The sequence below is a fragment of the Pinus tabuliformis genome, chromosome 4_2 (assembly GCF_031772625.1).
Source record: "Pinus tabuliformis cultivar Carrire ecotype Pingquan chromosome 4_2, CPIR1, whole genome shotgun sequence".
NCBI lineage: Eukaryota > Viridiplantae > Streptophyta > Pinopsida > Pinales > Pinaceae > Pinus > Pinus tabuliformis.
In genome coordinates, this window is record NC_142304.1 from 1,065,291,652 (window position 1) to 1,065,435,830 (window position 144,179).

Consider the following 144,179-nt stretch of genomic DNA (forward strand, 5'->3'; position numbering starts at 1 on the left):
AATCGCTTCCTGGGTAACACACTGTGCTTTCCCTTAAGGCATTGTGCTTTTCCTCTTGGCACTATGCTTTTGCCTAAGGACACTACGTTTTGTTCTATGGCTCTGTGTTTTTACCAGGGCTTGCAACAATGATCTCAGATAGCCCAATTCGACTCTAAAGTCAAGGGGGATAAGTATTTTGATATGAAGCTACATCTGTTAGTGCGAGGGGTGGCTCCAACATCGGAAGAACCTTATAGGATGAGCACACCTGATTTGGTAGAGTTGAAGTTGCAGCTAAAGGAAATGTTGGAAAATGGATACATCAGACCAAGTGTATCGCCTTGGAGTGCACCAGTGTTGTTCGTAAAGAAGAAAGGTGGTACTCTTAGATTTAGCATTGATTACAGGTAGTTGAACAAGGTAACGATCAAGAACAGGTACCCTTTTCCTAGGATCAATAATTTGTTTGATCAGCTAAAGGGAGCAACAATGTTCTCTAAGATTGACTTGAGATCGGGATACCATCAGGTACGCATCAAGGAAGAGGATATATTCAAGACTTAATTCAGGGTCAAGTATGGGAATTATGAGTTTGTTGTTGTTCCATTTAGTATGATAGTGTGTTGCATCCATATTGGGATAAGTTTGTTATTGTATTAATTGATTACATACTGGTATATTCTAAAAATGAGGAAAGACATGCCAAACATTTAGCAGTAGTGTTGAGATTGCTAAGAGAGCATTAGTTGTATGCTAAGTTTAGGAAGTGCAGCTTATTTTAGACTGAGGTACATTACTTATGGCATGTTGTCTCCAAGGAGGGCATTGCAGTAGATCCCAAAAAGATAAGGGCCATCATCAAGTGGGGAACTCCTAAGAATGTGGATGAGGTAAGATCATTGATGGGATTGGTGGGCTACTACAGGAGGTTCATTGGGAACTTCTCACGCATTGCATATCCTATGACATCATTGTAGTGAAAAGGTAAGAAGTTTGAATAATGGACACAACAATGTGAGGCTATTTTTGAGCAGCTTAAGCAGTTGTTGACACATGCGACAATACTGAAGATTGCGGATTCAAACAAGGAGTTTATAGTATGTGCAGATTCTTGCAAGAGAGGACTTGGTGGAGTTATCATGCAAGAAGGACAAGTAGTGTGCTATGAGTCACGAAAATTGAATGAGAATGAGTAGAACTATCCAATACATGATCTTGAGTTAGCAACAATTATACATGCACTATAGATCTAGAGACATTATCTTTTGAGCAGGAGGTTCACTTTGATGAGCGATCACAATGGATTGAGGTACTTGTTTGACCAGCGGAATCTAAATGCCAGGTAAGCTAGATGGTTGGCTACCCTTAGTGAGTTTAACTTCGAGATCAGATACATCAAAGGGAAGGAGAACCGAGTTGAAAATTCTCTTAGTAGGAAGGTATAGGTAAATCATGTAGCAGCTATGACCTCTTATCAGATAGAGTTACAGGATAGAATTTTTAACGCTGGTCAGTGGGATGACAAATACATGGAGATCATGCATAGGTTACACTAGAGTACAGGTATAGGTATAGGTACATGTGATCAGGATGCAAACTATCATGTCACGGAAAATGGGTTGGTGATATTTCGAGATAGGACCTATGCATTGAATTGCACTGAGCTCAAGAAGCTTATCTTGAGAGAGTTTCATGCGAAGCCATACTCAGATCATCCAAGATATCAGAAGTCGTTGACAACGGTGAAGAAGTTCTACTATTGGTTGAACCTAAAGAAGGAAGTGGCAGAATTCATGGCTAGATGTTTAGATTGTCATCAGGTAAAGGCAGAATGCAAGAATTCGGGTTTTCTACTACAACCTATTGCGATTTTGGAATGGAAATGGGAGGTCATTTTCATGGATTTCATCACAGGTCTTCCGAGGACAGTGAAGCAACATGATTCAATTATGTTCATGGTTGAAAGGTTAAGAAAAGTAACTTACTTCATTCCGGTAAAGACTACATATTCAGTCAATGAGGTAGCATAGGTGTTCATCAGAGAGATAGTGAGACTACATGGTGTTCCAAAGAAGATTGTGTCAGAAAGGGATGAAAATTTCACTTCCAAGTTTTGGAAAGAGCTATTTGTAGGCTTGCGTACAAATTTTGCCTTCAGTACAACTTACCATCCGCAAATATATGGAAAGAAAGAGAGGGTCAACAGGATCTTGGAAGATATGTTGAGGATGTACGTGATGCACCATCAAAGGAAATGAGAAGAGTATCTACAACTATTTGAGTTCGCATACAACAATGGTTATCAAGAGTCATTGAGGATGAGTCTTGTTAGGGTCTTGTATTTTATAGGAGGAGTGTTTTTACTTGATGTTTTTATACCTAAAAATGTAAATAATGTTTCCTATTTGAATTTATTTCCAAAAAATATGTATAGAAAAAAAAGAAAAAGAAAATAAATTGTATGGGACAAAAAAAAATAGAAGAAAATAACAAACAAAAAGGAAAGAAAAGACAAGAATCATACTAGATAATCATGATTAAACTAAGCCTCATAGGTTAGGTTAGGGAAATAAAGCAACCATCTAGCTTAATATTGGCTGAAATGGTTAGTTAGATTAGAGAAAAGATTAGCCAAATTGTTTAAACTTGGCTAAAGTTCAATGAAGTAGTTAAATAGAATTTCATATTATTTTGAATAGGAAAAATAAGATAAAAGACTTGCAAATCATAATTCACCTTTAGAATAGATTAATCATGCTTAGGATAAGTAATTAGGTTTAGAAAATTAATTGTGTTATTTAACCACGATTAAAAATTATGTAATAAAAAAAAGAATATATATATATATAGATATATATATATATATATATATATATATATATATGAAAAATGTCCCCCTAGGTGAGCAAGTCCAAATGCCACCAGAAAAACAAACAATGCATTGAAGACCTTCATTTAGAAATATTTGTATATAAGTGTGCAACTTGTTTAAATGCCAATTAGGAATTAATGATTCAGTTAATCATACTGGCTAATCATGATTAAACTAAGCCTCATAGGTTAGGTTAGGGAAATAAAGCAACCATCTAGCTTAATATTGGCTGAAATGGTTAGTTAGATTAGAGAAAATATTAGCCAAATTGTTTAAACTTGGCTAAAATTCAATAAAGTATTAAATAGAATTTCATATTATGTTGAATAGGAAAAATAAGATAAAAGACTTGCAAATCAAAATGCACCTTTAGAATAGATTAATCATGCTTAGGATAAGTAATTAGGTTTAGAAAATTAATTGTGTTATTTAACCACGATTAAAAATTATGTAATAAAACATGCTAGATGCTAAATATAGGGTTTTGTTATAAAGTCACAAAATGACAAAACTCTTTGTCGCTATGTCATATATTGGATGCACAATTGAACAACCGCAACCTACCCCGCCCGTATCAATGGCAGGGGATCGTTTTTGGCCTCCCCAGTCCATCCTACCATTATCGCGGGGGGGGTATGAAAAGGAGTAACCCACTCCCCAGGCCCCACTCTATGTGGAAATCACTGATGAATTCACACCCCCTAACTAAAACCACATACTACTACCCCCCCTCCGAAAACCACTTTCCTCACCTTCGTTTCCACCAATGGTCATCCATGTCAACTCCCACGTCATACACTCCGCTCCTGTCATTGTGCCACCTGTCTCTCCCTCATTCGCCTAACAAAATACTAATTATATCATAAGCTCATTGCACTCTCCCGTTATAGTTATCCATTTATCATTTATGCCTAAATCCGTTCGTTCTATAGTAGACATATGCACAACGACCATGAATCCCATTGTTATAAATCAAACCTAATAAACCTGTGCATCCTCACTTTCACTCTTGGTTTTCCATTTTGTAGGTACTCATCTTTCATATTGCATCTCTCAACCACCACCAGTGCCGGTCATTTCCGATCGAATCTTTGTCCCTTTTTATTTCTCCACAGTTTGCAAACATGACACCCAAGGGAAAGGGGAATCTGCCAATCCCAATCCAAATGAGGAAAACCCTATGTCCTTTACCACCTCGACCATATACCCCTGGATGACTAGTATTACAATATTACAGATATTGAGTGTGAATTCGACTTTTTTGAATTACACCACTGGTTGAAGCAAACCTATCTGGACCAGAGGGACAACATTAATCTCTAGGAACCCTTACTACCCATGTTCATGTTCCCAAAGGTCCACCATTTCCCTGATTTCATCATATGGTGTCAATCCAAATACAATCTAGGTTAGAGAACCATTGTGGCCCAAAATGGAGACATTATGGTCACTATTTCACCATAAACTATAAACCAAATGTTATTAATCCCTCAAAATGATTCTCTCAGTCAATTTTTTGTAGCTGCCCTAATGGATCTATATCATAAACTCAAATTCCGTTAGAGAGCAAAAATATTTGAGATTTTCCTCCCAGAGGATGCTCAACTTCCCAAGAAAAGCCTTCCCTATCTAGCTTCCATGATCAAGTGCTCAAAAAAGTAGCTCAAAATTCAAAGTTGTTGGATTGGTGTGGAACTTGGATGATTGTGTAGTGCTCATCATCCTGAATCTGTTGAAACTCATTTTACGCAAAAAGGACTCCATATGACTCCATAAATGATTTCTGTTCACTTTCCCAAATAGACGGATTTTCAAAAAAATTGACAGCCCAGTCTGCAGCCGTTACTGCTAACGTGGTGTTGACTAGGTAGGGTATTTGGTCATTGACTTAGTCAACAGGATCCTCGGCGAATCACAATGTGACAAGTGGCTTCTTTCCATTGGTCGAAATTCCACGTTTTTCATTGGTGAATAGTGGCCAACCATGGGCTAACATGTGGACCAGCTGGAGGCTGCCACATGGTAGCCCGAGAGGCCACCAAAAATTTGGTCATAGTCTGGGCAGAGGTAGCAGGGGTCGAACCTATGACCTCCCAACACTAATAAAAAACCTTTACCAATAATCCGCAGTGGAAATTCTTAACCCCTATGTTTTCACATTGTATTTAAAGTTTCATGTCTGCACCGTTTGGGGAATGGGCTAGCCTGCGTGGGGCCAGCCCATGGTTACATAACCGCACACATGACTACCAGCGGAGGAGAAGTAAGGGCTCGACCGACAGAGGTGAGCCACTGGCCTTAGCCCGAGGCATGTGGCCACAATTTTCAATACATAGACGTTAGCGGAAATTTAAATTGTCTGACAATTTCGCCCTATTTTTAGTGAAATTGTCGCTCCGTTAGCGTATTTCTGGGGTGAAATTGTAGGATGCTGCTAGATTTTGAGGAATTTGCGGTGTGATTAGTAGAAGATTGGGAAAGGCCATAACTTCTTTAGTTTTTTACCAAATCAGGAGTAGAAAGAGGCTACATAGGCTTTTTTGGTCATTTTGGAGCCATTGGAATAGGTTTTAAATTTAGAGTATTTTGAGCATTGTAAACTGATTTATTCACACTTTTGAGCATAATAGGGAGGGTCAAGCCATTCGAAGCTAGACCAAGGAGATGTATTCCAAGAGGGGCGAACTCCTTTATCATGTGTTATTGTGACATTGTTTATGGTGATGTTAATGTCTATTATATGTTGTTGTTCAGTCATTTGTTTATGTTAATTTGCACATAAAAATTACATAAAAACACTCAGAACTCATGTTTTATACTTGCAAACAATCTCATGAATCCTCAAACATATTTAATATATTCTGAAAAGGAATTTTAGCATAGAAACACTAATCTTCTTAATCATATCAAGTTTGGTATCAGAGCTCTTGGTTTTATTTGTGCAAGAAGGATTTAATTGTTTTCAAGTTTATGTCATACTTACAAGGTTAAAACTCAAAAGAGGAGAAAGGAAACTAGTTGAAAGCCTTGAAGTTAGGTCAAAGGGAAGACGGGAAAGGTTGCCACAATCTCCACCCCCAGTTCTTCCTCAAGTTGCAGTTGAGGCTCCAATGAGCATGTCTCAAGAAGGAAAGCCTACAAACATGATAGAGGATGAGAAGGTCTTTAGGAAGGCTTTCTTTGATATGACAAAGATGGTGGAGGTCCTCTATGAAGAGAGGAATACTAGACTATAGGGTGAAAGCTCCAAACAACCCAAAGGAGAAGGTTATTCAGGAGGAGGTAATGGAAATGGAGGTAAGCCTCCACCCTCTCCACCAAATACTTCATCTTCTTCTTCACAGGCATCTTCACCCTCTTCCACTAACACAACCCTTACTCATATTCATCAACGTACCTCAAAAGGAACTGGTAAATCGCACTTATTAAAACTTGATGTTAAATTTGAACTGCCCATGTATAATGGTGGAGTGAATGCAGAGAGGCTTGATAATTGGATTCGTCAGTTGGAGGTCTATTACAGAATTCAAAACCTTCAAGAGGATGACATAAATATTCAGTTAGCTTCCTTGAGAATGGAGGGTGCAAAACTAGTATAGTGGGAATCAAAGACACAAGAGGAGATAAAAAAACATAGTAAGATTTCAATTTCTTGGTATGATTTCATTGCTGCAATTAAAAGACAATTCTATCCGCTAGCTTATATGCAGAAAGCCATCATGAATTGGCAGAACTTTAGACAACTTAAAGGTACAAATGTGCAAGATTACACTCAAGAATTTAGAAAAAGGTCTCTAATGTTAGGTGTAGATTTGCAATCACAAGACACGTTACTGAAGTACATAGGGGGTTTAAACAATTACTTTAGGAAAACTATCCTTATGTTTAACCCCAATAATCTAGATGAGGTGTGTGTGCAAGCCACTCATCTTGAGGCAAGAGGGAAAAACACTCTAGAAGAGGGTATTAAAAATCCATTTAAGGGTAAAGAGAAAGAAAAGGGTTTCAAAGGAAAGAAAAATGCATCCATTAAGAAAGAAGGAGAGAAAATAATACATAAAGATTGTTCCAAAGAGGGTCAGGATGAAGCTAATTGTTGGAAGCTTCATATTGAGATGAGGACTAAGAAATTCAACAATAAAGGAAAATAAAAGATAGTTGTCATCATTCAAGAGTATTTGGGATCTAATTCAGGTGATGAAACTAAAATTACACCCATGGGTATAAAAGGAAAAGAATCCATTGCTAGCACTAGTATATCAAATTGTCACACTAGCACTCCAATTGAAGAAACAAGGATTGCATTATTTCATGTGAGGGTAATCTCAAAACATACAAAAATCGACACACTATTTGACAATGGGTGTCAAGCCAGCTTGATATCTGATGATTTAGTCAAGAAACTTGATCTTGAAACCATTTTACATCCCAAGCCATATCCATTGGGTTGGATATGCAAGGACACAAACTTATAGGTTAAAAGAAAATGTATTCTTCGGTTTGCAATCACAACAAACTTCATTGACGAAGTTGAATTAGATGTTGTACCACTTGATATTTCAGGAATTGTTTTGGGTAGTCCTTACCTCTATGATAGAAAATAAATCTTCTATCATCATGAAAACAAGTACCACTTGTTCAAATATGGTGTGGATTATATTGTGAGAGCTCATCGCAAGAAACTAAATCTCTCATTAGTTAATGTAGGGAAAATGAAAAGACTAGTGAATTCAAGCAAGAATTTAGTGCTTCTTATGATCAAACCCAATGTTGATGTTGATTATGAAGTGTTTGATGGTTGTAATTCAAAATTGAAAACTGATTTAGTTGATTTAGTTAACCATGATGATGAGGTGTTTCAGAAAGCAAAGGGATTTCCTCTCAAGAGGAGAATCTAGCATGAAATACCATTGCAACAAAAGTGTCGTATTTATAACATTGACATGAATCGGATGTCAAGAATGGAAAGTGCAGAAATAACAAAGCAAATCCAAATATTTTTAAACAAAAGGATCATCCAACCATCTCCTTCACCATGTGCACCTATTTTTTTGGCGCCTAGGAAGAATGGTAAGAATTTCATTAAATGGGACTCAAGAAGTTGCTATCATCAAAGTAGAGTTGTTGAGGGAGACATATGGAAGACGACATTCAAAACCAAGAAAGGTTTGTTTGAATGGCTTGTTATGCTTTTTGGTCTTCACCATGCTCCTACTACTTTCATGCATATGAACAAAGATGTATTGAAGACATTTCTAGACATGATAGTCTACTTGAATGACATTTTCATTTTCAGAAAATTTCATTATGAAGATGTCATGTGTGAGAAAGAAATACTTGATGTCTTATGCCAAGAACATTTTTTATTGAATATGTCAAAGTATGAGTTGGATAAAACTTCTTTCATGTACTTGGGTCATAATATTGGAGAAGGTGAGCTGAAGTTAGACCTCTCCAAGATTGATGCCATTATGGATTGGTCAATGCTCAAGATAGTAATTTGGAAAAGAGGTTTTCTGGGAGCAACACAATGTTGGAGGGAAGATTTTGTTAAATTTTCTTCTATTGTAGCTCATTTTCATTCTTTAGCAGTTGTGCAAAATGTCTTTCAGTGGGGAGGCAAACAATAAGAGGCATTTGATACTTTGAAACAAAATATCAGTTCAACTTTTATACTTGTTATTCTAAACTTGAAAAAGTCATTTGAGTTTTAGGTTTATGTATACAACTATGCCATGGGCATAGTATTTATGCAATGTGGTAAGCCCATTTCATTTCATTCAGAAATTTTCAATGGTGCAGTGTTTAAGTTGCAATGATAAAGAAACTTTCATTGGATGGATTTTCTTCTACTATTCCACTTGGTTTAAAGGAATAAGAAAGGTGTAAGTGACAAGTTTGTTGATTTACTTTCTAGTCCTATTGTTTGTGTAACTACTTTCACCAAGCATCATTTTGTTTTTCATGAAAGTTATGTTCAACGAAATACTTACTTTCAAGATGTATATTCAAGATTGAGTCAAAGGAATCAAGTAGAGGAATTTGTTTACTATTTGCATCGTTATGTGTTGTATCATCTTGGTAAGAAGGATGTTGTTGTTGTTCGTAACATGGAGAAATCCAAAGTTCACTAAACAACTCTGAATGGTACATCAAACAATGCAAGATCAACTTGGAAAGAGCAAAGGCAAGTACAAAGGAAGGCACAATAAGCATCGTGTAGATCACAAGTTCCAAGTAAGTGATGAGTGGATCAAGATTGGAAAGGTGAGGGAACTATACCATCACCAGTTGGATAACTGAAACTGATCTTTTGGGGTCCAAAAGGCTTCTAATGGGTAAGGTACTCAAAAAAATAGCTCAAAATTCAAAGTTGTTGGATTGGTGTGGAACATGGACGACCGCATAGTGCTTGTCATCATAAATCTAACGTAACTTGTTTTGTGCAAAACGGACTCTGTATGACTCCAGAAATGAGTTTTGTTCACTTTCTCAAACAGGCGAGTTTTCAAAAGAATTGACACCCCATTCAGTAGTCTGCACCGCTGACGTGGCATTGACTGGGAAGGGCATGTGGTCATGGACTTGGTCAATTGGCTCCTCGGTGAATCATAATGTGACAAGTGGCTTCTTTTCATTGGTCAAAATTCCGCGTTTTACATTGGTTAGAATGGTGGCCAACCGCGAGTTGACATGTGGCCCAACCGGAGGCTGCCACGTGGCAACATGGAAGGCCACCAAAATTTTGGTCATATTTCAGGTGGAGGCAACGAGGGTCGAACTTGCGACCTCCAAACACTAATACATAACCTTTACCAATAAGCCACGACGGAAGTTATTAACCCCTATGTTTGCTCATTGTATTTAAGGTTTCATGTCCTCGCTATTTGGGGAATAGGCCATCCCATGGTTACATAACTGTGCACACCACCATAGGTGGAGGAGGAGTGGGGGCCCGATTGGTGGGAGTGGGCCGTTGGCCTTAGCGTTAAGCACGTGGTCCCCCACATGGCCAAAAGTTTCAGTACATTGGCATTAGCAGACATTTAAACTGTCTAATAATTTTGCCTAGTTTTCGGCAAAATTGTTCCTTCGTTAGCACATTTCTAGGGAGAAATTATAGGATAATGCTGAATTTTGGGGAATTTGCGGTGCGATTAAAATAATATTGGGAAAGTCCATAACTTCTTCAGTTTTTGACCAAATCAGGAGCAAAAAAAGGCTACACAGGTATTTTTGTGCATTCTGGAGCCATTGGAATAGGTTTCAGAGAATTCTGAGCATTTTAAAGTGATGTATTCACACTTTTGAGCATAATAGAGAGGGCTAAGCCATTGGAAGTTGGACCAAGGAGACGTATTCCATGAGGGGTGAACTCCTTTATCATGTATTGTTGTGATACTATTTATGGTGATGTTAATGTCCGTTGTAATCTATTTTTCAGTCATTTGTTTATGTTAATTTGCACATAACAATTACATAAAAACACTCAAACCTCATGTTTTATACTTGCTAACAATCTCATGAATTCTCAAGCATATTTAATATAATCTAAAAAGAAATTTTAGCACAACAAACCTAATGTTCTTACTCAGATCATTCCATGTTCCCAGAAAAAACTAAGCAGATCATCTCTTTAGTGTCTTGCCTTGTAGGCTACCAGTCAGACCAATGGGTAGATGAGCCCATTCTAGGTTTTCTTTCCATCTTTTCTACAAAACATAAGCCAATATTCATGTTTAATTTTAGAAACTTTTTGGCTAATAATATCCATGAACAATTGATGAATATCACTACCAAAGTCATGTTTAAATATCCATATGTATTAGTTTATATGTTTCTTTTTCAACAAGGTGAAAAATTTCCAATATCATTGCAAAAGAAAGATGATCAAGGAGTGAGTTAGTTAGTAATAGAGTGGACCTCATTGGTGAGAAGAAATACATTGGAGTTTAGTTTAACAAATTTCATAGACAATTTTATTCATACAGCTGTAGGGCTTCTCAACAGTTAGATCGAGCCAAGGATGAGTCCAGAAATTAAGAGGATTTTTCACCTAAGTGATCAGACCAAAATTGGAGACTGGTATCTGTACAAGAGCTACATAGAAATAAGAGTATATGGGTGTGAATTAAACCCACATAAGTTTCCAAAATATGTTCTGATGAGGATCTTTTCTCTAGAGTATATTAGACAAATGATTAATATGGATGAACTTCATTTTGTTTCAGGTAAAAGAAAATCACAATTCAAAATCAAGTCACAAGTGGGACCTTTCATATGTAATAGTAGAGAAGTAGGTATTGAGGCAGATTCAATAGTTAAGAAATGAATTTTCACCTAAGTTTCACGTAGTCTTATGACCCCTTCAGTATAATCCAATTTAAGGGTGGAACACAAAACCACACCTTATAATCATAACCCAAGACCAGAGATTGAAAAGTTTATGAGTCAATATTAGTGGGAGGAAAACATGCTACAAGAAGTAGAGGATCAGACTCTGTCAACAACCACCTCCCAAATTCCAATGCCTCAAGAGAAGTAGAACAAAAGACCAAGGGAAGAAAGATCTTCACTAGTTACAAAAATTAGTACTAAAGAATTTATTATTTATCAAAAAAGGCAGAGGACTGACCCTAAAACAGTCACCATTCCACAGGAAGAAGGGTAGGAATCCATTATTATGGTTGGTACATAGGTCTCAACAGGGTCAGAGGATCTTTTCTCTACTACTCCACCCTTCTCGACCTCACAGGATCCCTCAGAATTAGTACAATAAACAAAATTGGCAAATAATCAAGATGAGCCAAACATCTTAAACAAAATTATGAAAGTCAAGAAGAAGAATGAATCACTCAAGGCTAACACATATGCTCAATTTTGGAAATAGACCTCTACTTCCTAGAATAGACTATTAACAACATTTGATAGTGAGCAAGGAAGAATGCAAATGGAATTTTTACAAGCTCAAATTTCATTCCCAAAGTCTCCTTGAAGTTACAAGACTCCTTGAAGTTACAAGAAGACTATTAGTTAATTTCATGTAAAGAAAATACACCCTATAAACCAAATGGATATGCGAAGAAATTTTAGGGATATGCTTTTCTCCACTATGACCAACACTTCTCTGACAAATTCAAATTTAAGGACTGTTGGGAGTGGGTTCCCCTAAGAGTCATTTTTGGGGCTGTTAGCTACCTATACCAATAGGTTTCATTTTTCATGATTGGCAGGGGAAGTGCCAATATGATCTACTTTGGTGATGCAAATATCTCATATTTTTGTGGAAAACACATGTCTACAGTTGGTTGATGCTGTCCTACTTCTAAATGGGTGATCCAACAGTCTAAGCTGGGTCATGCCATATTTCAATTTTTTGTTGTAGACTATAGAAAGAAATCTGTCCAAACTGTTCAATCTTGGCAGATCAGTAGTTAGGTAGAGAATGAAGGTTCCCAACTGCTTAATCTGGGGCCTTGGATGTAATAAGGCTAGCCTTAGATAGAAATTCAAAAGAAAATGGAAAAGGAAAAGGAAAAGGCACATGAGGGTTTGCAAGTCTAAGTGCACCCTCCCTAAAGTAGCAAAAAATGCTAGGCAATAGAATGGGTAGGTAGATGGGGTTGCAGAAGCATGATTTCTTTCATATCTCTGGCCTAAGCAAAGGAAACACATGGTGGCCAGTGCAGATCTTCCTATTCAGCAGTTTTGTAGCAACAAAGTGAAGCATGTCTAACTTCCCAATCACCCCCCATCAAACTCCTTGCTAACATCCCAATACCACCTTTGTTCATAAGAGAAGTCAAACTCTTTGGTTGAGTCTTGTTTCATAAAGAGCCACATTTCTTGTGTAAAATCTTTTCATTTTCATCTACTCTCCTAACTAAGTTTGTTTTCTAGAAAACTTAGTCTTTGCCTCCTCTCTTCTATATTCCCCATGCAATACTAACAAATAACTCTATCTATACTTAACTCCCTATGTTCCCCTTTCCCTATTACTATATCACTATTGTGTATAAAAACCCAAAATATGTATATATCCCTTCCATTAGGCAATATAGCCTTATAGTTCTAAAAAGTCAGAGTGTAAAGAAATTAAGGCGCTAAAGGCAAGACAGCGCTAATATAATGTTTTGGGATTAAATCAAGATCCGCTTGATTTAACAGCCCTAACCCCGCTTTGCGCAAAAACGTTAATTAATCCATTTGGCTTATAAACCATCGCTAAACCCACTTTTGCTGCTTATCCAAAGTTCTTGTTACAATGCGCATTTCACAAAAAACAAAAGGAAATTAATAAAATAATGCGTCGGGTCCCACCGTATCGTGTTGGCAATTTTCCATCCCGTCGTCCGTCGGATCTGGGCCCTCCCATTCGACAGCTCACATTGATATCGGACCGCCCCCGATGCCCGGACGATAGCACCCGAAATTTGTCAGACCATGACGTCAGGGCTCGGACGCGTGTCGTTCTCAAATTGTATCGGGAGGCCGCTTGCCAAAACTGTTCCCATACAACAAGCGGTCCGATATTACCGCTTACTGCCTTTGTTTACCGCCCACCATGTCACGCCTACGTCACTGCCACCTCAGCGTCGCATCACCGCTCCATTCACCATCGCCCTGAGCTATCCGCCACGTCCCCCATCCACGCGGACCACTCACTGGACGCCACGTCATCACTCCGTACCATGACCCCACCTATGACGCCATGCTAACGTCATACAAAAAACGCACCAAAAGCCAAAATTTTCTATTTTTCCCGAAAAAGTATGTTTTTCGCATTATTTGCAATATCCATGCACTGTGCTCTTGCATGAATTAGAACGGCGTTCTCCACCAACTTTGAAGATTGCTCCCGTGCTGCCAGCACCCTGAATTCACCTGCATTGCCACCATTTCCCGAGTTTACCAGGTATTTATCAAAGTTTCCCCTCTGCGCTTGGATTTTTCCATAATTCTCTGAGGAAACTATGAAAAGCAAAAACACTGTAAGTTCAAGAAATCTTCATGAACTACTGGTGCTCTTACACACTGTGAGCCCAATTTTACCTGTAGAAGTCCCTATTGTGTCCAATTCCCACAAATTTACAGTCTGTTTGCGCATTCGCAAAATAAAACCTATGCTACACAAGTCCACTGGGAAAACGACTCTTAAATCCCAGTATTTGCTCGTTAAACCTTTTTCAGGAACATTTCAACTTGTTTTATCCCTCATTCACCCTGTTCCTCTCTGCAAATTTCCCTGTTCCTGTAAAATTCATTAATCTGTGTTGCTGTGCCCAGAAAAAAATTTCAAATATAATTCAAACTATCAATTGACCATGGAAACTCTAGTAGCATTGAATATTTCACCTTTAAATGCCCCACAAAGAGAGCTATAGTGGCTGCCCTTGGTTGACAGAGACTACCAAATGGCAGAGGGAATCCCAGATTACAGCAAATACCACATTCATGTACTCAATGATCTCAAATCCAAACATCTCAGTGGAAATGATATTCTAGGGATTTGGGACTCCAATTTTCCTATTTTTAATCTCCCTCAGGTCAATATCCTCCCATATTTGATACATCAATGCAGTGCCAACTATGACCCATGTCAGAGAGCTGTCCTCAATTCCTCAGGCTCAGTTTTGTTCCATGTCACCCCTGAGGCCATCAATCAAATGCTGCACTTTCATACTACAAAGCCATTAACTCCTCTCTCCATGATGGATTTGATAAAGAAAGGAGGCAAGCTGTCCAGTGCCCAAATTATAAAGATCAATCAATTATTCATTCAATCAGGCTCTCAAACAGTGAGGACTCCTCCTATTGGAAATGTATATCTCAATGAGTTGGGAAAAATGCTTGTGGATATGATCAGTTACGTCCTGGGATATAGATCATCTGAGGATGTTGATGAAACCATTCTGGCCATGATGTCTATCTTCTCCCCTGGGAAGCCTCCTTCTGTTCACTATGATTATGCTACCTACATTGCCAATAAAATTAATGAGCAATTGATGAATCTAGAGAGGGAGAGGATATTTAGATACACTTCTTACATCTATCACTTGTTTCTCTTCTATCAGCCTGATAGCTTCCCTATTACTCTCAAGAAGTTTGATGCCCAAGGGAACCAAAGGTCTGTAGTATTTTGGTCTTCAGTTTTTCAACACATATCTTTTTCACCATATAATTATTGTGAATTCATAGACCTGTTTATCCATCCAGCCATGTCCTTGCTGTTGAGCTCTCCTCCTCCAAGATTGACAGATGAGATGCAAAGGATCCTCCAGCTCTCAAAGGCCTACAACATTGGGGATTGGTACTTTTACCAACACCATACAGTGATTAGAATATATGGTTGTGAGTTAGCCCCATATAGGTTACCAAGATATGTCCCTATGAGACTTTTTTCTTTAGAATATTTCAGACAATTTGGAAATGCAGACATGGTCCATTTCCACAGCAAAAATAAGAAGGTACAACTCAAAGTCAGAAACCAGCTAGGCCCATTTATTTACAATAAAAGAGAAGAGGCATGGCAAGAAGCAGATAAGATCCTGCAACGCCTCGGGTTGCAAACCAGTTTCCTCTGGATACCCTATGATCCCAATCACTTCATTAGTCTTAGAAGGGTCAAATATAAGTTGGCTAGCTATGATCATGTCAGGTTGCCTCATATTGAAAAATATGCAAATCTATTAAGATGGAAAGAGGGCACCCTAGAAGAGGCAAGTACTAAAGAGGAAATACTACAAAAAGAAGCAAAGAAACTTGAGAAGGAAGCTGACTTGGAAAATTGTGGGCAGGTTTCCTCTTCTTATCAAATTCAACTTGGAGCAGCTGCCTCATCCTCTGCAACCCCCCAGCAAGCAGTTCAAACTACTTCTCAGGCAGCCAGCACAGGTAAAGGGAAAGAAATGGAGCAGGATCAGTCGCTCCCAACAGCAGAACAACAGAAAGAAAAACCCAAAAAGCAAGAAGAAATGGCTGAGGCCCCTATATCTACAGAGAAACAGGCTCAAAAAAGTGTGCCCCCAAGGTAGGAAACAACAGTGGATGCCTCGGTACTCCAAACCCCATTGAATGAAGAGAGAACCAGGAAGAGCGATAGACAGCAAGAAACTCCCCTCACTACATCAACAAGTCAACAAGGGGAGAAAAGGCAAAGATTAAATCCTCTTTCTGAAGAAGAGATGCCTATTGGACCATCCATGGGTATGGGCCCTCCTACCATGGAAGCATCAGCTAGTTCCTTCCAACAGGAACAAGAAAGAACACTCGGAGGAGAGGTTAGCTCCTCAAGCCAGCAAAGAAGAGGAGAATCCAGCATTAAGCAGCAATTTATTGATATTAAGAAAAGGAATGAGCCAGTGAGACTCCAGCTTTACAATCACTTTCTCAAAATGGCTCCCACAAACCAACAGAGGCTTATGTCAGCATATGACATAACAGAGGGGAAGATGACTATGAGTCATTTCATGCCTACTATGTTGCAGCCACAGTCAGCTGCAGATTACATAAGAACCAACCTGGAAGTATTTGCAAAGGACATCCACCCAATGGACCAAATAGAGCTACATAAGCAAACGGGTGAGATGGTCTACTCCTCTCTTGCAGATAAAACCTTTCTAGCACACAAATTGCAAAATAGTCTCCATAATACTACTGCCCAATTAGAATTGGAGAAAGCATCTTCTCAAGCCAAAGACAACAGGATTAGGTCTTTGGAAGATATCATTATAGAGCTTGGGCATGACCCAAGTGATCCCAAAGCTGTGCAGGCATTACTAAATAAAAAAGAGGAAGATATAGCAGCTTTGAGGAAAATGGTCAAAATTCCAGCAACCCTTCACCCTCAAACAGAAGATGTTGCCCGGCAGAGAAAGGACCAAGATGTAGCAGCCATGCTGCTGACATTACACAAGTAATTGGTAGAAATAGAAGGCCGATTGATAACAACAGAGGATGCATTGCAGGGAGCCTTGAAACAGAAAGAAGGAGGCTAGACATCTCAGCCCCCTCAGCCAGTGATTAACCTTGAGGAACCTCCTCAAACTATAAGTCCTCCCACAGGACAAACAACTGGGATAGGCCCTTCAACATCAGCACCAAATACAGCAGCAGCACCAGCAACTACATCAGAACAGACACCAAGCCTGGATATGCAAAACATGATGAGAGAACTTCAAGCTCTGGAGGCCCAGATGGCAGAATTAAATGAGGCCAAGGAAAAATTAGCTACACTTAATGAAAAATATGATAAATCAAAGCAAAGTGTAGCTGAAAAGACAAGAGAAGTAAAGGCTCTTGAGAAGAAAATAAAAGAACTAGAGAAAGAGCTTTCTCTTGACAAAGTGGTGGCTGAAATCAAGAAAGTCCTGTGGGCCAATATTGGTCAATCCATAACAGATCAATGGCAATACATTGAAACCATCCATGAGCACATAAATCTCATAGGCAGGGCACAAAAAGAAAGCCAAAGAGAAAGGGCATATCTAGGCAGTATGCCTGAGATAGCCAATAGGATGATCAATGTCCTTAATAACCGTACAGGCCCCTAGCTGGCACCAATGGGTATCTCAAACAGAACTGATACCATTTTACTGGTGAAGAGGGTGCTCACTTTGAGAAATCTTGTGCAAACATTGGATAGAAGGTGTCAGGAAATGCAGACAGAAGTGAACAAATTCATAGAGAAATTTACAGCATTGCATAACAGAGGCCTTCCCAGCCTACTAAACAGTGCAGGTAAGCTACTATTTCATGAGAATTATGCAAAGAGGGTAAATACATATGCCACCAATCAGATCACTGCATCATCAAGTACCCCAGAGGAAACAGGGTCTGCATCTGGGCAGAGTTTGTATGACAAAATAGAGAATTTGTTTTTTATCATGAATGAGATTAGACATCTGTTTGAAGTGCCTCCAAATTACTACAAATATACTGAGGCAGATGAAACCTTAGGCACAATTTTGAGACATCAGTTGCCTACTCAGGAATGGTGGACAAGCATGATACAGACATTGCTGTGAACAAACAGACTTTTTATCAAATTTATGTACATCAAATATAAATCATCATGTTCAGATAGTTGATATATTTATTATGACTACAAAAGAGTGGACTGAGCCAACTCAGCAAACCAATTTGGCCACTAAAGCAACACCGACAGATGCAGATGACGGGGCTGGGATAACTACAGCACAACAGAGCAATAAAGGGCATATTATTCAGAATCAATGCAAAGCACCCTGCAGAGCCAGTTGCCCTAAAATGTCAAGAACTTCTGACAAACAGCAAGCAGCTGTTGTATATTCATTAAAGTAGCTTTTAATTTTGTAAAAATATCTTTGAAAGTTGGTAAGATTAGTTATTGTGCAATAACTCAGAACTGAGATATTTTTGTGATATTTTTGTATATATGCACCCCCGCATAGCTTATTGGGGGTTGTTGTTACTGAAATGTTCAAGAGAACTCGGCTGTATTTCCTCTGAAATATTAATACAAAGGAGCTGTTGGTTTCCAAAGGAATGATTTTTGCCTGAAATGATGTGGTGAAACTAGTGACTGCTGCAGGATTCTCGTGTTATGGCGTGATACAATAAGTGTTGTCTAACCGTATTTGTATTTCATTTCTTACTTAATCTGTCTATGATGCATGGTGATTAATCTTGGTAGAAAGGTAAAAGACTAGTTCAGGATTTGTCCATTAAAGACACCCTTAACTCAAACCTTGCTACTAAATATGTTTTCTTCGGGGTTAGCTGCAATTACGGAATTCTTAAATGCTCATGTTTGCTCTAATCATGTGATAAGTCTTCATTCAACAATTCTTACTTGCTGTTGATTAGGATTTGTCTGTTATTCTCTGTTACACTGTAAAAGAACTCTTAAATGCCTTTTACTGGTGTAATTTATACTGTTTATTGTCTTAAATCAAAAGTTTGTATCATGAATATCCATCTGGCCCTGCAGTGAACCTCTCTTTATCACATATATCAAACACTTTCATTTCTGGACTCCACATGCCCAATGGATTGAACTCTCTTTGTTATTTGCATGTCCTTCCTTGAACAACAGTCTGCAACCAAAATTCAAACAAAATTCCATATCATAACTAGCCTAGAATCTTCAGAAAATAAAGTTAAAACTAAAAGAGAGAGCCCTCTCTGATTACAGGTAGGCTAGAACCTGTAATCCAAAGCTTGGTTAGTGGTTACCCCGGCCGTATTCCCTCAGGAGTCAAAGGGAACAACCTGGGTGTTAACATAAATGGCGACTCCACTGGGGACCTGAATGAACTTCATAAACCCCTGTCTGATTCTTAATGCTGTAGATAAAGCCTGAGTGACAGCCAGACAGCCTTAGAAACTGCCTCTGCTTTGCATTTGTAGGAGTATATAAATGTTGCCTCAGTCAATCTTTATTCAGTCTTAAGTTCCATACAGTTGTGCTATACTTGATCAGTCCTTGTCAAACATCAATATCACTTAGAAACTTTCCCAAAGAAGATCATAGAAACTGGCTCCAAAGAAGAAAACCCGTCATACAAGATCTAACCCAGATCCTGATCCATCACCTGAGTTCCAAAATCCAAACCTGATTTCAAGAATCCTTAAGAAAGAAAAATCAGAGGGGACTTTATCTGATTCAAGTTCTAAAGTAGGATTTCAAACTAATATTCCAACCCCTGTTAAGGTTTCTCTACATCCTCATACCACCATTCCACCCTCTCCTAGTTCTTCATCCACTTCACAAGGTATCCTTTCAACCCCTCCATCAACTACACATACCCCTCTCATCCCCTTTCCTCCACTTGTCCCATTCATTCCTGTTATCCCTATTGTCCCACCAAACATGGCTAATAGATATGCTCCACTGCAGTTACCTGCCAATCCAGGGCCTATGCCCCAAGATTATCAAACTAAAATATCATATTTTGATGGTACTGGCTCTCATTCAGCCCTCCAACATACTAAGAAAATGCAGGATTATTTTGAAAATTATGAGATAGATGATGATGGGGTTAGAATGAAAATTTTTGTGCAAAGCCTAATAGGAGATGTAAGATCATGGTTTAGGTCACTCCCAGCAAATTCCATAGCTGACCCTGAAGCCCTGTATCAAACCTTTATCAACAGATGGGAGAAGAAAAAGGATCCACTCCATATTTTATCTGAATACAATACTATCAAAAGAGGTCCCCAAGAGACGGTCTTGGACTATTGTGCTCGGCTCAACAACGTCTACAATGCTATTCCCCAAAATCTCAGACCCCCACCTGATCTGGCTTTGTATACCTTTCCTGATGGGTTTGATTCAGATATGGCATACCAATTGAGAGAAAGAGCTCCCCGAACTTTAGCTGAGATGCAAGACATAGCAGTCAGTGTAGAAGCCAACCTGATAGCTAAGAGAAATAGGACCAGAACTGAAAGAAAAACTACCTTCAAAGAAGAACCTTCAAGCTGGGATCAGAAATTAGATGCAATAATCTCTGGTATGCACAGATTAGGTGACAGAGTAGAATCAGTTGAGAGGAAGTCATCATGGGAAGCACCACAGAATAATCCTATCAGGAATCCCAATTTTAGAAGAAATCAAAACCCTAATGTTGGCAAGGCCAGCCCTGAACCAGAAATTAGACCTCCATTCCAAGAAAACTATGCTGAAGCATCCACTTCTAATGAGCAGATAGATGATACCCACATCAATTTGATGGGCCTGAACGATGATCAGCAAGTTTTTTTGAGTCAAGAGGATCATGAGGATAATGACATCAGTCAGTTCCAAACTAGATCAGGTGAATCATTTGATTTCAAACAAGGCTATGACACAGCTGTTTTTGAAGTTCATAAGCAATACAAATTGAGAAGCAGAACTATAAATGTGACATAGCCTGAGAAAACAAAGGATAGCCAGCAGCCTAAGAAGGTTGTTATCACAGAACCAATTGACAAAACTGATGCAATTACAAATGAAGTAACAGTTGAAGAGGTAACCGAAGCATTTCCCTCAAATCAACAACCAATGGCTACACCTCCTTTACAGCACAATCCAAGCAACACTTTCCAAAAGATGAGCAAGAAGGACAAACCTCAAGATCAGATTGAAAGTCAAGAAGAAGCCTCCAAAAACTCAATTGAGAAAGAAAAGGTTGTTAACCAGAACACCAAGATCCAATCTGAAAAACCTTTTCACTTAGAAGCTGAAATTGGTAAATTGAAGATAGCAATTCCTCTTTCAGAGCTAGCCAAACATGACATCTACAAGCAACAAATCAAGAAATCCCTTCAATTGACCCATAATAAGGATGATGTTAATGTGTTGGATGACACCCCAGAATTGCTTTTTGGTCCAGAAGCTGATGGAAAGACAAGAGGTACTGGAATCTTACCTTTTTATGTTAGCTTGCATATTCATGACAAGATATTACACAATGCAATGTTTGATTCAGGCGCCTCTCATAACCTTATGCCTAAGTCAGTAATGGAGAGATTGAATCTAGACATCACAAGACCATATAAGGACCTATTTTCATTTGACTCCAGCCAAGTCAAGTGTTTAGGCCTGATAAAAGATCTATGTGTGTCCCTTGTCCAGTGCCCAAATAAAACAATCTTTATGGATGTTGTGGTTGCTGATATCCCACCTAAATATGGAATGCTGCTATCAAGATCATGGGGAGCCAAACTCCAAGGTTCTCTACAATTGGACATGTCATATGCCATCATCTCTGTCTTTGGACAGCCAAAGAGGCTATACAGAGAATCACTCATGAAATACATGGTGAGCAGTGAAGAAAAACCTCAGAATTTCCCTATTTATGCAGTCCATTCTGACATGGATTCCTTCATTCTGTTCAATGATGATGTAAGTCCAATATGTGGAGACAAATCTGCCCTACTTGAACAAGATCTACAGACGAATGAGCAATCAGGTTCCCAAGAAATCCAGGCTGGGCAATCAATTGATGAGACTGTCCTAGAAAACAAACCAGATAAAAAACAAGATCTCCAGCTTATAACCCCAAGTCATAGAGAAGCTGTTAATTCTCCCCTAAATCAAGAAATTCTTTGGTTTCTTGAGTTTGATGGATCAGTCAACAACTTAGGGGCAGGAGCTGGAGTTTGGATTCATAACAAACAAAGCAATCATGCAGAAGGTCGAGCCTATAGGCTTAATTTCAGATGTACTAATAATATGGCAGAGTATGAGGCTCTTCTGCTAGGCCCCAAACTGGTAAAATCCTTACAGGCCACAAAAGTTTCAATCCTGGGAGACTCAAACCTCATTATTCAACAAGTGAAAGGCAGTTTTGTCACCAATGACAAAAGACTTAGATCATACAGGTCTGTTGCTATTGAAATGCTCAAGGCTTTCACTGAATTTCAAATAGCCAAAATACCTAGGACCCATAACCTTCATGCACATAGTTTAGCTACATTTGCCAGTACATGCAAATTGCCTTTTGAACCCAACCATTGTTTTACAGCTGAGATAAAACACAGACCTTCCATCCCAGACAATGTTAAAGATTGGCAAGTATTTGAGGATGACACACAGATAAATAGTTTCCTGACCTTGCAGCATGAATTTTCAGGTTTGAACATTGATGTTGATTCTGTGAAAGACACACAACCAATAAGTGAACAGGACCAAACAACTATATCACCCAAAACAACAAATCAAATACTTTATCCAACAGCCTTTGACAAGGAAAAAAATACAAGAAATCAAACAATTGCATGTTGATGAAATAGCTGGCGCAGAGGCTGAAGTCATACAACTAAAGGACAATTTTATACCAACAGGCCTGACTCCTTTGGAGGACATTTTTGACTTAAATGATGTTCCTAGAAAACCAAAAATGCAACCCCTTAATGCTGCCATTGAAGAATGCAACATTGGAACTATAGAAAAGCCAAAGATAATAAAATTGTCTGCATCTTTACCTCCTGACCAGAAGCCCAAATACATTGATCTCTTTAAAGAGTTCCAAGATGTGTTTGCATGGAGTTATGAGGATTTGAAATCCTATGACACCTCTGTTATTCAAAACACCATCCGTCTCAAGCCTAATCAAAAGCCATTCAAGCAAAAATTGAGAAGAATCAATCCTATGCTTCTCCCTTCAATTGAGAAAGAGGTACAGAAAATGTTTAAGCTGGTATCATAGCACCAATCAGGTTTTCAGACTGGATTTCAAACTTGGTCCCCACAAGAAAGAAAATTGGTGAGATTAGGATTTGTGTTGATCTAAGGAATTTGAATCAAGTATCCCTCAAAGACAATTATCCCTTACCTAAAATGGATCACATTCTCCAAAGAGTGGTGGGGGCTTCAAGAATCTCATTGCTTGATGGATTCTCAGGCTTTAATCAGATCCTAGTCCACCCTGATGATCAGGATAAAACAACATTCACAACCCCATGGGGAACTTTCAAGTATGTCAAAATGCCTTTTGGGTTGAAAAATGCAGGAGCTACCTTTCAGAGAGCCATGGATATTGCTTTTGCTAAAGAGATCTGTGACTTCCTTGTTATTTACCTAGATGACCTCACACCTTTCTCAAAATCTGACCAAGAACATCTGAAACACTTAAGACAAATATTTATAACATGTAGGAAATATGGAATTTCCTTAAATCCTAAGAAGTCTCTATTTGGTTTGGAAGAAGGTAAGCTACTAGGTCATATCATTTCAAAGGATGGCATTAGAATTGACCCAGAAAGAATACAGGCCATCTTGCAAATGTCCCATCCAAGAAATATTAAAGAATTACAAGCCTTCTTGGGAAAGATCAACTTTTTAAGGAGCTTTATCCCAAACTTAGCAGAATTGATCAGATTACTAAACAACATGCTAAAAAAGGATTCAAAAGTGAAGTGGACAGTAGAAGCAAACCAGGCTTTTGAAGGTATTAAATTGGCCCTCACCCAAACCCCAGTCTTAACAAATCCTCAATTTGACAGAGAATTTATCATTTTCTCCTTTGCCTCCCAGCATACCATTGTTGCTATCTTATTGCAGAAAGATGATCAAGGGAATGAAAAACCTATTGCTTTCTTTAGTAGAGCCCTTAGAGATGCACCTCTGAAATATCAGATCATGGAAAAGCAAGCTTATGCTTTGGTCAAAGCCATCAAAGACTTCAGGATCTACATCCTATACTCTCATGTTATTGCTTATGTACCAAATCCCATTGTGAAAGACATACTGACTCAAGAAAACTTAGAGGGCAGAAGAGGAAAATGGATTGCTAACATATTGGAATTTGACATTGAGATAAGACCTACAAAACTGATAAAAGGGCAAGGTTTGGCTAAATTGATGTCAGAAGCAAACTTCCAAGCCTTGGATATTAACCAACTGGACAATGAACCGGAGCTGGCGACTCCAAAGATCAATGTAGCCTTTGAACAATCCCTGTGGTATTCTGATATCTGTTATATATTGCAAAACCTGTGTGCTCCCCCAAGATTGTCCAGAACCAAAGCTAGATTTCTAAAAATGAAAGCTTCAAGATTTTGTGTTATAGATGGTAAGTTACTATGGAAAAATTATGAAGGTATATTGTTGAATTGTTTGACTATGGATGAAACAAGCAATGTTATGAAAGAATTTCATGCAGGTGATTGTGGTGGAAATTTGTACTGGAAGTCCACTGTGGATAAGATATTAAGGGTAGGTTACTATTGGCCCACTCTCTTCTCTGATGTTAAGAATTTTACCACTTCATGTCACAAGTGTCAAGTGTTTGAGGGAAAAAGAAAGTTACTACCACTCCCCTTAAAGCCTATTGCAACAGAAAGGCCCTTTCAGCAATGGGGCTTGGACTTCATTGGGGAGATTCATCCTTCATCTTCAGGCCAACATAAATGGATCCTGATAGCCACAGATTACTTTACTAAATTGATTGAGGTTGTTCCATGCAGACAAGCAAATGATTCTACTATCATTCAGTTCCTTGAAACTAATATACTCTCCAGATTTGGTTGTCCTAACAAGATTATAACAGATAATGTTGCTGCTTTCAGATCCAAGAAGATGGTGAACTTTTGCCACAAATTCCATGTTACTTTGAGCCATTCTACTACATACTACCCTCAAGGCAACAGTTTAGCTGAATCATCTAATAAAAGTCTTATCAACATCATTAGGAAGATATTGGAAGAGAATAAGAAAAATTGGCATAAGAAGCTTGTAAATTCCTTATGGGCAGACAGATTAACAACCAAAAGATCTATTGGGGTCAGCCCATATGAGTTGGTTTATGGAATGGAAGCCAAATTCCCTTCATCATTAGGGGTCTCTTTCATGAAGCTACTTCAAGAGAGCCAGGCTAAACCAAATGACATGCAAAGAAGAATCAACCAGATAATTTGTTTACAGCAAACCAGAGATCAAGTGTACAACAAAGTTCAAGTCCTACAAGAGAAGCTGAAGAAAGCCTTTGACAGAAGAAACAAGGCTGAATATTTCTTTATTGGTGATAAAGTGCTTAAATGGGATTCAAGAAGAGAAGACAATGGAAAGCATGGCAAGTTTGACTCCCTTTGGAGGGGACCCTTTGTAATTCAAGCAGTGCAAGGAAATAACACTTATTTCTTGAAGAATTTAGATGACACTGAAGCTGAAGAGGGCCCTGTGAATGGCCGGATGTTAAAGCATTACTTTGACTACTTTCCATGTATATAGCATGGCTCTGCCCCGTACATTATCAGTTGTATATAGTATTTTCTTTCAGCATATAGATAGTCCAGCTTCAGAAGTTTTGTAAATAAGCAGGAAAAGGCTTTTATTTCAGAAGTTCCACAATGGTGACAGATTCCAGTTTTGAAATCCAAAGAGAAAGCTTTCAAGTTTTGATAAGAATTCAAAAGCCAAGGCATTCTGACCTGCTGTTCTTGGTCTTTCAAATAAAAAAACCATCCCCAAGTGGAGCCACTGTTAGCTACCTATACCAATAGGTTTCATTTTTCATGATTGGTAGGGGAAGTGCCAATATGATCTACTTTGGTGATGCAAAGATCTCATATTTTTGTGGAAAACACATGTCTATAGTTGGTTGATGTTGCCCTACTTCTAAATGGGTGATCCAATAGTTTAAGCTGGGTCATGCCATATTTAAATTTTTTGTTGTAGACTAGAGAAAGAAATCTGTCCAAACTGTTCAATCTTGGCAGATCAGTAGTTAGGTAGAGAATGAAGGTTCCCAACTGCTTAATCTGGGGCCTTGGAAGTAATAAGGCTAGCCTTAGATAGAAATTCAAAAGAAAATGGAAAAGGAAAAGGAAAAGGCACATGAGGTTTTGCAAGTCTAAGTGCACCCTCCCTGAAGTAACAAAAAATGCTAGGCAATAGAATGGGTAGGTAGATGGGGTTGCAGAAGCATGATTTCTTTCATATCTCTGGCCTAAGCAAAGGAAACACATGGTGGCCAGTGCAGATCTTCCTATTCAGCAGTTTTGTAGCAACAAAGTGAAGCATGTCTAACTTCCCAATCACCCCCCATCAAACTCCTTGCTAACATCCCAATACCACCTTTGTTCATAAGAGAAGTCAAACTCTTTGGTTGAGTCTTGTTTCATAAAGAGCCACATTTCTTGTGTAAAATCTTTTCATTTTGATCTACTCTCCTAACTAAGTTTGTTTTCTAAAAAACTTAGTCTTTGCCTCCTCTCTTCTATATTCCCCATCCAATACTAACTACTAACTCTATCTATACTTAACTCCCTATGTTCCCCTTTCCCTATTACTATATCACTATTGTGTATAAAAACCCAAAATATGTATATATCCCTTCCATTAGGCAATATAGACTTATAGTTCTAAAAAGTCAGAGTGTAAATAAATTAAGGCGCTAAAGGCAAGATAGCGCTAATATAATGTTTTGGGATTAAATCAAGATCCGCTTGATTTAATAGCCCTAACCCCGCTTTGCGCACAAACGTTAATTAATCCATTTGGCTTATAAACCATCGCTAAACCCACTTTTGCTGCTTATCCAAAGTTCTTGTTACAATGCGCATTTTACAAAAAACAAAAGGAAATTATTAAAATAATGTGTCGGGTCCCGCCGTATCGTGTTGGCAATTTTCCATCCCGTCGACTGTCGGATCTGGGCCCTCCCATCCGACGGCTCACATTGATATCGGACCGCCCCCGATGCCCAGACGATAGCACCTGAAATTTGTCAGACCATGACGTCAGGGCTCGGACGCGTGTCTTTCCCAAATTGTATCGGGAGGCCTCCTGCCAAAACCGTTCCCGTACAACAAGCGGTCTGATATTACCGCTTATCGCCTTTGTTTACCGCCCACCATGTCACGCCTACGTCACTGCCACCTCAGCGTCGCATCACCGCTCCATTTGCCATCGCCCTGAGCTGTCTGCCACGTCCCCCATCCACGCAGACCACTCACTGGCCGCCACGTCATCACTCCGTACCATGACCCCACCTATGACGTCATGCTGACATCATACAAAAAACGTGCCAAAAGCCAAAATTTTCTATTTTTCCCGAAAAAGTCAATTTTTCGCATTATTTGCAATATCCATGCACTGTGCTCTTGCATGAGTTAGAATGTCGTTCTCCACCAACTTTGAAGATTGCTCCCGTGCTGCCAGCGCCCTGAATTCACCTGCATTGCCACCATTTTCTGAGTTTACCAGGTATTTATCAAAGTTTCCCCTCTGCACCTGGTTTTTTCCATAATTCTCTGAGGAAACTAAGAAAAGAAAAAACACTGTAAGTTCAAGAAATCTTCATGAACTACTGGTGCTCTTACACACTGTGAGCCCAATTTTACCTGTAGAAGTCCCTATTGTGTCCAATTCCCATAAATTTACAGTCTGTTTGCGCATTCACAAACTAAAACCTTTGCTACACAAGTCCACCGGGAAAACGACTCTTAAATCCCAGTATTTGCTCATTAAACCTTTTTCAGGAACATTTCAACTTGTTTTCTCCCTCATTCACCCTGTTCCTCTCTGCAAATTGCCCTGTTCTTGTAAAATTCATTAATCTGTGTTGTTGTGCCCAGAAAACAAGTTCAAATATAATTCAAACTATCAATTGACCATCGAAACTCCAGTAGCATTGAATATTGCACCTTTAAATGCCCCACAAAGAGAGCTAGAGTGGCTGCCCTTAGCTGACAGAGACTACCAAATGGCAGAGGGAATCCCAAATTACAGCAAATACGACATTCATGTACTCAATGATCTCAAAGCCAAACATCTCAGTGGAAATGATATTCTAGGGATTTGGGACTCCAATTTGCCTACTTTTAATCTCCCTCAGGTCAATATCCTCCCAAATTTGATACATCGATGCAGTGCCAACTATGACCCATGTCAGAGAGCTGTCCCCAATTCCTCAGGCTCAGTTTTGTTCCATGTCACCCCTGAGGCCATCAATCAAATGATGCACTTTCATACTACAAAGCCATTGACTCCTCTCTCCATGATGGATTTGATAAATAAAGGAGGCAAGCTGTCCAGTGCCCAAATTATAAAGATCAATCAATTATTCATTCAATCAGGCTCTCAAACAGTGAGGACTCCTCCTATTGGAAATGTATATCTCAATGAGTTGGGCAAAATGCTTGTGGATATGATCAGTTATGTCCTGGGATACAAATCATCTGAGGATGTTGATGAAACCAGTCTGGCCATGATGTCTATCTTCTCCCCTGGGAAGCCTCCTTTTGTTCACTATGATTATTCTACCTACATTGCCAATAAAATTCATGAGCAATTGATGAATCTAGAGAGGGAGAGGATATTTAGATACACTTCTTACAACTATCACTTGTTTCTCTTCTATCAGCCTGATAGCTTCCCTATTACTCTCAAGAAGTTTGATGCCCAAGGGAACCAAAGGTCTGTAGTATTTTGGTCTTCAGTCTTTCATCACATATCTTTTTCACCATATAATTACTGTGAATTCATAGACCTGTTTATCCATCCAGCCATGTCCTTGCTGTTGAGCTCTCCTCCTCCAAGATTGACAGATGAGATGCAAAGGATCCTCCAGCTCTCAAAGGCCTACAACATTGGGGATTGGTACTTTTACCAACACCATACAGTGATCAGAATATATGGTTGTGAGTTAGCCCCATATAGGTTTCCAAGATATGTCCCTATGAGACCTTTTGCTTTAGAATATTTCAGACAATTTGGAAATGCAGACATGGTCCATTTCCACAGCAAAAATAAGAAGGTACAACTCAAAGTCAGAAACCAGCTAGGCCCATTTATTTACAATAAAAGAGAAGAGGCATGGCAAGAAGCAGATAAGATCCTGCAACGCCTCGGGTTGCAAACCAGTTTCCTCTGGATACCCTATGATCCCAATCACTTCATTAGTCTTAGAAGGGTCAAATATAAGTTGGCTAGCTATGATCATGTCAGATTGCCTCATATTGAAAAATATGCAAATCTATTAAGATGGAAAGAGGGCACCCTAGAAGAGGCAAGTACTAAAGAGGAAATGCTACAAAAAGAAGAAAAGAAACTTGAGAAGGAAGCTGACTGGGAAAATTGTGGGCAGGTTTCCTCTTCTTATCAAATTCAACTTGGAGCAGCTGCCTCATCCTCTGCAGCCCCCCAGCAAGCAGCTCAAACTACTTCTCAGGCAGCCAGAATAGGTAAAGGGAAAGAAATGGAGCAGGATCAGCCACTCCCAATAGCAGAACAACAGAAAGAACAGCCCAAACAGCAAGAAGAAATGGCTGAGGCCCTTATATCTACAGAGCAACAGGCTCAAGAAAGTGTGCCCCCAAGGTAGGAAACAGCAGTGGATGCCTCGATGCTCCAAACCCCAATGAATGAAGAGAGAACCAGGAAGAGGGATAGACAGCAAGAAACTCCCCTCACTACATCAACAAGTCAACAAGGGGAGAAAAGGCAAAGATTAAATCCTCTTTCTGAAGAAGAGATGCCTATTGGACCATCCATGGGTATGGGCCCTCCTACCATGGAAGCATCAGCTAGTTCCTTCCAACAGGAACAAGAAAGAACACTTGGAGGAGAGGTCAGCTCCTCAAGCCAGCAAAGAAGAGGAGAATCCAGCATTAAGCAGCAATTTATTGATATTAAGAAAAGAAATGAGCCAGTCAGACTCCAGCTTTACAATCACTTGCTCAAAATGGCTCCCACAAACCAACAGAGGCTTATGCCAGCATATGACATAACAGAGGGGAAGATTACTATGAGTCATTTCATGGCTACTATGCTGCAGCCACAGTCAGCTTCAGATTACATAAGAACCAACCTGGAATTATTTGCAAAGGACATCCACCCAATGGACAAAATAGAGCTACATAAGCAAACGGGTGAGATGGTCTACTCCTCTCTTGCAGATAAAACCTTTCTAGCACACAAATTGAAAAATAGTCTCCATAATACTACTGCCCAATTAGAATTGGAGAAAGCATCTTCTCAAGCCAAAGACAATAGGATTAGGTCTTTGGAAGATATCATTATAGAGCTTGGGCATGACCCAAGTGATCCCAAAGCTGTGCAGGCATTACTAAAGAAAAAAGAGGAAGATATAGCAGCTTTGAGGAAAATGGTCAAAATTCCAGCAACCGTTCACCCTCAAACAGAAGATGTTGCCCAGCAGAGAAAGGACCAAGATGTAGCAGCCATGCTGCTAACATTACATAAGCAATTGGTAGAAACAGAAGGCCGATTAATAACAACAGAGGGTGCATTACAGGCAGCCCTGAAACAGAAAGGAGGCTAGACATCTCAGCCCCCTCAGCCAGTGATTAACCTTGAGGAACCTCCTCAAACTATAAGTCCTCCCACAGGACAAACAGCTGGGACAGGCCCTTCAACATCAGCACCAAATACAGCAGCAGCACCAGCAACTACATCAGAACAGACACCAAGCTTGGATATGCAAAACATGATGAAAGAACTTCAAGCTCTGGAGGCCTAGATGGCAGAATTAAATGAGGCCAAGGAAAAATTAGCTACACTTAATGAAAAATATGATAAATCAAAGAAAAGTGTAGCTGAAAAGACAAGAGAAGTAAAGGCTCTTGAGAAGAAAATAAAAGAACTAGAGAAAGAGCTTTCTCTTGACAAAGTGGTGGCTGAAATCAAGAAAGTCCTGTGGGCCAATATTGGTCAATCCATAACAGATCAATGGCAATACATTGAAACCATCCATGAGCACATAGATCTCATAGGCAGGGCACAAAAAGAAAGCCAAAGAGCAAGGGCATCTCTAGGCAGTATGCCTGAGATAGCCAATAGGATGATCAATGTCCTTAATAACCGTACAGGCCCCCAGCTGGCACCAATGGGTATCTCAAACAGAACTGATACCATTTTACTGGTGAAGAGGGTGCTCACTTTGAGAAATATTGTGCAAACATTAGATAGAAGGTGTCAGGAAATGCAGACATAAGTGAACAAATTCATAGAGAAATTTATAGCATTGCATAACAGAGGCCTTCCCAGCCTACTAAACAGTGCAGGTAAGCTACTATCTCATGAGAATTATGCCAAGAGGGTAAATACATATGCCACCAATCAGATCACTGTAGCATCAAGTACCCCAGAGGAAACAGGGCCTGCATCTGGGCAGAGTCTGTATGACAAAATAGAGAATTTGTTTTTTATCATGAATGAGATTAGACATCTGTTTGAAGTGCCTCCAAATTACTACAAATATACTGAGGCAGATGAAACCTTAGGCACAATTTTGAGACATCAGTTGCCTACTCAGGAATGGTGGACAAGCATGATACAGACATTGCTGTGAATAAACAGATTTTTTATCAAATTTATGTACATCAAATATAAATCATCATGTTCAGATAGTTGATATATTTATTATGACTGCAAAAGAGTGGACTGAGCCAACTTAGCAAACCAATTTGGCCACTAAAGCAACATCGACAGATGCAGATGACGGGGCTGGGATAACTACAGCACAACAGAGCAATAAAGGGCATATTATTCAGAATCAATGCAAAGCACCCTGCAGAGCCAGTTGCCCTCAAAAGTCAAGAACTTCTCACAAACAGCAAGCAGCTGTTGTATATTCATTAAAGTAGCTTTTAATTTTGTAAAAATATCTTTGAAAGTTGGTAAGAGCAGTTATTGTGCAATAACTCAGAAATGAGATATTTTTGTGATCTTTTTGTATATATGTACCCCCGCATAGCTTATTGGGGGTTTTTGTTACTGAAATTTTCAAGAGAACTCGGGTGTATTTCCTCTGAAATATTAATACAAAGGAGCTGTTGGTTTCCAAAGGAATGACTTTTGCCTGAAATGATGTGGTGAAACTAGTGACTGCTGCAGGATTCTCGTGTTATGGCGTGATACAATAACGAGATGTGTGATGTTGTATCACTAGAATCCAACTAAGAAAGAGATTGAAGGCTGGTAGGATAGGAAGAAGCAAAAATTCGCGGTGCAGGAGAAAAAGAATTTGTGATTGACAAAGGAACAGTGGTTGGACAGATATCTGTATGCAGAGATACACAAAATCTTATTTTTCTCCTTCCCAGTTGAATTATATGAGTGGATCACGAAGTTGGCAGACGACCAAGGGAGGTGGAGGCTTGACGATCCAATTATCTAGACCTCGGAGTTAGTGTGGAGATTAGAAGCCCTTGAAGATAAGATCACGCGCATTGTTGATCATTGGCTTGACCGTATTATAGGAGGATTTTTTACTGAGTTCGAAATCGACACTTCGCTCAGTTACATTGAGGTAGAGCAGCGCATATTCAAAGGACTGCGAGGTAAGTATTTAAGGTCTTTAAATACTTGGATTAAGATGCTATTATGCGAAAAGCAGGTTATGTAGTTACCTTCATGTTTGGGGCTATGTGAAGTGGGAGGACTTATAGGAAGAGGGAGAAATGGCCCTAAATATAGCCTGCTGATTGAACCTCCTCTGAGTGATGACGAGGGAGTAACACAAGCTTCTCCACAGAGTGCTATTCAGTTGATAAGACAGGGGTTCTCGCGAATACCACATCCACCCACACTAGCTCCATCTTCACCTCCATCATTTACAACCTCGCCCACACCACTGCCACCTCCATCGTAGTCTAGTATGGAAAATTCAGTAAAGCTGCCTCTATTCAAGGGCTTAGGAAATGAAGAACCAGACTAGTTTTGGTTCATCGTGAAGTCTATATGTGAAGCTCAGGGTATCATGGATGATCAAATGAAGAAAGTGATGTTGGTTAGTGCCTTGCAAGACTGTGCACTAACGTGGTACATTAAGTACTTCACTGATAGCCTGACGTTTGCATTGGAAGATATCCAGATTGTGCTGAATAAGGAATTCAGTAGACCTAAGTCTGAAGCACAAAATCCATTGTGGCATTCAAGGAGATCACGATGAAACCTGGTGAGACACCCTAAGAGTTGGATCAAAGATTGAAGTGTACAATCTGTGAAGCTAACATGAATTTGACTGATGGGCAGCACCGCGAATGGTTTGTGGCCTCACTCCTACCTCACATAAGGGTTGCGATATCACAACAAAAGATTAGGACCCAGGTGGAATCTTTGAAAATCGCGATGAGATTTCATGAAACAATGATGCAGGATCCAAATTTGGGGGTTCAGCAGATTCACACGCATTAGTAGAACCTTTTCCTCTAAATGCAAAGCCTGAAGAAAGACAAAACATCTAGGTTAGAGGCATGTGAAGAGGTCGAATGCCTGAAGTGAAAAGGTTAGGGTCATGACAAGGATCATTGTCCAGTCTTTACGAATTATGTTGCAGTGGGGGACTGATGCTTCTGAGGCCAGAGGCTGCAATGGGGCCAAGTATAGGGCCCATGCTATGGTGTGCTATTTACCAAGTAACTGGGAAACATGTGACCGACAATTGCCATTTGCTGCAGAAATTCGTATAGACACCATAATAGCTCTTCTGCAATTTTTGTCAATCAGTAGGGAATGATGAGTGTAATTTTCATAGTTACGAATTAATGATGGACGTAAAACCTACACACAGGGTGCAGGCATAAATGCAACCTTCGAACTGAGGCACTGGAGGAGCATGAGGTGAGTATCAGGTGCGTGTCCGAGGTCGAGGTGGAGGGGGACCTGGTAGAGGTCGAGGGCAGCTCATTTGTTACAATTGTGGAGGTCCAAGACACTACGCAAGAGACTACCCAAATATGACACGGCTATCATGCGCTATTGTACTCAGTTTAACCATCTGACGAAGATTGCCCTATATTGTTGGCTAAGATTTGCGAAAAGTGGGTGCAGCATCCGCAACAGATGCAAAACCTCTACATGATGAGGTTTGAGCCTCGCAAGGAAGACCCTAAGGTAAACATTATGCTACGAAGTGGAATGGTGACTAGTGAGGATAAACGGAAGTAGAATGCAGAGGGTGAGTGGGTCCACAAAGCAAAGAAAAGCTTCGTTGAGGCCTCTACCTCAGGAATTCAAGAGAAACCGACTTGAAGAAATGGACCCATCCATGATTACCACTTTCTTAGAAACCTACATGAAATTGCTACGCGATAGCAAGGTAGTGAAGGGACTACAGGAGTTGATTAATAGGTGCACTAGCAAGGAAAATGCTCTTGGAGAACCATGCGTAGTCAGAAAGATTGGTAAGAATAAAACAAGAACTGGACATGAGATGAGACTCACTGTGCATATAGGAGAATATAAAATGGATCAAGTCATTTTGGATATAGGGTCTGATGCAAATATCTTGCCTAAGAAAGCATGGGAGCGAATGGGGGGACTTGCATTGTAGTGGTCTCTGATTTAGTTAAGAATGGAAAATCAGTAGAAGATCATCCCAATGGGGAGATTGCAAGGAGTAACAGTTGATATTGAAGGCGCAATCCCACTAGCTGACTTTGAAGTGATAGAGATTGTGGATGACAGCAACCCTTATCTTGCGCTCCTTGGGATTGATTGGGTCACTGACATGAATGGGGTAATCAACTTGAAGAAGCGAAAGATGATATTTAAGAATAAATGGCTCCGTGTAGTGGTGCCATTGGATCCTACAGAAGGACTGCGCTATAATGAACTAGTGCGTGATTATGAAAGTGATGATGATTTGGACCAGATTAAAAAAAACGGTGTGAAATCAAGACTGGTTGAATCTGATAGCAGGTGGGTGCATTGCATGGGACTGCAAAAGATCCTACACGTCGGATTCAGGTGAAGAATTGGAGCAATGGAAGAGTCGGTTGCATGAAGTATCTACACTGCGCTGTAATATGATGACCAAATCACTGCGCTATGTGTCATCAGAGGTAAGAAATATTCCCTCTTATGACGGATTGACTGATGTTGATACATTTTTGGATACATTTGAAAGGGAAGTACCAGAGAAGCATCACTTCCAATCTTTGGATTGGGCACTACGTGCTACGCCTGCAAGATGGTGGGGCACGCATAAGGATAGTTTTGAGGATTGCTGCAAATATAGGAAGATGATGAGAATACGCTTCGGACAACCAAAAGTGTGATTAACAGAAAAATATAATGGGAGGGATGATCTACGTGACCACTTGGCCAAATGGACTAAAACCTATGGAGCAGACCCTCAACCTAAATGGGTACATTTGTTCTGCCATACTCTGGATGTGATATCGATGAATTGGTATTTGGAGACATAGCTCTGCCATGGTACTGAAGAATGGGATAGTTCACACCAAGGACTCGTAATGACATTCAGTTTTGAGGACGGATTTGACTGTATTGATGAAGCGGTACAATAGGTTAAGGCATAGATCTTTAGGATACCTCAGGATCCTCTAGACTTTATTCAACCTGATTGGACTACCCAGCTAAGCCATGCACTGGAATGTTACAATGTAACAACAGAAGAAGAAGACAAAGACCCGAGATAGATTAATATCCCAGAGACTGAAGGTTACTGCAAAGTTGAAGGACCGCAAATAGAGAATCTAGACATCACCACACCACTCAAAACTAGGCAGGTGAAAATTGGCACAAAAGCAGAGCTGAAGTTTGCAAAGATTGGGGAATATTGGGATGATGCGACAGTAGATACGGTTGCCGAACAACTCCATGAATATCAGGATTTGTTCCCCGTTAAGTTTTCCATTTTGAAAGGAATAATAGGAGACCTGGGTGTCATGAAGATCACCATGAAACTGGATACGAAACCTGTGAAACAAAGACCTTATCACCTGAATCCGAAGTATAAAGAAAGGGTCCGCTTAGAATTAGACAAGATGCTCACAGCAGGTATTATTGAACCAATGGAAGAATCTGATTGGGTAAGCCCAATAGTGGTTCAAGAAAAGAAGCAGAAGGAAGAAATAAGGATATGCTTAGATGTCAGGAAATTGAATGATGCTTGTGTGCATGATCCTTTCTCGACTCCGTTCACTGATGAGGTATTGGACAATGTAGGCAGTTAAGAGGTGTACTCTTTCACTGATGCGTTCTCTAGTTACCATTAGATCAAAATCGTGCCTGAAGATAGAAGTAAGATGACTTTTGTGACTGAATGGGGATGTTTTCAGTACACTGTCATGCCTTTTGTGTTGAAAAATGCACCGACGATTTTTTCACTTGTAGTCATTGTGGCATTCAAAGACTTCATCCATAAATTTCTGGAGGTATACTTCGATTATTGGACATCATTTGGATTGGTGAAGTGCCATGTGGAAAGTTTTCACTTGATGCGAGATACATGTTAGAGATAACAGATCCTGCTCAATCTGAAGAAATGTTTGTTTTGTGTCCCTTTTGGGATCTTACTAGGTCATGTGGTATGCAGACAATGATTGATGGTAGACTCTGCGAAGAACATGGTGATAATTAACTTGGAGGTGCCAAGGAGTGTGAAACAGCTGCGCGCAATGCTGGGGCATACTAGATACTATAGGAATTTCATCAAGATCTATGCCCATATCACCACACCTATCAAAAAATTGTTGAAAAAGGATGTTACGTTATGTTGGAATGATGAACATCACAAGAGCTTGGATGTGCTAAAAGAGAAAATGGTCACCGCGGTGATCCTAGTCTTCCCAGATTGGAAGAAGGAATTTCATGTGCATGTGGATGAATCATGTATTATGCTGGGAGCAGTACTGACACAAGCCAGTGAGGGAGAGTTGGATCATCCTATAGAGTTCGCAAGTAGGAAGTTGTCCAACGCTAAGAAAAATTATTCCACTACAGAACATGAAGGACTAGCTATGGTGTACGCACTCCAGAAGTTAATGAATTACTTGTTGGGCAGACATTTTAAGATGCATACAAACCATTCCATGTTGAAATACCTAGTCAACAAGCCTGTGTTGGGGGGGAAATATGTAGGTGGTTGCTGTTGTTCTAAGAGTATGAATTCAAAGCTATTATGAAGCCAGGACGACTGAATGTGGGACCTGATCATTTGTCACAAATTGAAACTGGAGAGGAGCCTACTAATTTAGAGGAAGGATTGCCTGACGCGCAGCTCTTTGCAATGCGCGTCGCAGATAACCACTTCAAAGATATAATACACTTCCTGACAATGGGAACAGTTCCATAAGGATATACAAGCCAGCATAAGAAGGAATTGGTAGTGCACGTAACCGATTTCTCCCTCATCGCAAGGAACTTGTACAAAATGGGATCGGATGAAATACTGCAACAATATGTACCTAAGTTTGAATGAAGCAACATCCTCATTGAGGCTCATGGAGGAGCCGCATAAGGACATTATGCAAGAAAAGAAACAACACGGAAGATTCTACGCACTGGGTTGTGGTGGCCGACCCTGTGATGCATGTCAAAGGACATGAAGGCCATCACAGAGGGATGAGTTGGCTTTGAATCCACAGGTGACATTACAGCCATTCGAAAAGTGGAATTTTTTTTATTTTATATCTAGGCATACCTGTTTTTTAGGTAATTTTGAAGCCAAATTTGATTCCAGAAGAAGCATGGTGATCAAGATTCATCTGTTAATATTTATGAAGGCATAAAAAGGATTGATGATATATTTTTTATATCTAGAATCAATTTTATGTGTTTTGGGGACTTATGAGTAGGCTGTAGGATGGGTTGTGTATATGGATAGAACAAGTTCCAAGAAGAGTTTCATGTGACTAGATTGATGAATGGGATGTAACCATGTCTGAACAAGATATGACAGGTGGATGAAAACATTATGACAACAACAAAATCAATTTTGAAGACTTATATAGTTTGAAGAGCATGTGGATCCAATTTGAAATATTATGAAAAGTGGTCCACTGGAAGTTGACAAATGAGGTGGGTATTTCCACTAAGGTTGGTTCCTCAATACGGTTGATGCCTCAATCAGGTTGTAACCAATTGAAAGTGGGTGCTTGCACATATTCAAGGTTGGTTCCTCAATCAGGTTGTAGCCTAGTGGAAGTAGTTTCTTGCATATCTTGGGGGTGGGTGCCTCTAATAAGTTGTTCCCTGTAAAGCTATGTCAATAAAAAAATAATTTTCTGTTTTCTCCCATAAGGGTTTCCATGTAAAATTTGGTTTCCTCTTTGCTGAGAAATCAATATGCTTATGTTTTATAGTTGATTTCTCTATCATGATAATTACTTCTGATTTTTTTGGCTTCTTTATTAAATTTTTATGTTCTCTTCTTTCATCAAGCAATTACCAAAAGTACAAAACATGGATATCACAAGAGACAAAGAATGAAAGGATATAGGCTCCAAGCCAAGGAAAAATCTAACAAGGGGGAACCTAAACAACTTATCTTATATAAATCAGATCAAAGTGAGATATACGAGACCTAAGACTAATACAAGAATCCAACCTCCAATATGCCAAGTCAAGCCCTCCAAATTTTGCATCATCATGGTATAACTTATCGATCTTAGTCATAGGAGATAACACCAATCTCAGCCACATCAATCTTAGTCACATATGCCACAAAGAAATTACATTTATCTCAGATTATCTCCCATAAAAACTGCACATTATCTCATATTATCTTTCACAAAAAATTTGCATTGTCTCAGGTACATAATCCAAAAAATTTGCATTCCTTTGTATACATATGGTCTCAATAAAATCACATTTCTTCACAAGAGTTTACCCTTTGATATTCGCACGTCTTTTCCTTAGAAATTGTCACAAAAAAACACTGAATTTCTTACCATTTTGGTGGAGGAAATGCCAAAATATAGTTGTTTTCATATGCGAAAAGACACATCTTTTGCGTGAGATGGCCTATCATATTGGAGGGCCGACTTGTTTTCTTGAGGTGAATTGAACCAAAAGACATTTTTTAAATTTATTTTCTCTTTTCCTTTACAAGAAGTCTAAATAGGACTTTGACTCAATTACAATTCTTCGACTCAAAAAATCCTAGAAGCATGAAGAACATGCTTAACTAATGAAAAAATAATAATAATAATTTATTTTTCTTCTTTTGTGTTTACATGAAATACATAATAACACAAGTATAATGATAATTATGAGGACTGAACCTAGTTAAAGTTTCAACACTCTTATGTTAATGCGATGATGACTTCCTGTTGCAATACAAATTGTTATAGTACATTACTAAATGTTTGTTTATTGATGAAATGTTTTGAAAAGGTAATTTTTTCATTACAATGATTCACCCCCCCACTCTCTTAGTGTGATCTTTGGTGTAACATTGCAAACTCATCCATCCCAAGGACCTTGTTATGAGGTGTCATATTGATGGTATATTCAACTTCCTCATATGATATCTCCCTAAGAAGTGTCACATTTTGATCAGTTGTTATGAGTGATGGAATACATTGAATGGCATGTTATATAGCTCCCTATCTATCCCCCTCTGGCTCAAAAAGAATGTTATGGAAGAAATGAGTCAGGTCTTGGGATATCTCCTGGTGAGTTTCTAATCTTTTACCATTATAACCTTTCAAAGAAGAGATTCTATTATGGTGTCTATGTTCAAGCATAGATTTATGAAAAAAAGGTTGTGTTTTTTTCACCCTCTTGTAGCCACTAAATGGGACCTTTTTTCATCCATATAATGTCTTCCTGCTTTTGCTATTCTTCCATTGCTTGTACAGTCTCAGTCTCTACCTTGATCAAATTCTCCTAGTGGCCATAAAGAATAACTTCTTATTGTATCTCTGCCATTTATGTTCTTGTTTCCTTTTTTATTCCAAATATTAGTAGTAACCAAACCACACCTCATTCAATCCTTTTAGTTTTCCTTTGATGTGTTTCATCTTTTGGTATAGAGAAAACATTGTTGATCCATCGATACTCCCTATTTCCTCCCACCACTTATGGATATTTGACAGAAAATAAGGGTGTCGAAACCAAAACTTTCAAATCTAAAGGGAGATTCCAGGGGCGAGACTTCAACTCTATGTTTATACATATAGGCCAATGATCTAATCCATGGTTAGGAAGGATGGAAACTTCAATAAATACATCTTATAAAATAATGTTTTATGGTAACACCCTCCTCCCACATTTACCCAAGCTAACTGGTCCATCGGGGTAAACATGAGATGAAGAGTTACTATGATATGATTCAAATCTCCAAGTACAGTTAAGGAAGTGGAATTGATAAACCAAAATAAAACTAACCTTCAGAGCTATAGGAACCTCAGAGGCTAACCAACCACTCTAGGTGCCCAACTCTGAGTTAATTTGCCTTTTGTATCACCCCCTCCTCCCACATCTACCCAAGTAACCGGATAATCGGGGTAAACATGTGATGGGAGAGGCCACTATAATGGATTCAACCTCCTTGGTGAACTTAAGGAAATGGAATCGACAAAACACATAAACCAGACCTTAGACATCAACAACATCAACCCCAGGAAACATCTCAGCCACTCAGACATCCTATCCCTGGGTCCCACTGACCTTTTATGCATCTTAACCTATGGACACTCTCATTCTATGGGCATGCCAGCGTCCAGGGACCTCTAGAAGCTCTCACAGGCTTGCATGGAAACATCCAGGGACTTTTCCCAGCAGACATGTGCTAGCATCTACAGAATTCATGGCACTTTTCTAGTCCATAATTCCGGCCATTGCCCAGAACTTGTTATAACTTCCATAATCCATCAAAGACATGATGATAAAGAAAATAAACCAGAAAACAACCTCGGGACTAAGCCTGACCATCCCCGACCGAGACTGACATCCTGCCAAACACTTGGCATCAATGAAACCTATAGGTCTAGGATACAAGATAGACCAGGAATGACTAAAAACACTTATGAAGCCTTTTTATTAATGAGGCCTCTATTTTTCTTCTCCTTTATTTTCCTTCATTTTCCTCCTCACATGCAACATGTGACCTTTCACCTTACTTTTCTCTTAATTTCCATTATTTTCATAAATATATTTGCTAAAAATGGTTTTTTTTTTAATATTTTAATGCATTTTCCTTAGCCTTTGCCAATTTTCCTTAGCCAAAGGCACACATCTAGTGATGCCCACTAGGATATATTTTCCCAACATTCAACTTGGAATAAATGTCCCTCAAATGTGGTCTTATTTATATTTTATGAACTTTTATTTCATGAAATTTTCACCAGGGCTGTTATAGAAACCCCCCCCTGGGGGAACACAGTCCTTGGTGTTAAACCACACCAAAACCTCAGCAAAACCACTAAAAATAAAACATGCTTCCCATGGAGCTTTATAACTTAGCTCATTGTAGTATTTACAATATAAGACCTGCTAAAAATCAAAACATCATGACAACGTGACAATATAACAACCATACAACTTATTGGAGCTTTATAACTTATCTCATGGTAGTATTTACATCCATATACATATACATATATATACTAAAACATCAGTGAAACATATGCCAAACATATACCAACATCAAACCTAAAATGCTTTCGCTTAACCATAAAACAATGAAGGATACATGGCTCGCATATGATCCCCAATCTCACATGTAGCTTCTTCAGGCCCAAAATGCTTCCACTACACATTAACTTTCTCTATGCTTCTTTTCCTAAGCATGAGTTACTTCAACTACAATATTCACTGAGGCTCTGGCTGGAACTTTCCTTCTTGCTCCACTTGCAATACAGACTAATCAATAACATGATAAAAATCCTTTATATACTTCTTAAGTAATGAAATATGGAAAACATCATGGAATTTCATTGTTAGAGGTAGTGCAAGTTGATAAGCCACTAGTCCAATCCTCTCAAGGATATTGAAAGTCCACAATACCATGGTGCCAACTTGGTGCATGAACCAATCCTCAAAGACATTTTCTTGGTCTTGATGTGCAAATACACATGCTCTCCAACCTAAAAGTCCTTGAGTACCCTGTGCTAATCCACATAAATCTTCTGTCTATCCTGTGTTGCCTTTAGATTCTTCTTTATAACCTGCATTTCCTGCTCCATGTATGCCAACATATTCGGTCCAATAAGTACCCTATTCACTAGATCACTCAGCTGATGGAAGTATTACAACTCCATCCATACAATTCCTTGAAAGGAATCATCCTCAATGACTCCTGATAACCATTCTTGTATGCGAACTCAACCAATGGAAGATACTCCTCCCATTTCTTCTACAATTGCATCACGTACATCCTCAGCATATCCTCCAAGATCCCATGACCCTCTCTGTTTGTCCATCTGTCTGCGGATGGTAAGTTGTATTGAAGGCCAAATATGTACCCAAGCCTGCAAATGGCTCCTTCTAGAACTTGGAAGTGAAATTTTCATCCATGTCTGGCACAATCTTCTTTGGAACACCATGCAATCTCACTATCTCTCTAATGAACACTTGTGCTACCTTACTAGCCGAATATGTAGTCTTCACTTGAATGAAATGAGCTACTTTTCTCAACATGTCGACCACAACCATAATAGAATCATGCTGCCTCATTTTCCTCGGAAGAAGTGTAGTGAAATACATGGAAATCACCTCCCATTTCCATTCCAGAATTGTTATAAGATGTAGTAGACCACCTGGATGCTTGCATTCCACCTTTAACTGCTGACAGTAGCATCTAGCCACAAACTTTGTGACTTCCTTCTTCAGATTCGGCCAATAGTAGAACTTTTTCACCGCCGTCAACATCTTCTGATATCCTGGATGACCTAAGTATGGCTTGATGTGAAACTCCCTCAAGATAAGCTTCTTGAGCTCATTGCAATTCGACACATAGATCCTGTCCTTGCATCTCACCAAACCATTTGCCATGAGACAATAGTCTACATCCTTATCACCCGTACTTGTACCTTCACCATTACCTGCACATATACCTATACCTGCACCTGTACCTTTACCTACACCTGTACTCTGCTGTAACTTGTGCATAATATCCATGTACTTGTCATCACATTTCTGCCTGCAAGATCCTTTCCTCTAACTTTACCCCATAAGAGCTCATAGTTGCTATATGATTTACCTGTACCTTCTTGCTAAGAGTATTTCCAACCTCGTTCTCCTTTCCTTTAATGTATCTAATCTCAAAGTTGAACTCAGTAAGGATGGCCAACAATTTAGCTTGTCTGGCATTTAGATTCAGTTGGTCAAACAAATACCTCAACCCACTTCAATCGCTCATCAATACAAGCCTCTTGCCCAAAAGATAATGCCTCCACATCTTCAATGCATGTATGATTGTTGCTAACTCCAAATCATGCGTTAGATAGTTCTTCTCATGCTCATTTAGTTTCCGTGACTCATAGCACACTACATTTCCTTCTTGCATAAGAACTCCACCAAGTCCTCTCTTGCATGCATATATACACACTACAAACTCCTTGTCAGGATCTGTAATATTTAGCATTGGTGCATGTGTCAACAACTGCTTAAGTTTCCCAAAACTAACCTCACACTCCTCTGTCCATTCGAACTTCTTACCTTTCCTCTGCAATGATGTGATAGGATATGGAATGCGTGAGAAGTTCCTGATGAACCTCCTATAGTAACTTGCCAATCCCATAAATGATCTCACGTCATATACATTCTTAGGAGCTGCCCACTTCATGATGGCCCTTATCTTTTCTAGATCTATTGTTATGTCGTCCTTAGAGACAACATGCCCCAAGTAATGTGCCTCAGCCTGAAAGAAGCTACACTTGCTAATTTTAGCATACAACTGATGTTCTCTTAGAAGTATCAATATTGTTGCTAAATGCTTAACGTGTTCTTCCTCATTCTTATAATATACCAGTATGTCATCAATGAATACAATAACAGACTTATCCAAATAAGGATGCAACACATTATTCATCAAACACATAAATGTAGCTAGAACAATATTCAAACTGAATGGAACAACAACAGACTCATAATGCCCATACCTAGTCTTGAACGCAGTCTTGAAGATATCCTCTTCCTTGATGCATACCTGATGGTATTTCGATCTCAAGTTGATCTTAGAGGACACTGCTGCTCCCTTCAACTGATCAAAAAAATCATCAATCCTTGGCAATGGGTACTTGTTCTTGATTGTTACCTTGTTTAGCTACCTATAGTCAATGCACAGTCTAAGAGTACCATCTTTCTTGTTTACGAACAAAATTGTTGCACCCCATGATGATACACTAGGTCTGATGTATCATTTGTGCAACATTTCCTTCAAATGAAACTTCAACTCAACCAACTCAGGTGTGCTCATCTTGTAAGCTGTCTTTGATGCTGGAGCCGCCCCTCGCACCAACTCAATAGAAAGCCTACCTCCCTATGAGGTGGAAACTTTATAATGTCCTCAAGGAATACATCGTGAAACTATTGTAGAACTGGGTACCTGCTCAACACATCTGCATCCTCAATTCCTTACCTTTATCACTAGAATTGTTCACTGCGAGCATCACATAGCCTTTTTTGCAACTATTCTTAGCTTACGTAGTGGTAACCATCCTCATTGATGTAGGCTTCTTCTTTTCTTGAAAAGTCCTATTTTCCTCACTATCATCCACATACTCAATGGCCTTGTCGAAGAAATCCACTTTGGTCCTGTGAATGTATAGCCAATCCATACCTAAAAGCATACTATAGGATCCCAATGGAAATATATTCAAGTGTGTTGTTGTAGACATACCATTTAACTCAAATGCGCAAGCTATTACCCAATGATGAACGCTCTTCTTGGTACCTGTAGCCAATTAACTATATTTAGATCCAGGACCAATCAAAATAGAAACAACTTGATCACAAAGCTTAGCGTCCATCTCAATGCTAGATGCCGGATGATTTTTCGACTTGTTATCGACAACTACATAGATCTGAGGAATGCTATGACCAACATCACCACTGTATGCGCCTCTTGAGCACTATAGATATGGGGTCTACCACCACTCTAATACTATGGAAAATCCCTATTATGATGATCCTTACCACATATCCAACACTGCAATGGTTCTCTATCACCGCCTCTAGCCTACTGCTCTCAATGTCCTTATTAGTTGTATTGAACCTCTTGTATGAAACTAATTTTTCTTTCTCACTTGCATCTTAAGGTATTCCTCTCTTTGGTGTCCATTTTCCTTTAGCTTTCTCATTTCTTTTCAAGTCATGCTTAGGATCAACTTTGCGCTTCGACTGCTCATAACAATGTTTCAACTTTCGGATGGACTCCTCCAACGATCTAGACTCATCAAACTCAATCTCGTCTCTGTATGGTACTGGTAGTGCACTGGTGAATCTCTAAACATTGGCCTTCTCCTCCCTGAGGTAAGGCACATATCGCAACAGCTCCAAGAACCTGCTATTATACTTATCATCTGTAATGGAACTCATCTGCAACTCATAAAAATCCTTAGCTCTGTCATGATAGTACCTCTCCGACAAGTACTTCTTCTTGAAGAGCCTCTCAAACTTATTTCAAGTTAAATCCTCCTCGTGTATACCTTTGATGTTCTTCACACATTTCCACCAAACATCTGCTTTACCTTTGAGACTGAAAGTGGCAATCTTTTCTTTCATGTTTTCTGAATAATCATGCAATTGGAAGAATTTCCTAATACTAAGAAACCATTCCTCTGAATCCTATGATTTCTTCATTTCTTCATCAAAGTTAGGTGGCTTTTATTTCTTAAACTCATTTGGAAAGTATCCCCTATCACTCCTCCTGTAAGGATGATAATAATGATGATCATGATGCCTATCAGAACGAAAACTAGAATAGTACCTGTGTCTACCACCTCTCCTATCTAGAGTGTCCAATAACCTGCCATCTATGATCGTGTCATCTCTGCCTGACTTGTGACTACCATAAGACCTCCTATCATATGCCCCATTATCTTTTTCCTCCTGCTCATGGTTGATCTGAAGTGGTCCCTCTCGCTGCAATTATGATCAACTCTGAAGTATTATTATATTAACCTCTGCTTGTTTCTCTTGTCCCTGCATGATTTTGTCATTGTCTGCCTTACAACTCCTTATCTCTTCTTTTAATATTATCAATGTATTTTCCAAATCAGAAGAGTGCCCCACGCCACACTTCTCATCTTATTCATAGGGAGAGCCTTTGTAGTCAACCATCTTGCTAGCCATTTGATCTATTTCCTGTAAGGCATACTATGTTAGGTAAACCAAATCACCTTAAATCAACGTACCTTAGCATAGTTCACGAAGGATATCTCATCTACAAGATCATCAAATCAGCATGATACATGTGTAACATAAACTTAAAAGCATATAAAATATAACACATAGACATGTAACATATGTCCACCATTCTAGCTAGGGTATAGTCATTAGTGCATGAATATATCAACTACACATATCATGACTAGATGCATGACAACAATAACCATGACACCATTGTATAATTGAACACATGCAAACACTAACATGCATAAGCAATGTGCAATCGACCATACACACACATAACACATATAATCAAGCATAAGTGAACAATACTTGAAACCAAGCTTACAAGAAGGATACATGCAACCAAGCATGCAAAAATGTACCCAACATACAAGAATGTAATCCAAGCTTACAAAATGATACATGTAAGCGACGAATAAAAACATGTAACCAGTCATATACTCATGAAAACATGCTTCACACAATGAGATCCTCATTCCCATGGCAACATCATTACGACCATGACTAACACCATGCATATGAAACAAGAATTCAAGGATGACTGACACATGTACAACTAACATGAATGCATGAAAAACACCTTCACCCAAGGAGAGCACAACCACACTCTGATACCAATCTGTAACACCCCCTCCTCCCACATCTACCCACATAACTGGCCAATCGGGCTAAACATGTGATGAGAAAGGCCACTATAAGGGATTCAACATCCTTAGGGACCTTAAGGAAATGGAATCAATAGAACACATCAACCAGACCTTACACATCAACAACATCAACCCCAAGAGACATCCCAACTACTCAGACATCCTGCCCCTGGGTCCCATTGAAATTTTATGCATCTTAACCTCTGGACGCTCTCATAGGCTTGCATGCCAGCATCCAGGGACTTCTCCCATCAGAACTGTGCTAGCGTGCGTGGAATTCATGGCACTTTTCTAGTGCAAAATTCTGGCCACTACCCATAACTTGTTATAACTTCTAGAATCTATCAAAGACATGATAACAAAGAAAATAAACCAAAAAATAACCTCAACAATAAGCCTGACCATACCCAACTAGGATTGACATTTTGTCAAACACTTGGCATCAATGCAACCTATAGGTCTAGGATACAAGATAGGGTATGAATGACTGAAAACACTTATGAAACATGACAAGAAGGTTCACCACCTTCACCATTGAATTGTTATAACATCAATTAGGTCTTGCATCCATCATCTTAACATTCACAAGTAAATACATGAAATAACCATGAAATGAACCAGTAAATTAACCATGCTTATAAATAGAATAAAACCATGTAAATATCAAATATATGATAGCCATTAACTCCACATATAAACAATTGAAAAAGTAATAGAACTTAGCTTTCATTAATCATATGCAAATCTGACCAAGTTCGGGACTTCCACTTACCACCTAACTGTAGACATGGCTGAACCAAATATTTCTTTCAGCCATTCACCCCCGTGCCATATTCCAAGCATGAATGTGGGATCTCATAGAAAAACGATGCAAAAACAACCAAGGGAATCCATAGGTTAAACCACCTCCACCTTCACCAAACTGTGATCACTCCAAATTGGTGCTCCAATCACAACTTAACTGAACATGAAATTCCATCTGGAATCCATCACTATCCTTGAGAAATTTTTCATATCCTTGTCTCTCTGGCTTTACCACAATCTAATCCTAGATCACTAGGCCCTAAAGCGAGACCAGTCTCTCAGGATTTACCACAATCCAAACCCAGATCACTAGGCCCTAAACTGATACTCCTCCCTCAGGCTTTACCATGTATCTCGCCAAAACCAATGAAGGGATTTCTAGGCCTTTGGGAATGAAACTTGAGACCACCTCTATCCTAGATTTCAAAATCCATCCGGAAAACCAAAGCTCGAAACCAAAATAAACATCTGAACACCATGGCATCTAGAAAAAGGCAGGGATAGGCTGAAAACCATTATCATAACCCAAAAAAACCATGCCATCGACAGAAAGAGAACCATACACCAACGTGCAAAGCCATGCATGTCCAAACCAGCTAGGAAATCACACATGCAAAATTTTACTTGCAAGTATTCATTTTGAAGCTGCCTCATCCTGCTCTTCTTCCTTGATCCTAACTTTGATTCATTGCCTTTGGCTTGCTTTTCCTTCCTTGATCCAAAGCTAGAGTGCTCCAAGAAAATTCGAAGTGACCAAGAGTGAGAGAGAGAGAGAGAGAATAATGAGAGAGCTCCAAACTTGAACTAACAAAGGTTACCAACTAATCCTCATAAGCCTTTTTATTAATGAGGCCTCTATTTTTCTTCATTTTCCTCCTCACATGCAACCTGTGACTTTTCACCTTACTTTTCTCCTAATTTCCATTATTTTCATAAATATATGTGCCAAAAATGCCTTTTTTCCTTTTAATGCCTTTGCCTTAGCCTTTGCCAATTTTCCTAAACCAAAAACACACATCTAGTGATGCCCACTAGGATATCTTTGCCTGACATTCATCTTGGAATAAGTGTCCCTTAACCGTGGTCTTATTTCTCCTTTATTAACTTTTATTACATGAACTTTTCACCTACACCTTTTGACTAAATTGGACCCCTAATCTCTCCAATGAAAAACCCTCCATGTGATTGAGACTGTCTAGCCACCCCAACAACAAGGTCTCCATGCGACTGTGGCCTTTTCTAGGTAGTTTTGTGCCAGTGACCCTGGATTCTGAGCCACTTTTCAGGGCCAAGACTCAGGCCTCTACCTAGAACTTGATGAAACTTCTAGAAATGATAAATAACAAGATGAAAATGCCTCCAATGAAAAAATTGAACACAAACCTGACCTAACAAAGCCTAGCCATGACAAACATTCGGACAAATACGTCATGAACATGTAATCTATAGGTCATATAAACACATATGAGCATAGGGACTTCATACTTATCTTAGAATTGTCAAGAAGGTCTGATGCCTTCTCATAATAGTTTCATTATCATCTATTAGGTCATACATTCATTATTCATTCATTTACTAATCAAAACATGTTGAGAGCCACGACTAAGATCTATCATAAAACCATACTTATAACCAGCACATAACCAACAAAATAATAATGATAGAACAAACATTATAACCACATATTAACGAACACATTTACACATAATACACAAGAGGAAAGGAGCTCTTATTAACATATGAAAAAGGCAACCAAGCCAGGGACTTCCACGTACCACCCGACCATAGATTGGGCTGAACCATGTCTTTCTTTCAGCCAATCACCGCCGTGCCATATTCCAAGCATGAATGTGGGACTCACAATAGAACCAATCAAGGATTCCTCAGGCTTTACTGTGTATCCCGCCAAGGGATTCATAGGCCCAAACGATAAAAATACACTACAGTATTTACTACAATCCTACCATATACTGCTCAAGGAATCACTAGGCCCTAAATAAGAATGGACGCCTCTGGATCTCTCCACCTAAACCGTGAGGAATTTGTCCTTCTCCACCATCTAGGCTTTACTGTGTATCTCATCATTACCAGTCAAGGGATTCCTAGTCCCAATGAGGGTATTCACCTCTAGGATTTATCATGTATCCCGACATTATTGGTCAAGGGATTCCTAGGCCCAACGAGGGTATTCACAACAAGGATTTACCATGTATCCCGCCATTACTAGTCAAGGGATTCCTAGGCCTTGTGATTTTTCATGAGACCACCCCACTTAGTTTCAAAACCATTCAGAAATCTAGCTCAACCAAGTAAAAGAACCCCATCACACCATGGTTATGCAAAAATGGCAAGGCAAGGTTGAAGACCATTGTCACACCTGGCAAAACCCATGCCAATGACAATAAGGGAACCAAAAACACACATTCATGTACCATGCGTACCAAAAATAGCAAGAAAATCATACATGCAACTCGGTACCTACAAATACTCCCACTGTAGCTACTTGATCCCACTCCCTTGCTTGTTTTTTGCTCCCCTTTTTCTTTCTTGTCCTTCCTTTGCCTTTCTTCCTCCAATGCTAGAGTGCTCCAATGATACTCTAAGTGTGCGAGAGTATGAGAGAGTAGAGAGATTAGAGAGAGAGCTACAAAACTGAACTGACAAAGGTTGTGAATTGATCCTTAGAAGCCTTTTTATCAACGAGGCCTCTGTTTTCTTCAATTTCCATTATTTTCCTTCATTTTCCTCCTCACATGCAACCTATGACTCTTCACCTTCCTTTTCTCCTAATTTCATTTATTTTCATAAAATAAAATGGCAATTAATTCCATTTGCCTTTCTAAAGCCTTTTCCAATTTCCTTAGCCCTAATAAACCAAATGAACACCCACACTAGGATGCTTTGCCCAAAATTAAGCTTGGAATAAGTCTCCCATTGATCCAGATTTAAACAGGAATGCAACAATTTATAGAGATAACCATAAACACAAAGATGCAATGGAAATAATGCTTCATTTCATTAATGTAAAACACTGAAATATGCTTACAAACAGAAACGGAAATAAACTAGTTGGGCGATGGTAGCTTTTCTCTTAGAAGAGATATGGTGGCTACATGCCTCTGAATTGTGTTACAATGAGGCTCGATGGCCTATTTATTGTTGAGAAACAATGGAAAACCCTAAACATCCAAAAACCTAATCCTAGAAGATGAAACACCAAATTGTGGGCCCTGTTTGGGTAAATTGGTACATCAACTTCCCGAGGTCGTAACTTTGGCATACGATCTATGTTTGACGCGCACAATATCTCGTTAGAAAGATCTATCCGAGAAATACAACTTTGGGAAGAGCAACATCGGTCCATGGACCCATGTTGCTCCTATATTTCCCAAAAAAATGTTGTTTACGGCCTCAAAACGACTCTGGAAGTTCAGGACCCGGAAAACTGCTAAAAATAGTAAATTGTGCTGCAAATAAGGAAACTAAAAAACTGACAGAGATGGTTGTGGGGGTCCATGTGGGATAGGTGGGTGGCCACCAACATCCACCTAGATCATTCCTCCCCCCTTAGGAAGCAATGGTCCCCATTGCGTTGAGTTCCTCCATCTGCTGAACTTGGTCCTTGGTGAGCTGTTCTGCGATCTCTAATGTGTCCAGTAATGGTGGGATGCATGGTCGATGACTGTCCACATTGAACATTCGATGCAAGTGAAGGAATGTGGAAATGTTGTGCTCCAAAGCATTGTTTCACACAGCCTTGGTAATAGTGTAAGGACCATGTCGGAGTGGTCGGAGCTTCTAATGGGCTCTTGTAAAGCGTTCTTTCTGTAGATGCAACTAGACTTCGTTGCCCACCTAAAACTTGTGTGGTACCCCTGTGGATGAGGAGAAGATGTGCCTATGTTCTGTCATGACCGTATCCTTCTGCTATTGTTGCTGCTTGGAGAAACCCTTCGTAGGGGCCATGGATGTGGCTACGATCTTCCCCTTACTTTTGAAGCAAACCAGACAGAAAATGAATTTCCTAGTCTGGGAGACAATCTTGCTGCATTTCTTAGCAGAGATCAAAGAGGTGGTGGTAGGTGGGGCTACCTCCGGTACCCTATATAATGAATTACCCAAAATAATAATAACATCTCGAGGCCTTGACTCATACATAGCATGTCGCCTCCATAAGTATGGCTGGCCTAATAGTACATCACAAACATCCAGAGGTGCAACATCACACAATACCTCATTTGCGAAGGGCTTGATGTTGTAGGGAAGGCGGTATTGCGGGCGAACATGGAGATCTCATCTTTCGTGAAGCCACCCAATACTGTATGGTTGCAGGTGTGGTGTAGTCGGTAGGCCCAACCGCTTCACGATCTCTGCTAAAATGAGATTCTTTTGGCTGCCACTGTCAACAATGAATTGCAGCAACGAACCCTTCACCCACATCTGTGAGTGGAAAAGACGCTCCCCCTCCTCTAGGTCTTCGGGCTCATTCTTCTAAATCTTGGTGGTTGCAACAATGATGCTCCGCTCCGCATCAATGATCTGATTCCCTTTTCCATTCCCCTTGTTGGGTTCTGACTCAGGGTCGGAGCATGCATATGATTTTGAAGCATTTAACTCAGCCACCAACGATTGCTTAGTCCGACACTCACTTGTGTTGTGAGTGGGGCTCTTGTGGAACTCACACCACTTTCCTATGTCCTTCTTTGACTTTGTGGTGTTGTTATTTTCTTGCAGCTTCGATGGGTTGTCTTGGGTCATCTCACCTTGGCTTTTTCCTTTAGTCTTCAGATTTATAGATCCAAAGTCTTGTTTCTTCTGTCTAAACTTTTGCTCAATTTTGACAGCATATCGATACACCGTGCCGAACGAGGAGATGTTCAGGAACTCCATCTCTTCCTGGATGTATCTGTGTAGGCAACAATGATATTTGAGTACCAAATGCAACTCATAATCCTTGATACCTAACTTTGTGTGAAGGGTATGAAAAATATTGGTGAACTCTGGCACGTCTTGGTCCCTTCCCTGCCACAGCATGGTCCAATTTATGTATTGGTCCTCATAGCTTTTGACAGGGTAATACTGCTCCTTGATGGAAGTCCAGAATGAATTCCAAGTGGGTGTGGCTGAAAATAGTGAGCCCATAATTTCATCCCCCTGCTCGCAGTAGGTTTCCCACTAGTCCTTGACGTGGGGGGCTCCTTTGAGAAGAGCGAAAATAATCTTTTCCCAACTCAAAAAATCATGAACAGAAAAATACCCTTCTAGCAGATTTAACCATTTATCTACGACATCTGCATCTATTTGACCCTCAAATATGGGGATTTCAAAATTAACTTGTACCTTAAAAGGTGTGGCATTTCCAGAGTAGTTGTTGGAAGTCGATGCGTCGCCTTTGGGTAGCTGTTGAAGGATAGGCAAAATTGTCCATCATCGCGTTCCTTTTCCGCTCGAGGGCTTCTTTGAGCAAGATTTTGATGGGACCTACCCCCTCATCTTTCTTTTCATCTGCCATGGGAGGTCGTCGAGATTTGCGAGGTTGGTCTTGCAAAGGTTCGACCAATTCAAGCCCTATCTCCTTATCTCCCGACCTCGTTGGGGACATGCAAAGAAAAACAGAGAAAAAGCAGACCGTTCTGATACCACTAATCCGGATTTAAATAGGAATGCAACAAATTACAGAGATAACCATAAACACAAAGATGCAGCAGAAATAATGCTTCATTTCATTAATGTAAAATAATCAAATATGTTTGCAAACAGAAATGGAAATAAACCAGCTAGGGTGATGGTAGCTTATCTCTTAGAAGAGATGTGGCGGCTAGATGCCTCTGAACTATGTTACAATGAGACTAAAAGGCCTATTTATTGTTGAGAAACAATGGAAAACCCTAAACATCCAAAAAACCTAACCCTAGAAGATGAAATGCCAAACTGTGGGCCCCGTTTGAGTAAATTGGTACATCAACTTCTCGGGGTTGTAACTTTGGCATACGATCTCTGTTTGATGCGCCCAATATCTCGTTAGAAAGATCTATCTGAGAACTACAACTTTGGGAAGAGCAACATCGGTCAATGGAATCATGTTTCTCCCAGATTTCCCAAAAAACGTTGTTTAGGGCCTCAAAATGGCTTCGGAAGTTCAGGACCCAAAAAACTACTAAAAATAGTAAATTGTGTCGCAAATAAGGAAACTGACAGAGGCAGTTGTGGGGGTCCATGTGGGATAGGTGGGTGGCCACCAACATCCACCTCGATCACCCATGACCTTGGTCTTATTTTTCCTTTAGTAACTTTATTACATGGATTTTTAACCCGAGGTCGTTATATTTATGATATTAGGAAGTGATCTAACCATGGTGCAATTTGTTGTTGGCCCCTCACCGATTATTCCTAGTGAACAACCCATTGAATGTGTCCACTTCAATGAGGCCCAAGGGGTCAATAGTTTCCTACAAAGAATCTACATCTACCTCAAGCCTCCAGACTCCCCCCTTATTTTAATCCAACAGCTTGATGAGGTTGAAATCTCCCTTGAGAATCTATGCAGAGGGGGATGCCAAATTTCCAGTCTAGCGGACCATTTTAAGAAACAACGATTTATCATAAGATATATTTAGTCCATACACATTAGAGAGATGACAAAACTTCCCCAACCTGATAGCCTAGAACTGAATTGTCAAAAAAAAGAATGTGGGAAACATATTAATCACTCTAATATCATGATCATCCCATAATATGTCTAATCCTCCATAGTGCCCCTAGGAATCTATAACAGTTGTTTGGTATTTACATCATCAATTTCTATTTAGGTTTGACAGAGCCTCCCATGAAATTTTAAATTCCTTGATTAACATAATTGAAATTTTTTCCTCCATCCATTTGTCTCTCAGGAGCCTTTGCTTTCCTTTGCTACTAAGGCCCCTCATATTCCATGATACTATTTTAATGACTGAGAATTCTTAGCACCATAGAGCACCTCCATGATAACCCTAACACACCTGGAGTTCACCAAATAGCGACCTAATTTGTCCAACAATTGTAAATTTATTTTACAACCCCACTTCTTCTCCTCCCTATCTGGCTTTCTTGAACCTTCCAATGAATTTTCTTCCAACCCAAAGGACTCGAATCCCAAATTAGATTTGGATGCCACATGTTTATGATTTAGATATGCTTGACCTAATAAGAAAAATTGATGCTCCAAGAGGATGAATGGATCTTTACCTTTCCAGAATTTCATAATTTTTGGTAAGTTGAATGCACCCAAGTCCATGTCCTCCACCTGGTCTGGTAGAGTTGCAACCCCCTTAGGAATTATGTGGAGCACAATAAGGGGAAAAGGTGGTTGAGTGAAGGAATTAGGAGGTGATAGATTAGAAGGAGAAGGGTTTACAATCAGTTGAGAACTGTGGTTCCACTACATACAAGGAAGGTCCCCTGGGCTCTTTCATTTCAACATTCATCGGTTGATATGGAGTGGAGGTATTAGAGGGATTTAATGTTACAAGAGGATTGAAACGAATCTCTTTCACTACCTTCATCTCTGTTGCATTCTAACATGGAGGGGGTTTCTTAGGGTTATGACAAATCCTCTCAATCACTATAAACCCATCATTGAATTGAGATGGTGTTGATTCTAAGGATTCAATCTACTTCACTAATGGTAAGTCACGGTATAAATTCTCCTACTTGTGACACCTCATACACTTGAATGGAATGTGTCCATAGTCAAACATCTCCTTCCACAACTCATCCTTGAAATAGATGTTAATTGATTTTGAAACAAGCTTAGATATATTCATGTACATGCATATGAAAGCATATGAAATATATCATGCCTTCTTTGTTGCCTCTAACACTTTGAAAAAATGTCCTATGGCATTATCTATTCCAACCAATGTCTCATCTTCCTAGATCTCTCTTGGTAATGAATACATTTAGATCCATATTAGAGTTTCCGTGAAATATTCCTTGATGGAACAAACCATTCAATCCAAAATTTGAGATAAAGTCCAGTAGAATTAAAGAACTATGGTCCATTCTCATACACTTTGTCCCTATCTTCTAAGCTAGCAAAAATTGTGGTGAAGAAACCCTTGGCACCAAGCTCCAACATGATGTGACCCTTCTTCTTCCATTTCTTTTGGATGCATTGGGTTAGGGATTTTTTAGATGGCCAAGTGACCAAAAATTTCCCTATGAGGGCATGATCAAACTCGTGTTTTATATATTCTACAATGTGAGTAGACCGGACTTCGAATTTAGGATCTATTGCTGCTATGGGGAAACAACTTCCTAGCCTTCGTTTCTTAGCATGCCTGGAAAAGTGTTGCAAGTTTTGTTGATAATTATTTATAACTGACCCAAAGAAATTCAAATTTGTAGTATTATGCTGCTCAGGAATTTTACCATCCACTACAATCTGGATGTAGGAGGGAATATGCTCCCTCTAGTGGCATGCGTCATAGGAAGAGAAAATTGTCATGGCATGAGGGTTTGCAATTTTTTTTAGCTAGGGTTTTGTAGAGTACTATCACTTTGATAACACATATACACATGTGCTTTTGGAATTTTTCTTGGTGATATGGATAAAACTGATTTATATTAAATTGTTAATAAGTATCATTGTGCATACTTGAAATATGTGGCTTGACATGTAGCACCTACAACATCTCCTCAAGTATTGGCACAAAGCCCAATGCAATATGAGAATATTTCTTCATGTTCTCCCTCACTTGTTTAGCATGCCAATCTTGTTATTTTTTTATGGTTGGGTAGCATTAGACAAGTGTTATAGTCTCAACTTTGGTTAGAAAGGCTAAAAAACACTAGAACTCTAGAACCTGGAAACGTTGTAGGATAAAACACCTAGAGATGGCTCAATTAAGTTAATTAGTCAGTAATTAATTTTTCCTAAGTCTAACTTAGGAAAAATGATTAATTAATGGGAGTAAATTGAGAAAGGTGAGATTTCTCTAAAACCTCACATGGATGGACTCAAAGATTTAATCTTGGTCATTGGTGAGCCAATGAGAAATTATAAGAGGAGGGCGATTGGGTTGGAGCAAAACATATTTAACCAAAAGGGGAGTTAAATATACATCTTGGATCCAAAGGTTTCTTCACAGTGGTGTTCACGAACATGGAGGATAGAGATAGGATTTTTGAAGGAGGACCATACTTCTATGTGGCAGCTGGTCTATATATGTGGCCATGGACGATGAACTTTGTGCCAGAGCGAGAAACATTCACATCGGTACCGGTATGGATTAGACTCTACTCCTTACCTCTAGATTATTGGATGCCAGAGTCTTTAAAAGCTATAGGCAATAAACTAGGTCATTTTTAAAAGATTTCAGAGGCAACACTATGAGGTAAGTATACCTCTTATGCCTGTATATGTGTGGAGATGGACATATCAGGAGCTCTTCCAAATGAGGTCATTCTAGAAGTCTATGATGACGAATGGGTTCAGACAGTTGACTATGAGCATATATCATTCAAATGTCGCAAATATCATGAGCATGGGCACCTATTCAGAGATTCTTCTCTTAAGAAAAGGGAGGAACATATATGCACCAGTAAAGAAAAAGACCATACAGGTTTTACTAAAGTGGGAGGAAAAGGGAAAGGAGGTGGAAGGAAGATACAAAAGAATCCCAATGATAACAAAACAAGAAGTCACAATAGATTTGAGATCTTAGAAGAAAGAGAAGAAGCTGAGGGCAATCAAAGGAAAACGAAGAATCAGGCAGAAAGGGGAAAGGACAAGAGACTAGCATGGAGTTCACACAGGAATAGAATGAACACACAATAGACCCACTGAGCACCATGGAAACAGAAAAAGACCATGAAATGACTCAAAGTGAAAGTGGTACAGAGGAGCAAGACTTACAAGAGATTCTAAAAAGGGAGAACCTGGAGCTAGAAAAGTTTCTAGAACAAGGAGAAAACATGGGAATAAACTCCATACCAAAGGAGGAAGTAGAAAAGGTACAAAAAATATTCCTTAACAAGTCACACCAAAAATCTGTGACGTGACAGCCAGGAAAACAAAGGGGTTTTCTCAATAGGATTAATAACAGGAAAATTGGAAAAAAAACCCAGGCAGGAAGAGAGGAAGAAAGAGACAGAAAGAATTGCTACTAGAGTGTGGCAAACTCATTATTGAATCAGGAAGGATGAAAGACCTTTCTAGTTACTCCTTCAAAACCTCACCTCAATGAAGATCACAACCTGGAACATTAGAGGACTAGGGAGTAGAAGAAAACAGAGGAATCTAAGCAATAGGATCAAAGAGGAAAAACCTGACATAGTGTTTATACAAGAAACCAAATGCTCAGTGGAGAAGGTCAGAGAAAAACATAGCAAATGGCTAAATAGATATGAATATCTTGAGGTCAAGGCAAATAAATCTGATGGTGGCATTCTCACTCTATGGGATCCTCAGAAATTTGGTATGCTTGACATGGAGGCATCCAAACACCACCTCTCCTTGATTATCCAACCTGTAGGTGACAGGAAGTGTTACATGATCACCAATGTCTATGGTCTTCAACCAGTGGAGGACAAACTTCGGCTCCTCACTACATTGGAATATATGAAAAAGAGATACCAAGCTTTAACTTGGATTCTAGGGGGAGATTTTAACATGATAAAATCACTCACGGAGAAGAAAGGGGGAACTAGAACACTTGGTAGGGATTCAGTTGCCTTCCAGAACTTTCTCACCAATATGAAACTGGTTGATATGGACACTAGCAATGGTATTTTCACTTGGAATAACAAAAGAGGTGGCTCTACCCAAGTAGCCTCAAAATTAGATAGATTTATTATCTCAGAGGAACTTCTACTCATGGGGAGTGGCCTGACAGCGTTCATCCTTCGTTTTGGAGGTTCAGACCACTGGCCCATCCAGTTAGAAGCTTCTCTAATTGGTAACCAAGGAATAGCCTCTTCAGGTTTGAGAACGTTTGGTTCACGCACTCAAATTTCCTCATAAACGTTGAAAAATGGTGGAAAGAAGAGCTACACTTGTAAGGTACAAAGATGTTCCTTCTACATCATAGGCTCAAACACATTAAAGGCAGACTCAAAGAGTGGAATAAAAATGAATTTGGTAGCATCTTCAAAGCTAAAGGAGAAGTGGAAAAGAAGATGAAGGAAATAAATCAAATTCTTATCACAGAAGGCTACACAAAGGAAAGGAAAGAGATGGCAGAGTCACTTCAACATGAATGGGAAAATAGATGTCTACAAGAGGAAATATTCTAGATACAGAAATCCAAAGTCCAATGGATTAAGGAAGGGGAGAAAAACACCAAATTCTTTCACAGATCCACCATAGCTCACAGAAACAACACAAAATTATGAAACTTACAGATCATCATGGTCTAGAAAGAAACATTCATGAGGAGATGGAAGAGGTTCTAGTTCAGCATTTTCAGAGAATTACTGAGGAAACTACAACAAATAGATCACAGTTTACTAAAAAATTTACACAGTAAATTCCTAAACTGTTCTCTAGAGAAGACAATTACAATCTCAACATACTAGTGACAGAGGAAGAGCTTGAGGAAGTCATCACAGAGATGCACAATGGGGAAGATCCAGGCCCGGATGGCTTCAATGTGGACTTTTTCAAGACATGCTGGAGGATTGTAAAGCATGATATTATGGAGGTAGTAGAAGACTCACACAAATCTAAAAAAGTCTTGAGGGCGCTCAATGAATCTTTCATAGCCTTAATCCCCAAACAGGAAAAGGCCACCTCTCTGGACAGATTTAGACCTATAGCATTATGCAATGTGGTGTACAAAATAATATCCAAAGTAATTTCCAACAGACTCAAACCTCTCCTCCCCACCCTGGTGTCTGAGGAGAAAACGGGCTATGTGGAAGGGAGACAAATTCTGGATAACATAATTCAAGCGCATGAAGTGGTTCATTCACTCATCACCAATAAGTAGGCAGGGATGATAATTCAGCTGGACATAGCGAAAGCCTATGATAAACTTAGCTGGACGTACATAAGAGCAGTACTAAAAGCATATGGCTTTGACTATAATTGGATTAAGTGGGTCATGGCTCTTGTTACCACTGCTAGCTGTTCAATTCTTCTCAATGGCTCTCCCTAAAAAACCTTCAAGCCTACAAGAGGTCTCAGGCAAGGTGATCCTCTTTCCCCTTTCCTTTTCATCTTAATGATGGAAGGGTTAGGTAGAGCAATCAGAACTACTAAGGAGGAAGGAAGAATTCAAGGTCTGAGACTCACTCGAGGAGGGGACATGGTGACACATCAACAATTTGTGGATGACACTATGCTTTAAGGCACACCTACAGTCAAGGAAGCCAAAGCATTCAAGCTAATTTTGCAATGGCAGGGAGTACTGAGGTAAGTCTTACTAAATCAAAGATTTTCTTTTTCAATACTAATATTTCGATTCAAAGAAATCTATCTAAAATTTTTGGCTTTCAAAGAGATTCATTGCCCTCGAAGTATCTGGGAGTTCCCCTCACTAATAAACCGTTGCACAAGGACATCTCAGAGCCTGTTTTAAATAAATTGAAAGACAAAAATAGCAGGTGGACAAACTGTTTTAGTTCCAAATCTCACTCTTGATGTTTGTGATGTTGCACTCATGGCCTAGGGCAACCCCTCCTTCCAGACTTGGCCCAAATACTTAAAAAACAGTGTTTTACTCCCTATACGTGACATTGCCCTGGGCTAAATGCATGTGTACGCGGGTCTGTGTATACCCAACCCGCATATATGTCTTAAAACACTTAAAAAATTAAATATCCTTAATTTCAGGCAGAGATCACAGGTTTTACCTGTTGATTACCTATTAGTGCCCATGGCCCAACTGTTCCCAACGAATTCCCAACTAAAAAAATACTTTGGGAGAAGTATAAAAAGGCTTCAATGGGAAGGCCTAAGGAGGAGAGAATAGAGAGAAAAATCACTCTGCTAAGATTATCCCTGACCAGGTCTGAAGATCCTTGTGCTTCCAACGCTTACCCCATTACAGGAAAGCCTTGTTTCCTTGAGTTATGATGTATTTCTACTAGTTGAGATTTCTTGGAGTAAGTCATGGAAGGAGTTTGTTGAAGGCTTGAGACTGGAAGAATCCGGAGGACGGTTCTACTTGGAGCCTGCGAAAGGAAGACTCAGGTGAAATCATTCCTTTCTATACTTTAGTCATCTATAATAAAAGAAACACTTGTCTTGTTCCTGATATAAACCTTCTTCATGTTTATGATATCAATGTTATGATTCACATATGAATGGTTGTTTTAATTGTATAACTAACTACCTTTCAATATGTTATAAAGATGATTTCTTTATGATTCTTGGTCAATATACTACTGTGTTTTCTGGAATTGATTGTTTTGCAGGTTGAAGGATTGAAAGGAACGCTAAGAGGGTTTGGACCCTGGCTAGATCTTCCCAAATGAAGGATCCCCGGGTGCACCTCTCTTCATGTAGTTTGTTTATATTAGCATCATGGTTGTGTGGAATGCTTGTTTTTCTTTGTAGATAACCCCCGATCTACTAGGGTATCAACACAAGACCCTAGGGGAATTTTTCCCTAAACACAAACAGAGCCCTAAATCTAGCAGGAAGGCTGATTCTCACTAAGGCTATCCTCCAAACCATCCCTATCTATATGCAATCAACCATTCTAGCGCCAACTGGGGTCAGTGTTCAAATAAGAAACATTCAAAGAGATTTCTCTAGGGGAAAGGTGAAGAAAAGAAGAAATGGGCCCTGGTGGCGTGGGAAAGGGTATGCAAACCTAAATCACATGTACGTTTGGGTCTACATGACCCATAAATTCTAAACAGAGTTTTGGAAGCTAAAGTTTGGTGGAGATGGCTGAAGGAAATATAATCCCCCTGGGAAAAACAATGGAAGCAAAATTATGCAATGAATTGGTAGAACACGGACCTCATACAAATGACAGGACAAGCAAAAGGTTCTCAAGTTTGGAACAGAGCCTAGGAGAACAGAGCCCTAGTTCAAAAACATAGTTTCTGGGAGATCAGAAGCAGAAATTTGGCTTGGTTCTGGGAGGACAATTGGCAGCAGGAGGGCAATCTCTGTAGTGAGGATTTAGCTAGTATCCAAACAGATACCATCAGCAAAGGATTAAGGAGGGTTAGTGACTTTTAAGATCAATCAAGGAACAATGGAAAATGGAGAATTTAGAATTTAGAAACTTCTAGTCTACAATGAGATGAGCATGTTGAATACTCAAGCTACAACACTCAAAGGTCTTTTGGAAAAAAGGAAAATCTTAATCTCAACCTCGAATGACCAATTAAGATTGGGAAAGAACAAGGCAGGTCTCTTCACCCTTAAAGAGGCCAAAAGAATAGCCACAGGGCTTAACCTTCCAAGCACTGACAAGACTTGGAAAGAACTCTGGGATAACCCTCATTGGATGAAGGTCAAACTGTTCAAGTGGCTGGTTCATTAGGGCAAGATTCTAACATGGGATAATCTAAGAAAAAGAGGCTTTGTTGGGCCCTCAAGACGTCACCTATGTGGACAACATGAAGAAACCACAAATCATCTCCTCAACAGATGCTCCTACACTGCCACACTATGGAACTGGGTTGGAGATGTCTTCGAGAAAACAGACAGGCACGAAGATGACATCATTGCTACGCTGAAAAACTGGCGGAATTTTTTTTCAGATAATGATACAATAAACTCAGCCTGGGCGTTGACTCTAGGGTTCTTAATCTGGAATGTATGGAAGGAGTGCAACAACAGGATTTTCAAAGACAAAATGGGCCCGGTGAGTAGCATCCTAAAGCTAATCCTCAAGCAACTCAAGAAGACTGTCCACATCCTGGGGGGTGTTTCTACTGGAAAACCCGTAGGATACAGAGAGGCCAAAATCCTGGAAAAGTTGGAGCTTCAGGTTCATCTCCCCCAGTGTCCTCTATAGATCAATAAGAATACCTCAGAAGGTAAGGTTTTTTGGCAACCCCCTTCTCAAGGTTTTTTAAAATTTAACATAGATAAAGTTCAAAAGGAAATCCTGGAGAAGCAGGTTCTGGAGGGGTCATGAGAGATGAGGAGGGAAACATACAGGTCATTTTCTACAATTATCTAGGGAAGGAAACCAAAAATATGGTTGAGCTCATGGCGATGGAGCTATGCTTGAAAATATTTCTCAAACGCAACATTCATAATGTCATCATTGAGGCTGACTCGGAGTTAGTAATTAATTTGGTCAAGCGGATAAGTGCAAGAGCAGCACCAGAGAAAATCTCAAGTCACTGGCAACTTTTGCAAGTCTACCAAAGAATTCAATCACACCTAAGAATTCTAAGAACTCTTAGGTTTGTGCATGTTCATAGGGAAGCCAACAAAGTGGCGAATTGGCTTGCCAATGAGGGGGTTAGAAGTAAGTTCACCGACATGTGCTACTGATGGGAGGAGTTAATGGATGACAAAATGAGAGATGAATGCTCAGTGCGGGCCCTCAGCGATAGATAGCAATATCAAATAAGCAACGAGACAATATTTCACTTCATGTCAATGAAGCATAAGTATTTCTTAGAGGCTGAGCACTGTAAGTTCTCACATGAATCCTGGACAAAGACAGTCATCGGGCCAGAGGATTTCTGCTCAAAAGGGAAAAAGTATGAGGAAATGGGCTACTATGAAGAAGGACATTCCATGCACGAGGTGACCCTTTCAGGCATGTCGTCGTTACATAACATATTGGAGGACAGAGGATCAGGGAACCAGAATCAAAAACTTCTCGAGAGAAACCAACCGCATCGGGCGCCCCTTGAACTGGAAGCGGTTCTCCCGGATGGTAAGCAATGCCACTTAGCAAGTGACGCGTGGCGGGGGAAGAAGAGAGAATACAACCCTCATCATGCAGTATTCCTCAGGCTTATTGGCGGTGCGATGTTGATAGTGGTCGTCAGATCTGGAGGGGGGAGATCAACGGCCACAGTTTGTCGTGCAAGTTTGTGGGTCCGAAAGGTCAAAATTGCTTATGGTTTACCACCTTCATCGGGTGCCCTCAAAACAAAAGATGGTTTACATGGAAAGCCAATGATGCCACTCAGTGAGCAGCACGTGGCGGGGGACGGGAAAGGAATACCACCCTCATTGCACGGTATTTATCATGCTTTTAAGCTACATGATATGGATACTAGCCGTAGGATCAAAGGGAGAAGATTGACAGCCAGTGTTGGTCGAGCAATTTAGGGGTTTTTCTGTGGGCTACTGCTCCGCGCGTTTTGGTTTTAGTCCACCGGATCAAAAGGAGACAGATCAACGGTGGCTAACTTTGGGGTCCACGTGCATGCTTAAGGTTCTAGGGCTATCTTGGCCTTGGTTTTAGTTTTCCTATGGGCGGGTTTTTTCGGGCACGTTGTGTATTTTTCCCTCTTCCTTTGTGGGGGTTTGCGCCTCTGCACACTTGTTGTAACCTTTGTAATTTATTTTCTTATCTAAGTCAATAGAAGGACCGTCTCTTGCTTAAGCAAAAAAAAATTTAAATTATAATTTTATTTTAAATTATTATTCTTAGATATCATTTTTGGGATTCAACTGCGTTAAGTAAGTCATTCAAAGTATGACCATTTCCATGAGAGGTAGTCGTAAAGTGACTAATTTCTCATGATTTTTGAATAGTTCACTTAGCACTCATTGCATCGGGTGATGCTCACAGGGGTGAAGACGTGGGATTGAAACTAGTGAAATGTGGAGAACGAATCACATAGCATCAATCATCACTTCCGGGGCTTGCACCCGGTAACCAGGACTTCCCAGGAGGTCACCCATCCCAGAACTCCTCTGGCTCAAGCGCGCTTAACTGTGGAGTTTTTCCCCACAATCAAGCCCACTTAGCTTGCTACCCCATTTGCAAAACCTTAGCAAGTATTGTGCCTCATGAACCATTCAGGTAGAGATCCCTTGACTCTTTTTGAATTTAAGTATGGGGGATTTACGCAGTGCATTATATTAGATATCATTTTTGGGAAAATAGCGTTGTTCATTTATCGAACAACGCTACTTTTCTTATTTTTAATTTTTTTTTTTTATTCAAATGCTCCGCGCTATCAGAAAAAAAAAAATTAGCGTCATGGAGGACTTCAATGTTTTACAATATTCTTCCCGTGTGTTACGCTCAATTTTCTATCCGTATGGGCACGCCAGGGAGGATTTTTGTATTTTACAATGTTTTGGTCATGAGGCTCGATGACTAGTAATTTCCATGGCCCACCGAACTTTTTCCACACTATTTCTCCAATGTGAACTTTAGGATTTAGTATTTTACAATATTTTAATCATGAGGCCCTATGACTACTAATTTCCATATGTAAATTCGTATTTAAAAATTAGCCCACCGAAAAATTTCCACACGATTTCTCCATCTGTAAACAGTGGAGTTCAGAAGTTCTTGTAAACAGTTTTATTGCAGTGCTATTTTTCTAAGGCCACCTTTGTTTCCCACTTTTATGACGCTATCTTTATTTCCCAGTTTATAGAACCATGGTCAAGTTGTATATATTTACCGGTAACTGGTTTAACTCTAACAGTCAGACATATACGGCTGACCGCATTAATGGGCGTATGGCCAATTAAATATAGCTTCCCAGTGTTCTATCTCATGTGTGACGTTTGAATTTCTATCCTTATAAAGTAAAAGACGAGACAGTGGTTTTCGAGTAATTTATCGAACTGCGCTATTTTATTAATTAGATTACCAATGTGCGTTTCTTCTGTTGTGGAAAATTAGCGTCTCGGAGGACTTTCGGCTTTTTAATATTTGTTCCGTTTGAATTTCTATCTTTATCGGCGCGCAATGCATTTAGTGTTCCAAGATTAATTCATTAATTCCTATAAATAAACCAAGAAACTCAAACCATTCCCATTCCTATTCCTGTGAGAGCAGTCGAAGATGCAGATCTGTAACGCTCCCTTCCTTTTATGCACGTTACTTTTCCTCTCCTCTTTTTCCATTCTCTTTCCCACTCCACTCACATTTTCTTCCGCCCTTCAGTTGTCAGACCACCGGCATGCTCATCACGGCAATGCTTCCGATGAAGAGGCTCTCCTTGCATTCCTCTCTGGAATCACCTACGATCCATGGCAATCGTTAACCGCTACCTGGAAACGGAATGTTTCCTTCTGCGAGTGGAGAGGTGTCTTATGCAGTCGCCACAGACAGAGAGTGGTTTCACTCAATGTTTCATCCATGGAATTGCAAGGTACAATTTCTCCTCTTCTCGGCAATCTCTCCTTTCTTAGAATACTTGACCTTGCCAATAACAGTTTCCAGGGTCACATTCCCTATCAATTGGGAAATTTGTTTCGCTTACAAGAACTTGTCCTGTATATGAATCAACTCCACGGTTCTATTCCGCTCACTCTTGGCCGTTGCCGTAGTTTACGGGATTTCTCTATGGACTCTAACGAGCTCGTAGGAAATATTCCCTCGGAACTAATGTGCAATCTCCCCAAGTTACAATACTTAGGCTTATGGCAAAACAATTTGACGGGTAGAATCCCGTCCTGCTCCAGAAACATATCAACAACCTTCACTGGGGAAGTATACCTTCCCGAGAGTCCACCTTCCGAATCTATAATAGATCTGAGTTTTAACTATCTCACGGGAGAAATCCCATCTTCCTTTTCTAACTTCACCAATCTTCTAGAATTGGATATCGGTTTAAACCAGTTGACTGGTCACATTCCCATGGAGTTGTGTCGCAAGAGCATGCAGTTCACTGGATTCTATCTGGGAAGGAATCAGTTGAGTGGTACCATTCCTGCATCCCTCTCCAATTGTACTAACCTTGAGGAGCTCGACTTAAATAGTAACCAGCTCGGCGGAATGGTGCCAATCGAGTTGGGTAAGTTGACGCAGCTCCAAGTACTCCTCTTAGGTGGCAATCAACTGGTGAGCAGCAGCACTACAGACTTGCCCATTCTTACTGCTCTTACTAACTGTTCCGCCCTACGGGAATTAGATTTAAGCACTAATCATCTTACTGGACGTTTGCCCTCTTCAGTGGGTCACCTCTCTAGGAAAATTTACTGGTTAAACTTGGAATCTAACAGATTAGTAGGGGAAATAGCTCCACAGGTTGGTAACTTAACGAATTTAACACTTCTCTCTTTAGCTCTTAATTCTTTCTCGGGAGCAATCCCAGTTACACTAAAAAATCTTCAAAACTTGGAAAGGTTATTTATGGGAGGCAACAATTTACAAGGAAACATTCCAATGGAAATTGGGCAACTTAAAAGGTTAGGGTATTTGGACCTCCAAAACAATAATCTGTTAGGAAGGATTCCTGATTTTATTGTTAACGTTCAGCAATTAAGGTATTTATATCTTAGTATGAATAGGTTATCAGGGAAAATACCAGAAAATCTAGGGAAATGTGTGAACTTATTATTGCTAGACCTTTCATACAACAAGCTTAATGGGGAGATACCTCCATCTGTTGCAAGTCTTGCAAATTTAGCTTTCTATTTCAACCTTTCAAACAATTTATTAGAGGGTCACTTGCCTTTGGAACTAAGTAAGATGACTATGCTTCAAGCTATAGATATTTCTGCAAATCGGCTAACTGGTTATATTCCAAGTGGGCTTGGAAATTGCAAAGAATTACAATACCTAAATCTTTCTTTTAATGCACTTGAAGGTCTAATCCCAATCTCACTCGGTGAACTTCTAAGTCTTCAAAATATAGATTTATCTTCCAACAATTTGTCAGGCGGAATACCTGCATCATTGGCAAATCTCAAAATGCTCAGGCAATTGAATTTCTCTTTCAACAACTTCTCAGGAGAGGTCCCGAAAGGTGGAGTTTTCAAAAATCTTAATGCCACGGCATTTATGGGAAATCCGGGTCTCTGTGGACCTTGGGTAAATTTGTTATTGTGCTCTACTCACAAGCATAAAAGTGTTTCTCATCTGAGAAAAGTTGTCATACCTATTGTTGCAGTTGCAGTTACTATTATACTGTGTTTTGTTATAGGAATCTTGTGTAGACTAAATCACAAGAAGAATATTCCTATTAATGCTGGGGCATCCTTAAATGTGGGGCATCGAAGAATTTCTTATGGAGAGCTCATCATTGCAACAGATGGATTTAGCGACGCCAACTTGTTAGGAGTGGGTACTTTTGGGAAAGTGTACAAAGGGGTTTTGAATGATGGGACACTGGTTGCCATCAAGCTTCTCAATTTGGAAAGGGAAGGGGCTCACAAGAATTTCAAAAAGGAGTGCAAAGTTTTGAGTAGAGTCAGGCATCGGAATTTGATTAGAGTCATAACCTCATATTCAGACCTCCAAATCAAAGCTTTGATATTTCCATTTATGCCAAATGGAAGCTTAGAAAAGTGGTTATATCCTAATGGTGAAGTAGAAAGTGGTTTGACATTGATTCAAAGGTTGAATATAGCAATAGACATTGCCCAAGGTATGGTATATCTCCATCACCATTGTTTCATGCAAGTGATCCATTGTGATTTGAAACCAAACAATGTGCTTCTTGGTGAAGATTTGACAGCATATGTAATAGACTTTGGGATTGCAACCATATATTTTGCAAATAATGAGGATTCAACTTTCACTTCTACACTTGCACTTAAGGGATCAGTGGGCTACATACCTCCAGGTATTATTTGAACTAGATGGCATTTTAGACAATATTATGAGTTTCATATTTTAATTAAATATTTTGAACTATAAACCTTATGACGAGAATGTTTGAATGCAGAATATGGATTGGGTGGGCATATCACAACAAAAGGTGATGTTTATAGCTTTGGAATATTGTTATTGGAGATGTTCACTGGAAAGAAGCCTATTGACAACATGTTTGTGCAAGGAATGAACTTACAGAAATGGGTGGGTAACCATTTTCCAAATCAATTAGGGGAAGTGGTGGACAAGACTTTATTGAGAGGGGCTAGTACAAGCACTCAAGCAGATAAAGATCTTAGCTGCCTCAATCAATCCTTAAGCATGGGTTTGCTTTGCACAAGAGATTCTCCTGAAGGACGACCTACTATGATGGAAATTGTGGGCACACTCCAATCCATTAGAGACAATTTTCAAGGCATTGGTGGCATTCCAAAACTGCAATCAGATTTCACATGTTTGTTGGGTGATACAAGTTCAACTCACAACAACAATGCTAGTGGAGGCCAAAGCTCTTCTACATTCTAGAGTGTTGTAAGAAAGCAGTGACTGTGTCGCTAGACTATATAATAATTTGAGTCCATTGTTATTAGCTACATGTAGTGTGAGTTTTATTTTCCTTTTTATTGTTGCAAAACTAGTCTTATTCCCCTCTCCTTTTCTATGCATGTCTATTGTTGAGCACATATAAGTGTAAATATAAATTATGTATGCTATGAAGGACAAACTCTCAAGTTTTTCTTATATCATTATGGAAAATGTCAATTCTGTTCTGAATACTTTAGTCTCACCCAACTGAAAATAGCAGGCATACCCTCTGAATGTATCTACATCTCCTTTTCTGACAAAAAAAAAAGAGATTCTTGTAAGCTTTAAAATCTTTCATAAAGATTTTAAAAGGGAGAAAATATTTGTTTTTAATATCCTCTTAAATTTTGATCCCAAGGAACGATAAAGTTGAAAACAACATCTGCATATATTTTATTTTTTTTAGAAAGTGCTTCCCTTAAATTCAAGAGAAGCATTACAATTTTACAAAAAAAAATGGGCTTGAGGAGATAATCACTGAACATAAACATTTTCATTGGGTTAAGTTTCCCCAACAGGTTGTACTCCATAAAAATTACCCAGGCTTGCACTTGACCCTAACTGCTTTATTCATGACTCCATGGAAATTAAATCCTGGTGTGTGGCCTGAGATTGACATGCCAATGTCTTCACCACTGAAGCATTATATCTCCACTAGAATATCTGCATCTAATTACTGAATAAAGTTGTAAGGCATGCTTAGTATCATGTAGGCATTCAAATATTTGCATGTCTCTTTATCTATTACCTGGTTCATCCAGGATTTTCGTTAGCCCGCAAGGATGCCAGTTTGATCAAAAGTAAAACAAAGACCCACTTTTTATCAATGATCTAAGCACCCCAAATATACAGCCTTGTTCTGAAATTTCGTAATAGCTGAAATGAAGTATTGAACTTTGAATTTCGTGCGGCTTTTATCTTAGTTTTAAATTTCAGTCTATGATGTGATTCAGCTTTGTTTCAAAAGCTTTCATTATTATTTAAAGACATGTAACCTTTTGGTATTATTAAAAATAAAGATATTAGGATTTTTTCCCTTCTAGTTTTCAGGTCACTGTATTTCCTGTAGTTTTCATACTTCGAGGAAACTTACTAACTTCCTGAAAAGGAGTAGACATGATAATATTGTAACTTTATCTGCCAAACCTGCATATCATTTATTTTTGCAATTGGAATATTCGTCCGATTTATGTTTGCATTAAACATCTCGTACACTTCGGTGAATTGGATCATATATTTAGTCTTTACTATTTTATAGCCCCTTTGCGGTTTTACATTGTAGAAGACTAATGGGTTTGCGGTTTTACATTGCAGCAGACTCATGGATTTGCTGTCATGAGATTTCTTGCCTTGCGCTGACGAATTCAACTCTACAATTTTATGGCAAAGCATGGGCACTGAAAACTTATTAGAAAGAAAAACAGTAATACATAGCACCTGTTTGAATGAAAAAAAAAAAAAAATTACTCTAAATACCGTCAAATCAATGCCTAAGATGTCGATTCTTTCCCACAAAAGACTACCCATCTTATTTATAACCATACAAACTATCACTTTAAACAGCAGCACTAAACTCCCTGGAATAACAAATAAATCGAGCCTGAATTAGAATGAAGTGCGTGCTTGTGAGGTGATGATATGCATAATGCAACGCCTATCCATGCAATTCTCAATCTGATTTAGATAGTTCATTCATCTTTTAGTGCAGCTGGGTTGAGACTGTTTTCACGGGATTTAGCCTTACAAATTTTAACATGCACCTGCATTATCCGTGCAATTCTCAATCTGATTTAGATAGTTCATTCATCTTTTAGTGCAGCTGGGTTGAGACTGTTTTCACGGGATTTAGCCTTACAAATTTTAACATGCACCTGCATTATCCGTGCAATTCTCAATCTGATTTAGATAGTTCATTCATCTTTTAGTGCAGCTGGGTTGAGACTGTTTTCACGGGATTTAGCCTTACAAATTTTAACATGCACCATTCAACAACTGCTGATAACTCTGGAAATCTCTGAGTATGACTATAGACCTGAACATGTACAATTTCTGAGTATGACTATAGACCTGAACATGTACAAAATATTTTTATAGAAGTGCTCGACTTAGGTGATTCTTATTTATATGAAAATCCATAAAATAAATAAATAAAAAATGAGTCTAACTAATGCAAGCAATTTAAGAAATTTTTCTCCAAAAATATCAATAATATCCTAAACAAAACTGAAGATTAAGCATGCCTAATATACTCTCAAGGCAATGCATGTTTAAAGACAATTTTGTTTTTTTAGGCGACACAACTAATCCTTTAAATCAACTACCAAAAACTGGATACAAACACAAGCTTTATCCACTAATTAAGCAACCTCAGAAATACTGAAAATAAATGTTGCTTTGACTATCTTTGCCTTCTACGAAATGCCGTATTTGACCAAGTTAAAAGTGGATTCATTTTCAATTGAAGAATATATTCTTCAAGCTGATTTGAACTTGCATATTGGTGGCCTCTCGGAGTAACAATCACCTTGCCTAAGAATGGAATCTCTCTAATAGTAATGCTGGGAAGTGGACATTATTAGAAATAATAAGTGAATAAATGGCTAGATTTACACAATGGTGAGAGCTACTAAAAATAATAATCCCTCTAAATAGTCACGAGTATAAATGCCAACAATTAGATGTATGTCAGAAATAGGAATGCATGTCGCTGGAGTATTTGGCACTTACATGCTGAAAACACTTGATGCAGACACCAAAATCTCTTCCTTTCATACGTTGAATAATCACTTGCATGTACTCAAATTGAACCGGATCTGGTTACATGCATGTCCTACCTTCAACCTAAACTGAAGATGTCAAAAGTATAGATTTCCATGAATGAACTGTCCTATTTTCAAATTATGATGCTTATCACGTTGCATTTGTTATGTTTGGATTGCTGAACAAGCTTACATGTGCAAAATGATAATTTCTCTCAAAGTGAATTGGTACATTGAATTGCTCCTCTTGCATGCACTAAACCTTCTAGATCGATACGAGTGGTAACATGGGACATTGGCCTCCTTGATGTATTGAGATTCACCATATTGAATAAAGTGCATTCTCTCTCATATTTTGACTTGTATCATTGCCTACATATATGTGTGGTTTTGTGACATAACGACGAAACCCCTATCCTTAACATTACAGTATTATAGTGGCAAATTTCCTAGTAAATTACTAAGGATGGGTCTGGACCTCTCTTACCCATTAACATATTATTTCTTGATATCCCTCCAATTTTCTGTTCCTGTTGAAACACCATGAAAAAGAGTCTAGTTTGAACTGAGATATAAAAATTGGTTCTTCAGTATGATATGTTTGTCAGAATTCAAAGTAGTAACTTCTCTTAGTGTTAACAATACAGGAGAAGTTGAAGCTTTGTGTAAGGCATGCTTTGAGCAGGAAGCAACTACTGGCATTTATTGTCTTGGAAAGTACAGAGGAAACAATAATGGATATGCAAGTATTGTTTCACTTTGTTGCAATTAGATTGTAATAATGCACAAGAAAACATCTGATAATTGATTGCCTGCTTCATGATTTTTTGCAGTCTGTATCATTTATGATGGAATGCCTAAGTTTGCCAAGTATTTGGATTCATTTCTTTTTCCATACTACATTATTTTAAAGGACATTGAGGCTTTACCAAGGACACTAGCAAATTTGTTAGGAGTAAGATAGATATTTAAATGGAATTTCCTTTTCTCTAGTCCATTTTTTTTTTTGTAGCTTTTGATATCCCGTGGAGTAGTTTTTGGATTGAATTAAATTGTTATAACATTTGGGGAGGAGAGTATTAGAATAGTGGAACTTGGGTCATGCTTATGAATGTGGAAGATGATTTTTTGGAAAACCTATCGTGGAGATATTTGGGCTTTGGGATGTTAATTTTACCCTGATTTCATCAACCTATTGCTTGTTAATCAAGATTCAATCTGGCATGCAATTTTGGCATTTATTGGATCCTGCTTCATTAAGTTATGAGGGGGTTCTGAACAGAATTCATTCTTTAATAGACATCAAATTAAATATCAATTTCAATTCCATCTTGAGAAAGGATGAGGGGGTTCTGAACAGAATTCATTTTTTAATAGACATCAAATTAAATATCAATTTCAATTCCATCTTGAGAAAGGATGAACTGCCAGTCTAGACATCCTGACCTGCATTGAGTTTAATGTGGCATATATCTCTTTGATTAAAATATGTAGTCTAGACATCCTGACTTGCATTGAGTTTAATGTGGCATATATCTCTCTGATTAAAATATGTAAGGACTCTGGACACCACATATCTCCACAATGGTATGATATTGTCCACTTTGGGCCTAAGCCCTCATGGATTTGTTTTTGGGCTTTACCCCAAAAGGCCTCATACCAATGGAGATATTTGTTCATCCTTATATACCCATGATCCTTCCCACTTCTACCACTTCTAATCAATGTGGGACTTTGTTCGTATACCCAACAATCCTCCCCTCAAACAAAGGACCATCGAGCCTCCCCTCAAACCATCCGCAGGATTCTCCCCTCTCTACCAACCAGGATTCTCCGCTCCAATGCGTTGGACGCACACGCCTTACATGGTAGCACCACCTGTCTCGAGAGCTTGCTCCATCCCAAGTCAACTCCTCTTCACCGTGTTGGGGAACAAGACACGTCCATGAAGAATCCGGAGCACACCGCCTGTTTAACCGAGCTCATCCACAGGCTTACGGGGGCTCACCATCTTTGTTCGGCATTCCGAGGATTCATCCACTTGGGTAACTTCGAACTTGGCTCCGATACCACTTGTAAGGACTCTGGACACCACATATCTCCACAATGGTATGATATTGTCCACTTTGGGCCTAAGCCCTCATGGATTTGTTTTTGGGCTTTACCCCAAAAGGCCTCATACCAATGGAGATATTTGTTCATCCTTATATACCCATGATCCTTCCCACTTCTACCACTTCTAATCAATGTGGGACTTTGTTCGTATACCCAACAAAATAGAAATAATTGTTTGTAGATGTTAATGACTAAAAATTGTTTGGATATTAACAGAAGTAAGCAAGTGGTGCTCAAGATAAAGAACTTCGCCCTAAATCACATTTCTTATTGAATGCTATGAATTTTCTTCCAAGATTGGCTAACCCTGCCCTCGATGCTGGCAGTTGTTGTTGGCAGTTTGAATCTTCTATAAACAATAAAGTGGGATGAAATTAGAAGTATCCTCCATGTCTCCCCACTCTATTTAGGTCTCCGACATACCAGATATGTTCAAGTAGATGATTGTTGGCCGTGGCCTCTCACACTCTTTGCAGAATTGAATGTATGTTTGCTAATATTTGCATAGGATGGTTACATTCCTTGGGATCATTTATTTCTATCATAAGCCATTACTTCTCAGTTTTCGTCCGACTGTTAAGTGTCTAGGAGCAGTGGTTGTATATAGTATATATAATTTATATCTCATATTTTCTTTCGATTCAATTATCCAAGTTACCATTCAAGTTTATGTGTGCAAACCATTCATGTGATTTTGATGAACACTGTTTGTCAACTAAATTCATGTGTCTAGGAGCTCTAAGTGGTTATCTATATATTCGATTCACTTATCCAAGTCACCATTCAAGTTTATGTGTACAATACATTCATGTGATTTTGATGAACATTGTTTGTCAACTAAATTCATAGTAGCCAAACTTGAGTGACCAATAAATTGGAGTATGAATAGTTTTTTTGTCTTTTATGAATGAGGATCATGGGTGCTTCTCTGGGGAGCAATACCATACCACGCGGGTTCATATTGGAAGATATATATTGAGAGAAAAATGACATAATATATTGAGGTAAAGGTTTTTGTATATTGGTGGGTATAAAAAAATGGAGCTCAAAGTTAATGAAAAAATATAAGAGGTATAAAAAATGTTAATAAAAAAATGGATACCTACAATATCTGGTGAAAGTAGGGGCTTTTTAAATTAGGAAGGTGTATTGGGTTTGTATTGGTAGGGGGTTAAATAATGTGATTTTTGGAGGTATTTTACAATATGTAATCAAATTAGGGGTATTGTTTAGTATGCCATGAACGCATGGTGATATGTCAGAAGTTCATTGAGTGAATCCCCATGATGAGGGTACAATATAACTTTGTCTTATATTACTTTTATGATGTGCAAGCTCTTTAAAACAATAACAACTAGGCCATTATTTCAGTGCATGATTTACATGTCATTAATAATTAGTAATTATCCAGTGCAATACATAGGCATTTAGACTAAATTGTTACTTATGAATAATCGGTCAAGTGATCTAACTATTTAGAATTGTTTCAATCTATTGGATGAGAAGACTCATGTAAATTTATGTTTTGCATTGATTCAAGTTAACATAGCTGAAAAACATCTAAGATGACTGTTACACAGTAATTTGTCACCATTGGTCACTGTCCCTGTTACCCCTTTCCCATACTTTGGAGGACTCATTCCGGGACCTGTGAGCAGTGACATAACTTAAAAACACTTGCATTATGTTCCCCTAAGTATGGACTTCATGTGCCCTGAAGACACCCCCTGCAAAATATCCCTAAAAAGTGCCCTTTTTCCATTAGCGCGGGTCCACAATGTACTACCCGTGCCAATGAACGAGATCCTCAAAAGAAGGTGCGCCCATTGGCGCTCTGTCTTAGAGTAACACCCGCGCCAACCAAGTTTGGAAAAGATTTTTAACAAATGCGCGCCCGGATGTTTTTTCCTTTCAAGTCATGAAGTCTTTTGAGGATAAAGCTAATCTTCTAGATGTCGAGATTCATTATTTATCCCTTACATCTATCCATAGCGGCTTTTTGGAGATAATGCCAATCCATAATGGGTGTCTTGATGCATTGTATCTTCCTCCCCTTCTCCATCTATAAAAGTCTGTCCTCATGCATTTGACAAGGGAGTTTTTGAGGAGTGCTAGTAGTGATAATGCTTGTCTTGAGTGATAGTAAGAGTCTTGGAGCATAAGGAGGTTATGCTGCCGGAAGTCTGAGAGAGAAAGGTCTATTGCAAGACATATATAGCTGCTCGCCCAGCCAGAGGAGAGATTCAACGTCAGAACTTTGGTTGTATTTTTCTCTGTTGATTATTCATTAATAAACGACTATCATTATGGTTCTGATCTTATTGTTCGCTATGATAATGTTTGATCTATATCCTTTTTGACTGATATATAGTTGTATTTAGTGGATTTTATGCTTGTATTCGCTTCGTTCTTTGCATGTGCAGGTATCCATTCGTTGTTAGATTCATTTGGTTTATTTTACAGTTGATCTTCAATTAGGTTTCAGTTTTTTAGGTCCTACCGTATGCGATCTCTCAGAATTTCCTAAATGCAAACTATATGCCAAAATATATCATTCCGTTCAATGAATGCTAACTACAGAAGAGTTGAGATTTTCAAACAAACAAAATGATCACCGAACAATCAAAAAAGATCCTAATGCAGCTAATAGCAATAAATGAAACTTTTTTCTTTTCTCTTTTAAAAGTGACTAATTGCCAATAATAATAAATGCTAACTAATATAATGCAAAAAGATCATGTTTTTTTTTTTTTAAATGGCATGATGCACTTAAACAAATCTCGAGAGATATTAACAAGCGTAAACAGGCAAATTTCACTCAAGGCAAATAGAACCAAGTCTGAAACACCAAGACAAACTGTCAAAACAAGGAGAATCACAAAGACCTCAATGAACCATGTGATCTAAGCTCAAACGAAGTCAAGCAAAATCCAAACGAGCTAGAGGTGAATTGCTCGAAGCACAGAATAATAAGTTTTGACAACCACTAGACAAGTGCAGAAAACAACCAAAAAGTCGACTGGACAATCAAAGAACCAAAAACTCCCACAGAAGGCTCGATATACAAAGCCACTAGATGCTCTAGGGCTGGGATATAAGATCGATGGAAATAGGCTAACACCCGAAGGATAAAGGTAAAAAACCAGTCAAACAGAGTTCTGACACACTCCAGTAGCTGAAAAGGATGTAAAAAGACAGAAATTTGAGTTTAAAAAACTTCCAACAAACCAACTGGCAAAGTTCACAGGACTGGCGCGACTGTCAGCCTGTAACTAGCACTATTAAGGAATTAGCGCGAGTTGCTTTTGTGCAACATGCGCCAACTGGCGCGACTGTCAGGTAGAAAAATGCGCCAATACAGTTTGCTGGCCTAAAAAATAAATCAAGCAGTCCAGGGTCTGGTCGACAGTATTGAAACAGATCAAACAGGAAGAAACAACTTAAAAACTAACCCAGAAAGCTTATTTACGCAAGCAAGCAAGAGAAAACCAAAACACAAGACAAACTCTAAGCTGTTCGGTTCATAAACCAAACCGGAGATTGACTGAAGTGGCGTTGATCTACTTCGCTAATGCAAAGCAATACCGTTTCGAAGGTTTCCTGGCCGTGCTTCAGGCTCCGTCCAAGGTTTATGAATCAAACAACAAATAGCTTGTCCCCAGTGGAGTCGCCAAATTGTTGGAGAGGTAAATCCCCTCTGCGGACAGAGGCGATCCCACTAGCCCAAAATGGGTCTAGCAACAATCAATTAACGCTACCATGCAAGTTCCTAGTTGCAAACTGAAAGTGGATTATGAGAACCAACCTGGAGTCCAACGCTAGTGTCGTAGAAGAGTTGATACTCCCGTTCCCTTGCTCCGGCAGGTCACGATCCTCACGATCTCCGCAAATGGATACCTGCACATGCAAAGAACGAAGCGAATACAAGCATAAAATCCACTAAATACAACTATATATCAGTCAGAAAGGATATAGATCAAACATTATCATAGCGAACAATAAGATCAGAACCATAATAATAGTCGTTTATTAATGAATAATCAACAGAGAAAAATACAACCAAAGTTCTGACGTTGAATCTCTCCTCTGGTTGGGCGAGCAGCTATATATGTCTTGCAATAGACCTTTCTCTCTCAGACTTCCGGCAGCATAACCTCCCTATGCTCCAAGACTCTTACTATCACTCAAGACAAGCATTATCACTACTAGCACTCCTCAAAAACTCCCTTGTCAAATGCATGAGGACAGACTTTTATAGATGGAGAAGCGGAGGAAGATACAATGCATCAAGACACCCATTATGGATTGGCATTATCTCCAAAAAGCCGCTATGGATAGATGTAAGGGATAAATGATGAATCTCGACATCTAGAAGATTAGCTTTATCCTCAAAAGACTTCATGACTTGAAAGGAAAAAACATCCGGGCGCGCATTTGTTAAAAATCTTTTCCAAACTTGGTTGGCGCGGGTGTTACTCTAAGACAGAGCGCCAATGGGCGCACCTCCTTTTGAGGATCTCGTTCATTGGCGCGAGTAGTACATTGTGGACCCGCGCTAACGGAAAAAGGGCACTTTTTAGGGATATTTTGCACGGGGTGTCTTCAGGGCACATGAAGTCCATACTTAGGAGAACATAATGCAAGTGTTTTTAAGTTATGTCACTGCTCACAGGTCCCGGAATGAGTCCTCCAAAGTACGGGAAAGGGGTAACAGGGATGGTGACCAATGGTGACAAATTACTGTGTAACAATGACCAAAGGAAAAAAATATTCCATCTTTCCACCTTTTTACCAGCATCAATATCCAGTGGCTACATGTGATCCATACTGCACGATTATACTAATTATAATATGGTGATACAATCTGCCTATTACTTTATAGATTTTTGGGTTGAAGAAACATCATAAAATTTCATGCACCATAAAGAGCCAAATATTGGTCCCAAGGCTTTTCCCTAGTTCCTTAGGGAAACAGAGGAAAGTGGATCTTGAATTCTTGTTGAGTCACTTGTTTGTACGATTTGTTTCAGTTAACATAAAGATGTTATGCAATTTTAGAACATTAGGCATGACAAAAGAAAGAACTGGAAGGACAAATTGAGGCAATTTTGTCGTTAGCCTCTTGTCCCAGTTCATGTTAAGATGGGAAACATGTATTGTATCGATCGTTGTTTCTTTCATGCTAAAGGTGTAATGTCCTCAACGAATTGAGGACCAACAAGACTCGTGAGCCTATCCATTCTCGTAGGCTATAGCTTAGTCCACTTAAAAATGGGAAAAACTCCAAAATACCAATGTTGGAAAAGTTTTGGGTAGTTGGGCACAGAAACCCAGAATTCGGTTTTGAATAAGATTCACTCACCAATTGAAGATGAAAACCCCTTTAGAAATCTATAAATAGAGGAGGCTTGAATTTATTTTAAGAAGATGAAAACCTTTTAAAAATCTATAAATAAGAATACGAAAACCCCTTTAAAAATCTATAAATAGAAGAGGCTTGAATTTATTTTGGAGCGTAAGTGTGGATCAATACATTTACTTTTGAGCATTAGCAGGGTTGAAACTTTTTTTTTATCTCTTGTCAATTTCGAGGTAAAAGGTTCCACCCTAGTTCACATGTTTTCTCTTTTCTCTCCTCTAAGCACAGGAATCTCTTGAAGGAAGTATAAACTCATTGAATGAAAAACGTCCTCGCACAAAAGTAACAATTAAAAGCAACCAAAATCTCTATTTGTTTCGTGACATATAACAACAACCTTTCTGTTGAGATCAGAGAAGCACAATAGAGAATAAAATCACCACAGACACCATAGGAGATAACAAGAATACGCAGAATTCATTAAGGAGAACAAAAACTACGAGCACATCTTAGCTACCTCAATCAATCTTTAAGCATGGGTTTGCTTTGCACAAGAGATTCTTTTGAAGGACGACCTACTATGAGGGACATTGTGGGTACACTCCAATCCAATAGAGACAATTTTCAAGGCATTGGTGGCATTCCAAAACTGCAATCAGATTTCACATGTTTGTTGGGTGATGCAAGTACAACTCACAACAACAACGCTAATGGAGGCCAAAGCTCTTCTACATTCTAGAGTGTTGTAAGAAAGCAATGACTATGTCACTAGACTATATAATAATTTGAGTCCATCGTCATTAGCTGCATGTAGTGTGAGTTTTATTTTTGTGAGTTTTATTTTCCTCTTTAGCTGCATGTAGTGTGAGTTTTATTTTTGTGAGTTTTATTTTCCTCTTTATTGTTACAAAATTAGTTTTATTCCCTCTCCTTTTCTATGCATGTCTATTGTTGAGCACATGTAAGTGTAAATATAAAATTATATATTCTATGAAAGACATTCTCAAGTTTTTCTTATATCATTATGGAAAATGTCAATTCTGTTTTGAATACTTTAGTCTCACGCAACTGAAAATAGCAGGCATACCCATTGAATGTATCGACATCTCCTTTTCCGACAAAAAAGAGATTCTTGTAAGCTTTAAAATCTTTCATAAAGATTTTAAAAGGGAGAAAATCTTTGTTTTTAATATCCTCTTAAATTTTGATCCAAGGAACGATAAAGTTGAAAACAACATCTGCATCTATTTTATTTTTTTAGAAAGTGCTTTCCTTAAATTCAAGAGAAGCATTACAATTTAAAAAAAAAAAAAAGGCCTTGAGGAGATAATTACTGAACATAAACATTTTCATTGGGCTAAGTTTCAACAACAGGTTGTAGTCCTTCATAAAAATCACCCAAGATTGCACTTGACCCTAACTGCTTATTCATGACCCCATGGAAATTAAATCCTGGTGTGTGGCCTGACATTGAGGCCTGACATTGACATGACAGTGTCTTCACCACTGAAGCGTTATATCTCCACTAGAATATCTGAATCTAATTACTGAATAAAGTTGTAAGGCATGCTTAGTATCATGTAGGCATTCAAATATTTGCAGGTCTCTTTATCTATTGCCTGGTTCATCCAGGATTTTCGTTACCCCGCAAGGATGCCAGTTTGATCAAAAGTAAAACCAAGACTTACTTTTTATCAGTTATCTAGGCCGCCCAAATATATAGCCTTGTTCTGAAATTTCGTAATAGCTGAAATGAAGTATTGAACTTTGAATTTCGTGCGGCTTTATCTTAGTTTTAAATTTCAGTCTATGATGTGATTCAGCTTTGTTTCAAAAACTTTCATTATTATTTAAAGACATGTAACCTTTTGGTATTATTAAAAATAAAAACATTAGGATTTTTTTCCTTCTAGTTTTCAGGTCACTGTATTTCCTGTAGTTTTCATACTTTGAGGAAACTTACTAACTTCCTAAAAAGGAGTAGACATGATAATTGTGTAACTTTATCTGCCAAACCTGCATATCGTTTATTTTTTGCAACTGGAATATTCGTCCGATTTGTGTTTGCATTAAACATCTCGTACACTTCGGTGGTGAATTGGATCATATATTTAGTCTTTACAATTTTATAGCCCCTTTGCGGTTTTACATTGTAGAAGACTGATGGGTTTGCTGTCATGAGATTTCTTGCCTTACTACAATTTTATGGCAAAGCATGGCACTGAAAACTTATTAAAACAAGTAATAAACAGCACCTTCTCGAAGAAGAAAAAAAAAAAAAACAAATACTCTAAATACCGTCAAATCAATGCCTGAGATGTCGATTCTTTCCCACAAAAGACCACCCATCTTATTTATAACCATAAAAACTATCACTTTAAACAGCAGCACTAAACTCCCTGGAATAACAAATAAATCGAGCCTGAATTAAAATGAAGTGAGTGCTTGTGAGGTGATGATATGCAATGCCTATCCGTGCAATTCTCAATCTGAATTAGATAGTTCATTCATCTTTTAGTGCAGCTGGGTTGAACAACCGCTGATAACTCTGGAAATCTCCGAGTATGACTATAGACCTAAACATGTACAAAGTATTTCTATAGAAGTGCTCGACTTAGGTGATCCTTGAAAAAAAAACAAGTCTAACTAATGCAGACAATTTAAGATTTTTTTTTGTTACTTTAAAAATATCAATAATATCCTAAATGCAATAATATCCTACGCAGACAATTTAAGTTTTTTAATTTTTTACTAGAAAAATATCAATAATATCCTAAACAAAACTGAAGATTAAGCATGCCTATTATACTCTCAAGGCAATGCATGCATGTTTAAGTTTTTTTATTTTTTACTAGAAAAATATCAATAATATCCTAAACAAAACTGAAGATTAAGCATGCCTAATATACTCTCAAGGCAATGCATGCATGTTTTGTGGAATAGGTGACACAACTAATCCTTTAAATCAGCTCCCAAGAACTAAATACAAACAGCTTTATCCACTAATTAAGCAACCTCAGAAATCAGCTCCCAAGAACTAAATACAAACAGCTTTATCCACTAATTAAGCAACCTCAGAAATACTGAAAATAAATACTGAAAATAAATGTTACTTTGACTATCTTTGCCTTCTACGAAATGCCCTATTTGACCAAGTTAAAAGTGGATTCATTTTCAATTGAAGAATGTATTCTTCAAGCTGATTTGAACTTGCATATTGGTGGCCTCTCGGAGTCACAATCACCTTGCCTAAAAATGGAATCTTTCTCTAATAGTAATGCTTAATCCTTTAAATCAGCTCCCAAGAACTAAATACAAACAGCTTTATCCACTAATTGAGCAACCTCAGAAATATTGAAAATAAATGTTACTTTGACTATCTTTGCCTTCTACGAAATGCCCTATTTGATCAAGTTAAAAGTGGATTCATTTTCAATTGAAGAATGCATTCTTCAAGCTGATTTGAACTTGCATATTGGTGGCCTCTCGGAATCACAATCACCTTGCCTAAAAATGGAATCTTTCTCTGCATATTGGTGGCCTCTCGGAATCACAATCACCTTGCCTAAAAATGGAATCTTTCTCTAATAGTAATGCTTAGAAGTGGACATTATTAGAAATAACAAGGGCTGCATGCAGCGGGAGTCACAATCACCTTGCTTAAAAATGGAAAATGGAATCTTTCTCTAATAGTAATGCTTAGAAGTGGACATTATTAGAAATAACAAGGGCTGCATGCAGCGGGAGTCACAATCACCTTGCTTAAAAATGGAATCTTTCTCTAATAGTAATGCTTAGAAGTGGACATTATTAGAAATAACAAGGGCGGCATGCAGCGGGTAGTCTTTGCCGGTAGCTTGTTCCAATTGCAAAGTTAAACTAGTCAAGAAGTGAGGAGGGTGAACTTATATTGGAAACAACATGGTTTTGTGTGTATAAATATAGGTGTATAAATATAGTATTTTTTGTGTGTGTATATATAGAGTATTTTTCTTTTATTGTTTTGTGTGCATGGTGGGAAACTCCACAGTATATTATTATGATGACAACAATTTTCCAATATGTTTTGTGTTGTGTGTATATATGGAGTATTTTTCTTTTATCATTTGTTATGATGACAACCATTTTCCAATATTATTATGATGACAACAATTTTCCAATATACAATTTTCCAATATGGTTTTGTGTGTATATATGGAGTATTTTTCTTTTATCGTTTGTTATAATGAAAACCATTTTTGTGTGTATATTTGTGTTGTGTGTATATATGGTTTTGTGTGTATATATGGAGTATTTTTCTTTTATCGTTTGTTATAATGAAAACCATTTTTGTGTGTATATTTGTGTTGTGTGTATATATGGAGTATTTTTTTTTTATCGTTTGTTATGATGAAAACCGTTTGTTATGATGAAAACCATTTTTGTGTGTATATTTGTGTTGTGTGTATATATGGAGTATTTTTCTTTTATCGTTTGTTATGATGAAAACCGTTTGTTATGATGAAAACCATTTTTGTGTGTATATTTGTGTTGTGTGTATATATGGAGTATTTTTCTTTTATCATTTGTTATGATGACAACCATTTTCCAATATTATTATGATGACAACAATTTTCCAATATGGTTTTGTGTGTGTATATATGGAGTATTTTTCCAATATACAATTTTCCAATAATTTTCCAATATACAATTTTCCAATATGGTTTTGTGTGTATATATGGAGTATTTTTCCAATATACAATTTTCCAATATGGTTGTGTGTATATATGGAGTATTTTCCAATATGGTTGTGTGTATATATGAAGTATTTTTCTTTTATCGTTTGTTATGATGAAAACCATTTTAACCATTTTTGTGTGTATATATGGAGTATTTTTCTGTTATCATTTTTTGTGTAGTGGGAAACTCCATAGTATATATTGTTATGATGACAACCATTCTTCCTTTAAGATCATGAATTCTACCAGAAATTCTTCCTTTAACATCATGAATTCTACCAGAAATCCACACTTGAATGTAAGTAATGGACAAAGCAAATAACAATTCTGCTAGTAACATAAAGGACAACAATTTGCTAATAACATAATGGACAATATTGATTAGTAATATAATAAATATACAATTAAGATAATATTGATTTGATTTGTTTTGGCATGTGAACAATTGTTCAATAGCACTATTAACTCTCATCTAACAAGGGCACTTTAATATGTCGTGGTGGCATAGCAAGGGCATGTATCCTCGTTTCTAGATGTAGAGGGAGGAACACAATTGCACATCTTCTTTCACAAGCTGCACTGCAATCTGCATAAGAGACCAAAACAAGCAAGAACAACAGGTAATGGTAAAGGAAAGTTAAACTAACGAACGCATGATGCGCAACAACAAAGAAACAACGCTACAGTACCAACAACAATGATTCACAGAAGACAACAAATAAGAACAACAATCATGACTGGGAGCGCATATCTATGCCCGTCTGATCATTTAAAATGTACCATTACTAACCTGTGCTATTTAAGCTCCAATCTCAGCACCCTTAGCATATATTTGTTCCATCATTCAGTGAAATATACAAAATCAAGAATATGTATATATTATTTGATTATAGGAGAATATATTATATGTATATTCTTCTCTGTATGTAGTGCAATGTAGAGGATGCGCTCAATTTATAGGGAGGAGAAACAATCAACGATAACTCCTTACTTCTTGTATACAACTAATGATTCCTGGACTAATAATAATGAATTCCCTAGAGTCCAGTCAAACTGAATACAGATTGCGTGTTAATCCATACCTGGTTTCTAATCAACGTGGGCATGTTAATACAGAATGCTCTGCGTTTTAAAACGTTCAAAGTGTGTTTCATTATGATTCAAATTTCCACGTCCAAAGTGTTTTGAAAATATAAGCCACGCGTTCAGTGAAAAATATAAAAACAAACCAGGTGTTCAGTGAAAAATATAAAAACAAACCACGCGTCCATTTAGTGAGCTACCAGAGACTCCTGTCAAAGATTGAATATATTGTACATGACTAGGGTATGCCCACTCTTGCCACGGTGTGCTTTAGTGCTTTATCCCATGTAAAGATTTGTTTGACATAAAGTTCGTGGATTTTTTTACCACTGAGCTTGTATTTATGGTAAGACTATGTATGGTTCTGAGCAAAATTAAGCCCTACGGATTTTTATAATTTTAGCTTGATTTGGACCCAATTACGTTGATCTCTTAGCGTTTTAAGATGTTGATCCTTTTCCATGATTTCGATGGAGTTCTCGCTTTCTCTTTGCTCGGCTTTCATCCACAATTCCAGTATCTTTGTGTTGTAGAGTTTCTGGCCATTTGGTTCCATTTTCTGGAAAGGGACAATCCCATGAAGGTCTGAGTCATCATTGCAGTCGAAAACATTGAAGGAAAGCATATGACCATTGCACAGCCTTACTATATCATCATCCTGTAACAGATTCATGGAGGTAAGAGTCCTGGGGATATCCAACATTATCACAGACGCTTAAGGCAATTTTTCTAAAGTTTCCATGATGGTCCATGTCCATGAAGGCCATTGTTGCAGTGGAAATCAGTGAAGGCTAAATGCCCCTTTTGAGCATTTTCAAGATTTGGAAAAATTTGATTCAATTTAGCAATTTATCTCATGCATCAAACATGATAAACTTGAAACTTGATTAACCAAAGACAACACATGATTAACCAAAGACAACATGAAGTTGCAGAGTAATGATTCAACCAATAAGAGCATTTGTTATAATCTTCCAGCGTTCAAGGGGTTCAAGACGTTCAAGGTGACTCTGATTCCTGTACTAATTTACTGATTTATGTACTCAATGCTGAAGGTAAAATGCATTACACTTTAATAAAAATATTGTTATATTTCCAAATTCCATTTAGATAGTTATGAATTGCATTACACTTTAATAAAAATATTGTTATATTTCCAAATTCCATTCAGATAGTTATGAATTTAGATTCTTTTGATACCCAAGGTCAAATTCCATCTGGATAATTCTGAATTTCAATTATTTTTTGATACCCAAAGTCACACAATTTTCTATATGTTATAGATGCACAAATCCAAGCAATATTGGGTTTCAGCTATGACAAGGAAGCATTACCCAAGAAACGTTGCTTGGATTTCAGCTATGACAAGGAAGCATTACCCAAGAAACCAAATCAAGAGTTGGTTCTGGTTTCAAATCGGCCACATTACCCAAGAGACAAAATCAAGAGTTAGTTCTGGTTTCAAATCGGCCATATCTGGGGCTAGAAAGTTAAACCGGCCATATCTGGGATGGCCTAGAAAGTTGAACCGATGCCCTAAGCTTGCAAGAGTTGGTTCTAGTTTCAAATCGGCCATATCTGGGGCTAGAGAGTTGAACCGGCCATATCTGGGGCTAGAAAGTTGAACCGGTGCCCTAAGCTTGCAAGTTGAATAGGTGCCCTAAGCTTGCAGGTAAAGATTTATGCATTTTAGTTGAGGAATTTTCTATATAAAATGTTCCAATTTACATCACCTCACCTAGATTAATATAGCTGATTAACACCTTGCAAGTTGAATAGGTGCCCTAAGCTTGCAGGTAAAGATTTTATGCATTTTAGTTGAGGAATTTTCTATATAAAATGTTCCAATTTACATCACCTAGATTAATATAGCTGATTAATATGTCTGCACCCATTTTTCCCTTTCTCGGCTTGTGTCTGGCCATAGTAGTTTGGGCATTTGGGCCCGTCTCCACCCATAGTAGTTTGATATTGAAATGGAGTCCAACATAACAGATAGTAGTTTGATATTGAAATGGAGTCCAACATAACAGAAAGCTTGAAAAACTAAACTAAAACTCTGATAAAAATAAAAAGCTAGAAAAAGTAAAATCATGAGAATAGCTATGATAAAAAACAAGAGCTAGGAAAAATAAACGAGCTAGGAAAAGTAAAATCATGAGAATAGGCTTCCGGTTACTTATGTCCATTAAAGTTAGAAAAATTAAAACCATGATAAGGCCAGGAAAACAAAAATCATGAACATACCTTCTGTTTATTAATGTTTGTAGATAGACTACTGTCACAAAATTGAATCATGGGTTTGCTTTCAGCAAGCACCAGTTATTTTCCTAAAAGCAAAAAATAAACCACCCATTGATTTATCCTTCCTCCGCTTATTCTCATGGGTTTTCTTCCAGCAAGCACCATCCAGCAAGCACCAGCTATTTTCCTGAAAGAAAAAAAATACCACCCATCGATTTATCCTTCCTCTACTTATTCTCTCCCCCATCGATTTATCCTTCCTCTACTTATTCTCTCCCTCATCTCCAGCCTGCACAAACAAAAATTATCATGAAGCACCTTACAGATGACCCTGCACAAACACAAATTATCATGAAGCACCTTACAAATTAATAGAAATTCAGAAAAAAATTTACTAGCGAGGAAGAAATCTTCAATGCAGTGGGGTGAGACAAGGAGCTAGGTGTTGAGGCTACCTGCTACACCTGACAGCTCTATCTCTGCTGGCAACACCGCTAAGTGGCAGCTCTATCTCTGCTATCTCTGCTGGCAACACCGCTAAATCACCGCTGCCCAAACTTTGGATATAAAATCAAGTGCAACATAATTTTTTTTCCGCTGCCCAAACTTTGGATATAAAATCAAGTGCAACATAATTTTTTTAATGGATATAAACAAACTTTGTATCCAAAAATAAAGTGCAACATAATTTTTTTTATGGATATAAACAAACTTTATAATTAAAATGCAAGGTACTAGAAAACTTTATATATAAAAAAGTTGTCACAATCTTTCTGTATCGGGTCACGTGAAGGCTGTAATAAGAGGTAGAATATTTTTCAAAGAAAAATTTTGGTTAATTAAAATGCAGGTACTAGAAAACTTTATATATAAAAAAGTTGCCACAATCTTTTTGTATCAGGCCACTTGAAGGCTGTAATAAGAAGTAGAATATTTTTCAAAGAAAAACTTTGGTTAAAATTTTAGTGAATGACATTGCGAGCGTTAAACTTTGGTTAAAATGTGAATAAGTGGAAAAAAAATCGATCAAAAGATGAATTAATGAAGACTCAACAATCAATCGATCGCTATAGTCCTGCTGAAGGCAGGGACTAATAAGTGAATAAATGGCTAGATTTACACAATGGTGAGAGCTACTAAAAATAGTAATCCTTCTAAATAGTCACGAGTATAAATACCAAAAATTAGATGTATGTCAGAAATAGGAATGCATGTCGCTAGAGTATTTGGCACTTACATGTTGAAATGCACACACCAAAATCTCTTCCTTTTATACGTTGAATAATCATTTCCATGTACTCAAATTGAATTGGATCTGGTTACATGCATGTCCCACCTTCAACCTAAACTGAAGATGTCAAAGTATAGATTTCCATGAATGAATTGTCCTATTTTCAAATTATGATGCTTATCACCTTGCATTTGTTAAGTTTGGCTTGATGAACAAGCTTACATGTGCAAAATGATAATTTCTCTCAAAGTGAATTGGTACATTGAATTGCTCCTCTTGCATGCACTAAACCTTCTAGATCAACACGAGTGGTAACATGCGACATTGGCCTCCTTGATGTATTGAGATTCACCATATTGAATAAAGTACATTTTCTCTCATATTGTGACTTGTATCATTGCCTACATATATGTGTGGTTTTGTGGCATAACGACGAAACCCCTATCCTTAACAGCACAGTATTATAGTGGAAAATTTCCTAGTAAAATCCTAAGGATGGGTCTGGAACTCTCTTACCCATTGATATATTAGTGCTTGATATCCCTTCAATTTTCTATTCCTGTTGAAACACCGTGAAAAAGAGTCTAGTTTGAACTGATATAAAAAATGGTTCTTCAGTATGATACGTTTATCAGAATTTAAAGTACTAACTTCTCTTAGTGTTAACAATACAGGAGAAGTTGAAGCGTTGTGTAAGGCATGCTTTGAGCAGGAAGCAACTATTGGCATTTATTGTCTTGGAAAGTGCACACTACAAAGCTGATTTCGCGCACTTGGATTTCGTGCAGCGTGGAACTATTCCAGAGACTTGATGAATACTCACAGCGAAAATAACAAGATAGGTTTGGAGCAACACGCTAAAACTTAGTATTCATTTCTTAAACATGAAAATACATTTACATGAGACAGTAAAATAAAAGTTTTACAGTGATTTAAACTTACGCCGAATAACACACAGTAAAACAGAGTAACTGTTGTTTTCATGGGCCCACCAAAAATTGCTCCACCATTTTCTCCACAGAGACTTGCGCTCTTTTTCTTACCTCTTACTCTCTAACCTCTCTACACAGTCAAAATGAGTTTTACATTCATATTTAACTCAACATACAATTTTTACATTTAATTCATGACAGAGCAAAATAATTAATATGATGTTGTTGTTGAGTGTGTTCAGAATCGCGCAGGTGTTTCTAGAGTGTGGGCAAAGGTTGCTGAATGAATGCTTGCACCTAAGTCACCTGACACTGGAATTCAGGATTCGTAGGATTCAGGATTTGTAGTGTCGGATTCAGACACGTTGACCTGGAACAGGACACGTAGGATTCGTTATATATATATATATATATATATATATATATATATATTAAAAATTAGATATTTCTTACACAAATTTTAATTAATGATACAAATTTATTGATTTCAAACATACATCTTCATCTATAGCATACATAGTACATACAAAATTCAAATACATGTCAGTGGTCACATAAATCATGATTCATAATTCATAACTGAAAGACAACTTACAACTACAAGATAGTAAGATAAACACACTGACAATTGTAGTTTTCTCCTTAAGTCATCAAATCAAAATGTGTTACATAGGTAGTGCTGGTGCAATGCCAATGGCAAATAGAAATAGAAAATATAAAACAACTATAGGTATACAAGCCTCAGGCCCTCAAGGCATCAATCCTCATCATCAGCATTAGAATCAGCATCAATGTCCTCATCATCATGGTCACCACTGCTCTCCTCTGCATCCTCCTCCCCTGTATCCATAGTCGCCTCTGCATCTGCTGGTGTGGAGGATGACCCCTCTAAGTCATCAAATCTAACAGGCTCTAGCACTGGATCATTGAGATCCATGTTGGCCAATGCAAACTCAACACTGGTGTCCAGACCCATATCATCAAGAAAGACATCCCACATCTTTGTCTTTCCCCTCAACCACTCTTCCCTCTACCTGTAAATAAGACGAAGGTTGGTGTGCACATACACCATTGTCTCTACCTTGCACTGCTCAAGCCTGCACTTCTTCACACTATACAAATTCCCATAAGTGCTCCAATTCCTCTCGCAACAAGAGGATGAAGTCACCTGAGAGAGGAGCCTCATGGCTAACTGCTGAAGAGGAGGGCTTGTTGCCCCATGATTTTCCCACCAAGAATAGGGCTTTTTAGCCCCCTATCTCTAATCACATCATAACCTCCAAATTGACCACTACCAGTGGAAAACTCCGCAAAGGCATCCTCCACCTCATCAAACAATGCAGTATTTTGAAAAATCCGCCTGAATGCCTCTTTCCTCCCTAGTGAGATTTCACCATCCATGTGAGGAGGGAATCTGCGGGAAGGTCCACCATTCAGCCACTCATGGCTGTAGTATTTGGGGTTCAATGAGTGAGCCAAACAATGTAAAGGTGTACAATTCTTGTCCCATCTGCTGACAAGAATATTCTGTATAGTATCACAAAAGGCCTCTGGTGATGTCTCATACTCGGGGCACTCACTCTATAGAATAATGCTCCTCACAGATTCAATCACGGAATCCCATCCCTCATAAACCTCTCCTAGGATGGGTTTGTCTGTATCTGCAAATTGAAGCAAAGAAATGATAGGGTCCATGGTCCAAATAATTAGATCTACCCTCTCCCACCAAGCATCATCTAGCACTATGTCCTTCACTCTTTTAGAGGCTACCTGATCTGTCTTTCTCCAAAAAGACCAAAACTCAAAAATAACCATGGACCCAAGAGTGGTCTTGACCTCCCTCAACCTCTTCAACATCATGAATGAAGAGGAAAATCGTGTATTAGCAATCTTCAACAATGATAGATTGGTGTACTCCTTGTAGATAGTGAGGGCATTTGTATGATTTTGCGCAAAGTTACGGATATGTCTTGCATCCTCAATAATGCTTCCAATCCAAGGCATATCAGAAGCAATGGATTTCAGTTCTAAGTTCAATGAATGGACAATGCAAGGTGTCCAAAACACTTGTGGATATTTAGCTTCCACAATCATGCCAGCAGCCTTGCAAACAGGTGCATTATCTGTAATTATTTGCACACAAGAATCAACACCTACATCTTCAATAATTTTAATAAATAACTCACCAATAAATTGTGCATCCTTGTATTCTCCAAGTGTATCCATTGCTTTCATGAAAACTGGACCACTCAAGGAAGACACCATGAAGTTGATGATTGGGTGTCGTGCTGGATCTGTCCATCCATCAGAAACAATGCTAACCCCAGATGTTGGCCATGATGCTACAATAGGCTCAAGCATTTTTTGCACCTCTTTTTTTGCCTTCGTCAATAATGTGGTTCTCAGTGTCTCTGACCCAGGAGGCACATACCTTGCTAGAGCCCCTTGAGTTAGAGCTCGGCACATCTCAATAAATAGAGGTGAGCGTGCAACATTAAATGATATGAAGTTTTGATAGAAGAAGAAGGCAATGGTGAGATCAAGCTCTTCCCGTCTCTCTTTTTGGAAAATCTTGTCCATTGGACCAAGTGCTCTTATTTTTGTTGCTTGTCCCCCAATAGAAGTAGAACTCTCAAATGGAAATTTGGTGGTGGCTTTCCTCAAAAATGGAAGGGCGTCTTCATTCTTGGGTTTTCTTGATTTTGAAGCCACATTTTCCATACCAACAACGGACTCCTTTTCTAATTCTTTTCTCTTTTGTAAAGAAACAACGTTACAAGCTCCAATCCCACAACTCGGTAAAGCCAACAAATGTGCTTTCACACGGTAATATGTGCTTTTGAAAGAAATGTGACAAAATTTGCATCTCCATTGCACATTGCCTCCTCCCTTTCCCTTGGTGTTTGTCCCATCCTCTCTTGTGACATATTGATCCAGGTGGATCTTGGTGGCCACCTGCCAAGCCCACCTGGACCCCCACCATTGTTCTTCTCAGCATTTTCAGTTTCCTTAATTGTCGCACAACTTACTATTTTTAGCAGTTTTTCGGGTCCTGAACTTCCGGAGCCGTTTTGAGGCCCTAAACGACGTTTTTTGGGGAATCTAGGGGCAATATGGGTCCATGTAATGTTGCCCATTCCAAAAATGGTAGTGCTCGGATAGATCTTTCTAACGAGCTATTGTATGCGTCAAACGGAGATCGTATGCCAAAGTTACGACCCCGGGAAGTTGATGTACCAATTTACCCCAAACGGGGCCCATAGTTTGGCGTTTCATCTTCTAGGGTTAGGTTTTGGAATGTTAAGGGTTTTTCCACTGTTTCTCAACAATAAATAGGCCTTCGAGCCTCATTGTAAGACAGTTCAGAGGCATGTAGCCACCACATCTCTTCTCATAGATAAGCTACCATCGCCCTAGCTGGGTTATTTCCATTACTGTTTGTAAGCATATTTCAGTATTCTACATTAATGAAGTAAAGTATTATTCCCGCTGCATATCTATGTTTATGGTTATCTCTGTGTTTTACTGCGTTCCTGTTTAAATCCGGATCAGTGGTATCAGAGCGGTCTGCTTTTTCTCTGTTTTTCTTTGCATGTCCCCAATGAGGTCGGGATATAAGGAGTTAGGGCTTGAACTGGTCGAACCTTTACAAGACCAGCCTCGCAAATCCTGACGGCCTCCCATGGCAGACGAGAAGAAAGACGAGGGGGCAGGAGATCCTATCAAAATATTGCTCGAAGAAGCCCTCGAGTGACAACGGAACGCGATGATGGACAGTTTCGCTCAGATCCTTCAGCGGCTACCCAGAAGCGACGCTTCAGCTTCTAACAGCTACTCTGGAAATGCCACACCCTTTAAGGTACAAGTTAATTTTGAAATCCCCATCTTCGAGGGTAAAATAGACGCAGATGTGGTAGATAAATGGTTAAATCTGCTAGAAGGGTATTTTTCTGTTCATGAATTTTCAAGTCGAGAAAAGATTGTTTTCGCTCTTCTCAAAGCAGCCCCCCACGTCAAGGACTGGTGGGAAACCTACTGCGAGCAGAAGGATGAAACTACCGGCTCGCTATTTTCAGCCGCACCCACTTGGAATTCATTCCGCAATGCCATCAAGGAGCAGTACTACCCTGTCGGAAGCTATGAGGATGAATACATAAAATGGACCACGCTGCGGTAGGGAAGGGACCAAGACGTGCCGGAGTTCACCAATCTCTTCCATAACCTTTGCACAAAGTTGGGTATCAAGGATACGGAGCAGCATTTGATACTCAAATACCGCGGCTGCCTGCACAAGTAAATTCAGGAAGAAATACAATTCCTGAACATCCCCTCGCTCGGCACAACATACCGATATGCCGTCAAGGTCGAGTAGAAGTTTAAACAAAAGAAGCGAGACTTTGGATCTGCGACTCCAAAGCAAAGGGAAAGGTGCCCCTAAAACGCAGAACAAAGGGCAAAGCCAAGGCGGGGCAGCCCAAGACAACTCGCCAAAGCTGCAGACAAAGAACAACACCGCGAAGACGAAAAAGGACACGGGAAAATGGTGTGAGTTCCATAAGAGCTCCACTCACAACACCAGTGAGTGTTGGGCCAAGCAGTCACTGTTGGCCGAGCTAAAGGGTCGAGAATCAGATACCTATTCCGACTCTGAGTCAAAACTCGACAAGGGGAATGAAAAAGGGAAGCAGATCATTGACGCAGATCCCAATGCCACTGTTGCTACCGCCAAGATCTAGAAAAGTGAACCCAAAGATCCAGAGGAGGAGGAGCGTCTCTTCCACTCCCAGATGTGGGTAAAGGGCTCCCCGCTACAGTTCATTGTCGATAGCGGGAGCCAAAAGAACCTCATTTCGGCGGAGGTCGTGAAGCGGTTGGGCTTACCGACCACAGCACACCCACAACCATACACCATCGGGTGGCTTCACCAAGGACGGGATCTTCGCGTGAGCCAACAATGTCGCCTTCTGTACAACATCAAGCCCTTCACGGATGAGGTATTGTGTGACATCGCTCCCCTTGAAGTTTGTGATGTATTATTAGGACAACCATACTTGTGGAAGCGACATGCTGTGTATGAATCAAGGCCCCGGGATGTTATTGTTACATTGGGGAATAAGTTGTACAGGATACCAGAGGTAGCACCGCCTACCGCCATCTCCTTGATTACTACGAAACAATGTAGTAAGCTCATTTCCAAGACTGGGAAGTTTGTTTTCCTGATGATACACCCTCAAGGAAAGAAGAAGCTAGTGGCCACGACCTCCAGATAGGACCCCTCCGCACGACAACTACAGATGGATAAGGTCGTGAAGGAGTACGAGGACATCTTCACCTCCCCCGCAGGGGTTCCTCTGCACTGTCAGATCAAGCACTCCATCGATCTAACCCCAGGTGTGCCGCTACCCAATGGACCAATTTATCGGCGTTCGGTTATAGAGAACGATGAAATCAAGAGGTAGATTTAGGAGTTGCTGCAGAAAGGTCACATCCGTCCGAGTTCATCGCCTTGTGGGAGCCCGATCGTGTTGGTACAGAAGAAGGATGGGGCTTGGAGACTCTGTATTGACTATCGAGCGTTGAACAAGATCACTGTTCGTAATAGGTACCCGATCCCACGGATTGATGACCTCTTGGACCAACTAAAGGGGGAAAAGTACTTCAGCAAGATCGATCTGAAGTCAGGATATCACCAGGTACCAATCGAACCCTCTGATGTGTGGAAGACTGCCTTCAAAGCCAAGGAGGGCCTCTTCAAATGGTTGGTCATGCCTTTCGGATTGACGAATGCTCCTGCAACCTTCACGAGGCTAATGGATGACATCTTGCGGCCAATCACCAACTCATTTGTAGTGGTATACCTGGATGACATTTTGATCTTCAGCCAGAGTTGGGAAGAGCACCTCCATCACATCTGACAGGTTCTTCAAACACTGTGACAACACAAGCTGTGTGCCAATTTGGAGAAATGCACTTTTGGCATGACGCAGGTTCAGTATCTGGGATACATTATTGATGAACAGGGGGTGCATGTGGATCCGGCCAAGATCCAAGTCATTCGGGATTGGCCAGCCTCGACCACTCTAACAGAGCTCCACAACTTTCTAGGCCTTGCCAACTTCTATCGCAGGTTCGTGTTGGGGTTTTCTCATATCGCTTGGCCCTTGAGTCAAGTCACCAAGGGAGGAGCGAAAGCAAAATTCTTTTGGTCTGAATCTCAACAGAAGGCATTCATAGAATTGAAAGATCGCCTTTGCACGGCACTAGTGCTCACGTTAACAGATTTACAACAACCATTTTAGGTCGAGATAGATGCCTCTGACTATGCTATTGGGGCAGTCCTTACTCAACACGGGCATCCAGTGGCATATCACAATGAAACACTTTCAGACACAGTCCGGAAGTATCCAACCTATGATAAAGAGATGTACTCCATTGTGCAGGCCTGCCGACAATGGAAGCATTACATTTTGGGGAAGGAAACAGTCATCCACACAGACCACCGACCCCTGCAGTTCATACAGACCCAAGGGAAATTGCAGAATGATCACCATCATAAGTGGTCTACATATCTGCAACAGTTCCATCTTAACATCAAGTATAAGAAGGGCAACACCAATCATGTTGCAGATTGCCTCAGTCGACCACCAATCATGGCGTTAACCACTGTGCTCAACTCTTGTGGGCACAAGACTTCTGATTGGCCACTTCTCTACAAAAGTGATCGAGAATTTGGCCACACATACCAGACACTCTTGGGGGGTCAGCATGTTCCAGATTTTCACCTCCAAGGTGCACTGTTATGCCACCTGGGTCATCTTTGTGTTCCTTCAAGCGAGCGTGCCAAGATGATTTGCGAAGCACACTACAGTTGGGCTGCTGGACATTTCGGGGTTGAGAAAACAGTGGCAGTACTACAAAAGTATTTCTATTGGCCAAATCTTCGACAGGATGTCGGGAAGTACATCAGATCATGTACTTCCTGTGCCATTGCCAAACCAACCATCAAGAAGCAAGGCCTCTATACCCCGTTGCCTACCCCGTCGACCTTGGGAATCCATCTCCATGGATTACATGTCAGGGCTTCCTTCCACCAAGCATGGAAATGATTGTGTTTTTGTGGTCGTTGATAGGTTCTCGAAGATGGCCATTATGGCGGCCTGCAAGAAGAATATCACAGCAGAAGCCACTGCTAAACTCTTCTTTGAACGAGTGTGGGTGCACTTTGGGATCCCACAGTCTATCATCTCAGATCGGGACAGTCGGTTCCTCAGTACATTTTGGTCCAGTCTCTGGTCAATGCTGGACACCAAACTCACTAAGTCCACAGCCTTCCATCCTCAAACTGATGGCCAGACCGAGGTTGTCAATCGAATGATTGTACACATTCTGCGCATGTACAACTCAAAGCATCCACGCACATGGGATGAGAGCCTCCCCTATGTTCAGCACATCTACAACCAAGCTCTTCACAGCTCGACTGGCCACAGCCCTTTTCAGGTGGGCTTGGGATTCCAACCACTATGCCCCATTGATGTGGCCCTGCCACTTGCAGCTACTCACACAGCTTCAGCTCATGTCCAGTCCGAAACAGATAAGGCAACCAGCTTCATTGAGCACATCCAACATATTTGCCAGTAGGTCCATGACATTCTGGATAAATCAAATGCCAAGTACAAGCAGCAACATGATCAACACCGGGTGCCACACAAGTTTCAGGTGGGCGACAAAGTCTGGTTGCATCTGCAAAAGGAACGCCTTACTGGAGCCTATCGGAAACTGAGACCACTCCGATATGGTCCTTACACCATTACTAAGGCTGTGGGGGACAATTCATTTGAGCTCAGCATTCCCCCATTCCTTGGCCTACACCCAGTGTTCAATGTGGATCGCCTTCGGCCATACTTTCCACCATTGCTAGACACATCCGACATTGCAGAGCAGCTCACACCCACAGAATTAAACCCAGATTGCATGGAACAGGCTGCAACTGATCGGATCATGGACACACAGATCAAGAACACTCACCAACAGAATATCCAACTATATCGAGTTGTCAAAGCAGGCCAATTCCTTCACCAGGGCAAGTGGCTCACCAGGGACCAAGTTCAGCAAAAGTTTCCTCATCTCATGGAGGAACTCAACGCAATGGGGACCATTGCTTCCTAAGGGGGGAGGAATGATCCAGGTGGATCTTGGTGGCCACCTGCCAAGCCCACCTGGACCCCCACTATTGTTCTTCTCAGCATTTTCAGTTTCCTTAATTGTCACACAACTTACTATTTTTAGCAGTTTTTCGGGTCCTGAACTTTCGGAGCCGTTTTGAGGCCCTAAACAGCGTTTTTTGGGGAATCCGGGGGCAACATGGGTCCATGGAATGTTGCCCATTCCAACGATGGTAGTGCTCAGATAGATCTTTCTAACGAGCTATTGTATGCGTCAAACGGAGATCGTATACCAAAGTTACGACCTCGTGAAGTTGATGTACCAATTTACCCCAAACGGGGCCCATAGTTTGGCGTTTCATCTTCTATGGTTAGGTTTTGGAATTTTAAGGGTTTTTCCACTGTTTCTCAACAATAAATAGGCCTTCGAGCCTCATTGTAAGACAGTTCAGAGGCATGTAGCCACCACATCTCTTCTCAGAGATAAGCTACCATCACCCTAGCTAGGTTATTTCCATTACTGTTTGTAAGCATATTTCAGTATTCTACATTAATGAAGTAAAGTATTATTCCCGTTGCATATCTATGTTTATGGTTATCTCTGTGTTTTACTTCGTTCCTGTTTAAATCCGGATCACATATTTCCACAATGGATATTTATCAATGTTGTCTTTAGGTCCTCCTCTTCCCTCAACTTTACTTGCGACAGACTCCAATGATATTGGGGGAGGAGGGGCATCTCCAATGGAGACATTCTTGCCTTTCCTTTGCCCCCTAACTAATGCCTTTGATTGGGCCATGAATATTGTAAAAGAAATGAACAAAACATGCACAAATTTGTAAACAAAAAATCATATAGAAACTGTTGTAATAGAATAAGAAATGCAAAAAAATGGAGCTGAAATGCACTTACCTGGTGCTTGAATCTCCTTGCCGAATGCTCTACTCCCTTAGCTCCTTGTTCCAAACCCTTCTCCACTCACAAACAACTCAAAAAATGCTTGCAAAATGATAAACATTGTGACTATAATGAGGAAATGCGGCCTTTTCTAACCCATGAGAGTCCCTTTTCCACTAAACGAATCCTGGAAATCGGGACACACAGTCAAAAATCGGGACACGTTGGCAAATTTTGGGACACATTTGGGATTCGAAGAATCCTGATAGGGTTCGACGAATCCTATTTTTGGGACACATTTTTTGGACAAATCGTGTCCAACACACCGATTTCGGACACATGGCCCCTATATAATGAATCCAGTTACTTAAGCTTGCACATATCTGCTTATCAAAGTACATAACTTCTTTAAATTCCTTTGCTAAGTTTCTAAATGGTTTGCGTCTGGCTTCAATCCTTCTATCTTCAAGCAAAGACACAACTTGCAAAAATACGCATGACAAGCATGGCTGCTGTCACGCTGTTTATTGCGATAGTTGGGATTATTATTTCCAACACTCCCCCTTAATCACAATTGCCGCCATTGACAATTCCCAAACAGTTTCTGAGATAAACAAAACTTTCACTTGCCAATGGCTTTGTGAAAATATCAGCAAATTGTTCCTGTGACCTGCAGTGTTGCAACACAATTTCATCATTGTTAATTTTAGGTATGTTCTATGCTAGAGCAATTTATTTCAATTTATTTTCCACATTAGCAATCACATCATCATTTATCATCATGATGCATCTCGTCCATTTGTTGCACCTTACTATGTAGCACCATCATGCAGCATCATGCTGCTCATGATCTCATACATCATGCTGTCTATGATCTAAATCATGCTGCCCATGCTCATGATCTCATTTATCATGATGCTACCAGTTGCATCACAGTTGCACCATTGTTGCGCCTTTGTTGAGATCATGCTTGCAGTACCTTTTGAAGTTGTTACAGCATCATCTTGCAATGATGAGATCTATTGAGATCTTCACTATGCTCTTTGTTAGATAACTTCATTTAGGGATACATTATGATAATGACAGTTTCATCATGATTACATAAACATTATGTATAAACTGTAGTGATAACTGAGAGATGACAACAATTGAGAAGCTCATCCTTAAATTGATGCCGAGACATTACTGCTGAGCTAGCAGGAGCACATATCAATACACATATATACACTGATATCATTTTTCATCAATCATTGCTTGCATAATTTCCAGTGTGTATGGTCTCTCTGCCTTGCATATAAAATATGAGAGCATTACGTTGACTGTATAGACTGTGGCTACATTTCACTGCGTGTTACGGTTTAGCGTATGAATGTTGCGTTCCCTTGACTGCGTTCATCCTTGACTATGTTGCGTGTTGAGGCTTCTGGACAGTGTATGATGCTGTGTTTCCTTGACATCGTTCATCTCTTGACTGCATTGCATATTGAGGCTTCTGGACAGTGTATGACGCTGCGTTCCCTTGACATCGTTCAGATTCCATGACTGTCCTTGCTGTATAGATTCTATAACTGCGTATTGTTTCCATTGCGTATAGATTCCATGATTGTCCATGCTATGGGATTGGTTTCTATTGCAGTGTAAAAGTCTTCCAACGTATCTGCGTATGACCTGTGAATGAGTCTTCATAACAATTTGTTGACTGCGAGGGATCAATCTTCAAGATTGCGTTGCTATTTCCTTCATATTCATAATCATTTCCAGCATAATTGCCAGGACTACATTTGCTCTTTATGTATTAACTGCGTAAGTCCTCCTTTCTGTGTTAGGGTTTCACCATGTATCTTCCTAAATAGCATATATAGATTAACAATGAATCATTTTCTAGCAGATAGATGTCTTCTCAGATTAGGGCATCATGTTCCGCTAGGGCTCCAGCGTATTCTTAGTGATTCTCCTTCTCCAAAAACCCAAGACGTGGAGAGGAGATCACCTTGAGAGTGTGCCTAAATGACATAAAATCCTCTTATATTTATACCAGAATGTATAGGTTGAATAGACATGACGTTTGGGCTTCTTGAGCCTACATAAGTTGTTGGTCGGCTAGATAATAAATCCATAAATCAAAATAAATTCATATCTCCATAAATACTTATCGGAATCGGATGATCTTTGGATCAATCCTATACCTCTCAACAAGAGGGATCCAATAAAAATATCAGTTGCCATATGTTAGCCTCCTGCTGCAGCAGGTATTCATATTTCATGATAAACATTTTTACATGCCAAATATGTCACACTTTGCATGCTGCAATGTTCCATATTTGCTACAGAGGCCAAAGAAGTGTCCATGAGAGTGTGCTAGTCTAAGTGCCACTGTTGTGTTCCATTTTTTATGAGTTGATTCGTTTTGATGAGTTTTCAGTTAAGGAGGGCCAAACAGCTTAATCTTGGTCTCCCTAGGTTTCAATTTCCTGTTGTAGAATATAGAGAATCATTATCTGTCCAAACAGCTTAATCTTGGCAGATTTGTAGATAGGTAGAGAAACAAGGGTGCTCAACAGCTTAATCTGAGCCCCTGGATGCAATAAGTGTAGATGTAGATAGGAGGACAGCAAGAAGAAAAGTTGAAAAGTTGGATATGCTAGTTCAAGTGCACCCAAACCAAAAAGAAGAGAAAATGCTAGGTGAGTAGGTCGGGTAGGTAGCTTTGTGGTTGCAGAATCATGGCTTGTGATCCATTTCATTTTTTCAAGTGTCATATCTATTCATATCACAAGTTTGAGGTAGTTTTCCATTTGAAGGACTTCAAGCGAGGCATGTCTAACTTCCCCTTCTTCCTCTTTCCCCAAATCACTCACTAACTTCCTTAAAGAGGTCAAGATATGCTTGATACCTCTTAGTTTCATCATTTTCCATATCATTTGTCTTGGTAAAGATCTGCTTTACTCAAGGAATGTTCATACTTCCTCTATGAGTCATTTCCCCCTTAATAGCCTAAGATTTACATACTTAGCGCTCTCTCATCACATTTCATATTAACTACTAACTTTATTATGTAACTCCCTATCTATCTCCCCTTTCCATTACTAAATTATGCTAAATAACTCCCCTATGTACATATCCCCTCCCTTTGGTTGAAAAATAACCATAAATATCCCTTGGGAATTGCTAAGTTTACCTGAAACTTAGCAAGAACCCTCATTTTCCCCTTCAAACCATCTTCCAATGCATTAGGACTCATTCCTATGCATAAACCCTTCCAAGTGTATAAAAAGCCATCATTAACCATGTTTTAACCTTTCTCAAAGGCTCAAAACCCTTCTCAAGCACATAAATCCCCTTCCAAATGCTTTTGGACTCCTTCCAAGCATTAAAGCCCCTCTTCTTAGGCTATCGGACCCCTTCCGATGCCTTGGAATCCCTTCAAAATCATAAAAAGGCCTTATTTAACCCCTCCGATCACTTTAGGCCTTCGCCCGATCGCAAATGGCCCTTTTCCGATGTATATGGCATGCCTCTGAATGCATATGCCCCCCCTCCGACGCGATATCGCTGTTGGAGGTCGCCGCAGTATTGGCCCCTTTGCATATATTATGCCCTGATTACAATACCGCTGATGCGATATTGCTATCGCAAGATCTCATTACCGCATCCTCCGCTTTGGGCCTTATTCCAAGTTTAGCGCAAAAACTTAGGTTTAGCGCAAAACCTATGTTTATTGCAAATCCCGCAGTATTATCGCATTTTCCCATTTTTCGTAAATATTTTGATATATCACATTTCGTTGTCAGCAATCGCATTCATACAAAGGCCACCACCCCCTGTCCCTGCCAACAGCGAAACTGCGACTTAATCACAACCGTCCATCGCCCCCGCCCAGATCAACGGTCCATGTTTAAATCACCTCACTCCCATAAATGGCTCCGACCAGCGGAGCCGAAAGGTTATAAAATGCGGCACATAAAGATTTCGGGCCCAAAAAGGCCCTTTGTACAACGAAGAGGAAAGGCTCCTATATGGCGGAGCCGAAAAAAAATAAAATCAGAGCATAAAGTCTGTCGGGTCCGAAAAGGGGTAGTACTGTACCCTCAGTTTCGTGACCCAAAAAATTATGAAAGACAGTTTTGAAGGGTTTCGAGTTCGAAGACCCATTTCCATTATAACACCGTCGATTTGGGTTCCGCCGATGAGCCAGACCCGAAATAAAATAAATAGGGCCTCAAAGCAATTTCGGGTCCGTCGTATATCGCTCAACGGGGTTTTTATTTGTTGGAACCACCGATCTGCCATCCGCCAAGTTAGCGCTGGCCGTTGGATCGGCCCGTGCCAGATCCAACGAATACGATTTAATCATTTGAACAGTGTCGCTCCCGCCCTGGATTTTTGTGATTTTTAAGTGTAAATGGGTTTTGGGCTGTGTAAAGGGAAAAGGGCCATTTTCTTCGTTGTTTTCACAGCTGCGACCGCGCGCGCCCATTCAAAGGGAATTCATGCATTTCAAGCCATCTGAGATCGCTCCAAGGCCCAGTTTTGCTTCAGAGAGCCAATTTTGGCCTCGGTACAGTCAGCAGCATACAAATCCTCCTTTTTGTGGCATTTTTGCAAGGTTTAATGCTATTTTTGATCGGCCAAGCGCTAATAGCATCCCAAAGGCCACAGAAGCTTTTGCAGCAGTTATTTTGCCTTGAATAGGCAGAAAAGGGGCGATGGGATAGTTTAAAGAGTATCAACGGTGAGAAAAGGCCTAGATTCAGTGCCAAAGTGTATCAGGATGCGACAAAGTGTATCAGTGAAGGTTTTCAGTGGAAAACTTTGAGCTCGAAGCAGGAAATCATTAAAGGCCCCCCATCAAAGTCAATAAGGCAGTTTTGAGCCATAAAGGCTCACCAGATCGCAGTTATGAGCTTTAAAGCCACTTAAGGCAGCAGAACCGCCTGAAAGAGGCAGTTCAAGTGTTTTAGGCCCAGATATCATAGAAGCAGTGTCTGAAGACACTTAGGAGCAGTGCTGCAAGTCCCAAGGCGTAGTTATGACAAAATTTCCAGTGCATTGCAGCAAAAGGACCATATTAATTCATTCATGAGGCTGCTGCCCCAGCGCAGCTGTTAGATAGATATTTTTTACATTCATTCCAATAAATGTTAGGTTAGAAGCATTTATTTCTTCAGATCTGTCTCAGATCTGCTGTTGTAGATATTTTTAGATATTTTCTCTATTTAAACCACCCTGTGCATTGTTTCAAGGGTTGGTTGGTTGTATTTCTCATTCCAGACTTGCGTTGTAAGCTTAAGAACTTCTGTAATCAAAGATTGTTGGAATATTTGCATCCGAACTGGCTGGTTGTGCTTTCAATGGCTGAAGAGCTTGATATGGAATTCTCATGCTTGCTCATGGTCCAATAAGTCTTTTCTCCCTTTGTTTATCAATTTATATGTATCAGTATCATCTATATATCATAATCTAAGTTGCAGGAAGAACGAATAGTTCAGAACTGGCTTCCATGCCCTCTGTGCTCAATTCTTGTAACTTTTCTATGTTTTCCTCTGAATTAGTGATGAATATGCATACTTAATTGATCATGTTTAAGCTATTTCTCATTTCTGAATGTTGTTTAGGAATCCTTAATTGCTCCTATTTAGCCTTCATCCACTTTCCCTCTTTGGCTGGATGAGAGATCCTTAATTGCCTCTCATCCCCTAACCTCCATTTCATCCTTGTTCCAACATTAATCATTGTGCCATGTGTAGCTATCTCGCTCCATATTCCCCTCTTTTTCCAAGGAAATCACACCCTTCAGTTCACATTCATAAACTCCATGCCCAATGGTTTGAACTTCTTACACTTTGCATGCCAACTCTGCTTGAATAGATCAACCATCCCACCAAACTCAAACAAAACCCATGTGCATCATATCTAGCCTAAAATCATCCCTTAAACAAAGCTAAATCCTAAAGAGAGAGCCCTCTCTGACTGCTGGTAGGCTAGGACCTGCAGTCCAAAGATTGGTTTGTGGTTACCTCGGCCGTATTCCCTTAGGAGTCAAAGGGAACAACCTGAGTGATAACACCATAAATAAGCTGACCCACATGGAGTTTGATCCTAGTTCCCAATTTAACACTTGTGCTCTTTTTCTTACCTCTTACACAGTCAAAATGAGTTTTACATTCATATTTAACTCAACATACAATTTTTACATTTAATTCATGACAGAGAAAAATAATTAATATGATGTTGTTGTTGAGTGTGTTCAAAATCACGCAGGTGTTTTCTGGAGTGTGGGCAAAGGTTGCTGAATGAATGCTTGCCCATATATGTTTACCAAAGTACATAACTTCTTTAAATTCCTTTGCTAAGTTTCTGAATGGTTCACGTATGGCTTCAGTCCTTCTATCTTCAAGTAGAGACGCAACCTGCAAAAATATGTCTGACAAGTAGGGCTGCTGTCAGGCTGTTTATTGCGATAGTTGGGATTATTATTTCCAACACTCCCCCTTAATCATAATTGCCACCATTGAAAATTCCCAAACAGTTTCTAAGATAAACAAAACTTTCACCTACCAATGGCTTTGTGAAAATATCAGCAAATTGTTCCTGTGACCTGTAGTGCTGCAACACAATTTCATCATTGTTAATCAACTCTCTAATAAAATGATATTTAGCATCAATATGCTTTGTCATTTTGTGGAAGACATAATTCTTTGACAATGCAATTGTTGAGGTGTTGTCGCAGAAAATAGTTGTCGCGCCCTCTTGGTCATGACAAAGATCCTTCAACATCCTTTTCATCCAAACTACCTGACACGCTGCCACTGTTGCTGCGACATATTCAACGTCTGCTGTTGATAGTGACACTATTGGCTGCTTCTTGGAGGCCCATGAAATGGCTCCGGAACCCAAATGGAAAACATATCCTGACGTGCTCTTTCTGTCATTGACACTACCTGCCCAATCACTATCAGTGTAACCAACCAGCCTGAAATCACTGGTTGCTGTGTACAAAACGCCATACTGTTTTGTCCCATTGACATACCTTAGAATCCTTTTCGTTGCTTGCCAATGTGTCTCCTTGGGTGTCTCCATGAACCTTGACACCAAACTTACTGCATACATTATATCCGGCCTAGTGGTAGTCAAATACATCAAGCTGCCTATCATGCTTTTATATAATGTCAGATTGACATTGCTGCTGCAATATTCTTTGCTCAACTTCAACCCTATGACAGTTGGAGTTGGTGTGGACTTGCTATTCTGCATTTTAAACCTCTCCAAAATTTCTGCCACATACTTTGCTTGAGAGATAAAAATGCCATTTTATATTTGCTTCACTTCTATGCCCAAAAAATATCTTAACAATCCCAAGTCAGTCATTTCAAATTCACTCTTCATGACTTGTTTGAAATCAGCGATGAGGAAATCATCACTGCCTGTAAAAATCAAATCATCTACATATAAGACGACAATGAGAATCTTACCTTCGCTCTCTTTGATGTAGAGAGTAGGCTCACCATCACATTTGTCGAAACCATTGTCCAACAAGTAAGCATCTATCCTATTGTACCATGTGCACAGTGCTTGCTTCAATCCATAAAGAGCTTTCCTCAACTGATACACTTTGTCTTCTTGGCCTTCAATCTCATAACCAGGCGGTTGCGCAACATACACTTCCTCTTTCAGCACTCCATTCAAGAACGTTGATTTTACGTCCATTTGATACACTCTCCATTTGTGTTGCGTGGCAATCGCCACAACTGCACGCACTGTCTCCATCTGCGCGACTAGCGCGAATGTCTCCGCGTAATCTCTTCCATGCTGCTGCTTGTATCCTTTGACAACTAGCCTTGCTTTGTGCCTTTCAATCTTTCCCTCAATGTTTCTTTTGGTCTTATAGACCCACTTCACTCCAATGACATGTTTTCCTTTCGGAAGGCTCACTAACTCCCATGTGTCATTCCTTTCTATTGCTTCTATTTCTTCCTCCATTGCCGCAACCCATTTTTCTTCTTTGACTGCATCTTCAAAGTGGATTGGGTCATCTACATGACAAAATAATGAAAATAAGGAATTCAGACCTGCGCTACTATCAACTTCATCTTGCTTATAAATTTCATTTAAATTTCTAAACTTTGGTCTTCTTGTGCTTGCTGAAGATGGGCTTGACATGTCACTTGGTGTCACGCTTCGCGGTGTGCTTGGAGAAGCACTTGCTTGGTTGCGCGAAACTGTCCTATTATTTGTTGATGGCGTTGCTTGCTGCCTACTTTGCTGCGCTTGAATAGGAGTAGAGGGAGTCACTGTTGAGGAATTACTTGTTGCTGTTAATTCCTCTTTGTCCTCATGTGGTATGCATGCTTTGACATTGACTGTCTTTTCTAAACTTCCATCCCATGCTTCCTCTTCTATGAACTGCACATCTCTGCTGATTATGGTTTTCTTGGTTAATGGATTGTAGAGTTTGTATGCCTTGGATTCATCGCTGTATCTAACAAATATGCAGTTCTCCCCCTTACTGTCCAACTTCTTTCTCAACTCATCCGGGACATGGATAAGCCAACATCCAAAAACTCTCATGTGAGTGACACTATGCTTTCTTCCACTCCGTGCCTCTTTAGGAACAATGTTCTGGACGCTTTTGGTTGGACATCTATTCAAGATATATGCTGCACAAGCGATGACTTCAGCCCAATAATCATCTGGCAAATACTTTTCCTTCAACATACTCCTTGCCATCTCCATAATGGTTCTATTATTCCTTTTTGCCACACCATTTTGTTGCAGTGTATATCTTGTTGTAAACTTCTTGTGAATTCCATGCTCCCTGCAAAATTGAAGGAAGTCATTTGAGATGTATTCTCCACCTCTATCAGTCCTAAGGACTTTGATGTAGTGTCCACTTTGCTTTTCAACAAGAGCCTTGTATTCGCGAAAGTGCTCAAACACTTCACTTTTCTGTTTTAGGAGAAAGACCCATGTCTTCCTTGTGTAGTCATCTATGAAGGTCAGTACATAGTGACTGCCACCAATTGATGGTGTCTGCATTGGTCCACATAAATCTGAGTGGACAATCTCTAAAGGTGCCTTTTCCCTCACTGACTTTCCTGCTGGAAATGTCTATCTATGTTGCTTGCCCAAGATACGTCCTTCACATATGTTGTCTAGTTTTTCTATGTGTGGTAAACCCTTCACCATGTCTTTCCTATGCAGCAAATTCAAACCTCCAAAATTGAGATGTCCAAATCTCAAGTGCCATAACAAATTTTCATCTTGTACCTCTGCTTGAAAGTTTACTTTTGTGACAATTTCCTTTTTTTCTTCCATCTTCTTGTGAGTTCATAGATAGTTGTGCTTGTGCACCTTCTTTATGCAAATCCGATATTATTTTTAGGGAAAACATTCTATTTTTTGTCATCTGAACCTTTGCAATCAGCTGTCTACTTGGAGGCCTATCCAAAATTGTGCACACATCATTTTTAAAGAAGACATTGTAGCCTTTCTACATGAGCTGTCCAACGCTCATGAGATTATGTTTTAGACTGGGGACAAAGTAAACATATGAGATGTATTTCTTCTCCCCCTTCTTTGTTAGGTTATTAACTCTTCCTTTACCCATGATAGAGACTTTGCTATCAGTCCCTAAGTCACTTCATATTTCACACTTTCATCTAGATCAGAAAACATTTCTATGTTTCCTGACATGTGGTTACTACACCTTGAATCTAGATACCATATATCACTCTATTTTTCTTGTGCTACATTACAAGCTAAAAACATGTTATCATGGTTCTGATTTTCTCTTGTGAAATTTACACTTGGTTTGTTACTAATGTCATATTGCTTCTTTCTACATTCATTTGCATAATGACCATACTTCTTACAATAATGACATTGAACTTGAGATTTATCATACCTTTGACCTTGTGCTTGATTTTGGCTAGGGCCTTGATTTGGATTTTGATTGCTGCCTCTTCCATTTGAGCTTGAAGACCCATTTCTTCCACCTCTGTGTGGGCTTCTTCCTCTTCCTCTAGCATATGATCTTCCTCTGCCTCGACCTTGACCAAATGATACATTGAGTGAATCCACGTGATGAGGGTACAATATAGCTTTGTCTTATATTACTTTTCTGATGTGCAAGCTCTTGAAAACAATAGCAACTAGGCCATTATTTTAGTGCACGATTTACATGTCATTAATAATTAGTAATTATCCAGTGCAAATACATAGGCATTCAGACTAAATTGTTACTTATGAATAAGCGCTTAAGTGATCTAACTTTTGAGAATTCTTTCAATATGTTGGATGAGAAGACTCATGTAAATTTATGTTTTGCATTGGTTCAAGTTAACATAGCTGAAAAACATCGAAGATGACCAAAGGAAAAAAACATTTCATCTTTCCACCTTGTTACAAGCATCAATATCCAGTGGCTATATGTGATCCATACTACACGATTATACTAATTATAATCTGGTCATACAAGCTACCGATTATTTTCTAGATTTTTGGGTTGAAGAAACATTAGAGAATTTCACGCACCATAAAGAGCCAAATATTGGTCCCAAGGCTTTTCCCTAGTTCCTTACTGCAATAGAGGAAAGTGGATCTTGAGTTATTGTTGAGTCACTTGTTTGTACGATTTGTTTCATTTAACATAAAGATGTTATGCAATTTTAGAACATTAGGCTTGACAAAAGCAAGAACTGGAAGGACAAATTGAGGCAATTCTGTTGCTGGCCTCTTGTACTAGTTCATGTTAAAATTGGAAAAAATTATTGTATTAATTGTCATTTCTTTCATACTAAAGGTGTAATGTCCTCAACGAATTGAGGACAAACAAGTCTATTCCCATAGGCTATAGCCTAGTCCACTTAAAAATGGGAGAAACCCCAAAATACCATTGTTGGGAAAGTTTTGGGGCAGTTGGGCGTAGAAGCCCAAAATTAGCTTTTGAATAAGATTCACTCAACCAATTAAGGAGATGAAAACCCCTTTAGAAATCTATAAATAGAGAAGGCTTTAATTTATTTTAAGAAGATGAAAACCCCTTTAAAAATCTATAAATAAGAATATGAAAACCCTTTTAAAAATCTATATAAAAGAGGCTTGAATTTATTTTGGAGCATCAAGTGTGGATCAATTCATTTACTTTTGAGCATTAGCTCTGAGAGTTTTAAATCCCTCTTATCTCTTGTCAATTTCGATGGTGAAATATTCCACCTTAGTTGACATGTTTTCTCTTCTCTCTCCTCTAGGCACAGAAATCTCTTGAAGGAAGTACAAACTCATTGAAGGAAAAATGTCCTAACAGAAGAGTCATTCCTGAAAAGAGAACAAAATTGTTTGTGGCAATAAAATATTGTTCTGGGCACAACAGTAGCAATTAAAAGCAATGGGAATCTATATTTGTTTTGTGACGTATAACAACAACCTTTTCGTTGAGATCAGAGAAGCACAACAAAGAATAAAATCATCACAGATACAACAGGAGATAACAAGAATAGGTAGAATTCATTAAAGATAACAAAAACTACAATGGAGAACGAATTCACAAATTTCTATTAATTCACAAATTTCTATTAAACACAGGCCTTGGCCTTGGCTTGCATTGCTCACACAAGATTACAAATTTATAGATAAAGAAAGAAGATCTAGAAATGTTTGCATGTGATTCAGATGATCTCAACAACTGGTATCAGAGCCCTAAGTGTATAGCATAGTGGACGTGCTAGAGAAGGTGTGCAAGGGATTCATTGGAGCCGTGGAGCACATTTTGGAAGCCTAGGAATCCTTAAACACTGCAAAAACACTCACTGCAAAAGCCACACTTAAAAACTTCAAGCAACACTCGATGTGGCTTAGAGTTGCTCGCGATAGGGCAGAGCATTTGGTGGAGTTGGTGCAGGAAAGGATCGACTTGAAGTGCCTCGTTTATGAGGCTACAAGCGGTTCTTCTTCGGTCAGAACTGGCCAGACAACAATGTGCATCCCGCCTATCAATGTCGTTAGGCTAGAGCAGATGAGTAAGGAAGTCAGATCACTTGTTATTGATCTCTAGCAGAGAGAAGGAGGAGTTTCTAATTTCAACCCCACTGCCAGAATTTCTGCTTCACTGTATTCTCCGCCCTCGACAGGGGCTATGCTTGGTGCCACCATTGGCTTCGACGTGTGCCTCCGGGAGGACGTGGTGCAATAGTATGTAAAAGTCAAAGTAGGAGTGAAACATATATATAGTTACATATGTTTTTAATTATGTTGAAACATATATGTTTGGACTTTTAAAGAAAAAAGGGTGATATTTTTATTTGGGAAGAAGTAAGAAGTTAAAATATAAATCATTTTAAAAAAAGGAGATCAATTTTGGATTTTTATTTTAAATAGTAATAATTAAAGTTTTAAAGTAGTGCTTTGATTTTTGTGGGTGTGAATTTTATTGAGAATGGAGACAACAACGGTAACTGACAACTGACATGGAGAAGTTGAGCAGGGCTAATTTTTCCTTATGGAAATCACAGATGGAGGATACACTAATTTTGAAGGATCAGTATTTTTCGATTAAGGGTGTGGCAAAGAAACCATCATAGATAACAAATGAAGAATGGAATAAGCTTGATAGAAAGGCGATTGTAGCAATCTGCGTATATCTAGAAAAGAATGTGTATTTCAATGTGTTTGGAGAAAAGACAGCAAAATGATTATGGAAGAAGCTCCATGATCTATATGAGAAGAACACGACATTAAAAAAAGGGTGTTCTTGATGAAGAAGCTTTATAATCTCAAGATGGAGGGTGCTTAAGTTGTTGATCACTTGAATGAATTCAATATTATTACTAGTCAGCTTGCCTATGTTAAAATCATTCTAGATGATAAAATTATAGGTATTTTTTGATGCGTTCTATGCCAGACAACTATGAAAATTTGATTGTAGCTATAAGCACTTTAGCACCTTCAAGGACCCTAAAGTTTGAAGATGTCAACAACAATTTAATGAATGAGGAGTTGTGACGCAGGTCAATTGTGGAAAACCAGGGAGGAGAAGCTCTAGTTGTAGCTGATCGTGGTAGGAGAATTAATCGAGGCCGACAAGGGCGATCAAGATCGAGAGGTTGATCAAAATCAAGGAGGGGCAAGCTCATTTTCTTTCATTGTGGAAAACTTGGGCACATGAAGAAAGAATGTCGAGTCTTGAAGAAAGGAAAAAAATATCAGAGACCGACGAATACAAATCACAAGTCATCCAACACAAATGAAGGTGAGACTATTTTTGTAGTCATAGATGGTGATGTGTTATTTAACGTTTCAATAGAGGATGCATGTTTATATACATCTTGTTACACAAAAATATCGTCACCATGACTATTTGCAGTCAGTATGGGTCTATCATCATTCATACTATCCTTCTAAGCAAGTCTCAGACCTTAGATCTTCATGTCAAGCTTTGAAAATGAGAGAAAGACCTTTGAAAATCAATAAAGTTCTGGTTCCACACTTTCTCTCATTGTTGCCTACAGACCCGCACCCCCTGTTCACATTACCTGCGGACCTACCCGCTCTGTCTCTAAAGAAGTGGGTGCAGATCCCTGTGAAAGTAAAAAAGGCGCACATTTATTCTAAAAAACTCACTTTGGGTTAATTCTAGATGATTCTAGAAGGAATTTTGACGTGGATGGTTCGCTCTTAGGTGGTTCATGCATCCCAAAAGAGAAGGAGCTAATCCCTTGATGAGAGGAGCTATCCCTTTGAAGGAGTGTTATAGCTCCAAATCTCACTCTTATGGTTTGTGATGCTGTACTCATGGCCTAGGGCAACCCCTCCTTCCAGACCCGTCCTAAAATTTAAAAAACAGTGTTTTATTCCTTATACGCGACATTGCCCTGAGTTAAATGCGTGTATAGGCGGGTATGTGTATAGCCAACCCGCGTGTATGTATTAAAACACTTAAAAAAATATAAAACTCCTTATTTTCGGGCAGAGATCGCGGGTTTTACCTGCTGATCACCTGTTAGTGCCCGTGGCCCAACTGTTCCCAACCAACTCCTAACTAAAAAAATACTTTGGAGATGGTATAAAAAGACCTCAAAGGGAAGGCCTAAGGGAGGAGAGAAGAGAGAGAATGGTTATGCTGAGATTTTTCCCTTGACCAGGTCTGAAGTCCCTTGTGCCTTTTGCACTTCCCCCATTTTGTATAGGAAACCTTGGTTTCCTTGTGTGTTGATGTTCATCCACCATTTATGACATCATGGAGAGAGTCATGGAAGGAGTTTGTTAGAGGCTTGAGGCTGGAACGGATCCGGAAGGAAGCTTTGCTTGGAGCCTGCTGAAGGTGATTTAGGTGAAAATATTCCTTTTTATGTACTTTATTTGTCTATAATAAAGAAACACATGTCTTGGTTCCCGAATTGAATCTTCTTTATGTTAATGATATTCATGTTTAGAATTCATATGTAAATGGTTGTTTGGATTTCATAACTAACTACCTTTCTTTATAACATAAAGATTGTTTCTTTATAAGTTTTTGTCCATGCACTGTTGTGTTCTTTGAATTGTTTGTTTTGCAGGACAAAAGAGAAGAAGGAAACTCCAAGAAGGGTTCGGACCCTAAGGGCCTTCTCAAACGTAGGACCAAAGGTACATTCCCTTATCATAGAATTTGCTTATAATAGCATAATGGCTGTGTGAATGTATGTTTCTTTGAATAGATAACTTTCAGTCTGCTAGGGTTTCAACCGAAAAAGCCCTAGGGGAACTTTTCCCTCTATCAAAATTGGCGACTCCACTGTGGACAACACTCTTGTTGTTCCTAGTTTGGGTGTTTTTCAAGCCAATCAGGGCTCAGCTACCTTGTCTGCTTGATGTTACTGTCTGGTCTGTTCTTGAACTTTAAGCTTTGCCAGTTTCTTCAGTTGTTTTTATTTTTATTTTTCTTGAAGCTTTTCATATACGCTGTTTTTCTTAGATACAGAGGTGTATATATGCTAGTTTCTTTGAGTGAACCCGCGTATATGCAGGTTTCCTCAGATACAATCGCGTATACACGCAATCTGTACCTCAATACAATCGCGTATATATTGTAATTTTCAAGATTTATAAATCTTTTTAGTCTCTGAAGGTTTGTCTGGTGGTTTGAGTCAGTCTGAAACAATTATTTTCCAGTATCAGTTATTTGTTTTACAGCGAGCATCTTGTTCTGAATTTTCTCTGATTATAAGGAGTATTGGTCTTGTTGTTTTTTGTTGATTTCAAGCGTCATCATTTTTGCTAAAGCACGCAAGATTTCTTGCTAGGAATCTTGGCTGCTCTATTTCATCAGGGTAGGAAGATTGATCACAATTTTTGTGTTAATCTTGCTTTTGGTGACTTTTGTTTGCTTGACAAAATCGCTTTTTGTGACCATCCACTTCTTTGTTTCATGAAAGTTGTTGATTTACACTTTCTTGGAATTTGTCTTTTTGATCTTTTTGGTTTTTATTGCCAAAGCTTTCATTGCTGCTTTTGATTGTTAAGAGCGATTGCAAACACATTTATTTTTGTTGAGTTTTCATCCGTTGTGTGGTGTCGATTCGCAAAAGTGTTTAATTGCCTATTCTTCAATCACAAGTTTCAGTGTTGTTGAGAGCATTTCTTTTTGAAAAGACTTTTTTGTTTGTGGCTTTGAAGAAAATCTTTTGAAAATCTTAGTTTTGCTTTCTTGAACTTGCTTTTCATTTGGTTTCCTTTTAGTGAAGTGAAAGTGCTTTATGTTTGTCTTAGAACTTGTTTTTAGTGTTTAGATGAAATGAATGGTAGCATCTCATATTCCATCTAGGCATTGTAAGTGGCAAGATAAAGTTTGATAAGAAAGCAACTTTCATTTTTGGTCTTTAGAGTAGTTTTAAATCTTGCATCCACATATAGTTGTTGCATTAGGATAGATTTGCATCCTCTTTTTAGGCATATATAGCTTTGTTAGCTTTTGTGAGTGTGAAGGGTGAGTTAACGAAAAGAAAACAAAAATTTGTTTTATTAGAAGTACCTCTGAACCCTATAGAAATTGCTCTTCATCGAAAAACGAAAAAGTGCATGTGCATGTAGTTAAGGTTTTATTAATTTCTTTTGCATCAAAAAACACCACTAGTTTCACTTCCGTTACCTTGTGACTTAAAGAACAACCTAATAAAATCAAGCTCTAACTAAAATTCACTAGAACTTTTTGTTTTAGTCAGTTACACCAACAAGATTAGGATTTTAGGGCCTTGGATTAGGCGAGTGGAGAGTTAACTCTCCAAGGCCATATAAACGTCAAACATAGGAGTCTGAATAACGAGAGAAAATCCAATAGCGTTAGGAAGACCAGGAAAGCTCCGGATCTGGGAGTTAAGCACGAGGGTCTGTGAAGACAGGGAAGAGAGATACCCCGTCTCCTACTTGTCCGAACTTACCTCACGACTATTCCGCTTGGCTTATGCGATGAGTTAGTATCCATAGTTGTTGCTCCTAGGGAAATACACAGGTGGCTGTGGAGGGGAATCCCGTGGCACCTGAGGTTGACGTTGCATCACTCTCGACAGTACTATTGGAGGGAACCCTTGCGAAGCTTGGGGGCTTGCACCGACGCAGGCTGTTGTTAGGAGGTCAGCATAACTTCCTCTGATACCTTCGCTGATAGGACTGGGCCCTCATCATCCCAGACTATCTTCAGAAGGCCCCTTATTTCACTTTCTCGTATTTTGGTGTCCGGTCTTAATCACCCGGAGCAGAAATACTTGGAAGTTGTTTGACTGGCTGTATCTTTAGGGACTTTATAGTGTGTGTTTTGTGCTCTTAGTTGGCCTAGCTTTCATTTTTTTGAGTCTTTAGTTAGATCATAACAAAAATTCAAAGTGGCTGACCGATCTCCTAGAGAGTCTCGAAGACTTCGTGGTCTTTCGCCACCAAGTTTAGAGCCTTCTCCTAGAAGGTACAGAGGCAATACTACAGGCGAGTTCCGTCCCACGCCGGTTGACGCATCGGGGATTGATCCTCCTCTCGGGGGCATTAGCAGCCAAGCAAGGCTTGGAACTTCTGAACAAGAGAGGGACACTCCAGTCCTTTCTCGAGTTCTCTTTCAAGCGGAGAATAACATAGAGGTAGAAGAACTCTCAGAGTCGTTAGCGGCTCTGAATTCTCCACTACCATCTAGTCATCCAGACGTATTGCAATACGTTGGGACTCCGACACATAGATCGTCAAGTCCAGGTTATGCTACGTGCTTACCATCGATGACCACTACTGGAAGCATGGCTTCTACAAGTGCTACAACTATGCAAACCCCAACATCGGTGCAAGGGGGAGGAACCATTTCCATCTCCTCTGCTTCCTTGTTTGGATCTTTTGCTAGCACATCTTTAGTTGGGTCTACCTCCATTCCGTCCACGAGTGGAAATGCCCAAACCAATGCTTTTGGTACTGGATTCTTCCCATTTGGCACCCACTCACAGGGTATTCCATCGGTTCCGTTTAGTGCCGCTACGTCCATGATGGGCGGATCAGCTTCATTCCAGGGTTTTCCTTTCGGAAGTGGTCATATACCACATTCCAACCCAACGGTAGGATCCATGCCTTTTTCTTCTGTAGGGCAAACCAACAATCCTTTCCAGGGTTGGAATAACCCTGGGGTTAGTAGCGCGGGAACAGGGAATTCGTTTATCGGCCAACAAGGGAATAGGCCGTACTCCACGGTTAGTTCGTTTCAAAGTATTCCTCCCCTTGCTTCGACTTGGAATCCATATCAGGGGTTATCCACTCCTTACAATCCTTTAGGAGGAAAATTTCCTGGTTATGGAGGTTATACGGCCGGAGTTGGTCAAACTCTGAATTTTGCTGGATCACAAGGCTTGTCTTTTGGTTCAGCCGGTTCTACTGGTTACTTCGGGCAGCCTGGTGCCTCCCAAATTCCAGGACAATCTTTTTAGAACTTTGGGAGTTCTACCCAGTCTGGGTGGAATCCCCAAGGTCCTCCTAAGCTTCCATTTCTGGCAACGTTGAACTTGCCAGATCTCACTAAGTTAACAAATGACCCAATCAAGTACAATCCAGCATGGCCTCCGGTCCCAACCAAACTCCCTTTGGACATTCCAAAATTCAAAGGGAAGAGTGGTGAAGACCCAGGCGACCATGTAACCACATTCCATTTGTGGTTCTCATCTAACTCCCTTATCGATGACTCGATTAGGTTGAGACTCTTTCAGCGCACCTTGACTGGTAATGTGGCCAAATGGTATATAGAGTTGCCAGGGGGTAGCTTTACATCTTTCGCTGACTTAGCTAATATTTTCTTAAATCATTTCCAGTTGCCTGTCCGCTATGATGCCGGAACTGAACTTCTGGCCACCTTCCGTCTGGATAAGGCAACCCACATTTCTGACCATATTCAGGAATGGAGACGGAGAAAGAGGCTCATTAAAGCCGAAATCCCTTTGGAGTACCGTCTCGAGTGGTTTTTGAAGTATTTACAACCCGAGATCTCTAAGGATGTCTCCATATCTGGGGTCTATTCTGAGGAGCAAGCCATTTTTAGGGCCCAACAATTAGAATTGATCTACTCTCAGTCTGGGATCCTACAAAAGTACTTGCTAGATGCTCCTGGATCTAAGGTTGACGTAGCTAAGTCGAAGCCAGGTCCGCACGCGGATGGTATCGTTGGGTCAGTAGACACAACTACAGTGAACTTGTTGAATCAATTGCAGCAGTTGTCCTTGCAAACTGCTTCTAACAACCAAGTCACATCGTCTAATCCCCCCGCTTCCCAAACTTCTTCAATTAATGTCGTCCAATCTGATAACCCCAAAGGAAATCAAAATTCCAATGGGAAAAAGAAAGGACGAGGTAAGAAAAAGAACCAGGATGGGAAGCTCGATGCAAATAAATCCGGCAACAACGCCAGTGGTGGTAGAAATGAGTCAAGAAAGAAAGTCAAGTTTCCATGCAAGTTGTGCAGTGGAGACCATCTAACTCATCTCTGCCCTAAGATTGAAGATGCTCAGCGCTTGTTAGGACAACAAGGGACTTCTAGTTCTCAAGATGTGTTAACCAACCCGTTTCCCCAAGGGCAGCAACTTCTGTCTGGCGCGAGTTCAAACCCTGGAACCTCCACAGGGGGCAACCAAGAAGGGGAAAAATCGTCAAATGTTTTCATGATAGGTTCTAACGTCCATGTGGCTACTCGATCACGTGATTATGGTGAAGCCGAAACTTGCAAGGACAAGACTGTTCCCGGAAGTACTGACCTTCATATTGAGCGACCCCCTATCGAGACTATACCATGGATACCGAAAGGTTCCGCTAAACGCACGACTATTAATCCTAATGCTAGGGCCGCCCAGAATTACTCCATTGTGGAGGATCTGGCTTAGAGTCCGTGTGCCATGTCCGCTTTAGAGGTTCTCCAGTCGTGTCCTGCTCAAAGAAGTGCTTTACTCTCCGCGATTGGAGCAGTCGATCCAGCTAACTCTTTAGTGCTCAAATTTGACATGTTAAATGTCAAAAAGCGACTCCCTCATCATATGGCTTTGCAAATAAAGTCTACATACCAAAAAATCAATATTTTTCGCACCGTTATAGATGAAGGAGCTTCCACATGCGTCATGTCGATGTCATGCTGGAAGGTTATTGGATCACCTTCGGCTGTTCCTTCACCCACCGTCTTGACTGCATTTGATGGTCATTCTCATAAGCCACATGGGATTATCCCGGCCTTTCCTATATGTGTTGGGGTAAAGGTCATCAATATTGAAGTAGAGGTCGTAGACACTAACCTAGACTATAATCTCCTACTAGGAAGGAACTGGGTATGCGAGATGGATGCCGTTGTTTCGACTCTGTTTCGTGTCATTTGCTTTCCTCATGAAGGGAAAATCGTTAAGGTTGATCAATTGGACTATTGTCCAGTTGATCCTCAAGGAAGCTCTAACTCTACTGTCCCTTTAGTGGATAACCCTCGCCTGCCGACTGAGAATTTAGGAGTAGGGATGTATTCCTCATTGATGGGTACATTTGATCTTCCCTCTCCTTTCGCTAAAATCAATGCTATTTCATAATCTAAGGAGTCTCCTCGAGAAGAGTTCTTTCGAACTCATTATTTTTCAAACCCTTGGACCTTGCCTTCACCTACGACCACATTAGTTGAAGGACAAGTAAATGGAATGGCATTCCCCATATCTGCAGCTGAGCTTAGATATCAGTCTATTGTAGACTCTGCAGACAACCACTCTACTCCTTTTTCTGAAGAGGAGTTAGATGGTTATGTGGCCCCGGCTTGGAGCCTCGATTCTACCTATGCCTTGGACTGCTTAGATTCGATTTTACCTTCTAAAGAAGCAATCCTCGAAGTAATGATGGGTATAGATCGACCTTGGGAAGACTTACACCATTTTTCATACTTTCTTCCTCCACTACAGGAAGTAGAACCTAGATTCTCCGAAGTCCTCACTAGTGATGTTTGTACGGTGTCAAACCCTTTGGCTCCAGCACACCTTCGTGCCGAAGGTAATATGTTGGTGATTTCAAAAATGATACCTATAAACATCTCTAGGGACCCTAACGTCATCGAGAATATCTTCATCGGAATTGAGTGTTCCCCTGAAGAAATTCAAATTTACACCGACCTATTTAAGGAATTTCGTGATGTATTTTCTTGGTCTTATGAAGAAATGCCTGGCATTGATCCTTCTATAATTCAACATGAGATCAAGACGTATGAAAACGCGAAACCGGTTCGTCAAAGGCTTCGGCCGGTTAACCCTAGGAAAGTAGCGGCTATCAAAGCTGAGGTTGAGAAGCTGCTAAGGGCAGGTTTTATATACCCTGTTCCTCTTACTGATTGGGTTTCTAATCCAGTCCCTATGGATAAAAATCAAGGAACAATCCGAGTATGCATCGATTTTAGGGACCTAAACAAGGCTTGTCTGAAAGATAATTACCCCACGCCATTCATTGATCAGATTATTGACGAGTGTGCGGGTAATGAAATTTTTTCCTTCATGGATGGTTTTTCGGGTTATAATAAAATTTCTATCCATCCTGAGGATCAACATAAGACAGCTTTTATATGTCCCTGGGGTACCTTTGCATATAGCAAGATGCCTTTTGGTCTTAAAAATGCTGGAGCCACTTTTCAGTGGGCCATGTCATATGCTTTCCACGACATCAAACATGTCATCGAGGCATACTTGGATGATTTCGCTGCTCGTTCTCGAAAGAGAACTGATCATCCTAGTCATCTTCGATTGGTTTTTGAACGATGTTGTTTTTATAAAATCCGGTTGAATCCCAACAAGTGCGTTTTCACGGTTATGTCTGGTCGGTTGTTAGGGTTCATCGTGTCCAATGAAGGGATTCGGGTTTATCCCTTCAAGGTTGAGGCAATAGTTCAGTTTCCTCCCCCGTCCTCAATTTGACAACTTCAAAGTCTTCAAGGGAAGGCTAATTTCTTAAGAGGTTTTATAGCAAACTATGCCGAGATCACTAAAGGGTTCATGCGTTTGCTACGGAAAGGAGTTCCATTTCTATGGGACGACTTTGTGCAACGGTCGTTTGATGCTTTGAAAAAGGCATTAGTCTCTGCCCCGCTTTTGAGTCCACCGGATTATGGTAGAGACTTCCTTTTATATCTCGCTGCAGCAGAATCAACCATTGGTATGGTTCTTGTTCAGGAAGACAATGCTCTCGCCAAGCATGTGATTTATTATTTGAGCCGAGGCTTAATAGGTCCTGAACTTCGCTATTCTCCGGTTGAGAAGTTGGCCTTGGCAGCTGTCCACGCTGTCCACAGGCTCCGTCATTATATCCTACTATGCAAAACTTTTGTCTTAGCGGCGGTCAATCCATTTCAATTTGTCCTCAGTAGGTGAGTTATTGGGAGCAAATATAATAGATGGATAGTCATTTTGCAAGTATTCGATCTTGAGTTCTTGTCTGCCAAGTCTAAGAAATCCATGGTTTTCGCGGAGCTGATTTTTGAGCTACCCTCTGGATAGGATACTGTTTATGAGGAAAGTTTTCCCGATGAACATTTATTCCTCATCTCTTCACTCAACCCTTGGTCTGGAGATATCATTGTTTATCTCCAGACTTCGAAGTTTCCCTCTACTTTCTCCAAGGATGAACGCCGAAAATTATGTCACCTGGCTAAAAACTATGTTATCATTGGTGGCACATTATACCGTCGAGGGGTTGATTCAATACTTCGGCGCTATTTAACCTTCGAGGAAGCAGAGTTTGTGCTCAATGACTGCCACAGTGGAGCTTCTGGCGGTCATCTATCAGGGCTTGCTATAGCCCAGCGCATCTTACGTGCCGGCTATTTTTGGCCTGCACTCTTTAAAGACTGTGTGGAAGCGGTCAAACGCTGTCACCCTTGTCAAATTTTTACTTGGAATATGCGCGCGCATCCAACTCCTCTTTTTCCCGTTGTCACCGTCGGTCCCTTTACTAAGTGGGGTATTGATTTTACAACTTGTAATCCGCCTTCAGCGGCAAATCACAAGTACATTGTCGTGGTTGTTGACTACTTTACAAACTAGGCTAAGGCCATGCCTACTTATAAGAATGATAGTGACACGGCAGCATTGTTTCTTTTCAATCAGGTTATCTCAAGATTTGGTATCCCAAGAGAGATTGTCACTGACCATGGCAGTCATTTCCAGAATCAACTGATGTCCGAATTGGCTCTTAAATTAGGTTTTCGCAAGGAGCATTCGTCCCCTTATTATCCTCAGGCCAATGGACAGGTCGAGGCAGTCAATAAAACTCTTAAGACGATACTCCAACGGACGATCGATAAAAATCGGTCCAATTGGCACATTGTGTTGTATTCGGCTCTTTGGGCATACCGAACCTCCGTCAAAACGGCTACTGGTTTTACTCCTTTTCAGTTGGTTTATGGGATGGAATCTATCTTTCCGGTTGAATGTGAAATTCCATCTCTTAAGTTGGCTGTTGAGCTCCTTCCTGAGACTTCGAGTCTCGAAGAGCACCTACATCACTTGGAACACCTCGATGAGCAGCGTCGAGATTCCGCCACGGTGAATGAGGCTCACAAGAAAAGGGTTAAAACACAGTATGATAAGTCTGTCCGTCCTCGAGTCTTTGCTGAAGGTGACCTTGTCTTGGTCTATGACCAAGATAAAGACACCTTGGGGGCAGGAAAATTTAAGCCTATGTGGTACGGTCCTTTCATTATTAAACGAGTTTTAGCAAAAGGATCGTATGAGTTAATTGATTTCAAGGGAAACAAGCTGGCGGAGCCCCGAAACGGGCTCTACCTAAAGAAGTACTTTGCCTAGTTTTGGCCAGCAATGGCTTCTTTGTACTTTATGTATATTTGTACATATATCGTCGAGAGTTTTCTGATATCAACACTTTTTGGTCTGTTGTGGCAGGTGTTGATGGATGATTTGGTCTATTTTGGGTTCACCGATGGTGCTAGTCGGCACACTCGGAATCTTGCTTCCGCAGCTTGGGTACTCTATTATGCAACTGGTCAATTGATGGCATCAAGAGGTGTGTGCATCAGTCCTGCTTCAAAAAATATGGCTGAGTATACTGCTGTTATTAATTTATTATCCGAGGAAATCTCTCATGGGATCGACTCGTTGGTAGTGTATCTTGATTCTCAATTGATAGTGTCTCAATTAAATAACATTTATCGGGTACGGGATCCATCTTTATATCGCCAGTATTTAAGGGTGAGGTTGTTGCAAAGATCATTTACTTATATTAATTATTTTCACATTCCAAGATCTCATAACTGGTTAGCTGATTCTATCGCTAATCAAGCATTAGACTGGCACATCAATCATTCATCATAATAGAATCAAACATCAAAAAGTCAAACTGTATATATATATATATATATATATATATATATATATATATATATATATATATATATATATATATATATATATATATATATATAGATATATATATATATATATATCTATATATATATATATATATATATATATATATATATATATATCGTAAAGCGTCTCAAGTGTACATATGTGTGTCCAAAAAATATACAAAATTGGGACTCAAATGCCCATAATCATGTCCGCCATATCTAATGCCTCGGCTCAGGATGAGAGTCTAAATATGTAACTATAACATTGGCCACACGCTGAAAAATGTGAACCCAGTCACGTGGCATGCCAACCACATGACGCTGCATATCCTCAGGAAGGTCCTCTATGACGGCCATCGGTACTCGGTAGCTCAGTCTCGCCAAGTGTCGTTGGACGTTGTTTAGAGTCCGTTTTGTATCTGCAACCGCCTCTTCGGCTCCTCGGCCGCGTCGTCCATGCCGCGGGAATCCATCTGGTCGTACTGGCCCAATGTCTGGAACATGATCATCATATCAGTCATTTGAATCTCATCAAAAAATATTTTTCAAAATTCATCATTATATTTGAAAAATCTAAAAAAATTATAAAATCAAAAAATCTTACCAATCTCGCCCCATGCTGCATTCGGTGGTAACGCTAGATCAGGATCTCCTCGGAAATCCAGCCCAGCATAGGGGTAGTCATCCACGGCGATGATCTGCTGATCCCACCAGGTGAAGAAGTCATCGTCGAAAGCAGTCCTTGGGACCTCCCCACCCCCAGACGTTTCATCAGATCAGCCCACCGGCCCATGCGTGGATCGCGTGGGGTGCTGATGGAAACTGCTACCCTGGGGCGGAGTGCGGGAACCTTCTCGAAAAAGAAAGTACACAAGATGCTCCCATATCCAAAGTTTTTAGTCTGGCCCCTCCTGATAGAAGTGAGCTGGCTCTTCATGGTGGCCAGAAGAGGAGTACACCAGTGGAACACGGTAGTGAGATAATCAACTGCCACGCTCATGTTTTGCCGTGAAGCCTGATGCAGAGAGGATGATCCGTTCACTCGAGCCATGGTGAACAGGATTATCCTGAGTGATAAACTCGCCACATGTGTGATGGAAATCTAGCTCCCAACCTTCTTGGGATGTCCCGGGCAGTATATCTGTACATAGTCCTCTATCGAGAGGCTACTCCGTGTCCTGCCCCGGGACTGTACTACCTCTCCCCTTCGGGAAAGGCCCGTGATAAAATAGATATCCTCCACTTCTACCCTGAGTGGCATCTGATCGATCATAAAGGCTTCCTCATCGACATCCCAATAATCAATGAGCATCTCAAGCAGACGCGTGTTCGCTTTCATATTTGGCAATTTGAAAAATTTAAGCAAACCGCATCCCCATAGTGCATCTAATGCTTCTGGACTATTCATAACTTCATTATATACCACTGCGTGCTCTCTTTCACGCCACGTGACAGGAATCCTGAGAAAAAAATCGATTCAAAACCGTTAGTTTTTTTTTAAAAATGGTTCGCGGCATATACGCGGGTCCCTGTGCACACAGTCACGTATAGGGCCTGCTTGTACGCAGGTTCAATATTACCAACCCGCGTATACGCCGCGAGGAAATTTTTGACAAAAGTTCAACGGTGAAACATCAATCAAAAATCTTAAAACTTGTCACAATCAATTGCAAGCTAAGTATAAGAGTTACCTGGAGGTTTTTTACGGATTTGAACGGTTGAATCTGGCTGTGGGAAGTTTGCTCCTTTTGCTCCAAAACCTTTGCTCTCAAACTCAAATGGTAAAAATGGTGAGCCAAAAATGCTTTTTATAAGTTTTGAAAATGCAAAATTTTTTCAAAATTTTATTTTGTTTGGCCTCATGTGACTTTTAACTTGGGAGCTTGGAATGTCGAGATTGGTTTATTTTTCAGGACATTTTGGACGTTTTTCGACAGTTCGAGATGGTTCCATGACTGCTGACCTGTCATGGCAGGTATCGTTTTATCACTGGCATATAGGTTAGGGACATCATTTTTCCGTTGCATTATGCATACTAGCCTCCATTTGCTGATACATCTGCCATAGGGTCGATCCCATCGAGGTATGGTTCGTAAGCCATCTTCACTCGCCGATTCTTTAAATCATGACACGATGGTAGAGCCATCCTTTACATGGGCATCCTAGTTAGCACCTCACTGACATTTGTTGCCCATGCTGCTCTGATTTGAGTAGGCTCGGGATTCCTCTATAGTCCCGCCATGACCTATGCGTTGAAGACTCATTCCTCTTAGCTTCTCCGCTTTGTTCTGGCCTTATACCCTAGAGGCTCCTTTGTGTTGAGTTGTACTACTGCATTGCATGTTGACCACTTGCACCTTTTGGCCTAGAGCCGACTTCACTTGGACTCGTGTTTAAGCCAACTTTTGACCATGACGTCTGCAAAATAAACCTTGCATACCTTTGACTTCTGTAGCTTGACACACCTTGACCCGTGGAAGGAACATACCTTTGAGTGTCACTGACCAGTTTTCACCTCCCTGCATTGAGCATAGGAACGTTCCTTTCCCAGGAACTAGATCATTTGTTTCACCGACACTCGTTCTTTCCACTGTACCATAGCATTCTTTTATTCTTTTTCCAGCTTAACAGAAAAAGACAAAAAAATTAAATATTCCAAAAAGAGCGGGAACGGGACATTATTTCCATTTATTGTTGGAAGCTAGAGTCAGTCGTGTCGCCCTTGAACAAAGCACTCAAAACAAAGTCTCCTCCGCATGGGTGGGATTTAGTTTGACTTAGGTACGCCATAACCTTGTTATTGAGTCAGTTCTCCCCCGATTGGTTATCTCTTCCAATCATATGGAGGGTTCATTCGTGCCTCCTGCATGGCGAACTTATACAGAGTCATCATATGCTGCCACATAGTCACATTCAGTCGTGGTTTTGTTCAAGGGAAGTTAGCCTGAGTCGGCCTTTTTGCGGTGTCTCTTGACTCATTTTTTCAGTCGGCCATCCCTGGTTGTCAGTGTCATGTCTATTATCACATCAGTTATATTGGTCCTTTACTCGTGCTGGTTTGGGAAGGTCCCCATTGACTTCTTGCTTGCAGGTATTATCCTTATCGACGACGACATCTTGCTCTGAGGACAGGCCTAGAGCCGCACCCTGGCCCTATTTTCATTATTGATAGGTCACCTTGTGCTCAGCATCGATCAGTATCATGGGTCTTTGACTGAGTGGTTTCCCTTGTGTTCGACGTTAGCTTACATTATCACACATTGGGATTCGTGCAGTACCTTGGTTTCCATTTGACCCTATTGGTGGATACCTCGCCCCTGTGTTAGCTTTCATTATTGGTTGGTTCAGAGGGTTTCTGCCGTGCGCTAGCCACATCTTGTGTACATCGGAAACGTACTTCGGTTGGGTTACTACATCTTTTTCGTCCGATTCCTTCCATATGATTGGCCTACGGGTTACACTCGCGCTAGATTGATGAAGGATGCCTTAATGCCTTCCTTCTAGCGGATCTTTCCCTATCCACTCCGACTCATTGCTCTGGGGCAAAGGTCTAGAGTCCATTTGGCAGTACCTTGGGGTTTTCAGTCATTAGTGGCAGATCCTTCACTATCGACAGTGGGAAACCATCATTGTCTCCTGATCGATAGATTCTTACAGGTGTTCGACTCCAGCTCATCTATTCACACTTGTTAGATTGTACTGGGTACCTTGACGCTCATTATCATTATCGGTGAGTAGTCTCGCGTTTGTTAACGGTATACATCAATGACCGATAATCAAACGATTTCTGACATGGTCGACTTCAGATCATTTATTCCCATGGTGTAGAAATGTACCACGGCGGTCGGTGAAGACCTCAGGTTGTATCAGCATTCATTGGTTCACTTGACAGTTGCTCCTGTTGCTGCTAGTTGATACCACCCCACTTTATATGTTGCAGTTATTCATGGCGACATTCTATATGCTGGCACCTGAGTTTGCAGTGTAGTACCATCCTATTCCATCATGTTCAGTTGGTACCTTTTGGGATCAGTCTTTGATATCAGTGATTCGTTACATCTTTCAGCATCATTGACAGTCTTATATGTGATATTCAGACATGTACTTGTTCATTATGATCAGATGATCCAATATGTATCTTTCAGTCATTTATACTTGTATACTTAGTGGATCCGCTTGTACTTGATATGCAGACATGATTTACTTTTTCTGAGCATGGGTATGCCTGCCTCAGACAATGTTTCTTTCTGATCTCCTTTGGTGGCTTGGCAGGCTGACTTCTGGTGAAGTCCTCCTCGGTTTTTGACAGACTTCCTTTCTATGTACTCGCATAATATATTTCGGCCATCATGTACCCCTTCTGACCTCATATATTAGGGGGCATCTGTTATAGCTCCAAATCTCACTCTTATGGTTTGTGATGCTGTACTCATGGCCTAGGGCAACCCCTCCTTCCAGACCTGGTCCTAAAATTTAAAAAACAGTGTTGTATCCCTTATATGTGACATTGCCCTGAGTTAAACACGTGTATAGGCGGGTATGTGTATAGCCAACCCACGTGTATGTATTAAAACACTTAAAAAATATAAAACTCCTTATTTTTGGGCGGAGATCGCGGGTTTTACCTGCTGATCACCTGTTAGTGCCCGTGGCCCAACTGTTCCCAACCAACTCCTAACTAAAAAACTACTTTGGAGATGGTATAAAAAGACCTCAAAGGGAAGGCCTAAGGGAGGAGAGAAGAGAGAGAAAGGTTATGCTGATTTTTTCCCTTGACCAAGTTTGAAGTCCCTTGTGCCTTCTGCACTTCCCCCATTTTGTACAGGAAACCTTGGTTTCGTTGTGTGTTGATGTTCATCCACCATTTATGACATCATGGAGAGAGTCATGGAAGGAGTTTGTTAGAGGCTTGAGGCTGGAATGGATCCGGAAGGAAGCTTTGCTTGGAGCCTGCTGAAGGTGATTCAGGTGAAAATATTCCTTTTTATGTACTTTATTTGTCTATAATAAAGAAACACATGTCTTGGTTCTTGAAATGAATCTTCTTTATGTTAATGATATTCATGTTTAGAATTCATATGTAAATGGTTGTTTGGATTTCATAACTAACTACCTTTCTTTATAACATAAAGATGGTTTCTTTATAAGTTTTTGTCCATGCACTGTTGTGTTCTTTTAATTGTTTGATTTGCAGGACAAAAGAGAAGAAGGAAACTCCAAGAAGGGTTTGGACCCTAAGGGCCTTCTCAAACGTAGGACCAAAGGTACGTACCCTTATCATAGAATTTGCTTATAATAGCATAATGGCTGTGTGAATGCATGTTTCTTTGAATAGATAACTTTCAGTCTGCTAGGGTTTCAACCCAAAAAGCCCTAGGGGAACTTTTCCCTCTATCAAGGAGGACTTTATCCCTTTGAAGGAGGACCTAGTAACTTCCCTCCATTGCACTATAAATTAAGGCATTTGGCTGGTTGCTAGGGAGGTTAGAAGCTGAACATTTTTGAGGGTAAATTCTGGTGGAATTGAGACTTCCTAGTTAAGCTTGAGAGGAGAGATCACATACCTTTTGGCTTCATTGGGAAGAGAGTGAAACTTGTCAAAGTAGAGGAGACTTCTTGTTGGACCCTAGGAGGAGCTTGTATAACATCAAGGCACAAGTTGTAAAGTTCTTCTTTGATTTGAATTAATACAATCAGATTCATTTTTCTCAACAAATTGTCTTATGTCATTTGTTTCATGAATTCCTTTATCATCATGTTAAGTATGCTTTATTACATTGGCTTTTGAGGTGCTATTTAATTTGTTTGCTTGTTTGTGTTTGCAGATTCGCTACAAGGGAGCTCATTTGGATCAAAGGAGTGAGGCTTCCACAAACTTGCATTGGACCCAAGGTAGGCCTAAAACACTTGTTTGCCTTTGTTTATGAATTGCATATTTAGAGAAAGATAGGTTTTGATTGGCTTGCTTGTCACTAGATATCTTTAGATACTAGGGAGCTCGATCTTGTCCGCAAGAACGACTCATTCCGTTTGACACATCTAATAGTAGCTTTGATTGGATCCTTGAATATGGGGCATCTCATCATTTAACCCCATGCAAAGATAGTTTTATTGCATATAATCTTGGTGATTATGGTAGAGTGCATTTGGGGAATAATCATTTTTGTGTTATTGTTGGAGTGGGAGATGTCCAGATCAAGATGAAAGATGGAAAATATATATTGTTGAAACAGGCTAGGCATGTACCAGAAACGCGCACGAGTTTGTTCTCTATGGGACGATTGGATGATGAAGGAAATTCCTCAAGCTTTGGAAAAGGAGGCTGAAAAATTGGCAAAGGAGCATTGGTCATGGCCAGAGGACCCAAGATAGGAACATTATATACATTGAAGGAAATGATAGGAATATCATATTTGGTTGTTGTCACAAAAGAAGGAAATTCAACAGATATGTGGCATAAGCGCTTGGGTGACATGAGCGAGAAGGGCTTAAAAATATTTGTCGGTAAACATTTACTGCCAGGTTTGAAATCCTATAATCTTGATCTTTGTGAGCATTGTATATATGGTATACAAAGAAGGGTTTCATTCTTTTGAGGTGGCCATGACAGAAAGAAAAATTTGTTAGAATTAATACACTCACATGTGTTTGGGCTTGTTAACATGAAGTCATTAGGAGGAGCATCATATATTGTAACATTTATAGATGAAGCGATCAGGAAAGTTTGGGCCTACCCTATGAAATGTAAAAGTGAAGTGTTTGAAATATTTCAAAAATTCCATGTTGATGTTGAAAGAGAGACTAACAAATTGCTCAAGTGCTTGAGAACAGATAATGGTGGAGAATATTTCTCAAATGCATTCAAGGAATATTGTAATAGGTTTGGCATAAAGCATGAGAAGATTGTGCTTGGTACTCCTCAACAAAATGGTGTTGCAGAAAGGATGAATCACACCATTATGGAGAAAGTGAGGAGTATGTTGTCAAATTCTAGTTTGGAGAAGCATTTTTGGGTAGAGACTATAAGGACAACTTGCTATCTTATAAATTGATCTCCAACTACAACCTTGGATGGCGGCATCCCTAAAGAAGTTTGGACTAGTAAGAAGTTGAATTATTCTCATTTGAAAATATTTGGATGTGAAACATTTGTACCTATTTCCAAAAAAAATAGAACTAAGCTAGATGATAAATATATGAAATGTATTTTTTGGGATATGTGGATGAAGAATTTGGTTATCGTCTATGGGATCCAGTTAAACAGAGAGTTATTAGAAGAAGGGATGTTAAATTTAATGAGTCAGAAATTTTTAAGAGGACTGTAGGTGAGCTGGAGGTCAAGAAAGTTATTGACAGGTTTGAAGAGCAACATGAAAACATCCCACCACTGCAAGAAAATGGACAACAAATTCAAGAGAAAGAAGGACAATAAGTGGAAACTGATGAACATCAAGAAGAAAAAACCTTGCAGGAACCTTTACAGGAGATTCAACTTGATAATGCACCACCACAATTGGTTCACGTCTCTTTTGGGCCTCATAAGTCTTCACAAAGGTATTTTCCTTCAAACTATATTTTATTGACTGATGAAGGTGAGCCTGATTTTTTTCAAGAGGCTTGTAAAGTTGAGCACAGTAAAGAATGAAAGAAAGCAATGGAGGAAGAGATGAACTCTTTGCTGGAAAATAAAACTTGGGGATTGGTAAATATCCCAAGAGGTATAAAGGCCTTACAAAACAAATGGGTGTACAATATTAAGCATGAAGGTGACAAAAAGAAGGAGAGGTATAAAGCAAGGTTGGTGGTGAAAGGATTTTATTCTTCCTTCCTCGACAATTTCAACGATGTCTCAGACAACTCTGACACCTTTGAGAACTCTCCTTTTGTGTATCTCGAGCCTGCAAATTGATTTTCATGCACAACCTCCAAAGGTTGAGTCATTCCTTGGTTATTAGCACCAAGTTCTTCTTTCTCCTCGTGCCTCATCCTTGTAAGGAGCATCATGTTTGGCCTTGTAATTGGGATCTCCAAATCTCCAACAGACATCACAGTATGAGAAGATGAAACCGAAAGGAAATCAACATCTTTTACCTCTTTCGATTTGGAAAGAACTGATGAGGGCTGCTCATCATCTGTTGTTGGTGGTTTGCTAACTGTCGTGGCATATTCCCCAACTTCCTTTCTGACATACTCAAGTCCTACCTGATGGGGTAATTCCTCCACTTTGATGGGGTTGACAATGCCTTGGCCATTAACACCCAAGCCTTTTCCTTCATACCCCATTCTCTTCAACAATTTGGAGCTAATTCCTGTGGTGTGATTTTCAAAAACAGCGAAATCATCATCAGGAAACATACATGAAGATGGAAAACTACTTTTTACCTCACATGGGTCTCGCTGCAGCTTTTCTAAGGCCTCGTCCTTTGCTTGTAGCTGCTGTAGCAAACTTCATTTTTCCTCTTTCTCTTCATGTAGACGCATCTTCAATTCATCGTTCTCTATTTGAAGATTATGTTTGTTTTGCTTTAGTTCTTCATGGCCTCTTCTGTGGCTTGCAACTGAAGGTGCGATTGCTCCTTTTCCTCTGTCTCTTTTTGTAGAGTTTCATACACGATTTCCACTCTTTTGGGAATGTTGACCATGGTCTCGTACATTTCTTTTTCATTCTCTGTCATTGCACGTTCCATTGTTCACACTGCAATTCACATACACGTAAAGACTGCTCTGATACCACTTGATCCAGATTCGGGTGTGAAGAAGGACCCTTTCAAGACCTTTTACTTTCGTGATGTGTTAAATTGCATTTTTAAAGAACATCAATGAATGCATCTGCATTCGGAAAAGAAGAGGAACATAAAAATCATGAACACATAAGCGTTGATAACGGAGTTCGTCCGGGAGGGACTACGTCTTCTGGCCCGGGTGTCAAGATGTTGTAGGCCACTGCATTAAGTGCTGTCAATAAAGGTGATGTACACAAGCGATGATGTCGCGATCATACAAGGAAAAATGCCCTCACGCAGGAGTGTCTTTAAGAGATGTTCCACAACTGGAACTCTCAGTCAAAAGACTCCTATTAGTATGACACAAAAACATGCATGGTGAGCATCCTGCCAACATGGCACAAAAGGGATCTCAATGCAAAACACATGCATGACGACAACAAGAGTATCCCAACAACATACAACAAGGGATCTCAATGCATAACATGATGAGTTATGACAACAAGTACATCACATAAAATATTTCACATCAAATCAAGCAAGGAATCAAGTTATGCTTTGAGATCCCTTGTTAGAGACATGGTGGTTGAGAGGGAGAGTGAATTACTTCTCAAGATGCAACCCCAGAAGAAGCCTCAGAAGCAGTCTCAAACAATTTTGGAGCAGCCACAGTTGGAGAAGTAGAGAGGAGACTGAGTGGAGGCACCCACTCATGCAGAGACTTCCAGTAGGAGGAAATTTCAAGCCAAGTGGGTAGAGGGAAAACATCCAGCCATACCTCTAGGTGTGAGGTGGGGTGATGTGAAGTGATAGTCCCAAGAGGGTTGAAATTGGATAGGGTCCATTGAGAGGTTTTATATCATGGATCGTACCTTGCTATGGAAGCCCAAAGTACATAGTAGCGGGAGGAATAAGTGGCGATTGATGCAGTCAGAGATCAGATTGACAGAGACTAGAACAATCAGATAATGAAAAGTGCAGAGAAGGGTTGACAACGATGCAAAAAGGTAGTGTCAGCAGAAGCATAGAATTTTTAGTTGATAGAGGCAATAACATTTAGAGACTTTGATGACAAATGCATCATACTGATTCAGGTTGGATGCTTTTTTTGTTTCTGGAATTGCTATAGCAACAACACTAGAGAGAAGTGTTGCATGCAAAACATTCCAAAGGTTCAAGATCGAGATCGAGTTGAATTCCTTTCTTGTTGAGAGGGTGTGTTGAAAATAGCAACACGAAATGTTAAAAATAGAATCCAAAAATTCCAATTTAATTTGTATTTGAATTAATTTGTGAATTAAAATTGTAATTGTTTTCTCATATCAACTTGTAAATAGTTAATTAAGTTTAATTAACTTAATTAGCTTAGGAATTTCGAGTTGGAAGTCTTTCTGTAGTCATGTATATGTTGTCCCTAAGTTTTAGGGTTCCAAATTGAGTTTATTTGAGTTGTAATTATATTAACTCAATTTACTAAGTTATGGTCAGTTAAATTAGTTTTAACTATTTGTGGGACTAATATAGGATTAATAGTTAGTTGGTGCACTGGTGCATCCACAAGTGTTACTCCAATTAAATGAAGATTCCCTCATGAGAAACTCATGCATGTTAGTTCAAAGAAAGACCCGGTTGAGACTAGAGTGCAAGGCGAATGAACTATCAGTTGTATGATTTACTGAGTTGTAAATATCATGCATGCAATTAGAGAAGGACCTATGTTTGGATTGCGTAGTTTTGGAAGCATGAATTCCCTTTAAATACAGGTTATTCATCTTAGGAATTGTGCAAGGAATCAGAAGCTTGAAGGCTAGGAATTTGGCTAAGTATTGGCCAAAGGAAGTCATTAGGGAAAGGATAGGAAATACTTGTGCAGGTTGAGCTCAAGGTTGAGCAGAACATATTGTATTCATCCAGATTATTTGACCAGGAATGGTGCAAGGAAATAGGGGTTTGGAGGGAAATAGAAGAGGATAAGGTTTGGCTTGAGCTAACTAGTAAGTTGAGAGTTTATTGTACTTGTGCAGTGATTGTTCTAGTGAGAACAAGCATTGTATTTTCATCTTGGATTTTTTATTAATGCAATATAGATAGTAGTGGTTTTGAGTTGTTGCTTTCCCCGAATAAATATTGTGCTATGTGCCATTAATTATCTTCCTCTTTTCGATTACAATTTTCCTTGATCTTTATGGGTTTCCGTTGTAAAGAGTAGAGGATATTCTTGTATTTTGTTTTAGGAAATTACATGAGTTGTGAATCTACAGGAAAATCTACACTCTACATTTGGCCGAGGCAATCATCTCCTAGAGAACGTCTGCCTACAAATCGAGACCACGTTGACCCCAACTTCCGGTAACGATATCTCATTCTTGGCATCTAGAAAAACTCTATGATGAGTCGTGTAGTGACCATTGTGTTGATACAATGAAGGTTCTCTTTTCAACAGACCCATAATCATTATGTGTGGTGGTAAAATATTCCGGAATCCAGTAATGTATTAGCACCCGATGGTTCTTCAATTAATAATGCAAACATTTTGAAGGAGCAAAATTTCGTGATCGGGTTTCCTGGGCCATAGTGGCCTTTCGAATAACCATAGGCCAAAATATTCTTTGTTGAGGAAGTGCATAAATTGCATAACAAGGGTATTATCCCATGAATTTTTTGAGAATTGAAAACAAAGTTTGAGTTTGATAATAACATAAGGACGAGATGGTTGCAACTGCAGTGGTAGATCCATTAGCATAGAGATCATACGGTGGTTTCAAGGGCCCAATTCATGGCTAAGCTAGACACAGAGTTCAAGAGTTAGGACTCGTGTCCAAAAATTCTTGTTAGTGTATATTTTCCCTTTGAACTATATTATGCGGACTTATGTAGGGACAATACATGATTTTCCTATTGTAAATTGACAAGTGGATTTTAAGGTATTGATTGTTTTGTTGCACTACTAAGAGAGTTGTCCATTTGGTTGCATCGTTAAAAGGGATTTTATTAATTGCATAAAATCAAAGTGAAAAAATCTCTGAAAACCCTAGTGTTTTTGTATAATTAATTTCCCTATCCCATTACAAAATCTCATTCACCATTCAAGGATTTATTTTCTATCTTTTCTTTTGGCTTTCTGAAGCTCTCATACCTTTGTAGTTCCTCTTATTAATTTTGGAGTGGCATTAGGCATTCTTAGTTTTGTCTTCTACTACAGTCCTATTGACTACAATTTAGGTCATTAGTGGACATCAAAGAAGTTTCATATTAAAATTATAAACATTTATTCTATCATTTGTTGCTTCTTTCATGTGCACACCTTCAAAGTTTGACAACGTATAACATTGACATGATAATATTTTTTGTTCAATTCATGCTTTTGTACCATTTTCATGTGTTGAGAATGCAACAAGATGATGGAGCTTAGTGAAAAGAAGTCGCCTTCACTAAGTGGTCCCGCAGGCTATTTTTGGCGCAAAGTCTATTTTTAGACATATGGATCATGGTCTATGAGTTGCAGGATGCTATTTGTGGATGATTGGTCATGTTGGTAAAAATAGATGGACTTCTATTTTTAGACATATGGGCCAAGTCTATTTTTAGACTGCCAGGCTAAAAATAGAAAAGTCGAATATTATTAGCTCTTAATAATATTTGGACTATAAACATTATCTTATCCTCTTGGAGCACTTCAGTTCGAGCTATGGATGTGGCACATGCAACTGCCAGAAGGAAATACGCTTTTATTATGGGTCAGTTGAGCTATTGCATGATGGACTTCAATTAGAACTCAAGTGATTGAGTTTGGTGGAGTTGATTGAGGAGTTGATGGAGTTGTGTTCAGTTTGACTTAGTTGAACTAGTTGTATTTAGTCTAACTGCAAAATACACTAGTGATGAGTGATGTGAATTAATTATTAATTAATTCACTAATTATTAAATCATAAATCAACTAAATAATACATCAGTTAACTCAGTGCATGGACAGTTCAGTGGAGACAGGTGTTAGAGGTGAGTGAAAGGGCAACACAACTGTCAGTTGTGACTATAGTTGTGCATGAGATTTGCACAATCAATGGATTGAGTATTGCCAATGAGGATTGTGTGGTTCAGCCAAGGGAAATACGAATTTGGATCAGCCATTCTCATCTATTCTCATGCAGGATTGCACAGTGGAGGGAGGCAAGCAGCGGAGGAGATTTGAACCTGTGATTGATTCAGATCTGAGCTAGTTTGTGTGTAACAGGTGGAGATAGTACTAATTACTTGCGAGGAGTATTGTACTATGTATTGTTACATGTTCTCAATCATTATAATATACAGATAGTGTGGGGTTTTCAGCTGTATGCTTTCCCCGGGTTACATACTGTGTTAATGTGCGCATGCGATTGATGTTTCATTGTTTTTAATTCCGCAAAATTGATGATCAACGTAGAGGAGGTTATGTATTATGCATGTATTCCGCAATAGTGTATAATGGAGATAATCTCTGTGAATAAGTGTCATATTATTCAAAATTCCTACATCATGTTCTAGGTATCACAAGTATTTCAATTAATGAAAATCAAAGCCATTTCAAGGAATATACCATTTTTTGAATTTTCTATTGTAGAGAAGCTTTGTGTGGGTGTTGTGAAGTACAATTTATTACCGCTGAAGATTGACCAATTAAAAGGCATTGTATAGTTTGGTAGTCAGGTGAAGTCGTAGTCATTTTCTTGTTTTCATTGTTTTGAATACAAAATTAAGCCTCAACTAATTTTGGGGATGTTGTTACCATGCATGGAGTATTTTTGAGTGAGGGGATGTTATAAACTACATGGTAGATTTATTTGTGCAACACATAAGAATCAGAATCATTTAGCCATTCTTATGAAGTGTGCTTGAACAAGGCTAGAAGATAAACTTGAAGATGCATCTAGTTTAACATACAAAAAAAGACACATAGTTGAAGGAGACGAAGGAGGCTTTGCTCCAAACATTGAGGTGCTTCTTCATTGAAGTTAAGAGTGAAAATATATGGTATTTTCCTTCTATAGTAGTAATTGTATTAAATATCATTTCATTCCAATGCAGGTGAATAAAGACCTAAAATTACTGAAGATTGCAATTACTAGCAAGGTTGGCATCTTTTTAAATTTCATATTTTCCATTGTGCACCTTTTATTAGTGACAATGCTCAAATCAGTTACCTATAAATGGCCAAAACTCATAAAATTTTATATGAATTGCCATGTTGTTATTGGCATGGATGTTGTAGCTAGGTAGTACAAGTACTACTTGTAACAGCAATGGTAAGGCCAAAGTTCTTATACATTATAGTTTGTTGTAAGGGGAAGTGGTTGTATAACTAAGCCTTCAAGTAGTTCCATGTGATTTCAGTCTCATTGCCTTCTCCTTCTGTAAGTGGCCTATTTATTTGTCTAATTCCCTTCTTCTCTACACGTCCATTGTTGGTGGTGGAAAAGCAAGCAACCTGGAAGGCAATTTTGGCACAACATAGTGCATAAATAAACTAGCTATAGGCATTGCAAAATATGTACATAGCGTGCTACGAAATGGTTTTGTAGTGGCTTCAAAAACTTTGTTTCCTCTCTTGGGAAGGTAAAACGAATTTCTATTTCTACCTACTTGCCTCTCCACCATTTGAGAACGTCCTCCATGCTCAGGGATGGCCTCCCTCATCTCCCTTGCCAATGGTTTTACTCAAGCTACCAACAAAAACATGGCAGCTTGAAGAACAAGGTTATGTCTAGCGCTTCTGTTACTCAGGTTCACCATGCTGTCCTACTCAAACAAAAAAAATGATCTTCTCCTACCTCTTTCGTTGCCATCATCCCTTCATTGAATCAATGGGCACACTCAAATAAAAAAAAACATGTTGCTTCCTGCAAAATCGAGACATTGCAAAATATGGTTTTGGTTCACTCTAACAAGCACACCTAACAACCACAGTTCAGAAATTGATTATCTACAAGCAGAGAATGCTACAGGCCTTATTCACAGGATTTCCAGAATGAAATCAAATGTACATACAATTTGAATACAAAGATAAAAACACAAAGAAATTACATAGAGTTATGGAATGATTATGCTACACAATTATTTTATTTATTTCATAGGTACATGTTTGAGGTAGAGGAAGAAGCCCCTCTCCTCTCCAATCGATGCTCATTTTATGCACATCCTTAGTCACTGATTCACTTCCCATTCTCTTTATTTGAGGGAAGTAAAAAAGACACAACACAAATGAATATTCATTTCCTGGACTCTACAACTTATTCAAATTTTATATTTAGATTATTCAAAATATCATTGAAGGAGACAAAATTGAGTTTTCCAGCTCAACATGTGGCCAATCCTATTGATTTGGGTAGCATCGGATGTGCTCTAGCCATGAAATTTGGTGGAGAGTTTGGGGCACATGATATCTCCAATACCCAGAAAGGGTTTGGGCAGATTCTAAATAGATCAGGAGATATTAAAATAAATAATATTTTTAATGGAGTCCCTAAGTCTAAACTTAGGGAAAATAAAATATTAATGTGTATTAATATGAATCTGTGTTAGAGTGGTCCAAAAGATATGGATCAAGCTAGATCTAATCTTAGCCATTGATTAGGGACTTAATCTCGGCCGTTGAGATGTCAACAGGAAAAGTATAAGAGGAGGCTTGAGGGTCACTTGGAGGACACACCAGATTCATCAGTCATTCTATTCTCTAGAGCGGGGTTTTCTAAGAGGGATAGAATCAGTGATCGGGAGAGAAGCTGAGGGGCATTGCGTACAGAGAAATAGAGAAGGCATATATTTTTCTGGCAGAGCAGTGAAACAACCAAGGAGAGTGACGCAAAGCCAATAAGGGCTCATGCAGGGCCACGTAGAGGTAGTCAAGTGCTGCACAGAGCACCAGAGGGACTAGTGTGGTTGACGCAGAGGCTCCCAGAGCTGACGTAGGGCCTCTTGGGGCTGATGCAGGCCAAGGAAGGCTGACGTAGGGCCAACGTTGGTCTAGGAGTGGCTGACGCAGTCTAGATTGGGTAGATGTTGGGGTTGCAGAGTAGTTTTGTATTGAGGAACTGCCGTAAGGGTTTTTCGGGGTTTTAGCCAGGAGATTTCTCTTAAATTGTGAGGTATAGCTGCTAAGGAAATTCTATGTTGGTTGTTGGGTGTGGAGCCTGATTATTTTATGTATTGTTGGGTGTGGAGCCTGATTATCTTCAGTATTCAAAGGTATCGCCGCATTGGACCCCAGTTCGAAATGGGACGACAACGTTGCCCATAAACTATTTGTTGCAGGGGGGTCCGGGGGGGGGCGGTTGTGACCTTTTGGGAACCCCCCTTGGCAGGGGGATCGAGGGTAGCACCCCTGAAGCTAAGAATAGATGTAAAATTTCCTTGTAAAATGTTGTAATTTCGTAGTCAATATGGGTTGTTCATTAGGTGGAGATCTGATGGTAGAAGTTATGTTTAATTTAGGGTTTTTTGCCCTAGAAGGCAAACCCTCACTATATATGAGGGAATTTCATTGTGTTTATGTAGATTTTTAATATATAATTTTCTAACATTGGGTAGGAAAGTTTCGGCACCCAGATTGTACTATGATATTGCTTACTAAGAAAACCCTCAAATAGCTGCACTGGTTTTCTCGCATTGCGTTTTTCCGGGGACATTGGTCCAAAAATAATGGTGTCATGTGGTGTGTTTGTTCTTGTTTCTTTTAGTTGCTGATCTATAATATGTTGAGCATGCACTGGTGTTTATTTTCAGTATTTACTTTGTAAATAACTTGTTAAAGAAAAATAACAAGTAGGTAGGAATATATTAGAAAAAGTGCATGAAGGGTTTCTATTCTAAGTGAACTTAGAAAATTCAACATGGTATCAGAGCGTGATTGTAGATCACAAGAGGACTAAGAGACATCAACTGAATGGAGCAATAACAGGAAAAAGCATTTTTCCTGAGGTGACAAGCTGTTTCTAGTAGTGCAGAGGCCAAGAAGTGTGACACAGAGCCAACCAGAGCCACACAAAAGAAGCTGGGAGCTATGTAGAACCTCAGAGAGGCCAATGTTGCTGATGTAGAGGGCCAGAGGGCTGACAGAGGGCAACCTAGGGCTGACACAGACCCATCTAGGGTGACACAGAGCCAACATGAGGCAGAGAGGGGCTGACGCAGTTCATAGAGAGGTAATTGCTGGAGTCTAGAAGGCTGCAGAAATATTGCAGAGTGGAGCTGGTGAGGTATAGTAGTCAGAATAGTAACTGACAAAGTAAGGCCAAAGTTGTTGTTACTGAGGGATTCTAGCCGAGGAACTTGGATCAGCAGTGCAGTTGCACAAGATGATCAGAGTAGGGGGCATCTCGACAAGCGGCAGAAGGATTTCCAGGAGGGAAATCAGGACTCAGAGGGAGTCCAGAAGAGAACTTCCAGACGGGAAGTAGAGACTCAGAACAGTCGAATAGAGAACTTCCAGGCGGGAAGTAGAGGAGTATCATGGCACTACACGGGGTAAGGGACCATGATAGACTGGACGGAGCATCGAACTTCGCAGTCTGGAAGGCAAGAATCTTATTAGTGCTTGATAGGAATTGTGTCAAGAACTTCACCTTGAAGACGATAGCTATCCCAGTCGACCCAAATGATAATGACAAGTACGAAGAAGTGATGGCGAGGGCCAAGTGCATTATCCTTGACAGGGTCAAGGATCACGTGGTACCACATATAACCGAGAATGAAACACCAGTTGAGATGTGGGAGGCTCTCAAGAACCTATACGAGCATACTTCTGTGCAGAGAAGAATGCTGCTCGAGAACCAAATGAGGTTGTATTAGATGAAGAAGGGTAAAACGATTGACTCCTTCCTCGAAGGACTGAATGAGATCCGATATCAATTGACTGCTATAGGAGTGACACTAGATCAAGAGCTTATGGTAAGGACAACCCTGAATGTTGTCTCAGAAGAGTGGGAAGTGTTTTTCCAGAGCATCCTGGGTAGAGGGACTCTCCTACCTTGGGATGAGGTGTGGGTAGCTCTTCACCAGGAAGAGATCAGACGACAGTCAAAGACAAGTAGCAGCAGCAAAGGGATCAAGGTCAAGCAGGAGGAGGAGGATATGGCCCTAGAATATGAGGGAAAGTAGGAGAAGTGGAAGAAGGAAGATCTCTCCAAGATCAAGTGCTTCCACTGTGGGGATATGGGTCATTATGCGACCTAGTGCCCAAGGAAGAAGAGTAAGGGAGAGTCTTCCGAGACTAAGGTAGTACCAGCATGGGAAAAGAAGGAAGTTTTGATAGACGATGCTTGTGCCATAAGTGCACACGCACCACTTGAGCGGAAGTGGGGAGACATCGAGCTGTAGTTAGGTGGACTACAGGCAATGAGGGGCAGGATCCTTGAGGTACCCAACATCTTGGATTAGACCTTGCTATAGGAGCCCTAATGAGGAGTAGCAAGACTGACTAGATGGGTAGAGACGGATGCGGATGGAGTGGCAGAGAGAGCTACAGAGTAGAAGTCCCAAGATAGCACAGAGCTAGTAGGCTGCAGCAGTGCGAGAGACACAGAAGTGTTGCACTAATGTAGGACGACACATAGAGGTGTGCAATGGTGCGAGATGCAGGAAAGTTGTTGCAGCAGTGCAGAGGTCAGAGAGGGAGCACTTGTTAGCGGTAGAGGGAGCTTCAACATCAGAGGGTGTTTATAGCCCAACAGGGAGGTCAGTTGGGAGATCAATTACTTACTTCTCAATAACTGAGTTGCAGTATAGCAGTGGGCAGCACGATGCAACAAGATGAGAGGAGGTGAAGTGTAGATGCAGTGTTGGGAGAAAGGACCAACAACAACACGGATGCAGAGGGAGTTGTTGTACAGATGCAGCAGTGGCAGTGGCAGAACCATGGGCAACAATGCAGAGGATGTTGGGCAGGAAGGCCTAGCATCAGCACAGGTACCGATGTCGGATGATCAGAGTAATACTCAGTGAGGAGTACTGCTAGAGCACAGTCCTCACTAAGAGGAAGTGTTGATTTGGGGTAGCATCAGATGTGCTCTAGCCACAAAATTTGGTGGAGAGGTTAGTGCACATGAGATCTCCAATACCCAACAAGGGTTTGGGCAGATTATAAATAGATCAGGAGATATTAAAATAATTAATATTTTTAATGGAGTCCCTAAGTCTAAACGTAGGGAAAATAAAATATTAATGTGTATTAATATGAATTTGTGTTAGAGTGGTACAAAAGACATGGATCAAGCCAGCGCTAATCTTAGCCATTGACTAGGGACTTAATCTTCGACGTTGACATTTCAACAAGAAAATTATAAGAGAAGGCTTGAGGGACACTTGGAGGTCAAACTATTCTCTAGAGCGGGGTTTGCTAAGAGAGATAGAATCAATGATTGGGAGAGCAGCCGAGGGGCATTGAGTACAGAGAAACAAAGAAGGTAGAGATTGTGCCGGGAGAGTAGCGCAACAACCAAGGAGAGTGATGTAGAGTCAGCAAAGGCTCATGCAGGGCCACGTAGAGGTAGTCAAGTGTTGCACCGAGCACCAGAGGGGCCAGCGTGGCTGACGCAAGGCCTCTTGGGGTTGATGTAGGCCAAGGAAGGCTGATGCAGGGCCAACATTGAGATAGGAGTGGCTGATGCAGTCCAGATTGGGTAGACGTTGGGGTTGCAGAGCAGTTTTGTGCTAAGGAACTGTCGGAAGGGTTTTCCAGGGTTTCAGCGATGAGATTTATCTCAAACTGTGAGGTATAGCTACTAAGGAAATTCTCTGTTGGGTAGGCCAATTTCAGCACCCAGATTGTACTATGATATTGCTTAATAAGAAAACCCTTAGATAGCTACACCGATTTTCTCGCATTGGGTTTTTTCGGGGACATTGGTCCAAAAATAATGGTGTCATGTGATGTGTTTTTCTTGTTTCTTTTAGTTATTGATCTGTAATATGTTGAAAATGCACTAGTTTTTATTTTCAGTATTTACTTTGTAAATAAATTGTTAAAGAAAAATAACAAGTAGGTAGGAATAAATCTGAAAAAGTGCATGAAGGGTTTCTAATCTAAGTAAACTTAGAAACTTCAACAAATCCACCACATTGTCAAGCCCCCTTCATTTTACACCATGAACCTGGTCTAATGCTCCCACATCAAACTCCCTAGGAAAGGAAACCTCATGAGCTCCTAGTCATAAGTTCCTTTATAGAGAAACCTACCTTTTGTAGAGTTGCAACACTCATCCATGTAGAATCCTCCATCAGACGATACTTTCACCTCATCAAAATCTTTAGATACTCTTTTCCCTCGGTGTGCTTTGCAACTCTGGTGTCCAAGAGTCTCTCAACCTCCAAACACTCTACCATAGGCATCTCCTTTATTCAACATTGTTCGCTAACCTCCCTACTTCTCCCACTACTTTCATCATCAACTTGATAGGGATACAAATCAACCACATTGAAGATAGATGAGATACCTAGGCCCATAGGTAGCTCCAGTTCATAGGCATTTGCATAAATATTTTTGAGTATCCTACAAGGTCCTATTTTCTTCATTTTGAGCTTGTTATACTCCCCTCTTGGGAATATCTCTATTCTCAAATATGTTAAGAGCATTTCCCATACCTTAAATTTTACCTCTCTCCTTCTTTAATCTTCTCTTTGTTTGTATTTTTGGTTGCTTTCCTGTAGCTTCTGTTTTATTTCCTCATGTAATTCACTCATTGCTGCTATAAAATCCTCCCCATCAGCACTCCTCTGCTCAAGTTTGCCCAAATCTCTCATCTCATAAACTCCTCTAGGATGCATTCCATACAAGATCTTAAATAGACTCTTCTCGGTGCTCCTATTTGGTGAATCATTGTATGCAAACTCAGCTTGAGCTAATACACGATCCCACTGCTTGGGATGCTCTCCCATAAGGCTCCTCAATAGGTTTCTGAGACTCCTATTCACAACTTTAGTTTTCCCATTAGATTGTGGGTGATAGGCTGAGCTGAAGTTCAATTTTGTTCCAAGCTTCTTCCACAAAGTCCTCCAAAAATGTCCTATGAACCTAGTGTCCCTGTCAGAAATTATACTCTTCGGCAAGCCATGCAATCAAAAAATCTCATTGAAAAACAAATGAGCCACATGTGTAGCATCACTAGTCTTGCAACATGGGATAAAGTGAGCCATCTTCGTAAATTTGTCCACAACTACAAGTATAGAATCCTTACCTTGTTGCATCCTTGACAAACCCAAAACAAAATCCATATTCATTGAGTCCATGGTCTACTTGGAATGGGTAGAGGAGTATACAATCCAACATTTTGACTCTTCCCTTTTGCATGCTAGCATACCCTACATTTTCCTACATATTTTTGCACATCATCTCTCATCTTGGGCTAAAAATAGAAGTGTTCCAGCTGCCCAAGTGTCTTGCCCACACTAAAATTTCCTTGTCAACCCTCCATTATGCTTTTCTTGTATCAGATTCTCCCTCATTGAGAAACGAAGAATACATAACTGTCTGTTTTTGAACAACAAACCATGTTGCAACATAAACCCCCATGCATGGGCATTTATCTATGCTCACGAGGTTCCTGCATGCTTCAAAGGCCTCTCGAAAGTCAACATCATCCTCGTACAAGTCCTTTAGATAATCAAAGCCCAAAATATGCACATGGCACTCTTGTATGATCAAGATCGTCCTGCTCAAAGCATCAACTACCTTTTTCTCTTGTCCACTCACATGTTTCAGAACAAAGGTGAAACTTTATAGGAATTCCACCCACTTGGCATGCTTATGGTTCAAATTATTTTGTTGCATTATATACTATAATGCAGAATTGCCAAAGAACAAAACGAATTCCTTGGGCATCAAATAATGCTTCCAATGCTTGAACTACCACATGAAATTCCTTGTCATAAGAGGAGTATTTTTTCTTTGAGTCATTCAACTTCTCGTTGAAATATGTAACATGCCTGCCTTCTTGACTCAAT

At 39.6% G+C, this 144,179-nt stretch overlaps 1 protein-coding gene and 1 pseudogene across 1 annotated transcript; both read left to right on the forward strand.

The window, feature by feature from the left end:
• Window positions 1-65,720: 65,720 nt before the first annotated feature.
• Window positions 65,721-69,228, forward strand: LOC149173297 (uncharacterized). The gene is made up of 2 exons (XM_089427909.1): window positions 65,721-66,097; window positions 68,618-69,228. The coding sequence occupies exons 1-2, from the start codon at window positions 65,788-65,790 to the stop codon at window positions 69,067-69,069; spliced, it is 762 nt and encodes a 253-aa protein (XP_089284035.1). The 5' UTR covers window positions 65,721-65,787; the 3' UTR covers window positions 69,070-69,228.
• A 10,669-nt stretch (window positions 69,229-79,897) lies between these two features.
• On the forward strand, window positions 79,898-110,820 carry LOC149173298 (mediator of RNA polymerase II transcription subunit 32-like; annotated as a pseudogene).
• The last annotated feature ends 33,359 nt before the right edge of the window (window positions 110,821-144,179 follow it).

What these genes read in the sequence shown, in the direction of transcription:
- LOC149173297 (XM_089427909.1), top strand. Translation starts at nt 65,788, where the DNA reads ATGCAGATCTGTAACGCTCCCTTCCTTTTATGCACGTTACTTTTCCTC. An exon ending in TTCATCCATGGAATTGCAAG is followed by an intron (nt 66,098 to 68,617) that starts GTACAATTTCTC and finishes GTTTGAATGCAG; the next exon opens with AATATGGATTGGGTGGGCAT.